At 39.4% G+C, this 104,542-nt stretch overlaps 1 protein-coding gene across 1 annotated transcript; it reads left to right on the top strand.

Annotated features, from left to right (window-relative positions):
* Nucleotides 1-486: 486 nt before the first annotated feature.
* cfap251 (cilia and flagella associated protein 251) lies at nucleotides 487-63,012 on the top strand. Its single transcript, XM_039743570.1, has 21 exons — nucleotides 487-535; nucleotides 4,735-5,518; nucleotides 17,187-17,327; nucleotides 17,443-17,552; nucleotides 17,637-17,745; nucleotides 19,835-19,915; nucleotides 22,910-22,987; nucleotides 24,451-24,495; nucleotides 25,284-25,486; nucleotides 28,008-28,199; nucleotides 29,703-29,953; nucleotides 36,519-36,670; nucleotides 37,382-37,555; nucleotides 41,496-41,680; nucleotides 45,238-45,352; nucleotides 48,715-48,878; nucleotides 52,222-52,312; nucleotides 52,716-52,859; nucleotides 54,367-54,595; nucleotides 59,871-59,972; nucleotides 62,080-63,012. The coding sequence occupies exons 2-21, from the start codon at nucleotides 4,739-4,741 to the stop codon at nucleotides 62,223-62,225; spliced, it is 3,492 nt and encodes a 1,163-aa protein (XP_039599504.1). The 5' UTR covers nucleotides 487-535; nucleotides 4,735-4,738; the 3' UTR covers nucleotides 62,226-63,012.
* The last annotated feature ends 41,530 nt before the right edge of the window (nucleotides 63,013-104,542 follow it).

Below are 104,542 nucleotides of genomic sequence, written 5' to 3'. Positions count from 1 at the left end.
CATTTAATTATTTGTTTGTATCTTGGAACGAAGATATGAGATTCTGCAGAAGTCAATGGTTTCGGCTTCCCTCTTTCTTATTACTACAGTATTCAAATAACAACAATAATAATAAAACTGCTAGAGTCTAATTCTTTACTATCCTGTTTCTCAATTCCGTTTTATCCGGTCTTGTGCATTGTATCCACATTAAAGTTATGCGAGTTCGGTCAACGCGGCGATTTCAGTCTCATTTACTTACAAGGATTCGACTGTCCGTATATTTTCTCTCTAGCAATTCTTACCAACAAGACGCAGTTTAAAATTGTAATTTTACAATTTTCCATGTATAAATGAACAAGTTTTATGTATGTATTAGACGTAATTTAGAAAGAGAGAAGCTCTTTCTGCTGCCGTCTTCCACTCGTTTACAGAGCCCAGCACTTCCGCGATTCGACTTGAAATTGACGCCAGTATCCCAGGAGTCCTTGCGAACTGTAACTTGGCAACGGGACGCTGTTTTGAAGTGTGTACTAGGAAGGCGCACACACCAAACGTAAGTTTGAGCTTTAATATATTGTAGGGGAAAGGGGAAAAATAGTTTACAAAGAGCGGATTTATGATATGTGTTTTAATAATTAACTCTCATGGTACATTACTAATGTAATGAAGCTACGAATGAGATGTTTATGTAAAAAGTAATAGGGCACGAGAGGACGAGTGAAGTTGTTTTTAGTATACAACAGGAGTGATTTCTGCTTAATTATCATGGAATGTTCTAAAGACAACGATATGTCATGTTTAAGAGTAACGTGTGTACAAGTTAGAGAAGGGCACCGTAAGCGCTTATCTTTAAAAGAAAACGGTGAGGTTAGTCTGATGATGAAAGAAAAAATAAGTTTACAAACAAAACGCATCAGTGGTTGAGCCGTCATTAATAATCAATACCGTCCGCCTGTAAATTGCGATTGACCGTATTATTTAAAGCAGCCAAACTGCAAATTATTTCTTTAGTTAATTTCAACGGTTTTTAGATTAATAACGTTTACAATGATCGATACATCAGAAGTAACTTTATTAGTTAATTCAAAGTTGTGCTGCACAAATGTGATATTATATGACTTTGTTTAGAATATTGCTATTATTTTATATCTGCTAGGTTCGATCACTACTACTGAGCATATCACTTGTCATGCTTGTTTGTATAGTAATCTGAAAGGCCCACAGTTTAATTCCTTGTTTGCAAAAATTATGTGAATAGTCGAAGCACATGTACCCAGAAAACATGGCAAGGCAGACATCCTCATGGACTTTATCAGCCTTGTGTGGAAAAGTTTACTTCATATAGCTGGCTAAGCTGTGGTGGTATGTTATACTAGTTATAGAAGGTCAAGTTATAAACACAAGAAACTACACAAGGTATACTCTTAAAGACACAAACATTTCAGACAGTGCATGTAGATACTGCCTCAAGACATAATCCAACATATCACATTAGGTTGTAAAGTAATGACACAGATAAACTTCTATAATGCACAGACACAATCAGATGTCAAACATTAAACATCAAGAACTGTCATAACAACACAAACTAATAGACACATATGAAAAATACACCCTATTACAATATTACAAAATGCCACAAAAAAGAAAAGAAAAAACTTTAACGGGACAATAAAATATACTGGAACATAACTATACTGACAGATAAAACTATCCACCATAACAAACCAGATATAACACTGGTAGACTAACAAAATAAAACAACATATATTACTGACATTGCCATACTAAACGCACACAATTTACAAAATGCACACACAAATCAAATGCATAAGAACACAGAACCAGCAGAAGAAAAATGCCGTTGTGCAGAATGAAAAAGGTGATCATTGTGTCCATTGTTGTATCCACTACTGATCATCCCACATATACACTACACAGACCACTACAGACATTACATATAAACCAATACACATACATAAAACTATAGAAAACAACCATTTTAAATACTTGTTGCATAGTGAGCAAATTCCATAACTTAAACTCAAATCTCTAATACATGTACACGTAAGCACACCACATAAAACTGCCCTGTGTCTTGGCCTAGACCCAATATAGGAGGTAGCAATGGGATTATCCCAGAATATGTGTTAATAATAATAATAATAGGGCGGCACGGTGGCGCAGTGGTAGCGCTGCTGCCTCGCAGTTAGGGGACCCGGGTTCGCTTCCCGGGTCCTCCCTGCGTGGAGTTTGCATGTTCTCCCGTGTCTGCGTGGGTTTCCTCCGGGCACTCCGGTTTCCTCCCACAATCCAAAGACATGCAGGTTAGGTGGATTGGCGATTCTGAATTGGCCCTGGTGTGTGATTGGTGTGTGGGTGTGTTTGTGTGTGTCCTGCGGTGGGTTGGCACCCTGCTCAGGATTGGTTCCTGCCTTGTGCCCTGTGTTGGCTGGGATTGGCTCCGGCAGACCCCCGTGACCCTATTCGGATTCAGCGGGTTAGAAAATGGATGGATGGATGGATAATAATAATAAGTTACTTCTACTACTACTGCTGCTAATAGTAATAATAATGAAAAACAATTATCCAGTTTTTAGAGTACAAGGAGGAAACTGAATGAAATTAAAGCCAAAAAAAGCATTGTAAGTGTGTTACACATTTAAATGCTTTCTGGTCCTCACAACAGATCACTTTCTCCTCAGTGGAACCGCACACTCTAATTATGTCCTTGCTACTATCAACAGCCCTTTTATCCATTCTCAAACCTTACTAATCTAGTTTATTGTCATAAAACAACAGTAAAAGTAACAAGCAACAATAACATTTTCATTGCAGGGAGGAAACCTGAATAGGATGGAGGACCTTTTTATGCCACGCTTCTCCATACATACACATATATTAAATCGTTGTTGTCCACTTAGTCTCAGTCATAATCATGATCATCCTCATTATTATTATTATTATTATTATTATTATTATTACTCAATGGGATGGTGTGTTGTCCAGGCCTGGTTTCTTCCTTTGTGCCTGATGCTGCAGATTCTTAATAATATTAGCAGGTTAGAGAATGCTATGCCATGTTATTGTTTTTTTTGAAACTACTAAAATACTTTAGGTGATAATTAGACTCCAAGATGGCCAATTATTTTTTTATATGCAGTATTAATAACAAAAGTAAAACAGAATTTTAAATGCTCTATATTAATTCCTGAATTCTTCTATTAATTTTTAAATCAGTTCTTTTATCAATATTTTTAAACTACTTTTTTCCATGTTTTTTGAGCCTATGACTATCAGACATAAGGCAGGAACTAAGCCTGGATGGGTTGCTTTCATTCATACATCAAACCTTCATTCATTTAACATTTTTTTTTGTTTATTAGCAAATCTTTAAAATGCTAATCAGCTATATTTGACACATTGGATTCAGACGTATAATTTAGCAAAAAACGTACAAATTGAAATATAGTATATTTTGTAGGAGAGTGAGTGAGAAGGCAGAGTGAGTCCCAAAATAGTTAGGGTGCCATCCAGGCAAACCCCATTTAATATCAAACAAAAACAAAAATAACAGACGCACGATGACACTTAGAAAACAAAAGCACAGAGAAGCCTGTTAGCACTCTCTAGCGCCTTTTCTGGGCAGAACTATTTTGGAGGCGATCCTGACAGTCCAAATGAGGCACCAACTTCCTTAGACATCTCCTTGTTATATTGGCAGGACCAGATAATAGATGGGGCTTCTCTGACTTTGTTGCCCTCAAGTGGTGATTTCTTGGCTCTGTGAAGGAAAAAGGAGACAAGATTGTTAGTGTCAGTGCCCCCTGTCATCCCAGGGTGGTACTGCATACCTTAAGTGTGCCTGGAAGGTGTCCCTGTGGTACACATGTACGACAATATGTGGAGTCTCAAAAATATTCTTAGAAGATTTGAGCTCCTACTTTATTTGATTTATCTTCCTGGTTTACAGCTGAATAATTTAGCTGCTTAAATAATACTGGTTTATTAGTAGTTCCTAGTAATACAAAGACGGGATAATTTTATTCACTAAGTAGTATGACATAGTGAACTGAAATCTTTTTTGGGAACACATCACTTATTCAATGTAAAATGCATGTTATTACAATACACTGTACAATTACTTGACTGAAAATTAACAATACACATTAGTTGGGATGGGATGAACACCCAAAAAGGAATATAACCTGTGGCAGAAGATGTAGCAACACTACTCAGAGGACCTGTTTACCGCAGAGCCCCTCATCTTGTCATGGAGTGTGAGCCCAGCAACCCTGTACAGGAAGGTGGACTCTTGTAGTCTTTATCTAATTTTTTCAGTCACTGTCCTGGCAAAGACAACGATGTAGACAAATCAGGAAATGAAATACTTCATTTGAGCTTCTGCTTCACACCACAGTCTTGTACAATGCTTACAGTACTGCTTTCTCTGCAATGATTTGCTAAGTAATAATATTAATAATAATAATAGATATTACTCAGTTTTGTAAAATGTAAAAAAACTTTGGGTCTTAAAGCTTTTGAGAAAGATGGGATTTATAATAGCATCTGCTAAAATTCAGTGTTAAAACTATGCAGACACCTAAAATTCAAAATAGTAAGAAACTACTACTCAAAATACTACGAATATATTTTATCAAAATTGCAATGTATAAAGACAAACTTCTTTTCTGCTTTAACTTTGTTGTAACGTAAGGGCTAAAATCATTCTGTATCCCACCTTGTTAACAGCAACATGTCCAGTGCTGAAGAAAACCCGACTGTTGAGGCCTCAGATAATGCACCTAATACTGCGCTCACATTAAAGGAGGAGACTGAAAATGAAAGACCCATCTCAGTGTTATCCACACAGAGTGACCGTGAACAGGAAAGTGAAGAAAGGGCTATGAAGGTCGAAGAAGAAGAGCAGCCTACTGTGCACCACCTATCAAAAGAAGAACCATCTGAAGCAGTAAGCTTGGAAGCTGTGGAGCAAATCTTTGAAAGCAAGCAGGAAAACGAAGAGGGCAGTATAGTAGATGAGGAGGTGGATAAAATGAGCCACCGTAGTGAAAGTGAGAGTGGAATGATGGTTGACAGCCAGGTGGTGCAGGAAAATACTGGTACTCCAAGAGAAGAAAAGGATATGGAAAAGAAGGAGGAAGAAGAAGGCAATCTAATCAATGAAGATGAAAGGTTAAGCTCACAGAAGAATCTGAACAATGAGGGTGCCAAGCTAGGAGAGGAGGAGGAGGAGGAGGAGGAAGAGGATGTGAAGGTTCATTTATATGCTGAAGGCACAGACCCAGATGATCAAGCCGATAAGCTGAGCCATCTAAGTCAACAAAGTGGCAGACTGAGCAATGATGGCAATGAGCTTTCTCACAGGGAATCTGAGACTGGCAACGAAATGCAAATGGCTCATCAGCAGCCAGAATCTGATGTCACCTCACCAGACAACTCCTTGGTTTACACCGCCACACCTGGAATGCTGTTTGAACAGAAGGAAGAATCTCTTCTCAGATCACACCCCTTGGTAAGTCTTTTGTCAGAATTCAATGTAATTACATTTTAGGAAAAAGAGGGTATGATGATCTTAAGTATGGCTAACATTGTTTTTACCCTCTGATAACCTGTAACCTGTTAGTAATTATCCAGTATGTAATGCACTAGTAGTGTGTGGATGCATTTCTTTGTCAAGGACATATTGCGTGGAATTTTTTATCTGTACCCCAAACTCACCTCTGAGATATTCCATCAAATAACCGGTCTCTGAAACTTTAACAAGCTTCCCACTTAATTTCTACGAACTGGCATCTTTAAATTCCAAGGACCTTTTCTTCTTCTTCTTTAAGATTCTTTTACAAAAATCATTTTTAGTGGTGCTTCTAAAGAGAGAACACTGCTACCTCAATGAAAAGGGCAGATTAAGTCCTAGATATATATCAAAATAAATATATATATATGTACTGATCAGCCACAACATTAAAACCACCTGCCTAATATTGTGCAGGTCCCCATCGTGCCAACAAAACAGCTCAGACCTGTTGAGGCGTGAACACGACAAGACCTCGGAAGATGTCCTGTGGTATCTGATACTAAGACATTAGCATCAGATCCTTGGTAAGTCCTGCAAGGTGCAAGGTTTGGCCTCCATGGATCAAGCTTGTTTTTATAGCACATCCCACAGATAACAACAACAACAACAACTTTTATTTATATAGCACATTTTCATACAAACAGTAGCTCAAAGTGCTTTACATATTAAAGAATAGAAAAATGAAAGACACAATTATAAAACAAAATAAATCAACATTAACATCGAATAAGAGTAAGGTTCAATGGCCAGGGGGGACAGAAAAAACAAAAAAAAACTCCAGACGGCTGGAGAAAAAAAAATAAAAAAATAAAAAAAATAAAATCTGTAGGGATTCCAGACCATGAGACCGCCCAGTCCCCTCTGGGCATTCTTCCTAATATAAATGAAACAGTCCTCTTTGGATTTAGGATTCTCACGGAAGGGCTTGATGATGATGATGGTCACGTAGACTTCTGCCTTTTAATCCGTCCATCATTGTTGGAGCATCATGAAGCTATGAGTAGGTGAAAGAAACCGGAAAAAGAAACAGAAAAGAGAGTAGGGGTCAGTACCGATTTTAGAGCCACCATGAATAGTTATTTTGAGGAGATTGAACATATAGAGTATCAGGATTGATGATTGATTAGATTGAGATGTAGGGAATTTGGAGGCCAAGTCACTATCTTGAATTCTTTGTCGTGTTCCTGAACAATTTTTGTAGTGTAGCAGAGTTTATTATGCTGCTGAAGATGTCCATGGTAGCACATGTCTAATTAACATCGAATTGAATGCCAAGACCCAAGGATTTCCAGCAGAACATTGCCCAGAGTATAACACTGCCTCTACTTTCCTTCTTCCCAAAGTACAACTTGCTGCCATCTCTTTCCCAAATAAATGACAGACATGCACCTGGTTGTCCACTTGATTTAAAAGAAAATGTGATTCATCAGGCCAGACCACCTTCTTCCATTGCTCCATGGTCTAGTTCTGATGCTTACATTTTTTTGGAGCGTTCAGGAGTAGGCATGGGTCATTGTGGGCACTCTTCGGCTACATACCCCCATGTGCTCTTCTGAAAACTTTATTTCATGGCCAGCATTAAGTTGGATCGGACCAGATGGACTAGTCTTTGCTTCCCATGCCCATAACCCTGTTGCTGGTTCACCAGTTGTCCTTCCTTGAATTGCTTTTGGTAGATACTAACCACTGCATACTGGGAACACTCCTCAAGACCTGTCATTTAGGAGATACTCTAATTCTGAACTTGTCTGCATGTCCCTTACTATTTAATTAAAAAAAATCTCTACTGAGAAAAAAAAAAATATTACACACATTTCCTGTCTCATGTAGACGTTTTGTTGAGCCACCACACTTGTTCTATAGTATAATCCCCACTTTTTCAATTATGATACCAATCCTGGGGCCTTACGTACTGTATAAACAGTACGTACGCACAGAAGTGATGCGTAAGAACGTTTCCACTTTCAAATCACGATGTATAAAATTTACACTTGGCGTAAAGCCACGCACTTTTCCACGGTACCTCATACCCTGTTGTACGCAAGTTCTCCACTCGGTTTTGCAGACTGGCGGCACCCAGCATCAAAGCAGTACTACTGTTCCTGTGTGGTTATTCTTTCTTTTCCTGACGCGGCTTTATAAATACACTGAAACTAACCGCATATTTATTAGTGTAATGTATCTGATTGTAGATTACCTGTAACAATATAATGGCCCAGAGAATAGCCATAGTATTCCAAATACCATAACTGCTTTAGCGTTACTCTCACTGCACCATCTTCTTCTTCTTCTTCTTTTTCATCTTTCAGCTGCTCCCTTTAAGGGTTGCCACAGCGGATCATCTTTTTCCATATTACTCTCACTGCACCACTCGGAGTATTTATATCACTGTATCTGAGTGGGGAATCACAGCAGCAGCTGATGCTTTTTTCCCACTGTGTGCCTATTTTTTTTGTCTGTACCCTAATAAGCTCAGACAGTGGGCTACAACTCGCCTTTTCATGGCGACTTTGATATGTGACTTCTTTTTTATTTTGGCACTCTGTGACTTTGTGAACTTGAGCTTTCGACTTTCTCCGACACGCTATGTCACTCGATCAACTTCTTTTTGTTGATTATACCACTGTTTATATCAACAAATAGTATGTTTTTCCTTTGCCTCCACTTGGTATTCGCTGAAATTCTTATATTTTCCCCCGTGCTTTTCCGATTGTCTTTTCACAGAATGCTGAGCTTAAGGGCTATTTATATTGATTTGCATATTCAAAGACGCATAATTCCGGGAGGAATTGGGGCGGGACAGCACGCGCGCGTGCTCAAGCGTTACTTTTCACGCTGACCGGGATTTATGGAGCAGAAGAACGCGGAAGTTGGAGTACGCACAGATTACTGCATCTGGATTTTTCTGTGCGTAAGCACATTTCAGTTTTTGTGCATACGTCATGTTATAGTGTGAATTTTATGCACGGCGTTATGCTTGAGGCCCCTGGTGATTGCAATACCAAAGACAGAAAAGAAGCCGGAAGCTTTGTGGCTTGATGATTTGAAGAAGTGGTTGGAAACATTTGCTGATTACAGCACATTGTACACCACACAACGATCCACCCGAAGTCATAAATAATATTGGTTTGACTAACTAACTTGCAGAATTTTCCTTTGAAGAGTACATTAGCTGACCGTAATGAGAATATTTTGAGTACTGCCACCAGAAACATATTATTGATCCTTGTATGCTCGCTCAGTCTCTCAAGTCGCACAGCACAATTAATTATGAAGGTATAATTAGCCACGTATTGCAGCTAGAAATCAAAACAAGCTTAAAAGGAGCACCCCGCCACCCAAGTCAGAAAGAGACCCTGTGAAATAATAATAATAGTAAAAGCTTTATTACTGTTTACAAGACATTTTTATCTCCTTGATGGGAGAAAAATGTGCAAAGTATCTACACGTATAAATTAGAAACAAAAAGAATATTCCAGCTGTGCCAGGAGCCATAACTTTAAGCAATGAAACGAGCCAGTTGCACGCTGCCGATTTGGAGCATGGCCAGTGTGTGCCCCAAGATTAGAAACTTTGAGTGCAACAATATGTATTGTTTACTTATAGCTAGTTTGTGGCTATTTGTTGTATGTTGTTTGTGTTATTGTTTCATCTGTGTTTTTTGCTGTATAAAACACAGTCACTGTGCCTCACAGCCCAGATCACAATAATTGATCCAGCATAGTTGGCACATGCTTCCTTAGCCCTTAGGGACACATAAATGACCATTACACCACTATAACCCACTCAAAACTAGTTTACTTCCTCCCTTTGACTTCAATGTATTTTGCAGAGTTTGGCGAAATTCCCAAACATTTTTGTGATTTCACCGAACTCATGGCAAAGCAAACTCTGCGGTAGTGCTGGGAGGTATACCTGTTCATACCAAAAAACTTTGTTTATTTTTGTTATGATATGGATTTCTCTTGTACCGCAACACCGATTTAACAACGTTCAGAACGTGGTGCAGTGGGAAACTGTTTAATGGGGGACCTTTTTCACTGCTGCACCGCTAAACACGCATGCTACAGAGTACATGCGTTATTGGAGGTATTGAGCGTTGAAAATTTACAGAGAACATTCCGAAACTGAAGCTGTAGCAGACGATAAAGTTGAACATAATGACACAGAAGAACTTTTGCCAAAAAAAGGAGCCATGTCTGTTGTCTGGAGATATTTTGGATTTAAAAGGTCGGATGTGGACCATTATGTTCATATGTGTGACATAAGCGTCAAGATTAAAGTGGAAATGTCAAGAATAACGTCAACATGTCGACTTTATTCTTGAAATATATATTTTTTTTTCTTCACTGTGGCCCTAATACGCTTCCGTTGGGCTATACCACAAATAGCATTATAAATGCAAGTTGCAGTTTTATTATTTATGTATATAGCTTAGCTTAAGGCAAGGTCCATATTAATGCAATTTGCCTTAATGATGGTTCAGTTGGTAAAGATATCTCACCAAGTTGCACTTGTTTTATTTTATTTTTATTTGGTGAATACTGTGTACAGTAATGCACCTAGGCTTGAAGTCTTGAAGTAATAGTATTATTACTGGAAGTTGCACTATTATTTATTTTTATTTATTAGTTTAAATATTATGCAGTTTAATGATGGTAAAGTTGTTTAAAAAGTCACTTTAACGTGTCAGTGGACAGAGATTGTTAATATTGTTAACAGAAAGTGTAGTTGGTTTACAAAACATATTCACTATTCCTTTTCTAAGACATGTTCAGTACAATGCAAGTTTTGACAAGCACCTCTGGATATTTTACTAAGTCTAAATGCCTCTTTGGATGTTTGAAAATAAGTTGTCAAAATTTTAGTTTAAGTTGTTTGCAAAATTTGTTCAATAAAAAAAGTTCTATATTTTGACTGCAACTGTCATGCAATGTGATTCCTTCTCTTCATTAGTGCCACCTCCTTGAAAACTATCACTTTATGAGGCCATGCAAACCTGTATTAATACTTGTGTGCACATTAAAATGTTTTTTGTACAATGTACAATTCTCATGACAGTGGAATAGGTTATTCTTAGCCAGTCTTCTGCAGTAATTGCAGTTGAAAATGTGGTTAACATCCACTCATGCATTGGAAAAAAATACCATTGAATACCGTGAAACCGGTATAGTTTTGAAAAATACCGTGATACTGTATTTTATTTTGGTCACACCGCTCAGCACTACTCTGTGGGTTTCTCACATTACTAATAAGGAGCTGATTACTTCTAGTGGTTCATATGGAACAAGCTGAACATTTCTATTTTGGCAACACATTCTTTTGTTTTCACTATTAAAAAATACAGGATCACAATGATCACATTGGTGACCTAACATTCTTAATTAGTGCTCTTCAGACAAACTTTTTGGTCTAAGGGTGTAAAAGCAATGCCTGCATATTGTCAGAGGTTTCAAGTATTTGACAATCGTCTAATTTGTTGTCAGGCATTTTTCTCTTGTTCTTGTTCTTACATTTTGTATGCTGGATTTAGTCTTGAACAAATGTAAGCCATTGTGTTTGCTTGCAGGTTAGTTGATCTATATTGAAGATTACTTACTTCTTGCTTGTCAGTGGGCCTCACTGTTTTGTCTTCTTATTGTTTCTTATTTTTCTTCACTTGAATGCTTCCTGCAATTTACTTGATATCTCTATTCTTCTCCTTTCTGCCATTATGGTGGGTAGCACTTTGTTTTTCAATTACTTTGCCTGCTTTTATGCTCATTTAATAAGGTTCAATATTCAATGATAAATAACTACAATAATTTCAAAAATAGGATATTGTTTATAGAAGGTAAAGTAAGGAGCCTTTGAAGTCAGGGAGTGTGTTATGTGAAACAATAAAAGGTTAGATAGAAACAACAGTAAAGTCTACTCCCATTGTTTTTTTACACACATAAGAACTTATGAATTCTTAACATGTATTTGACAGTCTTCACGATTATCAGCGTGCATTTCTCAATCATTTTCATTCTTGCATTCTATATCCTACACTCCACAATCGGGAGATGTCATTGCTGTTCTTTTGCTTCTCGCCATGTCACTTGGTTTTGCGATTACTATACAAATAAACACACTTGAGGGTTACCACTATTTAATTTTTTGAATTTCCAGAACATATGAGGTCATGAGCGTCTTGATTATGACAAAGATCAAGGTTCTAGCCCCAGTAGATTGTAATTGTGTAACAGATAGGCAGAACTTAGCATTTTATATACTGTGTTTAGATTATATTATATTGTATCTCTCACTATACTGAGTACAGAGTCTCTTTAAGCTTTGAGATACAGTGCTTTTCATCCATCCATCCATTATCCAACCCGCTATATCCTAACTACAGGGTCACGGGGGTCTGCTAGAACCAATCCCAGACAACACAGGGCTCAAGGCAGGAAACAAACCCTGGGCAGGGCATGCACACACACCAAGCACACACTAGAGACAATTTAGAATCACCAGTGCACCTAACCTTTGGACTGTGGGAGGAAACCGAAGCACTCGGAGGAAACCCACGCAGACACGGGGAGAACATGCAAACTCCACGCAGGGAGGACCCGGGAAGCGAACCTGGGTCTCCTAACTGCGAGGCTTATTATATATTATATTATATTATATTATATTATATTATATTATATTATATTATATACATACAAAACAGTTATTATACAATACAGTTACTAGGATTCTGTCTTGGAGTTACTTCCTTAGATATAACAATAGTAAAATATAATTGTGCAATATAACAACATTATCTCAAACAGCAGTAAATATGTAATAATGCTTAAAAAACACATTAAATACAATACAAATATAAGACAATATATATAGAACCCTACTCATGCCCTGTATGTATGTCTTTAAAAGTAAGCGTGATTTAGGTGAGAAACGTGTTCAGAAATCTGGGAGTGCAGAGGCAAATAAGAAGTTGTGATTGATAATGGTGTCTGCAGTAGAAACAATGCTGTTTTAGTGCCAAGTGATTCTTGCTCTGTGCTCTGTACCTAGCAATGTTTCTGTGATGGGAATAACTGATGGTGGTCCATATGAGTATAATCTTTTAATTATATTTCCTATTTCCTAATATGAGATGTATATACAGTAGGTCCTTTCTGTGCTCCAAGCAGCATGATACAGTTCCTGTTTTGAAAAAGTAAGATTTTCTGCCAAATCAAACCGCTAGAGAGGGAATGAAGATTATATTGCTTCCTGTTAGTGGGTTAGTGCTGTCTCACAACTCCAATAGACTATGTTCAAAGCCTAGCTTCTGTGAGGAGTGTACTCATTCTCCGTGTTTTGTGTGTGGAATATCCTTACCCCGCATTCCAAAGACATGCATGTTATCTTAAATGGTGGTTCTCAGTTGTCCCAATATGGATCAGAGTGAGTGTTTGTGCACATGAGTATGCCAAGAAATGGACTTTAACCTTATCTAGGGTTAGATCCTGCATTGAATTTGATGCTGCTATGGTAAGTTCTGCCCCCCGACAATCAGCTTCCTTGAACAGGATTATTGTGATTGAAAAATGGATGGATAGATTAGATTAGAATAGATTAGAACATAACATTTAATAGTTTTGAGAATAACTGTATAAAATATTATATTACCCATATAATTCATCCATTTCATGAGTTAACATTCCATTACATAGTTATTGGTGCTGTGCAGTAAAGGGCACATGATGAAGGCCCAGTCTTGTATGGGTCATCAGTCAATCATAGGGCAAGATTGCTTAAACTGATAATAATTTATCCAGGAGTAATTTAGAATCAATTTAAAAATATATATACTAGGGGTGTGACGAGATGCTTTTCCCACGAGACGAGACGAGGCATGAGACTGGGTTCACGAGAACGAGACGAGACTTTTAGTCATTTTTTTAAAGAAATCCTCAATGTTTAAATATATAGCAAAAATAGACTTTTATTTAACTGAAAAACACAAAATGAAAAAAATGCATGTCCATTTTGAAATCAACTTTATGAAAAATAAAACTTCTATTTTGATGAATGATATGCAGTAATAACATGTAAACACTGGAAAATATTTTGCCACAAACTGACAGGCAATTAATTGCACAATAAAATTAAATAGTATAAATAAAAATAAATAATAAACAACACAAATATCCCTTTACGTGCAATTAACCATAATTAGTGTAACTATCAAAGTAGTGCTGTCTTAAAACTCAGAGTGCAAAACAATGAACAAAATTTTCTTAAGCATGGAAAAAGAGCTAAGACATAGGTAATGAGGTAATGACCTATACAGAACAGTCTAAGATATGGTCATGTTCTTTTTTAAGAATATAAGCATGTCTACATTTTCTGGCAGCAATTGTGACCTCTGGGCAGTGACTGTGTCTCCTGCAGTTGAAAAGACACGCTCACTTGGAACAGAGGTCGCAGGAATGGAAAGATATTCTTTGACAAGTGGAGACAGCAAAGGATATTTGGAGCTGTTTTCTCTCCACCATGTCAGAGGGCAGCAACTAAGTGGGATAGATGCCTCTCTTCTGTAAAGTTCAGTTTCCCTCTCAATTCCTTTGCTGGGCTGTTCTGTCTTCGAGTAAGAGTCCCCTAGCAGATCCTCAAGTGCTGTCTTCTTGGAAGCAGGTTCCTCTTCTGACTCAGCTCTGCCTTCAGCTTCAAGAGCCCCCTCGCCCCCATGTGTGGAACAATGAACTGATGCCTCTTCCTTGCGCTCCATACTCTTCTCATCTGTGGGCTTTAAGCAGCAGAAACACTGGCTTTAACAATAGCAAGCAGCAAAGCAGTCCCCCTCTCTCTTTTAACACAAATACACTCACTCTGATGCTCTCATGTTTACAACACACACACACACACAAATACAGCATGAACCTATTAAATCAATTAAAATTTGGTACTGGAAACATAAATCTTCTAGGGAAAAAAAAATAAAGTCAATGATACCTGGTTTTGCTGCAACTGTTACACCCTTTTCTGTATCCTCGGAAAGACTGCCTCACGCTGGTTGCAGTCTATCTGCGGTAGAGACTGGAATCTTTGGTCCAGTGCAGTGCTCTCCAGCAGGTAGTTGTATACATCCCCACTGTATCTGCCTGAAATATTGCTGAGAATTGCTCTCTTTGTGTCGGCCACAGTGGGGGAATCACTGTCATTTGGTGCCATGTTTTGTTCTATCATGTTCTTCAGTGGCACGATGAGTGACACTGTGGGCCTCTTCTCTTCACACAAGACAGTGGTAGCTGTCTTTAAAGGATTCAGCAGCTTCACAAGAAATTCGGCATTGACAATGTCGCAGGTATCCAGTGTGTCAATGTTTCGGGCATTTTGTCTTATTTCTGGACTGGTGAGCGCTGCTGCTATAGCAGCCTGCTGCTCCAGGTAACGAACCAGCATATCCAATGATGAATTCCATCGCGTGGTGACGTCCATTATTAATTTGAGCGGTGGCAGCTGTAGCAGCCTCTGCTTAGACGTCAGTACCGCGGCAGCTGTCAAACTCTGGTGAAAAAAAGAAGTTACACATCTCACCCGCCTGAGCAAACGAGCGACACGCGCAACACCGAGGCCAGCCTGTGTAGCGAGATTTATTGTGTGCGCGAAGCATTTGATGTGCGGCTCAAATCCTGCCTCGCACACAGTCACATCCATATTACGCGCATTGTCTGTTACAATAGCGATGCAATGGTTTGGCTTTTTTAAACCCCACTGTGTGACAGCTTCTTGTAAAACTTCAGCGACATTTGCCCATGTGTGTGATTCAAAAAGTGGGAGCGTCTGCAGTACAAAATGTACCATTTCCCAATTACTGTTGATAATGTGGGCTGTAATTGTGATATAGCTCTGTGTACACCTAGAAGTCCAACCGTCAGTAGTTATGGCTATGGTTTCTGCTTCTTTCAGAGCCTGTACAACGTTTACCCTGCAGTCCTTGTACAGGGTCGGGACCACCGTGCGAGTCAAATGTGCGTGTGACGGGATGGCATATTTTGGTTCCTTAACCATATTTTGTCTCTTGTTATTGCCGTGGCTCTTGCATTGGATGGTGGAAGTTTAGCTGCAAAGGCATTTGTTATGGTTGTTTGCCCTTTTATGCGAACTGAATTGCTTTCCATTTTCTTCACAGGCGCAGCTTTTAGTAACGAGCTGTGGTTGTTTTCTAAATTCTTTTGCATAGTGCTTGTGTTAGCAGAGGTGTACGGTATTAATTTCCTACAGTGTTTGCAAATTGTCTTTGTCTTGTCTGTCATTTTTTTGCCATTTCTTATTTCCACAAGGAATCCAAAATGTTGCCACACCAACGATTTAAATGTCGCGGGCGCATCTTCTATCCTTACTTCTTCCTCAGACTCCATCATGCTAATAACGCAAGGATATCGCCACGTTCTCGCGAGACCAGACGCATCTCGCCAGACAAATCTGATCTCGCAAGATCACACTCCTAATATATACAGTATAAACTATTAAACTCCACCCCCTACTCTCTTCACTCGCCAACCCCTGGGAGCCTGCACCCTCTATCTAATTTTCCTCCTCTTTCTCTGTACGTTTAGCATTCATTTGCTCAGAGGTTGATGCACTTGCTGCTTCCTGAGCAGCTCTTCTTTTCTCACCCTAGCGGCCCGCTTCTTCTCTTCTTCCGTCGGTATCTCTTTGCGTTAAAACTGATTAAGCCAGTATTTATGTTGCAGTTACTTAGTACGTTTTCCTTAATTTTTCACTTAAGCTGGTATCTTCAATCTGCCTCAAGAATGATTTAAGATATGAAGAGGTAGGGAAGTGATGGCGAAGGTGGTAGGGAATGAGAACGGCGCCCGTACGCATGTGCCACACAGCCGCCCTGCTGGCTGCTGCCAAGAGTTGATTCTACAATAAAATAAAATAAAAATAAAAAGAGAAATAACCTTGGAGGTCAATCATCACCCCGAAAGCAGATAGTAGACGTCACGTAATATATGTGTAACAAATTTCAGGTCAAACGGTTTACAAGCTACAGGTGATGTAAAATCCTGGACAGACAAACGAACAGCCACAGTAGCATATTACATATAAAGACAGAAAATCAGTTACTTCAGTATTTCAATACATCTGTCTATTTTAAATACCAGTGAATAATAAATCATAGTAAAAAGTTAATGTAAACAAGTAAAATGTAATAAAAAGTAAATAAAAAATTAAATTACATTAACGCCTCATCAAAAACAATATTATGAATTACTTTATCCTCTAACTTATATTCCATAAACCCTTTGGAAAAAATTCCTTTTTTGCATTTCTGTTTGCATGTTGTTCTTGATTTTTATTAACTGCAGCTTTTTTGTTCATTTTCTTTTTTTTTTTTTGACATTCATTATCAACTCGTGCCTCTCTTTTTCTATCTCTTTTTCTATCTTTGAGTGTCACGTGGTAGGATGGAGAGAGTATATGTGGAGTAGGAGTAGTGATTGGGCAAGCAGTGTGGAGGGGAATGGTCAAGGCTGAATAACGCAGACGCGATGGAAAACTTTTTTATTATAATAGACAGATAATTGAAAGTTTAATCTACAGTGCATTCATCTTGATTTCAATGTCTTTCTAACAGAATATTAACTGGGCTCTGGGGTTAAACCATCACCTTCCTGTGTATACCCTGCAAGATGGAGAAACAACTGTCCTGTTATATGGATGCGCACATACTGCTGTGATCTATGATTCTCAGAAAACGGCACAGCACATTCTGCAAGTAAGTGTTTACTGTATTAAAGGTTTGTAATAAACTGCACAAATAACATTCAGTTAAAGAAAATGTGTTGTTTCTAGTGCATGTCATTCATTTCTTAGCACTATTCATTTGATAGGGTCATCTTAGCGCCGTTTCATGCCTGTGCATCAGTGAAGATCGGCGATGGGCTGTCACAGCAGATAAAGGTCACGAGAGCCTAGTGATTATATGGGACACATTTTCAGGGTAACATTTTCACCTTCCTTATCCAGGTTTGCTGACCCACATTCCACATGTTTTACCTGTATGATGATGTTTTCCCTTGTATAGAATCCCAGTGCAAACCTTGTTTGACTGTCACCCTGGTGAAGGAGTAGAAGCCATGGCAATGACACCTGATGCCAAATATCTGGTAACAGTGAGTGCTGGAGCTGTTCAGGTACTTGTTACTAACTTTATATTCTGTCTTATATTTGACTGATGCCAAAGATGAACACATATGCATTTAGATTAGGAAAGTCTTTAAAATGAGATGGCATACTGGCCCAGCAGTCTGCTGAGCTACATTACAACTGCACTTCCGTGGTTTCAGTTCTGTTCCCAGTTCCTGTCTGCATTTGTGTTTATGGGGTACTCTGGCTTCCTGTTGTATGTAAAGACATGCACATTAAGTTATTTAGCACTTCTAATGTTAGTGTGAGTGTGAATATAAATGTACTCTGCTGAATCTCATTTGCTGTTTTTGAAGTTTTCACCGTACTGCAGCTATATTGTTGTTACTGTTGTTTCCCGGGGATGATCACATAAATGATGAACATTCAACGTGTTAATGTCATTGCAGCATCATTAATAAAAGACGAAGGTGCACTATTCGCATGGTCTATGGAAACTAAAACTTCACAGAGCATTAAACTAATACAGAAATCTAACTAGAACGTCAGGACTTTGCATGGCGTTTTGACAACAACCTTTGGTTCACATATTAGGATTAGTTTGGCTTAATCTTTTCTGGATTTTGATCTTGGGAAATTTTATTTTTTTTCTCTTCACCTGCTCCATTTACTTTTTGCTCTTGTGGCCTGCCCTTTTTGTCTCTTGTCTAATCACTTTGTGACCTTGTTTACGACTGATACCTCTTCCGAACATCTCTAAAATCTTTGTTGTGCAGATATCTAAAGTAATTTATCAGGACTATATGGAAAAAGTCCAATGGTTACAAAAGACCCCTGTGTAGCTTCAAACTATGTAGGTTAGATCAGTGCAATAGAAATATTCCTATCCTTGCATCTTCTTACTAGTCAGAATGGTATTGGTTGATTGGCACACTCTCATTAAAATATTATGATCTGTATGCCCTTTTTGTGGTTTTTAACCAGTGTCAACAAACATGAAGCAGATGACCTTTACTATGCGTATGTCACATCCAGTTAAAAAGAACTATCTCAATGCAGTTTTATCAAGTATACATTACACACTTCATAAATAAATGATCATCCATCCATCCACCCATTATCCAACCTGTAATATCCTAACAACATGGTCACGGGGATCGGCTGGAGCCAATCCCAACCAACACAGGGTGCAAGGCAATAAAACAAACCCCGGGCAGGGTGCTAGCCCACCACAGTAAATAAATGATCATTTGACATTTTGTTGTCATCATCTCCACTCTTATGTTCTTAGTATTGCTTTCTTTATTTATAGGATTCAAACCCTTTTCCAAAATTGGGGGGCTAATTAGCACAAAATAGGGTAAACTACTGTCTGGTTGCAGATCTAGCTGTAAGCCTCTTGCATTTTAAGTGTGTTATAAGATATGTACCCCAGTTAAGACAAGTCAAGTACTGTGTGAAGGTCCAGGGGTGCACAGCTCCCCAAAGACCACACAAATGATTCACAAGCAGAAGTCTCTGCAACACAGATGTTAATTATTTACGTGCAGAAGCATTTTCCCTCATTCCTCACTGCAGCCAGTACAAACAGTACACTAGAGTAAGGCACCAATATACAGTCCCTTTCTCCTCCTTGTCTCTCTCTCTCTTTCTTTCTCTTGGGTCACTGCCTCCTCCACTCTTCCTCACAAGCGTTGTCCTCCACCTCCTCCTGACTCTGGCTCCTCGAGTGAGTTGAGGCCGCTTCTTTTATGTTACACCTAGGGACACTTCAGGTGGCTCATCAGTGTTACCTGAAATTACTCCCGGTTGTGATGTAAACCCAAAATAGGGTTCTGCAGCTCCTCCTGGCAGCCCCCAGGGAACCCAACAGGGCTGTGCCAAACTCAAACTTCTATGGAGCCATGTGAGAATATGAGGCACTGCTGCATGCTGGGGTGCTTGCCATCTAGCATTCTGGGGGAGGCAGTGTGCTTGAGACGCTACCTTCCCCCATCCTTCTATTTTTTGGGCATCCCAGCTGGGTTGGGCTGACAGTTGTCCCTTACAGCTGTAATGGATGTTCATTCATTTGTTATTCTGGCTAATTTGTGATGCTGATTTATCTGATTGATCCTCATTCATTTACTTCTCTAGGAGATCTGCATCTGGGACTGGACTTCAGACAGAGAAGGACCCATCTGCAGCACCAAACTACATCCAGACTGTGGTGTTCAGGTGAGGCTTTCTGAGGGAACCAACAGATTAACTACAGTACACACACACACACACACATATATATATATATATATATATATATATATATATATATATATATATATATATATATATATATATATATATACAGTGGTGTGAAAAACTATTTGCCCCCTTCCTGATTTCTTATTCTTTTGCATGTTTGTCACACAAAATGTTTCTGATCATTAAACACATTTAACCATTAGTCAAATATAACACAAGTAAACACAAAATGCAGTTTTTAAATGATGGTTTTATTATTTAGGGAGAAAAAAATCCAAACCTACATGGCCCTGTGTGAAAAAGTAATTGCCCCCTGAACCTAATAACTGGTTGGGCCACCCTTAGCAGCAATAACTGCAATCAAGCGTTTGCGATAACTTGCAATTAGTCTTTTACAGCGCTCTGGAGGAATTTTGCCCACTCATCTTTGCAGAATTGTTGTAATTCAGCTTTATTTGAGGGTTTTCTAGCATGAACCGCCTTTTTAAGTTCATGCCATAGCATCTCAATTGGATTCAGGTCAGGACTTTGACTAGGCCACTCCAAAGTCTTCATTTTGTTTTTCTTCAGCCATTCAGAGGTGGATTTGCTGGTGTGTTTTGGGTCATTGTCCTGTTGCAGCACCCAAGATCGCTTCAGCTTGAGTTGACGAACAGATGGCCGGACATTCTCCTTCAGGATTTTTTGGTAGACAGTAGAATTCATGGTTCCATCTGTCACAGCAAGCCTTCCAGGTCCTGAAGCAGCAAAACAACCCCAGACCATCACACTACCACCACCATATTTTACTGTTGGTATGATGTTCTTTTTCTGAAATGCTGTGTTCCTTTTACGCCAGATGTACGGGACATTTGCCTTCCAAAAGTTCAACTTTTGTCTCATCAGTCCACAAGGTATTTTCCCAAAAGTCTTGGCAATCATTGAGATGTTTCTTAGCAAAATTGAGACAAGCCCTAATGTTCTTTTTGCTTAACAGTGGTTTGCGTCTTGGAAATCTGCCATGCAGGCCGTTTTTGCCCAGTCTCTTTCTTATGGTGGAGTCGTGAACACTGACCTTAATTGAGGCAAGTGAGGCCTGCAGTTCTTTAGACGTTGTCCTGGGGTCTTTTGTGACCTCTCGGATGAGTCGTCTCTGCGCTCTTGGGGTAATTTTGGTCGGCCACTCCTGGGAAGGTTCACCACTGTTCCATGTTTTTGCCATTTGTGGATAATGGCTCTCACTGTGGTTCGCTGGAGTCCCAAAGCTTTAGAAATGGCTTTATAACCTTTACCAGACTGATAGATCTCAATTACTTCTGTTCTCATTTGTTCCTGAATTTCTTTGGATCTTGGTATGATGTCTAGCTTTTGAGGTGCTTTTGATTTACTTCTCTGTGTCAGGCAGCTCCTATTTAAGTGATTTCTTGATTGAAACAGGTGTGGCAGTAATCAGGCCTGGGGGTGGCTACGGAAATTGAACTCAGGTGTGATACACCACAGTTAGGTTATTTTTAACAAGGGGCAATTACTTTTCACACAGGGCCATGTAGGTTTGGATTTTTTCTCCTAAATAATAAAACCATCCTTTAAAAACTGCATTTTGTGTTTACTTGTGTTATATTTGACTAATGGTTAAATGTGTTTGATGATCAGAAGCATTTTGTGTGACAAACATGCAAAAGAATAAGAAATCAGGAAGGGGGCAAATAGTTTTTCACACCACTGTATACGTAAAACACTCTCATGGTGGAGTGGTGACGTGTTGCATGTTGGTCATGCAAGTAAGAATTTATATTTATAATGAACTTGCACATGCGATTTAGTGATAGATTCCTTTGTTACTATAACGGTATGTTATCTGCAACAGTGAAAAGAAGATTCCAGGATTCTGGCCTTGAAGAAAGAGTTTCAAAGAAAAATAAAACATATCTAAAACTAGTAAATTAAAAGAAAAGGTTAAATTGGGCAAGAAAACACAGATATTGGACAGAAGATGACTGGAAAAGCATATTATGGTCAGCACCCCAGGGTCATTTTTTTCTCTGTTGCAGATGACACTGGCATTTGACACAAATTTAAGGAAGAAGCCAACTAAGGACCTCTAAGGTGTTTGTTTCTCAAACTGCAGACTCGGATGTCCTTTTCGTCTTATGCAGTTAGGCATCTAGGCCTTCCCTTTAATTTTTTTGCCCTGGTTAAGTGCAGTTTGCCCTTTTCTTTCAATATAGTGGTGATAATGGTTTACACCTTTGTTTGAAATCTTCAGTTTCTTAGCAGTCTTTCAAATGGAATAAGATCTTCATTTAGCATAAAAATAAAATAAAAATATAATGAATAGACTGACGTGTTTCTTTTCATTTTGCCCATTTTTGAACCCAAAACTGAATTTTAGAAATGCCAATACCTTGCAACCCAATTTTCTTGCTTTATTGGGGAAAATAACAGGTTTCAGCAGTACTAATGCAATTACAAAGGTTTCTCTAATCACCAATTAGCATTTAAGCATAACTAATTAAGGGTACATTACGGGAGATGAGCATTAGGACACTGGAGGAATAGCTACTGAAAATGGGGCTTGGTTGTCATATGCAAATACTAAATTGAAAATCAGTAATTTTAAGCAATAATAGTAACTAACAACACTAACAATGTCATGGTATTTTAAAATTAGTTTAATAATATATTAATATTAAAAGGCATCAACTTGTGTCACAAACATAAAAATGTGTGGGTGATTCCAGACTTTTGAATTTTAATATATTTGTGCGTATATATATGCTGTGTATATGGCAAGTTGTTTTTACATTAAAATTTATAAAATATGTTTTGAATTATATTACATTTTTTAATATAAAAATATTGATAGGTTATTATAATATGAGAAATAACGACATTATTAGAGCATTTTACTAAGAAAATAACTCATTAATAAACTAGTTTTTAATGTTATGTTTGGCACATGTCTCCTGTGCTCCCTGTCCTTCCCAACAGACTCATATTTTATTTAATCCAAGTGACTATATGGAACTCATCAGCAACAGCGAAAGCCAAGTTGTCTTTTATTCTTGGGTAAGTTGTTGTTCATTTCTGAATAAGAAGTTTTATATGCTTAAAATATCAGATGTAGGCATATAGTATAGAGTAGAGTAACCTGAAATTCTAAAGAGAAACTGGTAGAAAGAAACTTTCATATTAGAGTAAATTATATAAAACAGGCAGTAGAAGCATCATTGATACAATGCAGTTTCAGTAGCATAAAACAGAACAGAAGAGACTCCCCATATTTGAAGTATATGTCTTTGTTCCCTGACAAACTCTGTGTAAATATAGGCATTATGCCTTATTATATTTTTCAATAACTGGATCTAGATTATGGTACTTTTATTAGGATCATCTGAGACAATCGAAACCTAAATTCACTTGTTGAACTTTTCACAGTTTTAGGCATCCATAGATTTAAGACTCATAAACTAGCATGTCTTTTTTGGCCTCCTTTTTGATCTCATCCTCTTCCCCCCTATGATATTTTACCTTCTGAACATGCAACTCTTAATCTTATCTACTTTTTGCTCCTACTGTAGCCTATACAGCTGTCCTTTCTCTCAATTAGTCACGCCATTCTTTCTGTACAGTCTGACCTTTGGGATCAAAGTAGAGAGCCAGATTGGTTGTCCTCCCTAGAACACTCTTGAAGCCACAACACATCGCCTCCTAGCAGTCTGGAAAAAATCATGCCCTGTAATAGGCTTATATTTATATTATGATCTCTTGTGTCCTGAAAGACAGCTTGCAGTGATAGCTGTATCCTCTACTGTTCAATAAGGGTACCACTACCCATATTAATGTCACATCTGCCATACTTTATGAAATAGTAATATATTAAAAATGTCATCCCATCATTTTGATTAAAATGCAACATCTGTTCCTTTTTAATTGTTTGCAAATGGTTTTGTCATCCAGTGCTTTGACCTCAGCCTTGTCCAGACTGTTCTCCCTGTTTTTAACTTATGGTATCTCCTTGTCATTCTGGTTCTTTAAAGCTTATTTATTTGGCCTTCGTGGAAAAAATTAAAATATTTAGGAACATTTAAAATTACTAGCAGTATAAAATTTGAAGACTACTTGCATGAATATTGTAATGTAAATAACAGCCAGTAGAGGAATCTCCAGCCAAACCAATCTCTTAAACCGTTTTTGAATAGTTAGCTGGAGTAGGCCATAGATAGATAAGGCACTATTAGATAGATAGATAGATACTTTTTTTAGCAAAGCAAGCTATAATACATTGAATATGAGAGATTATAAAGTATGGTGTTCACAAAAAACAGAACAAAATTCAGAGCAGAGCATAAGAAGAGTAGTGGTATAGTTAATTTGAAGGTCTGATAAAAGAACAGAACAGAACTCAAATAAAATAAAAACCTAGATGACACTTGATTAGTTAGGTACAATTTCAAGAATCCAGGAGGAGGGAAGAGAGATGGAAAGTCTAGGTAGTCCCAAAATAATATATTTTTTATTTTTTGTTTCAGCACAATCAACAGCTGGAATATGAAACTCCCAGCCTTACAGAAAAGGTATGTTAATTTTATCTTTCTTACTAATAGCTAAAAGATCATTTCATTCAATGTCTAATTTTGCAAAAATAATTTTTAATTGATATTGATATTTACCAAAACAAACATTATATTTGTATTCCACATGGCCAAGCATAAATCAATACACAAAATGCTTGATACCTCATTAATCCCAAGGGAGCCAGTCTCTATTTTTTATATGTGCCATTAATGAATTCACTGTAGGGAGACTGACTTTTGAGGTGCAGCATTCCTTCTGATTAAATAAGTAAAGTATATCATTATCCTGTTTATTATAGCACATTTTTCGTAATTTATTATTTGCAGCAATAAATAGCAAATTATATTAGTGCATATGCAAGGTGTACAAAATACATATATTAGCCAGGAAACTTGGTGTCATATACAAGCTATCTATCTATCTATCTATCTATCTATCTATCTATCTATCTATCTATCTATCTATCTATCTATCTATCTATCTATCTATTTAGTTATTCATACTGTATCACAATACCTTTATATAGACTAGTGTTTTATTATAGTTAATGAAATCTCTGTAAGTAGAGAATTACAGTACAGTTATATAGTTACATGTGCAGCATACACAAGATAGGTGACTAACCCAGTCTCACACAGTCACCTAGAGGTTGAGAAAGACCCTATAGTACCGAGCCCAATTTCTTGACAACTCACCACCGCTACTTGCCTTCAATTCTGGGCCTGCTGATTTACTATTGCATTAAATGTTTCTAATTCTTTTGTTGCTAATTACTCTCCACCAACAGACTTTTAACAAGGTTGTCGGATCTTTGAGTCAGTCGATTTACCATTTCAAAGCTTCTCAGGCCCTCTCAGCCACTTCAGCAGGAAACGTGGTCATCTGGGATGTGGTTCGTATGTCAGCAGTCTTCAAGCCACACAATAAAAAAGCTATAAAACTAATGCATCTGCAGAAAGAGGCCATTACTGTGCTAACTCTTTGTGACAGGTAACATATTCATTGCTGTGGGCAGTTTTTTTTCACTTTGCTTATTGGTGCTGCTTCTTTGTGATTTAAAAAAATAAATCCTATTATCTCGTATAGCATTCCTAAATTAGTAGATGCTTCTTGTCCATTACATGGGGTGGCTGGTCAATATCTAAACTCAGTACCGAAAAAGCACTCTTACCTTCTGTACCACCTTTTCAGAACACATGACTTCTCTTCCATATTCCAGTTGAACTTTTGCACCATCTCATCTCCAAACTTTTAGTTGTCCAATCTTTGCCCTAAAAGGATCTTTTAAAGAAAAAGTAGTGCATTTTTCAAGTCAAGCGTATTTCTTCACAATCATAGTATATATTAATTTGCCACATGAAACTGCATTCTAAAGTGAAGCATATTTTATTAATTTTCAAAAATAACAAGCCTGCTGTTTCATTTTATAATGGAGCTTATGAATACCGTTTTTCAAGTCAAAAAATGTTACCAGGCATTGATTGAAGTGTTGAGATTGCACACATATTGCAAAACAATGTACACATGTCATTTTATGAAAGAGTAAAAGCAAAACATCACCAGCTGTGTAGCTCACTTCGCTGCTTGTCTTCCCCCACAGCAACCTTTGAGCTCCAGCGGAGTAGATTTCCCTTGGAAAGTCATCACCAAGTGCCATTACTGATGTTGAATATTGATGCACAGATGTGAATTATTGTATCTGTTCTGTAGACAACTAGACAATAATCACTACAGTCACATGATCACTTACATGTATCACTATACAGAAGATACTAAATGCTGGAATGATCATGCAAGTGCTGGCAATCAAGGGATAAGAACTGAACAGACTTTATAGGTATATATTTTGGTTTAATCACGCTGAGGTTTCGGAAGTTTAGTAAAGATGTTTTAGCATAGGCAGAGTGACACAACAGAGCTGTCATTCCTGCCTCACAACACCAGTGTCTTAACAGATGTTGCACGCTCTCCCCATGTATTTATTTATTTTTTTAATCTAAGACTGTTATTAAAAATGTAATGCTGTGTAATCAGTTCAGTTCAGATTTATTGTTATGTGTATAAAGTTGAATGAAACTTATATACGCTGTTCATGATGGCGCCACATGGCATGAATCACGCTTAGAAAGCTATGCAAAATAACAACACAGAATGTAACAGTCAAAATGTAGGCGCCATTTACGAACACTCCACCCAAGATGCCCACTTTAAGCAGACAAGTGCACAAGAAACGTATCCTTACCTCGAAAAAATATTACCAAGAATCTGTGATATGTATTATTTCCAGGTTACTTTTGGGACCCTGGTACCTATTAACTCAATTCTAAAAGGCAAGAGCAGGATGGTTATTTTATAAACTTTATAAACTATGCTTCAGTTTAGAATGCAGTTTCATGTGTCAAATTAATATGTACTGTACCATGATTGTGAAGAAATAACCAACTTGAAAAATTCCAACGTTATCTTTTAAGCTCCAATATAGGATTGCCTTCAGGGTTATCCTCTAACCCAGTCATTCTTAATCTTTCTTTGAGTCATAGACCCCTTAAAGAATCTGTTGAAAGCTATGGATCCCCTTCCCCAGAAATTGTCAAATAAACACACCTTTGTATGCAATGAATATAATGTACTTTATTTATCAAATTTGATTGTCTCATACATATATGGCATACACAAAGTATTATTAAACTTTAAAGTAAACTATCTGAAAAAACACTCCTTTTTTATGAAAATAGTAATGGCCACTCATTATACTTATGAAATACAATCCTCTTGTGCAACTTAAAACAGATTTACTACTACTACATTTTTGACTACCATTACTACTACTACTACCACTACATCTACTCAAAATTAACAGTACCGGGCTATATAGTGAATATAAATTTAAATTTTTATCTGACCTTCATGGACACCCTGAAACCCAACCATGGACTCCCTAGGGGTCCACGGACTTCAGGTTAAGATCCCTTGCTCTAACCTGTTTCTAGTCTGGAAACCCTAATAGGTATCAGGTTATATGATGTAATAGGCCTTTTCATGCTGTTTTTTAGAATGTCAATCTGACTTACTTTATTCACTTTTTTTTTTTATGGAATAATACTTCCACGTATTTAGTAAGCTAATAGTTAACGTACTGCTTCCAGACTGTAGCCTTTTCATTTTAGTTTTCTTATTTTTAAGGGCCATGTTGACTCAGCTCTATCTTATCCCATGTCGCCTCTTATTCTTAATTTACCCTTCCATCTCACTACCACAGTCAGAATTAATTGATTAATTAGTTGACCGATTAACTGATTGATTGAAATGTTACAGTATTGTAATCCTATGCATCTGCCAATTCAGTTTCTGAAGCACATTAACAATTTAAAGAGGCTTTAAATAGATTTCCATTGACTTGTATTGTTTATTCATTATAAACTGAGCAGCTACAGTGCACCAAGAGTCAGCCAGCATATTCCTGGATTGCTTTTTTCAGCTTCATAACATACTCTGTTTTTCTTGATTTTAGCTATATAGTTACGGGTGATGTTAAAGGTCACATAAAGTTTTATGATGAGCAACTGAGGCTAATTAATTGGTTTAGCCGCTTCAATCTGGCTTCAATTCATTCCATTTGCTTTTCAACTGAGCCACCAAACCCACAAGGCAAAGAGGATTACTTGAAGGACTGTACCATCTCTGCAAGTCAATTTATTGTCAGGTGAGTGATGTAAGATTATTTATTTCAAGAATGTTTGTTTAAACAGCATTTCCATTTGGTCTATCAATTTGCTTAATCCATTGAAGGGTCACATGGAAGGAAATTTTATTCTTGCAGCACTATAAGTAACCCTGGACAGGATGTAATTGTGTGTACTGATTGTGATATGTAGGGTATAAACCTAGTTTAAAAATATCTTAAAGCTGATTTATACTTCTGCATTGAGTCTACACTGTATGCTATACTACTGAAAGCACATTATATTTCTGCGTCACAACACGCTGTAGGCACATGCCTGAATGCTAGTGTTTGTAGCATGCAAAAAAAGTGAATAATCCATTCAATGTTAGCCAATAGTTGCAGATAGTAGTATTAGAAATATGCATATTTTCTAACTTCTTCGATAAGTCTTTCTTCGATCTGCTCCTTTTTTGCTTTAGAATATTGGAAGCCAAATGGAAATATGTTTCAGGAAATATTTTAATACCAACCTGGCCATTCAGAGTTATAGGTGTCTGCTTAGGCTCCACATCAATGTGATATATAGACCCATTTTTGAGGAGGTGTGTGTCAGGCAACGCAGGCTATATCGTAGGCTTGACTCACAAGTATAAGTCATCCTTTAGACAAAGTGATGTTACTGATCTGTAGTTATAAACAAGATGACAAAAAAATCAGTAAAGTACTGTACTGATTACTAGTTAAACCCTTGCCATGCATAGTGGGTGCTGATTTTGGAGTCATGTATTGCAGAAGTGCCAGTTAATTATAAAAATTACTCAAGGCAGGGAATAGCTATGCTCTGAGAAAAAAAAAAATATTTTTTTCTAGTACTTTCCTTGAATGTCTGAATAAATGAAAATTGTGTAACCTGTAATGTAAAACCACCAATTAAAACTATGTACTACCGCTTGACACAAGTAAAGGAAATTATAAAAACTATGATATTAAAAAAGAGTGGTGTACATAGCAAGCAAAGTGGATACACCTTAATGTTTTCATTAAATAAATGTAAGTAGGAAATGAAATATAATTGCAGTTGATTAATCAATGGTTCAAAATGAAATGGTTACTTCAGGCTGAGAAATAGCAGATGACAATTTTTCTGCGCTGACATTAATTTCAGTATCCACATATGTATGATACATTTGCTCATACAGAGGTTGTTTTACATGAATACGTATGTGGTGGCACACTAAGCGGTAGTAAGGTATCATGTAGAACATAGGTAGTATTTAATTGATACACAGGCACTGGACATACTTACTTACTTACTTACCTATCCACTAAAATTCATGCAATGACTGATACTGAGGAACCAGACATACTTGCTTGCCTATTCAGTAAAATACTCATATGTGTATATGGATGCCAGCCAGTAAGAATGACATTAACAAAAACTAAATAATAGTAAGAGAAGAAAATAACTGCCTGATAAAAGTCAAAAAAAGAGGACTTTTACTAAAATAACAAGGACTTTCACAAGTGTTTTGTCTTCCATAGGAACTTTGTTGTTTTGACTGCTGAAGCTAAAGTGGTCCATATAAGTGCAAGTGGAACACACATGGAGACGCTTCTGTATGAGCACTGGGACACACTGCACGCAGTCGCTTGTCACCCTGTCTATCCTCTTGTTGCCATGGGAAGTTACTGTGGACTCCTGAACCTGTGGAACTACAAATTGAAGAAGAATGTCTGTAGCAGGATCTTCAAGAACGATAAAGAAATTCAGAGCTTGACCTTTGATCTCCAAGGTAAAAATGACACATTTACGAGGGACATTCAATAAATTTCCACAGTTTTCTCAGTGTTGTACCAACTTTTTAATGCCCAATCACTACTCATCCCGCCTTCACCGTTTCCAATGAAAATATAAAAGTGTGGAAACATTTTGAACATACCTTGTATTAAAAGAATTTTCTAATTTTTCAGCTACCTTATCCATTGAACAGCCTCTTCAATTATGAAGAATTCACTTGTTAAGCATTAGAGAAAACCTTCATGTATAATATACCCCTCATTGACCAGTAATGTGACAGCACTAGCTAAAGGTTTAGTTTGTATAGCAGCTCTGTTATCATGTGATAAGTGGGACTCACTAGATTCATTATTTGTTGGCCTGCCTTCCGGCACCATAAGCTTAACACACACACACATGGAAAGACCTGCACATACTTGCACTTAAACACTGATAACGAGTGATACCAGCTCAGCTTATCACACCTCAGTACTCCCCTTGGGAACTTACTAGATTTGACTTAAGCAAAGCAGTTGGGTACCCAAAAACACTGCAGGACTGAAACACCTTGGTTATGCCTTACCAATGGTACATTATTCCTTCCTGTGCTACTCACTATTGAAGGCATCCCTCTTCAGCCACAACACTGTAGGCCTACCCACACTAGGAGACCTACAGTGCATCTGGAAAGTATTCACAGCGCGTCACTTTTTCCGCACTTTGTTATGTTACAGCCTTTTTTCCAAAATTGATTATATTCATTTTTTTCCTCAGAATTCTACACACACAACACCCCATAATGACAACTTGAAAAAAGTTTACTTGAGGTTTTTGCAAATTTATTAAAAATAAAAAAACTGAGAAATCACATGTACATAAGTAGTCACAGCCTTTGCTCAATACTTTGTCGATGCACCTTTGGCAGCAATTACAGCCTCAAATCTTTTTGAATATGATGCCACAAGCTTGGCACACCTATCCTTGGCCAGTTTCGCCCATTGTTCTTTGCAGCAACTCTCAAGCTCCATCAGGTTTGAGGGGAAGCGTCGGTGCACAGCCATTTTAAGATCTCCCCAGAGATGTTCAATCGGATTCAAGTCTGGGCTCTGGATGGGCCACTCAAGGACATTCACAGAGTTGTCCTGAAGCCACTCCTTTGATATCTTGGCTGTGTGCTTAGAGTCGTTGTCCTGCTGAAAGATGAACCGTCGCCCCAGTCTGAGGTCAAGAGTGCTCTGGAGCAGGTTTTCATCCAGGATGTCTCTATACATTGCTGCAGTCATCTTTCCCTTTATCCTGACTAGTCTCCCAGTTCCTGCTGCTGAAAAACATCCCCACAGCATGATGCTGCCACCACCATGCTTCACTGTAGGGATGGTATTGGCCTGGTGATGAGCGGTGCCTGGTTTCCTCCAAACGTGATGCCTGGCATTCACACCAAAGAGTTCCATCTTTGTCTAATCAGACCAGAGAATTTTGTTTCTCATGGTCTGAGAGTCCTTCAGGTGCCTTTTGGCAAACTCCAGGTGGGCTGCCATGTGCCTTTTACTAAGGAGTGGCTTCCGTCTAGCCACTCTACCATACAGGCCTGATTGGTGGGTTGCTGCAGAGATGGTTGTCCTTCTGGAAGGTTCTCCTCTCTCCACAGAGGACCTCTGGAGCTCTGACAGAGTGACCATTGGGTTCTTGGTCACCTCCCTGACTAAAGCCCTTCTCCCCCATCGCTCAGTTTAGATCGCTGGCCAGCTCTAGGAAGAGACCTGGTGGTTTCAAACTTCATCCACTTACAGATGATGGAAGCCACTGTGCTCATTGGGACCTTCAAAGGAGCAGAAATTTTTCTGTAACCTTCCCCAGATTTGTGCCTCAAGACAATCCTGTCTCGAAGGTCTACAGACAATTCCTTTGACTTCATGCTTGGTTTGTGCTCTGACATGAACTGTTAACTGTGGGACCTTATATAGACAGGTGTGTGCCTTTCCAAATCATGTCCAATCAACTGAGTTTACCACAGTTGGACTCCAATTAAGCTGCAGAAACATCTCAAGGATGATCAGGGGAAACAGGATGCACCTGAGCTCAATTTGAAGCTTCATGGCAAAGGCTATGAATACTTATGTATATGTGCTTTCTCATTTTTTTTATTTTTAATAAATTTGCAAAAATCTCAAGTAAACTTTTTTCACGTTGTCATTATGGGGTGTTGTGTGTAAAATTCTGAGGAAAAAAATTAATTTAATCCATTTTGGAATAAGGCTGTTACATAACAAAATGTGGAAAAAGTGATGCGCTGTGAATACTTTCCAGATGCACTGTATGTTTGCTTTATTACTACAATCACTCAAGATGTACTGGCAAAGTATACAAATTTAAAGCAAAGCAGTATTAATTAGAATAAAATTATAGCAGTACTAGCAAATTCTGGATTTAAGACCTTAAATATCCCAATGATTCAAAGACAAACATTTTCAACAGTCCTTCCTGTGAGGATGTGGAATCTGCATTAAAGGAAGTGCAGTCACAGAATGATAGAGCGAGAGAAGAAGAGAGTAAGAGCTTGTCTTTCAGGTGGCACAACTTTACTCAGAAGTCAGGCAGATGCATGGGTGGCACCTTCGATGTCCAGATAAATGGTTGTCTCTCTCACCCTCAGGTCCTTATGCCAAAAACACTACATGATCCAGACCTCATGATTTACACTGAGATAATTGGCACACTACACTACTCTGATAATGGAGAGCTTGTCTCCAAATCTTTCATTAAAAAAGTATGTGAATTTAAGGTTATTTTGTCAATTGCGATTGCCTATACCGTGTCCATCTCCTAGGGGATAAATCAGGAATCTGAGTTGTATGTTGATCAGTAGGGCAGCGTGGTATATCAGTAATGAAAAAGTACCGAAAAAAGCAATTTTTAAAATGGTACTTTACCAGCAGTTTGGTACTTTAAGTACCCAAAGTAAATCATTGGTTTTAAAGACCTTGTGCTGATCACTTGATTCTTCTGCTGTTTGATATGCTGGAGACTACACAGGTGACACATCCCCCCATGTGCTGGAGACTCCTTGGAAGTAAGTTTGACATGCAGGAAAATTCAAAAGGAAAACTATGGCAAGGCAGGGAGGAACACTTTTGTTAGTGCAATCAGTATGTGCACGATTGTGCGCCGCACCAGGGATGCTGGGGTGAGTCAGTGGGGCTGGCGGGTTATCCATTATTTGTTTCAGTACCATTTTGGTACCAGTACTGATGTCTGAAAACTGATAATCGATACTAAAGTCAAGATTTTACTACCAATCCAACACTACTCTGCAGTTATTTTAACCCTAATATTTAATGTGAGTTTAAAACTGACATAAATTCAAAGAGAATATGTATAAACTTAGACAAAATACTGAGGACGGTGAACCAAAATATTAAACAAATTCTTACAACATATAAAACAAATGTGAGTAAAATTTCAGATTCATAAATAAAAAAAGTTTAGAGTTCAATTGAAATTCACCATTGCTCACAAAAGAAAACTTGTAGCAAATAGCAGTACATTGTGGTTTTTAAACAAAATGTCACAAATAGCAATTTGTCATCCCACAAAAGTAGGCTTCACAGCAAATATTTGTACATAGCTCTTAAGTAAAAAAATTAAAAATAAAGGCACAGAAGGTAGAGATGCCGATTGCAGACCACATAGTTTGCCTTCCAAGCTGTGCAGCAATAAAAACTCAGTCTGGGTTGTAGCAGTTGATTCATTTTCTCATTTATGTTTAATTAAAGCTACAACAGTCATGAAGTGCTCACTTGTGTCCAGTTTTGATTTCCATATTACAAAAAAGGCATAGCAGTACTAGAGAAAGACCAGAGAAAGAGCAACTAGGCTGATTATGGGACCACGAAGAATGAGCTACACGGGAAGATTGGAGGAGCTGGGCCTTTACAGTTAAAGGAAAGAAGTAACATAACTGAAATGTTCAAAATCATGAAGGAAATTAGTACAGTGGATCCAAGCTGTTATTTTAAAAAAAGTTCTTCAACAAGAACACAGGAACACAGATTGAAACTTGTTTAAAGATAAGTTGTGCACACACATTATAAAATGTGTCTTTACACAGAGAAATATAAACATATAGAATAAGTTACTGAATAGTATGATGGACAGCAGACTTCAGGGACCTTCAAAATTCAACTAGATGTAATTTTGGAAAAATATGTGAGTTGGATTAAAAAGCTTTGTTACAATGAATGGCTTTTATTTGTCAAAACTGCTCTAAATGTTCTAATATGTATCACAGCTGCCTTGCTGCACCTCAGTAGTGTTGTGCAAACCCTGCTGAGTTCTCTTTGGTGTGAGTTCAGCAAAATTACGGAAATGTTCATGAGCTCCGCAAAATGTTTTCAAATCATTAAGAAGAAAGAAGTAGAATTACATTTGAGTGGATTGTAATGGTCTTTAAGTGTCACTAAGAGCTAGGGAAGCATCTGCCAACTATGAGAGACCAATTAGAGTGGCAAAAGATGTGATCTGAGCTGTGAGGCAGCAGTGCAAGCCATAGTGCCACCATGTGTTAAACAACAAAAGTTGCAAATGAAACAGATACCATAGACAAAATACAACAAATGGCTACAAACTTGCTATAAGTAAAGAATATATAGATCATTGTGATCAAAGCGTCCCAATCTTGGGGATCACAGGGGCAGGGGCTGTGGGGCTGGCTCATGCCATTGTTTGAAGTCAGGGCTGCAGTTGCTGCTGGACTGTCATGTCTTTTTTTCACCCTATCTGTGCAGGTGCTCTGCACTTTTTTCTTCCATCAAGAAGAAATAAATGCCTTCTAAGTAATACATCCTTCATTATTATTATTATTTCACACAGGACCTCATTCTGATTCAAGAAGGAGGAGGGGAGGGCAGGGCTCTTATAAAGCTTATTTTGAAATTGTAGCTTGGCACATGGCTAATTATGCATGTAAATTAGCCATGTCCTGCTGCAGTGGCCAACAGTATTGTATATGCAGTGACAGTATTCATTATGTACCCCTTAAATGAAAAAACTGCAGCTTTTTTATGCATGCAAGACAGAAATCCTGCTAGAGTACTGATCAGGTTATGACATCATACATGAATGAAGCAGATCTGCAACAATCTTACAGTGAGTATGTGTAAATATTCTGCACATGGTTGCTACAGTTGTGATATCATGCCGGCCCTTCAAAACATGATGGGACGCTGGGAAAGAAATATTCATCTAATCCGGATAAACAGCAGTTTTTCAGGAAAGTATTTGGGGAACAGTGTGTCATGAGTGAACACAGCATATTCACTGCAGTAAACGCTTTGGCGAATTTTGCAGATCAACACTACTCCTCACATTAGAGTTCACATTGTAGCCTGGTGAGTGTTGATTCTTTCCATAGACTTTTGTCCAAGGGTCCTGGATTCTAACCCATATTCCAAAGACATAACTCCAAATTGTAACACATAACGCCAAATTGATGAGTTAAGATTAATTCTAGGTGTTTTTATAAATATGAGTAGACTGTACTTACACTTTGTCTACAATTTATTCCTACCTTCCAGAAGATGTTGTCAGATGGTTCTCCTGTTCCTCTTAGAAACTTAATAAATGGAGGAATTATGTGATTTATCATTCATTTACAAATACATTGGCATAAGGAGTGGCACAAAGGCGCAGGGCTAGCACTGCTGCCTCACAGTAATGAGACCAAGGTTCATGTCCCTGTATGGAGTTTTCATGTTCTCTCCATCTTTGTGTGGGTTTCCTCCAGATGCTCCATCTTATCCATCTCACTGTCCAAAGACATGCAGATTAGGTGGACTGACAATGCTAAATTCTGGCATCCTGTGATGCCTGCTGGGATAGGCTTCAACTTCCCTGCGACCATGTTCAAGATAAAGCAGGTTTGGAAGATGGATGGATGGATAGATGGATGGCATAAGGTGCCTCTGGGATCTAGCATCTTTCGTTTAAATTTCATGCCTAGTTACTGCCCATATGCAGTTTGCACAGTCTCCTGGTGTCTGCATAGTTTTACCTCAGGGTACTTCAGTTTGCTACCACAACCCCAAAGTTGTAAACAATAGGTTAAATGTCAATTCCAGATTTGCCCAATGGGAGTTTGCATGTGTGTGCTTGCGTGAGTGGATTTATAAATTACCAAGTTTTCCGGGGCTGGCTATACCTTGCAGCCAGTGCTGCCATTACAGGCTTTAGTGCTCTGTGACCCTAAATTGTGCTTAACAGGTTTGACAGTGAAATGTTGTGTTACATTAGTTTTCCCCTTACATTTAGTCACCATGACGAGTCTAAAGGCTGAAGAGCCCATATGTATTATACTTTGCTCATTTCCTTGGCTACATTTCTTGATTCTTATTCATTACTTGACATACTTTCTGTTTCCCATTCCATTACAATTTTATTTAGCTGGTTGTCACCTGAGGTGTTTTGGACTTACATACTGATGGCCCTTCCATTGATTCAGTCTTGTTCATTTTATAGTTTTTGGGGGAAAACTTTGTGATACAATTTATAATCCATCTACTGTGGCTTTTGTTTTTTTTTTTTAGGTTCTCTGTTAGCCGTTGGTTTTGTCAATGGGGCTGTTTACATTCTTGATGCTCTGACTCTGACAACTGAATGTGAAGAGCCTTTCAAATTTGCTAAAGGGGCCATAACCCACATGGCCTTCTCTGGAGATTCTCAGTACCTGGCTACTGCAGTGAGTACTCTAAATATCCTTCCTGCTGACAATATAATGTAGACACCAAACAGCTGGCATTCTCTAAGTGGAAAACAAGAAACAATGAATCAACAGTTAAATTATTCCTTACATGTCCAGCTTACATGTAACATGTGTTCACTCCCTGGTGCCATAATAATCAAGAATGTATTAAGCTAAACGATTCCATTTTTTTAAAATAGATAACAGAAAGCAGCTCACAGAATGCACGTCATACCCCTGGAGCTTCTATGGTTCTGGGCTGCTTTTCCTTTACTGTAACTTAATACATTCTATATTTTTAAAAAATGGTTACTATGCCTTTATATATGTTTAGTGAAGATGTAAAAACAAAGTGATTTATATCTTTCTATTTACTATCATATGTGCAATTTTGTTTTTGACAGTGGCACTATATCTCAAGAGCCATTCTTTATGAACACAAGTATAATTAAAATGTATGCTCTTCTGATATATGGTACTATTGTTTTTTTAAATTTGCATACTCCTTTTCCATCTTCTAGGTTTTAGAGTCAGTGTTTACTTTTTATGTTGTACTTTCATCATCCTCTATTGAATTAATGTAAAATTTTCAGGCTGATTCTCACTATTGGCTCAAGTGTACATGTACAGCCTATTTCTTGTCATATTATATTTATTATGTTTTTTTTCCACATGATTTCATTATCTGTTTTCTTTTTTTTTTTATAGGATTCTGGGTTTGTTGTAACTGTTTTTAAACTTTCCCCTAAAAATGGAAAGCAATCCTGGGAGCTGATAGGAAGGCATCGTTCTCACTATAAAACCATACAGGATATCATGTTTGTGGATGATCTGGACGGTGGTCTTCCAAGGCTCTTGTCTCTTGGCATGGACCAATTTTTAGTAAGTATTCCTTTTATTTAATAGCATTCGACTATATTTTTCAACCTTAAGCAATAATGGAGATACAGAAATCCAAGTACTGCATTATGTGAAGATGAAGCTGAAGGGCCTGAGTTTTTCAATTGAAGATCCACCTCTCTCCTCCATTCATTGGTCAAGATTCCTATCTTCAATTCAAAAACTCAGCCCTATATGAATTGCATTCCCAGTTTATCAAGCACACTTTTCATCTGCTGAGGAAGTGACTAGATAACTGACATGTAGGTTATGTGACACAAGTAATGTGAGAGTTTTCTTTTTTTCCATCAGCAATGCTAATATTGTTTGCCATTGTACAGTATTGGTTGCAGTGCACCATTCTGTTAATAATTGTTTATCTTTGCTCTCCATGAAAACATGAAATTAAATTTTTTTTGGTCTTTGTTACAAAACACATAGGTTAAGTACCATGATAAAAAGAAACATTATTTTTGGGTGGAGTATTTCTTTAAAGCAAATCTGTTCGGGAAGGTTTTTAACTTCCCTTGACTTTCTCTAAGTGCTCAGGATGATATGTGTTTGTATTACAAATTATGTTATCTGTTCATGTAGTAGTCTGTACTTGTGTATTTTATTCTGTCTTATTGTCTTTTATTCTAATTGTGAGCTTTGTGTTTCCTGTGGTTATCTTTTATTTAACATTTTATTTAATATTCCAATATACATCAATAAATCATTTTTTACGAAATTAGATTCAATCATAACCTAATTTATTTGGAATTCAGAGCATCCATGTATCCAAAGAGCGACCCTATAAAGACCTAAGGCAGAAGGTGGCATGGCTCTACCTAACTTTCAATTTTATTCCTGGGGGTCAAATATGCAAGCTATAAAAACTGGACATTGACACAAATAAATGAACAGACATAGGCTTGGTCCGTAATAGAAATAAAATCCATCCATATTTCTTTATATGCTTTACTTTGTACCTCAATAAGTACAAGTCATCGCCAATATACTAAAAACCCAACTGTGCTTCATTCACTCAGAATATGGACCCAATGTAGGAAGTATTTTAAGATAAAGAAGCTTTTATCTGTGGCACCTTTGCATGAGAACCACCTTTTTCCACCCTCTCAAACATACAGTATGCAGTTTTTAGTATCTGGAAAACATTTGGGATTAAATCACTTAGAGATCTGTACATAGACAACGTCTTTGCATCCTACAAACAATTATACTCCAAATTGAACTTTCCAGCAACACATTTCTTTCACTACCTTCAAATTAGAAACTTTGTTAAATAAAAGCTGCCCAATTTTCCTCACCTCCCACCTACCTCTGTTCCAGAAAAAATATTGGTTAGTTTTGAGGACTCAGACAGCATTTCGTAATATATTTACGGAATTTACTTAATTCAACTTAATATTATATATCAAGCATATCTCGCTTAGAATTGTACAAAATGTTTCCAGGGCAAGATCCTATCTGCAAATGTTGCAATCAAGTTCCAGCCTCATTGGGTCACATGTTTTGGGCCTGCACCAAATTAACATCATTCTGGACCAAAATCTTTAAATGCCTTTCAGACAGCCTTGGTGTCACAATCCCTCCTATTCCATTAACAGCTGTGTTTGGTGGTCTCCCAGATGGGCTTAAAGTGGAGAAGGACAAACAAAACTGTTATTGCCTTTACTTCACTATTGGCACATAGACATCTTGTTCATCTGGAAGATTTCTAACTCATCTCTTTTAAGTCAGTGGGTAACTGACCTTCTTTTATAATATGCTACCATGGCTGTCTGTTTGTCTGTCCAGGATTTTAAATCGCCTGTAGCTTGCAAACCATTTGACCTGTTAACCTGAAATTTGGTTCACATATACTACGTGACCTCTACTGTCCACTTTCGGGGTGATGAGTTTTATTACTCTTTTTATTTTTATTTAGTTTCATTGTAGAATCAACTCTCTGCAGCACACATTTATTTTGATTAATTTTTTTGTCTACATATTTTTACTAAGTTTTACTCTCTTTGCCTAGCTCTCTTTCTCGGTGGGGGTTGATTTGTTTCAAACCTAGTTTTGTTAAACTTGACTTGCTTGTATGGAATGTTATTTGATTTTAATAAAATTAATAAAATGTTAAAAAAGACTACAGTTGTTGTTTATTACTGTAGCATGGAAAAGCTGGTTGAAGCCTACATTTATTTATCTTTGATTATATTATATAGCTTAAAGGAATATTCCACCCAAAAATTATTTAAAAAAAAAATTCAGTTTGTAATGAGAAAAAATGCAGTCTTATATTTAAATGGACAATGGAAATAACACATTTTCTGATAAAATAGGACACCAATTCTCAACCAATGTTGAAAAATGTTCATGAAAAAAGTTCTTTTGTTGCTTGTTCCACATAATCCACATGTCCGCATATGTAGTCATACAGTATGTTCACAACAGATAAAGCACTTGCATTTTTTTGGTGAAGCATTATCTATTAAATACTTCTGGAAAATAAGAGCAATTCATGAAGAAGAAATGCGTTCACAAGGGAATACGCTTTTCAACTGAAGATTGGACACTTGACCAGTAAATAAGGGAGGAGGCGAGTCTTCAATTCAAACACTTGATCCCATGTAAATGCATTTCCTCTGCATCCACAGAAGGTGAGGGATCATTGTATATACACTGTAGAAATGACATATGTGAAAAATTTTATATTTTAGAGAGGTGGCAAATGGTTTTTGTCCCTCTCAGGTGGAGCATGTGGACTGGGGTGAGTGGATTCTTAAAAATAGTAGCAATAAAATGTAATAATTCCCTGATGAGTATTTGCACTATTAATGGGGACTAATTTCTGAGGGATTATAGATAACTTTTTGGGGCCATTGGGGCTAATGTTTGTTATGTATTATTCATACAGTTTGCTTACCTTGTACCTGGAGGTGCAGATTAAAATTTTGGAAATGAAATGATTAACCCACAAGCAGCAGCCCCAGTTCATTCGCAGTCATTCCTTCATTAACACTAAATTTGGATCACATTTAACATATAGTCTGGTCTTAAACAGCTAGCTGTCATGACATCACGCATTACACAGAACATAGCGGATGTACCTACAAACACCCAGAATAATATCAACAGGATAACTGTCTCTCAGAAGTCAGGGAAACATATATAAAGCAAAGATAGCAAAGAAAGTACAATATTACCACTTAAAACCTCCGTTCTGAGCCAAATCTACATTGGCTATAGATATTTAATTCTAGAACTCCCCACATAAGACCCCACTCTTCCTACATCATTGAGTCCTTAGCGGAGTTTATGGAAGAACTAGTGCTAGAGAGATCATCAGCTGCCTAAGTTAATGTAGTCTCATAATTCCACTCCTTTCTATCACCTACTATTTACTGCCCGTTACTTGACTTGTCCTCATAGTCCTGACCCTTTAACCGATAACTTGGGCCTGGTTTCCTCAACTAGGTACTCAGTTTTGCCACCTATCAGCTATAGGGTTAATGATCCCAAATGGCCCCTTTTTGTGTAAATACCAGCGCATATGTCCTGGTGGAATTTTCTCACCTTTTCACTATACTGCATTTTCTCCTTCATGTGCCGAAAAACAAAATGCAGGATAAAAACACGGTTATAGCTAATCAAATGCCACTGCACATGAGCAGTGGTAGCAAGTGTTTAATATTACAATCTGGTACTTCCATAAAGCCTAATGGCCGAGCCTGAGCACAGTTACTTAATGAAACCATGACAACTGCACTGTCAGATATTTAACATTATGAGTACACTAAGAGCAAGAAGTCCTTTCCCATTTTCATGTGTATCGCACTATCTGTAGAAGGAATAAGTGATACATTTTGAAATCTCTCATTGAATGAATCAGAAAAACATCAGAAAAATATAATTGTTGAAAAACTGTATGTTTCTTGCCTTTCGTAACCTATAGGTAGAGTATGACCTAACCAACAGCAGCAAGGATGACCTGCGCATACTGGCTAGTGATCGGATTGAGCAGAGTGCTGTACCATACTGCATGACTGTGTACCCTGCCATAACGAAAGAGAATTTTATCCTCACTGCCAATGATCAATTTAAGATGAAACTCTATAATTCCACCACCAAAATGTGCAGGTAAATGCTTTCTTTTATTTTAAGTGTTTTTGCAGATTTAAAACTGGGAATATTCAAGAATAGTTGTTATAGTAGCTTAGTATATTAAAAGAGTACTCCTATTTACTTCTAATATTTTTTATACATTACTTAGCCCATGTAGTTTGTAGTGATTGTAAAAATGTTTTTATGTAGATTGAATATTAGAATGTTTCAAACAGAACGAGGGCCAAAGTTGACCAAAGCTGAACAACAGTAACAATAACAAAAATTATCCATGAAAAAAAGGTCATGTTACTTGTGTTGCATAATCTACACATCAGTTTATCCAGTTGTATGCTCACAACATGCAAAACGCATGTATTTTTTGCTAAAATATCATTTCATAAAATGAAAGTGGTGCACAAACAGGAAGCCCCTTCAAACGGGAACATGGTTCTGAATTGCAGATTTGTTTCTCACCCTCATTCACGAGTTTTAATTGAAGACGTTTCACATTGTGAGCATATGATTTACTGTATGGATTATGTGACTGTATTTTTTTCATGGATGTTTTTGAAATTGTTTGCTGTTGTCCAGCATTGCACCCCTGGCTCCTGCTCTATCAGAAACTTTGTTATGTCTGTTCTCCATGAAAACATGAGATTAAGAAATTTTCTTGGCCATCACTACAAACTACACGGAGTAAGTAACATATTAAAAAAAATCGTTTTTGGGTGGAGCATTCCTTTAATATCAGCAGTAAATGAGGTTCTATGCTGAATTTAACTGAACTACTTTGATGCAGTAGTACTTCAAAGCAATGCACATAGAATGTGTTAGTGATCTCACCTTAAGTTGGTATAGTATGACACAGTGTGGGTGAGAGCTTAAGTGTGTTCTGTGATAGGCTCTCATTTTGTCCATGGTTGGTCTTACTTGTCCTAAGTACTCCTAGAAAATGCTCCAGCTCTCGAGGAGAGGCTTAGAAAATTAAAAGTTACATGGAAATATTTTCTTCAAAAAAAATAATGATACTTTTGACAGACCACATCTTTATTGCAACTCTGATTACATAGTATAAAAATGTAGACACCGTGTGGCAAAAAAGTCTTATTTTTTGCTTAACAGCAAGTGTCTTTTTATTCTTCTTCTTTATTCAGCTGCTCCCATTAGAGGTCGCTACAGTGGATCATGTTGTTCCATATCTTCCTGTCCTCTACATCTTGCTCTGTTACACCCACCACCTGCATGTCCTCTTTCACCACAGATCCTTTTCCTAATATACTCAGCATCTCTCCTCTGCACATTTCCAAACCAATGCAATCTCACCTCTCTGACTTTGTCTCCAAACCATCCAACTTGAGCTGACCCTCTAATGTCCTCATTTCTAACCCTGTCCATCCTCGTCACACCCAATGCAAATCTTAGCATCTTTAACTCTGTCACCTCCGGCTCTGTCTTCTGCTTTCTGGTCAGTACCACCGTCTCCAACCCATATAACATAGCTAGTCTCACTGCCGTCCTGTAATCTTCCCTTTCATTCTTGCTGATACCTGTCTGTCACAAATCACTCCTGACACTCTTCTCCACCCATTCCACCTGCCTGCACTCTCTTTTTCACCTCTCTTCCACAATCCCCATTACTCTGTACTGCTGATTCCAAGTATTTATACTCATCCACCTTCTCCAACTCTACTCCCTGCATCCTCACTATTCCACTGACCTCCCTCTCATTTACACACCTGTATTCTGTCTTGTTCCTACTGACGTTCATTCCTCTCCTCTCTAGAGCATATCTCCACCTCTCCAGGGTCTCCTCAACCTGCTCCCTACTTTCGCTACAGATCACAGTGTCATCTGCAAACATCATAGTCCATATGGACTCCTCTCTAATCTTGTCTGTCAACCTGTCCATAACCATTACAAATAGGAAAGGACTCAGAGCCAGTCCCTGATGTAATCCCACTTCCACAATGAATGCATCTGTTACTTCTACCACAGACCTCACCACTGTCACACTTCCGTTCAACATATCCTGTACAACTCTTACGTACTTCTCTGCCACTCCCGACTTCCTCATACAATGCCACAGCTCCTCTCGAGGCACCCTGTCATTTGCTTTCTTCAGGTCCACAAAGACACAATGCAGCTCCTTCTGCTCTTGTCTACACTTCTAGATCAACACCCTCAGAGTAATCATTGTATCTGTGGTGTTCATTCTTGGCATGAAACCATACTGCTGCTCACTAATCATCACCTCTGTTCTTAACCTAGCTTCCACTATTCTTTCCCATCTTTCCCATTAATTTTATCCCCTTATAGTTACTACAGCTTTGTACATTCCTCTTATTCTTAAAAATCTTTCTTTAAAAATATTCTTAAAAAATTAACAATGAATGCCTTTGAATCCATTTTGAATATGTTTATAAGGCAAATCAAATGTCTGAAGACTGTTCTTTAATTAGCAAAATGGCACATTCAAAGGAAGATTATGACAAAAAAAAAAAAAACCTTTTACCTTACTCTGAGGTCACGTGACTGGAAGGTGATCACTTTTTTACCTCATTTTGTTGCACTTGTACTTCTGATGTCCCTTTTGATACTGGAGTATCCCGCATTTCTACCCGGAGCACAGGAAAAAAAAAAGAGATCCAATCTTATATCAAGGATAATTTGGAGGAAAAAATTCACAATAAAATCTGATATATACTTCTGCACCTCCGTAGCGTACAGTGTAGTTACAGTATAGTCTGACATGCACCACCTCAAAAATGTGTCTATGTATCACATTGACGCGGACCCTGCCCAGGCCCCTACAACCTGCAACCAGTTAGATTATTTACTGAAACACATTTATGTTTGTTTGCTTCTGTTTTTAATTAATATGGTGAAGATCAAAAAAATTCTATAGTAGCCAATTTGTGGCACAATTTATCTGCTAACACCGTTCTGGAATGTGGTGAATGTATGGAAAAAATTGGAAACATTTTAGGGACAAATACGTTACTTTACAGAAGAAAAATGTCCAGCAAGCAGAATGGTGATCCTGAAGGGAAAAAACTTCCTGCATTTTAATGGATTTTTTTGCTTTTCTTGCATGCTACAAATACCACCAACTAGCATATAGAAGTATAAACTACTTTCGACAGCATTGGCATGACACAGAAGTAGAACTCAGCCTTAAAGTTGGGAAATTTAGTCATTTTTATAGAGTAAGGTTGTTAAGCTAAAGCATCTGAATTCAGTGTATTCATCAACAACATTACCATTCATTATTTAACATATCGTTATTTTTCATTTTTTAATGCTCATTGTTTTCTTGTATTGACAGTTTGTGTGATGTTATTTTCACCACTCAAAAGATATTTTTATAGGATTGTTTCACAAAAGTATTGCAAGTTTTCACAATAATTATTGCATTATTTTGCAGTATAGCTTGGATGCTTTTGCAGAATACAGATAAGTCAGTCAATCCTTTAGAACTCCATCCTGGATCCTGTGCCTAGTAATAATCCATGTTTTGCCTGCCAAAGTTATTCCACACACACACACAATGTGGCATAATTGGTGTAATCCATTCTCTCACGTTTTAACAGAAAAACCCAACTGGGACCAACGTATGGGTCTCCCATAAAGAAGATGCAAGTCTTGCCAGGCACCACTGACACCGAGTCCTCTGTCAGCTATCTCGCGTATATCACCAATGACAAGGTGAGCAAGAAAATGTGGGAGTTCTACTATATAGACTGTTACTATGTATAAGTGGAATGCAGTTGACAAGAAACTAAAGAAATGATTTCAGATTCTTTACAGAATCTTAGAAGATTAAAGTATTTTGCAGCTCAAACATTGTGCTATACTGCTTGACTTCACTGTCCCATAATTTTTGGGTTTCCATGTTGTAATTTTTCTTATTGAGAGCTGATGGGTTTCACCCAGGAACTTCACTTCTATTTACACTATATCGATACTCTCTGGATAACATCTTTCCATTCTTTTTTTGTTTGTACCCTTTGGTTTAAAGATGTGTTTTATGTAATAACATATTGTAGTTAAATGTGTTGAGCATGCAGTTAAATAAAGACAAAAACAGAAGACAGAATTAACTCCAGGGAAAAAATACTCTTTCAAAAATGGAGAGAAGGTTCCATTTCTGCAGCAGTTTCTTGTGTGTAGTAGCAAATAATACAGTGTAGTTTTTTCAGTATGGTTTGTAGGATCACAGCTAGTGACAGTTTCTATGTCACCCCTTAATGTGCACACCTCCATGTGCCTTGAGGAGTGTGAAGGTGTCACTGTGTTTAGTAGTGAGCAGTGAAATGAGTTCAACAAGAGCACAGAGACACAAGGTTAAGGTTAAATTTTGCACAATCAATAGAATGTTTTTTTTTCAAGTTTAAAGACTACATTGTTGCATTTGCTCTTTACTAGACCATTGGTTTGGTGTGTAGTTGTGGTTTGAGATATCAAATAATATTGTAGTGAGGTGCCTAATTCCAGTAACACTGGTTAAGCGAAGCAAGCTGTTAAGAAGCAGGATTAGGTTCCTGTTTTTTATTTAACGTTTTTGGTACTATATTAATAAAAAGGATCCACATGGGTGTGAGACTTTTGGTTTTCTTTAATACCACATGACTGAGTGGTTTCCTGAGTTTGCCTCAAAGCGATTAATTCAAATCTGAGGTTTTGCTTCTGTTCGTCATGCTGCTGAGACATTACCACAATAGTTGCTAGATTTCTCGCCCTATGGCTAATGGCTGGATACACGTTTCACTGAGATGTATATGCATGAGATAGAATGTGTTGCTACAACTGTTAACTTTTCTCATCGATGACTCAAGATTGCAATATTTATGTTATTGGCATGTTAAATCCTATTCATAAGCCCACTGTAATAAATAATCAGGTCATCATTTTCTAATTAGATTTTCTTCTCCTTTGTGTTGCATATTCTTTTCTAGTCTCATTGCTCTTAAATAAAAAACGTAATACCTTTCAAACTACATTGTAGTGACTCTGATATCCTCTTCTAGGTTGGATTATTCATAAAGAGTATTGGCTTTTCAAAACAATCAATCCACTTTTCTTATTTACTTAAAAATGTAAAATGATCAGTAGCATGAATAATTTTCTTTTGAGTGCCTGCTGATTCATGACACTAATTGCTATTGTAAAAGCAACTTGACCTTACCTCATTTGGGCTTTAAATGACGCAATTCATTTATCATTGAAAAAATTAACAATTAATGTATTATTGAGCAATGGAGCAATTTAAAAGAAAACCTGCTGCAGCCAGTGGGGCGAGGATTTAAAGTGTCATTGTTACCAGAGGTATTTCATTTCATTATTGAAAAAATCACAGTACGGTGTGCTTTTTGTTGCTCATAAAAGCTTTAGAGTTTAGAAAAGTAATTTCCTTGTCATAAATCGTTTTGTTTTTAATTTAGATGTTAAAATTCTGAAACTCACACATATACCACAGGGGGTATTCTAGGGTAGGTTTAAACTTGAGAAACCAAAAAAAAATTTGCTAGAATGTCTTGACTTACCAATGCTAACGTAATTTCAGTTCAGTTTTGTTTTCTTTTTAAATTTAATACCATTAAAGTATAATTAAAATCTTTTTGTTGCTAGACTTACTGATTTAGAGATACCTGTATTTATCAAAATACAGTCACAATAAAGTAAAAGTACAACAACACAGCAGACACAAAGCAATGGGGATATGCAATAATCATAATAATAATATAATGTGTCCTGCTTCTTCCTTTTGGAAATTTGGAACAAGATGATGCAAAGTCATTAGGGTTGGTTGTTGGCCTTCTATTTCCATTGGTCACCAACAAAATTGAGTGCAACACAATTTCTTTTCAAGTTGTCCATCCAGTTCATCCTGGGTGTTCCTCTGGTTGACTGGCTTTCTACAAGGGGTCTGAAAAGGTTAGTGTGTCTTTGTATAGTGCTGCATTACTTATTTCCATTCCTTTCCTGCCAAATATACTTCTCAATATTTTAGTTTGAAATGAGTAAACATAGGCATAGTCATTGTCAGTGCAAGTCCATGCCTCAGCTCCATATGGAACTGTTAAGAAGACTGTGGCTAATTATGCTGCTATTTTGGTTTCATGGTTAACACCATTTAAATTCCACAGTGTTTTCTTTCAGTTGGTTTAACTTGAAAGACCCAAGATTAATCCTGCACTCTATTGTCTTTCCCAACAAGCACATTTCATCTATCAGACTATCTAGATTGGTAAAATAAGTCACTCTTTCTACCTCTAAATTCTCTCCTTCTCTTGATATTTCTGTCCTTGGCATTGTTCTATCATTGTTAAGAATAGGAATATACATCCATCCATCCATCTATTATCCAACCCGCTATAAACAGAAGTAAAGTAGCATCACATTTAAAAAATCAATTAATTAATTAATCAATTTAAACAAACATTACAAATATAAAATGTCTCATTGTATGAATATTTATGACTATTTCTGTGGTCTGCAATTCAGTGGCTCCTGCCATATTCATATTCTTTCATTTGTCTGGTGGTTGACAGTGGTAGTTTGAAGAACTCTGAGAAAAAGGCAATCATGCATTTAAAAGCTGTTAATAAATAGTATAAACAGACTTTGACCATGATTGTCATACATAAACAAATAAAGTAATAAGCCCAACTGTAAATAACTGTCATTTTTAGACCCCTGCCTAACAAGGATAATCTAAACCATTTCTTTACAACATTATAAGTAGCAGTTATTATCTCACCATATAACCTGTTTTTCTGTGTTCATTCAATTACTTCTGTTACTTTCTCCACTTGCTTGAAATCTTACTTAGCCTTGACATGTTCATACTGTAAGCTAGACATTTGTCACTTTCAGCAACTCTGGAGTGTAGGATATTCCTCCTTCAGTCATACTGAAATTCCTCACAAAAGAATGCTGTCGCTAGAAAATAGTAAAAAAAAAAAACAATGATATTAGCCAGAATCAAACTCAGCAATCTATATATTGTTGTCTTTATAAAATATGTTTTTATGAGTAACACTTATAATTGAGCTCTTATTTTTCAGATTGGACTCCAGATCTTACCAGTAGATGGGAATCCCCACAGATCGTCTGCCCTTATTTGTCATGCTGAAGGAGTCTCTTCATTTACTTGTTCCTGTGATGGGAAATACATATTTACAGCTGGAGGAGAAGACTGCATTGTTTATCTCTGGGAAACAAACCTGAAGTGGGTCCATACAGATGAAAATTAAACTGAATGCACTTACTGTACTTGTACAGTATATCTCAGCGTATATTAGTAGCAAGTGGCTTTTATTGATTGCAAAAAACCTCCTCCTACTACGCCCTTTATGAAAGTTATGTTAGTGTTACTTCTGATTCAATTGATAGAATAATATCTATCTATCTATCTATCTATCTATTATATAATGCCTCACCTATCTATCTATCTACAGTGCATCCAGAAAGCATTCACAGCGCATCACTTTTTCCACATTTTGTTATGTTACAGCCTTATTCCAAAATGGATTAAATTCATTTTTTTCCTCAGAATTCTACACACAACACCCCATAATGACAATGTGAAAAAAGTTTACTTGAGATTTTTGCAAATTTATTAAAAATAAAAAAATTGAGAAAGCACATGTACATAAGTATTCACAGCCTTTGCCATGAAGCTCAAAATTGAGCTCAGGTGCATCCTGTTTCCCCTGATCATCCTTGAGATGTTTCTGCAGCTTAATTGGAGTCCACCTGTGGTAAACTCAGTTGATTGGACATGATTTGGAAAGGCACACACCTGTCTATATAAGGTCCCACAGTTGAAAGTTCATGTCAGAGCACACACCAAGCATGAAGTCAAAGGAACTGTCTGTAGACCTCCAAGACAGGATTGTCTCGAGGCACAAATCTGGGGAAGGTTACAGAAAAATTTCTGCTGCTTTGAAGGTCCCAATGAGCACAGTGGCCTCCATGATCCGTAAGTGGAAGAAGTTCAAAACCACCAGGACTCTTCCTAGAGCTGGCCGGCCATCTAAACTGAGCGATCGGGGGAGAAGGGCCTTAGTCAGGGAGGTGACCAAGAACCCGATGGTCACTCTATCAGACCTCCAGAGGTTCTCTGTGGAGAGTGGAGAACCTTCCAGAAGGACAACCATCTCTGCAGCAATCAACCAATCAGGCCTGTATGGTAGAGTGACCAGACGGAAGCCACTTCTTAGTAAAAGGCACATGGCAGCCCGCCTGGAGTTTGCCAAAAGGCACCTGAAGGACTCTCAGACCATGAGAAACAAAATTCTCTGGTATGATGAGACAAAGATTGAACCCTTTGGTGTGAATGCCAGGCATCACGTTTGGAAGAAACCAGGCACCGCTCATCACCAGGCCAATACCATCCCTACAATGAAGCATGGTGGTGGCAGCATCATGCTGTGGGGATGTTTTTCAGTGACAGGAACTGGGAGACTAGTCAGGATAAAGCGAAAGATGACTGCAGCAGAGTACGGAGACATCTATCTATCTATCTATCTATCTATCTATCTATCACTGAAGTTGGTATGCCTTTTAAAGGATAAAGTTGGTTACGGCATGGTAAAAGTACTACTTTGCTTAAGAAAGATTTTGGGAAATAGTTGTTAGTTAAAAACAATTTTAAAATGAAGTTAACAAAGTACTTAGAATTAGTATTTTTGGAAAGCTCACCCCCGTTTGACAGTCACTTTTGAAGGTGTTTGAAGAGGGCAGAGAACCAAAAGAAAAACTTATTTTTATAGCTCTTATTGCTGTTTGTTTTATTAAAGTGAGCATAATCTAATGGAACAGTCGGAACTGCATGATGTTATGAGTGGCGTCCCTCAGGAGTCAATGTTGTGGCTGCTGCTATTTTTATATATATATATATATATATATATATATATATATATATATATATATATATATATGGTCTGGAAAGGAATAGAAACAACAATCAAGGTAAATTTGCTGATGACGCCAAGCTCAGTGGAAGGGCAGATGATCTAGAATACGTTGAATAATTGCAGAGAGATTTGGACAGCATTCAGGCTTGGGCAGATTTGTAGCACATGAAATTTACTCTAAGTCATATAGGAAGTGAAAATGTTAAAGTTTCAGACCTCCCATTGTGTACTGAAACCTATGAGAAGGATTTAGGAATCATAGTGGACTTGTTATTATCAACTGCCAGTGTTCAGAAGCCATTAAAAAGGCTATCAGAATGTCAGGTTATATAGCACCTTGATGTGTAGAGTACAAGTCAAAAGAGGTTGTAAGAGGCTTTATAACACACTGGTGAGGCCTCATCTGGAATACTGTGTGCAGTTTTGGTCTCTGGGCTACAAATAAAAAACATAAAGAATGACTAGGCTGATTCCAAGTCTACAGAATATGAGTTATGAGGAAAGACAGAAGGAGTTAATCATTTCAAGTTTAAGTAAAAGAACAATAAGATTTGACATGACTGAAGTGTTTAAAATTCCATCCATCCATTATCCAACCTGCCATATCCTAACTACAGGGTCCCAGGGGTCTGCTGGAGCCAATCCCAGCCAGCACAGGGCGCAAGGCAGGAATCAAACCCTGGGCACACACACATCCACACACCAAGCACACACTAGGGACAATTTAGAATCGCCAATTCACCTAACCTGCCTGTCAGACACGGGGAGAACATGCAAACTCCACTCAGGCAGGAGCAGGAAACTGAACCACTGCGCCACCATGCTGCCCATGTTTAAAATTATTTTTTGAATTAGTACAGTAAGTCAAGAATATTACTTTAAAATGAGTTCATCAAGAACATGAGACTACAGTTGGAAATGTGTTAAGGTCAGATTTTAGACAATCATTAGGAAGTTTTTCTTCACATGGAGAAGCATAGACACATGGAATAATTTACCAAGTAGTGTGGTAGACAGTAGGACTTTAGAGACATTCAAATCTTGACTTTAGGCTATTTTGGAGGAATTAGGTGAATCAGATTGCCAAGTTTTGTTGGGCTGATACAGTATTAGTCCTTAAATTAGCTTTTGAAAGTTCTGATGGGCTTCAAAATTTCTACATTGAACAATATTTTCCTTAATTCATTTAATTTCTTAGCTCCAAAAAACAGTACAAGTTTGATGGAGGGTTCATTCACACATTCATTCTCATTTCCATCAGGCCTGTTTAGAGTAAATAACTAATGTAACTTTGAGATATGAGAGGAGACTAGGATGAAACCCTTACAGAATTACAAATTACATGCAGGCCATGTTTGTGTTGACATTTGAACTCAGACCTTGAGAGCTTTTATACAGTAGAACTGAGCGTTTCAGCACCATGCTGCCCTTAAAAAAAATGGGTTTCGTACTCAGTCAATTTAAATAGCTTAACCTACAGAATAATATGATTTCAGGTTTGAAATATGCTGCAGTCTTTTACTACCATTAGTTATATAAATGGTTAATGATATGAATAGACTCTGCTTTAAGTATTTATATTTTTTAATATAACATACACACCAGTATATTTGTACTGTACACCTATGTATTTGCATTGTGTCTGTTCCACAGTGCTCTTGAAGCAGCAGCCACCCTTGGGGGAAAAGACCTTGACCCATTTTATGAGCTCATAAATGGAGGAAGAGATGGGGAGCTTTTCCGGGTAAGGTGGTAAACAGTCAAATGAAACATTGGCTTATTTATCATTAATCACACTTTTTGTAGTCATAATACATAGTCCACACGGATAAATTTGAAAACTCCATTTTCATTTCAGAAGTGTTTCTTATTTATGAGACTCATTATTCTTGATCACATATTCACAACGTGTTCAGATCATATCCTGGTCATTTCTCAGCTCACAATAATCCTCCAACATTCTGTATGTCTATAACACCAGTATTTAAATAACTCTTCAAATTTTCAATATATCAAAATGAAGATGAAAACTTTAGTATAGATTACACAGAGCTTTAACCTTGTATATTTTTTTTACATATCACTGTATCTTTGAAAATAAGAATATGTTGTGTTAAATCTCCATCTTTGTTTTCCTATCCCACCAGGAGCTTGAGGATTACTTTTATTACTGCCAGATACGCTGTCAAGGTATTGACTGCATGGAGCCCCGGCAGGTATCTACAACAATCCCCCTCTCAGAAGTTCCCTTTGTGATGAGAGCACTCGGTTTCTACCCAACAGAACAAGAGGTGTGTCCTCCTAACTGGGAATGTACACTAAAAAAATGACCCTTTGGTTAATAGTACAAATGTAATTATTTGGACTGGCTGCATAGAAAAAAATGATGTTATATTGCGATTTCTTAGTCTGAAGTGTTTATCCATTATTATTTATACTTTACACCTAATATTGAGAACTGTTTTTATACACTACAAAAAATGCATAGGCAAAAACTAGACAAAAAAACTTTAGATGGGAGTTGTTTGGCGTTTATTTCACAAAAAAAAATCTGCCAATGGGGTAAGCAAAATTTACTTGACAAGATTTCTTAAAGTAAGCTAAATAATCATAAATACAAATATTTGATAATGTATTAATTCTTACAATAAGGAAAATTAGATTTAACGTCATGACATAAATACTTTTCCAATTACTTAGATTTCATTTTTTGCAGTGCATAATCATTTGGTTTATGAATATAATATATATATAATCAGGACATCTTATAAGAATAGGACTCGCTAAGTCCTAAATAGGGTCGCTGGGGGTGCCAGAGCCTATCCCAGCTAGCACAGGGTGCAAGGGCAGAGCACTAGTTCTTCAGAAGAAAAGCACACACACTCACAAGCCAAACACACATTAGGGTTAATTAAATGTCACCAATCCACCTAACCTGCATGTCTTTGGACTGTGGGAGCAAACTGGAGCACCCAGAAGGAATTCACACAGACACAATGAGAACATGCAAGCTGCATGCAGGGAGGACCCCAGATATGAATCCCGGTCTCCTTACTACAAGGCAGCGGCTGTACCACTGGGCCACCATGCTGCTCTAGCAGTGTATGTTCAAGCATTTAGTTCTTTGCACAGGAGACTAAGGTTTGGGCACACACACTAAAACTGTAACTATTAAAACAGGCAGAGAGGTCAATTGATGTAACAAACTTTCAGCTATAGTTATCGTCATGTGAGCTGGATTATAATCTGTAGTTCTTTAATAACATTGTGCTTTTACTGTCAGATTCGGGTGCCAGTCTGTTGCAGGGCATAATCACTCTCACAGCCACACATATTCACTCACACAAATTAAACTCTTAACCCTATGTACGATTCAGATCCCGGAACAAATTAGATGTCTATAAAATAAAAAAGTGCCTCTAAAAAGTATTCATCTCCTTGTAGGTTTTCATGTTTTAGGGTCATGCAATGTTGACTTACAGTGAATTTATTTTGAATTTTTTGACACTTTAATGTCAACATGAAAACAGAACACTGCAAAGTGGTCTAAATTAATTGCAAAATCATTAAAAAAAAAAAAAACTTTCTATAGGCACTTTATACTGTGCAGAAAAATTGATTTATATAAGTCACTGAATTCATCAAATTGAATTATCAAAGAAACAAGAATAATATTTTCATTCCACAAATGGTGTAATCCTTTACGATGTAAGAAAAGAAACCAAAATGCAGCAAAAACTAAGAGATAAGAATAAAGTGAAACTTAAGCAAAAACCCATTGACATTTTTATTTTGCAGATTGAGGACATGCAAAATGAGGTCAAGTTTAGTGAGTATGTGAATACTGGGAAATATGTAACCGAGGTTGACATTGGGGAGTTTTTAAAGCTCTTCATAAACCATCGACCTGCCTTTGGCATTTCAAGATATGAAGTACAGAAAGCATTTGAATTCCTTGGCTATGATCAAGAGAATGGCGAACATGTGATTAACCGGAAGGAGCTGTTACAGCTGCTGCAGAGCAGGGGTAAGTCCTGTTACTTTGTGTTCCCACATTCCTAAGAGAAAATACTTTAAACGTAAAAATCAGTTTTACATCCTGAGGGACAATAAAAAGGGGGATTTTCAGCCACTGGGCTGATTCCGGTCACCCTGCCGTCGTCTAATAAAGGATAGCAGGCTTTCAGTAATCCTGTCTGACCACATTTCAGTAGATGCCCAACAGTACTGGACTCAAAGGTCACTTGTATCAGCCCATTCCTGCTCTTCTTGAGTAAGATCTTCTTGGCAGAAAACCAACAATCAACGTCAAACGTTTGGAAAGTCCAAATCTTTGTGAAGATTTGAAATATCATATTAATCAGGATTATTTGAATAATATCATATACTAATCATGTAAAGATTCCCAGCTGAGGATCCCATTGTTCTGCTAGGTGACTTCAATGCCCACGAGGGTAATAATGGTAAAACCTGGAATAGTATTTTGTTATTGGACTTCTGTGCTACCCATGGTTTCTCCATAACAAACACCATGTTCAAACATAAGGTGGCTCATAAGTGTACTTGGTACCAAAGCACCTTATGCCAAAGATATATGATCTATTTTATAATTGTATTGTTAGATTTGAGGCCTATGTTCTTGGTGAAGACAGGGGCAGCATTGTCAACTGATCACCACCTAGTAGTGAGTTGGGTCAAATGGTGAGGCAGGTGACTGGACAAACCCAGAAAGCCCAAGCAAGTAATGAGGATGGACTGGGTGACTTATTTATAACAGTCTGAACATCCATCCATCCATCCATCCATCCTCTTCCGCTTATCCAAGGTCGGGTCGCGGGGGTAGCAGCTTAAGCAGAGAAGCCCAGACTTCCCTCTCCCCAGACTTCTTCCAGCTCTTCCAGGAGAATCCCAAGGCGTTCCCAGGCCAGCCGGGAGACATAGTCCATCCAGCGTGTCCTGGGTCTTCCCGGGCCTCCTCCCGGTGGGACGTGCCGGAACACCTCACCAGGGAGGCGTCCAGGAGGCATCCTGATCAGATGCCCGAGCCACCTCATCTGACTCCTCCGATGCGGAGGAGCAGCGGCTCTACTCTGAGCCCCTCCCGGATGACTGAGCTTCTCACCCTATCTTTAAGGGAAAGCCCAGACACCCTGCGGAGGAAACTCATTTCAGCCGCTTGTATTCGCGATCTCGTTCTTTCGGTCACTACCCATAGCTCATGACCATAGGTGAGGGTAGGAACGTAGATCGACTGGTAAATTGAGAGCTTTGCCTTACGGCTCAGCTCCTTTTCACCACGACAGACCGATGCAGAGCCCGCATCACTGCGGATGCCGCACCGATCCGCCTGTCAATCTCACGATCCATTCTTCCCTCACTCGTGAACAAGACCCGAGATACTTGAACTCCTCCACTTGGGGCAGGATCTCCCCAACCCTGAGAGGGCACTCCACCCTTTTCCGGCTGAGGACCATGTCTCGGATTTGGAGGTGCTGATTCTCATCCCAGCCGCTTCACACTCAGCTGCGAACCGATCCAGAGAGCTGAAGATCACGGCCTGATGAAGCAAACAGGACAACATCATCTGCAAAAGCAGTGACCCAATCCTGAGTCCACCAAACCGGACCCCTTCAACACCCTGGCTGCGCCTAGAAATTCTGTCCATAAAAGTTATGAACAGAATCGGTGACAAAGGGCAGCCCTGGCGGAGTCCAACTCTCACTGGAAACGGGCTCGACTTACTGCGGCAATGCGGACCAAGCTCTGACACCGTTGTACAGGGACCGAACAGCTCTTATCAGGGGTCCGTACCCCATACTCCCGAGCACCCCACAGGATTCCCGAGGGACACGGTCGAATGCCTTTTCCAAGTCCACAAAACACATGTAGACTGGTGGGCAAACTCCCATGCACCCTCCAGGACTCTGCTAAGGGTGAAGAGCTGGTCCACTGTTCAGCGACCAGGACTAAAACCACACTGTTCCTCCTGAATGACGGACCCTCCTCTCCAGAACCCCGAATAGACTTTTCCAGGGAGGCTGAGGAGTGTGATCCCTCTATAGTTGGAACACACCCTCCGGTCCCCTTTTAAAGAGGGGACCACCACCCGGTCTGCCAATCCAGAGGCACTGTCCCGATGTCCATGCGATGTTGCAGAGACGTGTCAACCAAGACAGTCCTACAACATCCAGAGCCTTAAGGAACTCCGGGCGTATCTCATCCACCCCCGGGCCCTGCCACCAAGGAGTTTTTTGACCACCTCGGTGACTTCAGTCCCAGAGATGGGAGAGCCCACCTCAGAGTCCCCAGGCTCTGCTTCCTCATTGGAAGGCATGTTAGTGGGATTGAGGAGGTCTTGAAGTACTCCCCCACCGACCCACAACGCCCCAGTCGAGGTCAGCAGCACACCATCCCCACCATATACGGTGTTGACACTGCACTGCTTCCCCTCCTGAGACGCGGACGGTGGACCAGAATCTCCTCGAAGCCGTCCAAAGTCGTTCTCCATGGCCTCTCCAAACTCCTCCCATGCCCGAGTTTTGCCTCAGCAACAACGAAGCCGTTCCGCTTGGCCTGCCGGTACCTATCAGCTGCCTCCAGAGACCCACAGGACAAAAAGTCCTATAGGACTCCTTCTTCAGCTTGACGGCATCCCTCACGCGGTGTCCACCAACGGGTTGGGGATTGCCGCCCGACAGGCACCACCACCTTGCGGCCACAGCTCCGGTCAGCCGCCTCAACAATAGAGGCACGGAACATGGCCCATTCGACTCAATGTCCCCACCTCCCTCGGGACGGGTTGAAGTTCTGCCGAGGTGGGAGTTGAAGCTACTTCTGACAGGGGACTCTGCCAGCCGCTCCCAGCAGACCCTCACAACACGTTTGGGCCTACCAGGTCTGACCGGCATCTTCCCCACCATGAAGCCAACTCACCACCAGGTGGTGATCAGTTGACAGCTCGCCCCTCTCTTCACCCGAAAGTGTCCAAGACATATGGCGCAAGTCCACGACACACCACAAAGTCGATCATCGACCTGAGGCCTAGGGTGTCCTGGTGCCAAGTGCACATATGAACACCCTTATGCTTGAACATGGTGTTCGTTATGGACAATCCGTGGCGAGCACAGAAGTCAATAACAAAACACCGCCGGGTTCAGATCGGGGCCATTCCTCCCAATCACGCCCTTCCAGGTCTCACTGTCATTGCCCACGTGAGCATTGAAGTCTCCCAGCAAAACGAGGGAATCCCAGAAGGTATGCCCTCTAGCACCCCTCAGAGACTCCAAAAGGGTGGATACTCCAAACTGCTGTTCGCGCATACGCACAAACAACAGTCAGGACCCTTCCCCACCCGGCGGAGGAGGCCACCCTCTCGTCCACCGGGTAAACCCCAATGCACAGGCTCCAAGTCGGGGGGCAATAAGTATGCCCACACCTGCTCTGCGCCTCTCACCGGGGGCAACTCCAGAGTGGTAGAGAGTCCAGCCCCTCTCAAGGAGATTGGTTCCAGAGTCTAAGCTGTGCGTCGAGGTGAGTCCGACTATATCTAGCCGGAACCTCTCAAGCTCGCGCACTAGCTCAGGCTCCTTCCCCTTCAGAGAGGTGACATTCCATGTCCCAAGAGCCAGTTTCTGTAGCCGAGGATCAGACCGCCAAGGTCCCGCCCCGCCACCACCCAACTCACACTGCACCCAACCTCCTTGGCCCCTCCCATAGGTGGTGAGCCCATGGGAGGAGGACCCACGTTACCTCTTCGGCTGTGCCCGCCGAGCCCCATGGGTGCAGGCCCGGCCACCAGGCGCGCCATCGAGCCCCACCCCCAGGCCTGGCTCCAGGCCTCCAGCGTCCGGGCAAGGGAAAACGTCGTCCACAGTTTTTATTCTTCATTGGAGGTTTGGAACCGTTTTTTGTCTCATCCCTCACCTAGGACCAGTTTGCCTTGGGTGGCCCTACCAGGGGCATAAAGCCCCGGACAACATAGCTCCTAGGATCATTAGGACACACAAACCCCTCCACCATGATAAGGTGATGACTCAAGGAGGTGCCATGCACATGCACATTTTTAATACTTTTACAGTTTGATTTAGTATTTCACTAAACATGTAGTTTAATTTAGATTAGATTAGATTAGATAATCATTATTAATTCCAACAGGAAATTTAGATGCATGCAACAGTAGAATTATAAGAAACAAAGATACAGACGTACAGGACAAATAATACAGCCAATCAATCGATTAATAAATAATGAATGTATATTATGCAGATAATTAAAATTAAAGAGTAGAGATTTTAGTCTGAGATGTCAAGAGGAAGCGCAGAATTAGCTGATAGCAATGGGCAGAAAAGATCCCCAGAGATGCTTCTTAGCACACGGCTAAAAGTGTTTGCAAGACAATACCTCTAGCAGCGGATGGAGAGGATTTTTACATGATAGCATGCAGTTTTCCCACCATCCTTTTTTCCACAAAAGCTTCCAGTATGTCCAGGGTTAGCCTTGTTATGCAGCAGGCTTTCCTGATAGATTTGCTCAAGCAATATGTGTCTTTTGAACAAAGTTGCTTCCCCAGGAGACCATACTGTAGAACAATACACTGGCTACAATGAACTGGTAGAACATTTCCATTAGCTTGCTGCACGCATCAAAAGACCAGAGCGTCCTTAGCACGTTCAGTCTGCTCTGACCCATCTTGCACAGTGCCACTGTGTGGTCAGACCAGTCCAGTTTGTTGTTCATGTGAACCCCCAGGTACTTGTAGTGCTCCACTACCTCCACATCCTCACCCGAATAGTGACTGGTCTCAAAGGCTCTTTGGCAAACACTACATGTCCACCACTAACTCTTTAAGCATGAACTGAGCATTGTTAGAGCCTCATGAGCCTGGGAAGATTGTTCCAAAATGCAGAAACAACAAAGCCAAAGTAGTGCTAACCAAAAGCTGCATAATGAGTCTTGGGAGGAGTAGGAAGTCCGCTCTGAGAAACTCCCATGTGTTTCACAGGTTGATATGATGACAATACGATATTTGGAACGGAGTCCAGCTAAGGCAACATGTGTGCACTGAATGGACTATGTTGCACGTACTGTAAATTGATTTTTTTTCTGTGTTATTTCCTTGTTTCCAGCATTTCATTTGTATTTCTAATCTTTGTCTTAGCACTTTTGAGCTTCTTCTTTAAAAGATAAGTTTAAGTAAACCATATGAGCAAAGTTTTTTTCCCCCAAGGGAGTGAATAAAAATATAATTTTAGAGCAACTACTTAAACCTTTAAAATGTTTCTTACCTTTTTTTTGTTTCCAAGGTGAGCATTTGACTGAGGAAGATCTAGCAGAATATTTCTCAACGCTTTTAGGCCTAAACCCAGAAGGAGGAAGATTTGAACCAGGCTATGTTGATATAGAAGGTACCATTTAGAGTCTTTTGTGCTGTTAGGCCCATTCTGTCAGTATCTACCCATCTATCATTGAATACAAATCCAGGGACAATACATTTAAACATTATAATCTTCTAGTGAAACCACCAGCCAAGGTGTAGCTGCAAAGGTGACTGTCCTTTTATTATCAAGTAGTGTTTAAAAAGTTCAGTGCATTAAATTCATCTTCCATCAATGAATAATCCATAAAATCAGTGAAACGTAGGGAGTTAAAATATTCAATAAATTAATATTCCTTTAAAATGAGGTTGAAATCCCACAGGAATCAATCCTTTAAAAACTCACACAATTGCACCCCTCTAAATCTGACATTTCCCCGGCTTACCCTAATTGTACGTCACAGTGTGGGGAGACGTCAACCAGAAGGCACAGACAACCCTTTGCTCCTGGTCCCTGTCCCCGCCGCCAGTCTCATTGTGTCCCATGGTGCATGTCGAAGGCCAACTCCCGCTGCCATTCCCCGGCCTTGCAGGGGAGTCCTCCAGGAATATTATTATGCTGCTTCTGCACCCTAGCTGCTCAGCAGGAGCAAATCTCACCCCCTTCTTGAGTGCCATCCCCGGGGCTCACATTCCCATCTTCCAGACAAGGTGTCTTGCACCGGCTCTCGCTCGCTCCTGCCCTTCTCTCCATCCTTTAACTTCTGTCTCTCTTCTTGATTTTTCTTCTCTGTTGTTTCCTTCCTTTTCCCTATTCCCTCTCTGCCATGTAGGCTTCTTATATTACCTTGATTGGGGACTTTTTTGACCCTCCGCCCACTCCAAGCTATGAATGAGGCACCTGACTGACACTCGCACTATGTGTATGTGTGATCAGCCAGCACCCCATCCCTCCCCGGTGTGTTATCATCTTGTGCATACCTGTGCCAGTTCCGAACCTGCACACTTTCGGGCACTATTATTTATTTAAAGTTTGAACAACACCACAGACCATTTATCTCAGTCCATGAAGGAAACCTGCTAGAGAGTGTATGCAATGGTTCACCTGTCAGCATAACGATGGCCTAAAGCATGCAGCCTAGATAATGTTGGATTTACTTCAGGACAGGTCTCTGACTGTCTATGAGTGGCCCACCCAAAGCCCAGATTTAAACCCCATAGAACATCTGTGGATAGACCTGAAGATGGCAGTTTACCGATGCTTCCCATCTAATCTAATGGGGCTTGAGAGGATCTGCCAGGAAATATGCCCAAATTCAGGTGTACCGAATCTAATTGCTGCCACAAAGTTCTTCTACAAAGTTCTGAATTAAAAGTCTGAATACTTGCATGAATAAGAAATTTTAGTGTTTGATATCTAATAAAAATGTTATTTAGATTATTTAGTGTAGCTTCCTGGGCAAAAGTGGCAACTTTATCCTTTTAAAATGAAATCTACAACAGAATAAAGTTTGCCGAAAGTGAAGGGGTCCAGATACTTTCTGAATCCACTATATGCGAATTGCTATGTTTCTCAGTTTTCTTTTTCTTTTAATGGTGGCCAAAGTAAATCAGTTCAAAAATATGAATGCATGAATGGATGAATAATCAAATGTAGAGGAGTGCACAGTAGCTATCCATTCGCACCTTATAGTACTTGAGCCCCACGTGCAGTATCAATATGGGCTGCTCTCTGTGCAGAGCTTTAATGGTCTCCATTTTTTTCCTTCTATGATTAAACAGACTAAATAAAATCTCTTTATGTTAACCAACATCTCTAAATTAGCAAATGTAGGTGTAGCTGTTCTGTGTGACAAAGAGTGAACTGGCATCACAAAAGCTGCCATATACTCTCCATGCTGGGATAAGGACCAACTCATGATCCTTTTATGGAATTGTGTTATGGAATGGAAGTGGTTGGTGTTTCTAAACTTGCTTGGATTTAAGAATAATGTTGGGTTAAAAATACAGTATTCCTGTTGAAAGGTAAATCACCGCTTCACAGTTACAGGCTGCTGTTAATTTCAGGATTCAGCAACAGTTTTACATTTTTTTTCGTTTTTTTTGCGTTTTGTCTCTTTTTTAGAATAATGTCTCTGAAATGTATCTCAAATGGTCCATAAATGTTTGACTTACTTCCATCTTCATCTGATTTGCAGATTCTGAAGCTTTATTAGAAAGTGGGATTCCAGACGAAATCACGGCAGACATGTTTACGGCTGACATTCTAGGTTTGCCGGTTTATGTCATTGAGCCAGAGACTTCTGAGGAACAACTGACAGATCGGGACTCATCGCTGTCATAGCAGAAAGGGCAGGATGTTTGGCCTTTTACTGTAGTTGTGTAAAGAGGGTGTGGATTTGGAAACACTTGTACTATTTTCATATCTGAAGTCTGCTAAAATTGGTTTTGTATATACTTTTCTTTGAAGTTTTGTCAAATGTTTGTTGTAATATTTTAAAAACAATTTTAAACAAGACACAATGCTTCTTTTATTTAAGAGTTGTCATTAACAAATGTGAGGAGGAAGGAAAACATAACTAGCAGAATTTAGCCAGTCCATCTTCCAACTTCTCCTATGCTGACATGGTTTTCTTGATCAGAGTGAATATCCGAGCTTGGAATTGCATGGCACCACACCATGGATTGTCGTTGTCTCTCAGGGCTTTGTCTCCAGTTACATGACTGATTGTGGCTCTTTCCCTGTGTGGATTTAGGCTCATTGGTGCCTCCAAATTAGATTAGTGGGAATATGTCCAGTGTGCAGGGATGGAAATGATTCCTGTCTGGCACCTTTACAAGTCAGGATATGCACTGATACTTCTAAAAACCATATCACAAAAAAGTGGATGGATAGATAGATACACTTGGAAATTACAGAATACACAAAAAATGGTTGAGGACTGCTGATATGTCATGAAGATGGGAAAAATGCACTGATCACTAATCTTTACTTTTGTGTAAAATTTCTAGAGGATGCCTGGTATTTCTAAGAATTCTAAGGCACAATAAATTATTACATGACACCCCTCCAGTGTGTTTCAGTGAAAAAGAACAGTTTTTTGCTTATATCATATATATATATACTAGCAAAATACCCGCGCTTCACAGTGGCAAAGTACTGCCTTAAAATGTTCATTAAGAAGATAATTAAATCTTTTTAAACTGAGGGAAAATATACCAATAATTATTTGTTAAGGATCTCTTTGTATACCATGTTGTCAGTTCGGCCCTCCGCTTGTAATATGACCAAGCTGTGCACTGAGCTTACTCTTGAGCATGCAACTTACAGTTGGCCATGTGAACAGTAATCTTGTTTCAAATCTCACAGCTTAGATTGCTGCTGTCATAATCAGTTTGAGTTTCATGGTTTGTTTCAATTACGACAGTATTTGTAGGACTTGTGTTGAAGTGACATTCAGCATCTGTCAAGCATTGTAAGCACACAACCGATTTCATCGATAACTTCGCATCAAGCTTTTGAGAGTTTAAACATTCATAAACATGAAAGTGTCCACTACTGAAATCGTTACCTGTGAATCTAAGATGTTTAAGAGGCATTGGCGGTTGTTGAAAGGTATAAAATATTTGGCCATTTTGGTACACTTGAAAGCGATAACCGAACAATTCAGCGGCAGCCATCAACTCACATGCAGAACCATAGGTGAAGGGCTTAAGCATTTCACTCTTATGGTGCTCCTGTGTAGTATAATTATCTCCTGTACGGTCATCAGTCCACACCTTGAACCTGTCCCAGTCATTCAATACATAAGACACAATGTTCCTCCAGATGTCAAGAGTGAGCCTGATATGGCCGTGCAATATGTAACAAACAGAATGGAAAAGGTAGGTGCTATCTCTGAGAATGGAAACCACTCGGTAAATGACAGTTCTTTGATCGATGGTGATTACCTCGATAAACATGTTAATGGGGGTACGGTTGGAATGATAAAGGAAATGGGTACCTGAACAATGTAAAGTAAGTCTTAAATACCTACACAATAACTATAATCATAATAAACGAACAATAAAATAGCGGAGAAGCCATGGATTAAATAAAAAGGCTGTAGTTATCAGCAGGGAGACGTCAACCTCGTGGTGAAGCAAGGAAGGGAATGTAGAGACCGGAGCGACGGACGGCCTTATATAGACAGGCAGCCAACAACGTGGGAGGCGTTGGGATAGGGGACCCAACGCTGCCTCACACTGTGACCGAGCTGCAGGCTATGGACGTATATATGAGCATAAGTAGGATTCAGTTAGCATTGGGAACCCGCGTACCAAATTTCTTGAAGATGGGCACATAAGTAACAAAGACCGTTGAAAAGTTCAATATGGCGGCTGACAGTGGCATCATACCACCGAAATAAGTACCAAATTTCAGCCTTCTACCTACACGGGAAGTTGGAGAATTAGTGACGTTGGAAAGTTCAATATGGCAGCCAACAGTGACGTGATACCACCGAAATAACTATGTACATCGGTTCTGGTTAGCGCAGGGAAGCCGCCTACCAAATTTTGTGAAGATGGGTCCATAAATAAGAACGTTCAACATGGCGGACGTTGTCGACTGTTATGACCGTTACGTGTAGAATTTCAAAATTAAACCTGCTTAACTTTTGTAAGTAAGCTGTAAGGAATAAGCCTGCCAAATTTCAGCCTTCTACCTACATGGGAAGTTGGAGAATTAGTGATGAGTGAGTGAGTGAGTCAGTGAGGGTTTTGCCTTTTATTAGTGTATATATATATATTGTGAGCTGGAGGGCTGATCTCACCCCAAATAGATACAGACGCCCCTGGGAAAACCACAAACCCTGAAACACTGACTACACATTGCTCCTTATCCTTGCACTATAACGCGTAATACAAGCCTCGTGCGGTACTCCGCAGACTTATAAACCTTGCGCAGCGCCTGTCAGTTTTGGAATTGATTGTTTGCTTTTATCTCTCTCTGCTCCTAGCAGAACTGTCATCTCTGACTTGTCATGGAGCACGTTTAAGCTCATGTGTTTGCAGTGTTTGAATAAAAATCCTTCTTGTTTCTACGACCTCCTGTGTCTCTGTGCAAATCTGTGACCCAAGCGTGACAAGTGGTACCAGAAGTGGTTGCACAGATGGATGCCGAAGACTTATTTCAGAGGTCTAAAACTTATGCAATTAAAGACTGGAAACTAAACATGGATGACCCAATCCGTGCGCAAATTCAAGATTTGATACATAAAGTGCACTGCTGGTTTGAAGGAGACGTGATGGAAACAGTTGTCGTGAATATATTACTGGCCGGCATACCTGAAGTTCTTCGAGATGAATTTCTACGTCATGATATTAAATCATTAACGATTATGTCCAGACGATTAGAGGGTTCACAGTCCGCTTGGAGAAAGAGCGGTGGATTTCGTGCTGCTTCGCAACCTGTGAATGAACGTCCAGGACATTCTCGTCGCTTCGATCGACAAGCTGCAGGACCTAAAAATCTAATGGGGTCAGGTAGGACCCCGGGAAATCCAGTCGTAGATGAGATGCCTGTTTCTGGGGAGACAGCGGCAACAGCGGGCCGAGGAAACCGTGGACACTACAGAGCACGTCGACGTGGACGTCACAGAGAATATTTCGGAAACGGAGCCGACTGTAGATGTTTCCGGTGTGATCAACTCGGCCATTTGGCAAGAGAATGTCGCTTGTCTCCAGCTCATTCAATGGAGATTGGACTGGCCGAGATTTGTTGCTCAACTATTACATATCCAGATGGAAAAGATGGCTTGTTGATCCCGGTGAAATGGGGGCAGCATCTCAGCATTGTTAGACTCGGAAGTGACCTTTGTATTGTGAGACGAGACTGTCTTAATGAACAATGCCTTAGAGACTGTGAGACTGTAAAAATACGCTGTGTACATGGTGATGTTAAAGATTATCAGACTTTACTTCTTCCTTTAACTTATAGGGTCGCCACTTTAAGGTTTGGTCTGCCGTTTCAGACTCGTGCCCTTGGCCATTACTCATAGGACGGAGAAATGCCCTTTTTCCGAAACTGATTAATAAATGTAAGGGACCAGTAGTCCAGTCCACTAATGAACTTAGTGGGGGGGGAGAAGAAGAAAACCAAGACGAAGAACTGGTAGCGGCCGGGGAAAATCTAGAGCCCAACTTAGATATTGAACCCGATCTCTCCAGCGAGACGGAGGAGGTCACCCCCGACAATCTTCCAGAATGGGCTGCTCCTTCTACATCTTCCCAGATTGCAAACGCCCGAACACAAACCGAGTGTTAACGAACAATCAGATTTTGTGCATTTGCAGCATACTGATAGCTCATTAGAATATGCATTTAAACAGGCTCACCCTGCTAATGACTCTTATTACCAAGAGCGTAATTCCGGGGGTGTGAAAACCCCACACTTTATAGAAAAGGACGGTTGCCTTTTCAGAGTGATCTCAGATCATTTGGAGGGGGAATTTATTGAACAACTGGTGGGAAGCACATAGGAAACTGTTTTGCATCTGGCACATTCACACATCTTGGGGGGGCACCTCGGTGCCAACAAAACTAGAGACCGGTTATCAAAACGATTTTATTGGCTTAATATGGGAAAAGATGTTGAACGATTTTGTACTTCATGTCCAGACTGCCAGATCGTCTCTGCTTATAAGCCTCCTCGGGCTCCCCTTTGTCCTATGCCCATATTGGAAGTTCCCTTTCAGCGTGTGGGATTAGATATTGTGGGACCATTACCTAAGACTAAGGATGGGTACCAATATTTGCTGGTGTTGGTTGATTATGCGACACGATATCCAGAAATGATTGCTGAAAAGGCCAACTCTTCAACTGTAGCCAAAGCACTATGTGAAACTTTTACTCGTATTGGTATCCCTAGAGAAATCTTAACTGATCAAGGCACACCTTTCACTTCGCGTGATGAAACAATTGTGTGACAGCTTTGCTATTAAGAAATTGAGTACTACTGTTTACCATCCTCAAACGAATGGTTTAACCGGCGATTTAACAAAACATTGAAACAGATGATCAGGCGAGTTGCCATAATGATCCCACAACATGGAACACTGTCCTACCGTTTGTTTTGTACGCTGTGCGAGAATCACCACAGGCGTCCACTGGCTTGAGTCCCTTCGAGTTGTTATTGGCAGGCGCGAGGCATCCTGGATGTGACGTGAGGAATGGATAGGAAACAAGAGAGCAGCTCAAGGTCGAAGCTTTGCAGATCGACTAATTTCGTTGCAAGACAGAATTTCTATGCTTTCCTCTATTGCTGTGGAACACCAACAACGAGAACAGGAAACTCAGAAGCGTCTTTACGATAGGCGCAGCAAGCTCCGTGAGTTCAAACCTGGCGATCGTGTTTTGGTACTGGTTCCCTCGGATCCACACAAATTCTTAGCTAAATGGCAGGGCCCGCCATTATTGAGGAGCGTATGAGTCCGTAAATTACAAGGTTAGAATACCAGGCCGGCGCAAACCATTCCAGATTTTACACATTAACCTCTTGAAGGAATGGCACGACCGACAAGAGGTTAACACTTCCTTGGCTGCTGTTTCTCAGACCGATGTTACCATTGGTAACGATCTTACTGACACGCAAAAGACAGAACTGTTATCTTTGATAGAACGGAACACTGATGTCTTTTCAGATTTACCAGGCAAGACTAACATTACAAAACATAAAATTACCACTGAACCTGATGTTCGCAGACAGATGCGGCCGTTCCGATACCGAAGCGCGCAAATATTGTCTTGAAGAGGTAAAAAGATGCTGACACTGGGTGTAATTGTGAAAGTAGAAGTGACTGGTGCAGCCCAGTCGTATTAGTCCCAAAGCAAGACGGTTCGGTTCGGTTCTGTATTGATTTCAGACGCTTGAATAAGGTCTCTAAATTCGATGCTTATCCCATGCCCCGTGTCGATGAACTGTTGGAAAAACTGGGTCAGGCGAACTATATCTCCACGCTAGATCTCACGAAAGGCTATTGGCAGGTGCCTTTAGAGGCTAGCAGTTGTGAGAAAATGGCATTTGCGACTCCTGACGGACTCTATGAATTTACAAGACTCCCGTTTGGTCTTCACGGGGCACCTCTAACTTTTCAGCATATGATGGATCAGATCCTACGTCCTCATTCTGAATATTCCGGGGCATACCTTGACGATGTCGTGATTTTTAGCAATGATTGGAAAACACACTTAGAGCGGCTTCAAGCCGTTCTTGAAAGCTTGAGACAGGCTGGCCTTACTGCTAACCCTAAGAAATGTAAACTAGGCATGTCCGAGACTCATTACTTAGGCTATTCTATGGGCAAGGGTTTACTTAGACCACAGTTAAGGAAAATAGAAGAAATGCTTGTTTACCCGAGACCTGGGACACAGAAACAAGTATGCGCTTTTCTGGGGCTCGCTGGTTACTACAGAAAATTCATTCCAAATTTTGCACATAGAGCTGCTCCTCTTACAGAACTCAATAGAGGCAGAAAAAACCGACCTATCTTGTGGACAGAAAATTGTGAACGTTCTTTCAACAATTTAAAAAAAGCATTTCTGGTCTCGTCCGATGCGAGAGATGGACGTCTGAAGTGGAGCTCCGCTAGCAGTGGTGCTATTTTTCATATTATTTGCTTATTATTCTGAGATATCCTGTATTTATTCAACCCGAGAGGGACCGCTACAGTATATGTAAACACATATAAACATGGCCAACAAGAAGGGGGTCCGAAGAATCAAGACTAAAGCTACATCCAAGCTGCGATCAGCAAGCCCTAGTTCGAGATACACGCCTCTCAGAGACAGACCTGGATCAGATGGGCTTAAAGTACAGACTCGACCACGGTCCGCTACATCGCCGCCTGCTGAGAGCTAAAAGGGGAGCGAAGGTGCGATCGTGAGTGCAGATGTGGATAGCTCGCCGATTGGAGAGGATTACCTGAAACTGGAAAGGCCGGAGGTCCGCGGCTTCAGTTACGCAATTACGCTGGACTGGAGAGCAGCGGGACACCGCTTCAGCAGAGTCTGCTGCTTCATCTACGGTACAAGAAGGCACATTTGAGCTATCTGAACTGAAAGTGTTGCTCGCTGAGCTCAGGCAAGATATAAAGAAAAGCGAGAAGGCTAATGAGAAAGCAACGGCAAAGGCACATGAGAGACTGAAACAGGAATGGAAACAGGAGATGAAACAGGCCAATGAATGTCTGCGACAGGAAATCCAACAGGCAAATGAAAGGCTGCGTCAAGAGGTACAGCTTGAACTTCGACAGGTGCTGGGTAAAATTGAAGAGCGCATTGAGAAAAACTCGGCTAAACTGAGCACGCTTGCTGATCGATTGGAGCATCTTAGTGAGACATTCACGAATCGGATCGAAATAGCCGAACATCTAGCTGCCAGTGCCGAGGAAAGAGCAGTAAATGTCAGTTCGGAATGTAAAAAACTCGGAGAAAAACTTGGAGACAGACTGGCTGCTTTAGAAGATGGGAATAGAAGGTATAATGTCAGAATTGAAGGCTTGCCGGAGAATCGAAAGTTTAAACCCGTGAAATTTAGAACTGAACTTTTTCTAAAATAATCGGGGCTTAATTTTAAAGCAGAATCTGAGATAGCAGCGCTTACGTCACGCTGATCAAACACCGCCAGACACCGACCAAGATCTTTTATAGTCCGTTTTGAACGATTATCATTTAAGTTAGAGGTGATGGAACTCCTCAGGAAAAAAAAGGAAGATATTATATATGAAGATTGCCACATTCGCGTCTTCCCTGACTTCTCTCCAGCAACAGCTATCAAACGCGCCGCCTTCTATAATATTAAACAGCGGCTACGGCAAGCCAATGTCAAATACGGCCTCCTGTATCCGGCAAAACTGAAAGTGGAATGGCAGGGTCATTTCTATGTTTTCGCTAGCAAGGAGGAGGCAGAAAATGAGTTAAGAAAGCTGATCCCGGGACTATTCTGATACATAATTGTGAGTCATGGCGGTAAATGATAAAGCTAGGATTAATAATCTACTGTCTGATCTATTTGTTTTTAAAATACGGGTTTTTTATCAGCATATATTCTCATATTCTTATATTATTACTTATTACTTATCATTACTTAGTATTACTAGGGCGCTAAATGTTTATGTTTTATTGTGCTTAATTACGCTTTCCTCCTCTTTTTCTTTTCTAATTATTTCATGTGTACCCTAAATGAGACTGTTCAATATCATACCCTTGGTTTGCTGTTATTGCTATTACTGCATTAAGACTTGTTATGCTTGTTTTGGACACATCTTTAACACCATCACCTGGGTTTATTATCTGGGAATATCATCTTAATGCACTAAAATTGATGAAGATTATATGTATGTATGTATGTATATATATGTATACATGTATATGTATATATATATATATATATATATTAAGTGCAAAATTCTTTTCTTTCTTTTTCCTCTTTTAAAGACTATATTGGTAACAGATATCTCTATCTTTTAACCTTAAAGTGCCACTGCATGGGGGCTTGATGTGCTTTGGACGTGCTCTGTCTCTGTGCTTAATTACGTTTTCCTCCTCTTTTTTCTTTTCTAATTATTTCATGTGTACCCTAAATGAGACTGTTCAATATCATACCCTTGGTTTGCTGTTATTGCTATTACTGCATTAAGACTTGTTATGCTTGTTTTGGACACATCTTTAACACCATCACCTGGGTTTATTATCTGGGGATATCATCTTAATGCACTAAAATTGATGAAGATTATATGTATGTATGTATGCATATATATATATATGTATATGTATATGTATATATATATATATATATATTAAGTGCAAAATTCTTTTCTTTCTTTTTCCTCTTTTAAAGACTATATTGGTAACAGATATCTCTATTCTTTTCTTTCTTTTTCCTCTTTTAAAGACTATATTGGTCAGATATCTCTATCTTTTAACCTTAAAGCCACTGCATGGGGGCTTGATGTGCTTTGGACGTGCTCTGTCTCTGGGTATGTCAGAGGACTGGGACTGCATGAAGTGGGTTTTAGCCTCACCTGGGGAGGCAAAAGGGAGGGTGGGGGTTAAGGGGAAGAGAAAGAGAGCAGGCTTGATCTATATCTAATCTATCATCTCAATCTTTATAATTATAACTATCAACGTAATAATAAGCTGCATGGCAACAACTCTTGGGGGAATAGGAAATTAAGACCTAAACTATTTCACTTCCAGTTAAGACTATAATATGACACCAAAAACTCAGAATCAGTGTCTCCATGATGGGACAGTTAACTTCGTAAGCTGGAATGTTAAAGGCCTGAATCACGAATTAAAGAGAAAGAAAGTACTTTCTCACCTAACAGGTCTAAATGCTAAAATAGTATTTTTACAGGAAACCCACTTACTAAGTAAGGATCAGTTCCGCTGAAAAAGACTGGACTGGCCAAATGTTCCATTCTAGTTTTACAAAGAAAACTAGAGGGGTGGGAATTCTCATACATAGAACAGTACCATTTGTAGCATCAGATGTAGTATTGGATCCTGAAGGGAGATATGTGATGGTCATGGGAGACTTATCTAACTGTAAAATGATTTTGATAAATGTTTATGCACCTAATGTTGATGATAAGGAATTTATACAAAATTTATTTGCATCCATTCCCAATCTGAACACTCATAAACTTATAATGGCTGGGGACTTTAATTGTGTTCTAAATCCACTTTTAGATAAGACTTCCTCCACAGGGGAACGCAACTAACACCGCAAAGATAATTACAAAGTTTATAACTGATCACAACTTATCAGATCCCTGGAGGTTTTAAACCCAAATTCAAGAACATATTCTTTCTACTCACCAGTACATCATTGCTACTCAAGGATTGATTACTTCTTTATAGATAATAACTTCTTGCCTAAGATTAAATCTTGTAAATACGATGCTATTGTTATTTCAGACCATGCTCCGATGATCTTGGAGCTGAAATTACTAAGCCCCATACACTCACCCCAGATGGCGCCTCAATCCGCTTCTATTAGCTGACGAGAATTGTACTGAATTTATATCCAAACAAATTGAATTCTTTCTAGAGACAAATACATCCCCTGAGATCTCTGCAGGAATACTCTGGGAAACTCTTAAGGCCTTCTTAAGAGGACAGATTATCTCATATCTTTCCCACAGAAATAAATCCGAGCGAAGAAAGTAGCAGAGATAAAAAGTAAATTACTAAAATAGATGAAGAACATGCCAGACTACCAAGCGAGACTCTACATAAGAGGAGGCAGGCTCTACATTCAGAATTAAACCTCTTGACAACTAAAGAAACCGAACAACTAATTTACAAATCCAGACATCATTATTATGAACATGGAGAGAAAGCTAATAAGCTTTTAGCCAACAAATTCACAAGCAAGAAGTGCAACGCAATCTCGTAATTACTAACACTAATGGAGATAAAATCATCGAACACAAAAATATAATGTACACTTTTAGAGACTACTATAAATCCCTATATACTACTGAGTTTAAAGAAGACAATATACAATCTAATGCATTTCTGGATAAATTACAGATACCACAAATTGACGCTATTAGTGTGGAGGAGCTCGATAAACCTCTGTCATTATCAGAATTACTGGATGCTATAAAGTCACCCAAGGTGGAAAAGCAGCAGGCCCTGATGGCTACCCTGCAGAGTTTTACAAGAAATTCTCCGCTCAGCTAGCTCCCTCCTATTAGCAACATTTACAGAAGCCAGAGATAACCAATCTCTTCCACAAACCTTTCGCCAAGCACTAATCACTGTCTTTCCAAAACAAAATAAGGACTTATTACAATGTGCATCATACAGACCAATTTCACTTCTGAATAACGACGTTAAAATACTCTCTAAAATCATAGCTAGAAGGATGGAGAAAGTGCTCCCTCAGTAATATCACAAGACCAAACTGGATTTATTAGGGGCCGACACTTATCTTCAAATCTTCGACGCCTGTTTAATGTAATATACTCACCAACTAAATCAAACACCCCAGAAATATTATTATCATTGGATGCAGAAAAGCATTGACATGATTGAATGGAAATACCTTTTACTATTTTGGAGAAGTTTGGGTTTGGCCCAACATTTGTGCATGGATTAAATTACTGTATACTAACCCAGAAGCTTCAGTTTGCATCAATAACATTTGCTCAGACTACTTTAAACTAGAACGTGGCACAAGACAAGGATGCCCTTTGTCACCACTGCTGTTTGCAATTGCCATTGAACCACTGGCAATACATTGTCGAAATACTGATCAGATAAAGGGGATTAGCAGAGAAGGACTGGAACAGAAAATCTCATTATATGCAGATGACATGGTACTGTATATATCGGATCCAGAAAATTCTGTGCCTGCAGTCTTAGCAGCACTCACAGAATTTCAAAAGCTCTCTGGTCTCAGAATTAATCTGAATAAAAGTGTACTCTTTCCGTGAATTCTCAAGCATATAATATTAGATTAGACACCCTTCCTTTTATCATTGCAGAACAGTTTAAATACCTCGTAAACATCACAAGTAAACATAAAGCTCTTTATCAACAAAATTTCGCGTCTGTATGGAAAAAATTAAACAAGACTTGCATAGATGGTCAACCCTTCATCTCACACTAGCTGGAAGAATTAACACTGTTAAGATGAATATTCTTCCTAAGCTCCTTTTTATTTCAAAACATACCAATATACATTAATAAATCGTTCTTTAAGCAATTAGATTCAACAATAACCTCATTTATTTGGAATTCTAAACATCCACGCATCAAAAGAGCGACCCTACAAAGACAAAAGGCAGAAGGCGGCATGGCTCTACCTAACTTCCAGTTTTATTACTGGGCGCAAATATACAGTCGATAAGAACCTGGACACAAATAGAAGAACATACACAGGCATGGACCGCAATAGAAGTAAAATCCTGCAGTACTTCTTTGTATTCCTTGCTTTGTGCTCCAATAAACACACGCTATCGGCAATACACTAATAACCCAATTGTGCTCCACTCACTTAGAATCTGGAACCAATGTAGAAAGCATTTTAAGACGGAGAAGCTTCTTTCTGTGGCACCCTGCAAAAGAACCACCTCTTTCAACCCTCACAAACATATGCAGTTTTAATATCTGGAAAAATTTGGAATTAACTTGCTTAGAGATCTTTATATAGACAACGCCTTTGCATCCTATGAACAATTACATTCCAAATTTAACATTCCAGCTACAAATTTCTTTCACTATCTTCAAATCAGGAACTTTGTTAAACAGAACCTTCCAGATTTTCCTCATCTTGCACCCTCATCCACGCTGGAAAAATTATTGCTCAATTTCAAGGAGTTAGACTCCATCTCTACAATATATAAAATCCTTTTACAATCCCTTCCTTTCAAAGATCCAAGAGGACACTGGGAAAATGACCTCTCAATTAATATATCAGAAAAGGAGTGGAAAGTAGCAATGCAGAGAATTCACTCAAGCTCCATATGCAAAGCATACAATTATACAACTCAAAATTATATATCGAGCACATCTGTCTCACTAAAACTCTCCAAAATGTTTCCAGGGCATGATCCAACCTGCGAACTGCAACCAAGCCCCAGCCTCACTAGGTCACATGTTCTGGGCCTGCTCCAAATTAACATTATTCTGGACAAAAATTTTTAATTACCTCTCAGACAGTCTTGGACTCACAATCCCTCCTAACCCATTAACAGCTGTGTTTGGGGTTCTTCCAGAGGGTCTTAAAGTGGAGAAAGACAAACAAATTGTGATTGCATTCACTACACTGTTGGCACGCAGACTTATTCTGATAAACTGGAAGAACCCAAACTCTCCTCTTTTAAGTCAGTGGGAAACTGATGTGTTATATTATTTAAAATTGGAAAAATCAAATACTCAGTTAGAGGATCTGTGCAGACTTTTTCAAAACATGGCAGGATCTAATCAGTAATATTTTGAAATGATTTTATAAAGCACAGAGAATTTGTTGATTTAGGTATTTTTAAAAGCCTTAAATTTTACACCGCTTGGCTTGCTCTCTCTCTCAAGGGTGGGGATCGATCTGTTCTTAGCATAATTCTTTTTTTTTGTAAAACTTGATTGCTATGTATTGATTGTAATAAAATTAATAAATAAAAAAAAAAAAAAAAAAAAAAATTGTCTTCTTACCCAGTTCTAAGGAACCCAGATTTCACAAAAGATTTTATCTTGCAAACAGACGCAAGTGCATTTGGCGTGGGCGCAGTCCTGTCACAAATTTTTGATGGAGAAGAACATCCAATCACATATTTGAGTAGGAAATTACTTCCTAGGGAACGCAATTATTCTACAATTGAGAAAGAATGCTTGGCAATTAGGTGGGCTGTGGAAGCGCTTCGCTATTACTTGTGGGGACGAAACTTCACTTTGGTAACTGATCATGCTCCACTCCAGTGGTTGTACCGACAGAAAGATACAAACTCTCGTCTAATGAGATGGTTTCTGGGTTTACAACCTTACAGTTTCACAGTAAAGCACCGACCAGGTTCTGAACACGTCAACGCAGACGCATTATCACTACATGAACCTAGTACAGAGAGTCGCTTGATTCACAGGAATGTGAATAAAGCTGAGGGGGAGGGTGTGAGCTGGAGGGCTGATCGCACCCCACATAGAGACAGACGCCCCTGGGAAAACCACAAACCCTGAAACACTGACTACCCTCACATTGCTCCCTTATCCTTGCACTATAACGCTGTAATACAAGCCTGCGGTACTTCGCCGACTTATAAGCCCTATGCAGCGCCTGTCAGTTTTGGAATTGATTGTTTGCTTTTATCTCTCTCTGCTCCTAGCGGAACTGTCATCTCTGACTTGTCATGGAATACGTTTAAGCTCATGTGTTTGCAGTGTTTGAGTAAAAATCCTTCTTCTTTCTACGACCTCCTGTGTCTCTGTGCAAATCTGTGTCCCAAGCGTGACAATATATACGCAAACAGGTGCTGGTCATAAAATTAGAATATCATGACAAAGTTGATTTATCTCAGTAATTCCATTCAAAAAGTGAAACTTGTATAATAGATTCATTCATTACACACAGACTGATCTATTTCAAATGTTTATTTCTTTTAATTTTGATGATTATAACTGACAACTAATGAAAGTCCCAAATTCAGTATCTCGGAAAATTAGAATATCAATTAAGACCAATGCAAAAAAAGGATTTTCAGAAATGTTGGCCGACTGAAAGGTATGAACTTGAAAAGTATGAGCATGTACAGCACTCAATATTTAGTTGGGGCTCCTTTGGCCTGGATTACTGCAGCAATGTGGCGTGGCATGGAGTCGATCAGTCTGTGGCACTGCTCAGGTGTTATGAGAGCCCATGTTGCTCTGATAGTGGCCTTCAGCTCTTCTGAATTGTTGGGTCTGGCGTATTGCATCTTCCTCTTCACAATACCCCATAGATTTTCTATGGGGTTAAGGTCAGGCGAGTTTGCTGGCCAATCAAGAACAGGGATACCATGGTCCTTAAACCAGGTACTGGTAGCTTTGGCACTGTGTGGAGGTCCCAGGTCCTGTTGGAAAATGAAATCTGCATCTCCATAAAGATCGTCAGCAGCAGGAAGCATGACGTGCTCTAAAACTTCCTGGTAGATGGCTGCGTTGACCTTGGACCTCAGAAAACACAATGGACCAACACCAGCAGATGACATGGCACCCCAAACCATCACTGACTGTGGAAACTTTACACTGGACTTTAAGCAATGTGGATTCTGTGCCTCTCCTATCTTCCTCCAGACTCTGGGACCTTGATTTCCAAATGCAAAATTTACTTTCATCAGAGAACATAACTTTGGACCACTCAGCAGCAGTCCAGTCCTTTTTGTCTTTAGCCCAAGCGAGACGCTTCTGACGTTGTCTCTTGTTCAACAGTGGCTTGACACAAGGAATGTGACAGCTGAAACCCATGTCTTGCATACGTCTGTGCGTGGTGGTTCTTGAAGCACTGACTCCAGCTGCAGTCCACTCTTTGTGAATCTCTCCCACAGTTTTGAATGGGTTTTGTTTCACAATCCTCTCCAGGGTGCGGTTATCCCTATTGCTTGTACACTTTTTTCCACCACATCTTGTCCTTCCCTTCGCCTCTCTATTAATGTGCTTGGACACAGAGCTCTGTGAACAGCCAGCCTCTTTAGCAATGACCTTTTGTGTCTTGCCCTCCTTGTGCAAGGTGTCAATGGCCGTCTTTTGGACAACTGTCAAGTCAGCAGTCTTCCCCACAGAACTAGATTGAGAGACCATTTAAAGGCTTTTGCAGGTGTTTTGAGTTAATTAGCTGATTAGAGTGTGGCACCAGGTGTCTTCAATATTGAACCTTTTCACAATATTCTAATTTTCCGAGATACTGAATTTGGGACTTTCATTAGTTGTCAGTTATAATCAAAATTAAAAGAAATAAACATTTGAAATACATCAGTCTGTGTGTAATGAATGAATCTAATATACGTACAAGTTTCACTTTTTGAATGGAATTACTGAAATAAATCAACTTTGTCATGATATTCTAATTTTATGCCCAGCACCTGTATACTTTGAAAAGAAGTGGACAACATACTCATAAAGGTTTGAGACCACTATACTGTAAAGTCCAGAATAGCCTTCCCCCGCTTATGCATTCACTATGACAATGAATCATACAATGGACAAAATTGCTGTGCATGAATGACGTTTATATAGGAAGAATGACAGGAAATTGAACACAGAGGAATGCTGGGAAGAAGGTCGAGCAGACATGAAGTGGAATGGAAAAGCTGGAAGTGCAGTCGTCAGGTAAAGTCAGAAGTGAAGGGTTTACGGGTGAATGGAATCGTATGCCAGTCTTCTTATTGCATGTTTTATTCTTCTCCTTTTCTGTTAAACGAGGGAGAGAGACGTTAGTACCTTGTACAAAACCCATTTTCTTTGTGTTGTCCTGCGTCGTTGAGCCCGTCAGCTGCTCCCCAATCACGCATGTGTGACAATACTCACAAACAGACACATACTGTACATATATTGTACATTAGGCTAGATTAGATTAGATAAACTTTATTAATCCTAAAGGAAACTTTTGATGTATACAGCAGCATAAACACAAAAAACAAAGATACAGACTCACACAACAGATAAATCAACCAATCAATCACTCAGTCAATGCAGTTTCATGGTGGAATCCAATTTTAGTCCCATCCTCTATTCCGCCATCACTTCTGTTGTGTCCAGGATTCGGCCAGTAGTTATGGTGCAGGCTATCCTGATAAGTTTGTTCAGGCATGTTGCTAAAACATCACACTGGCTACTATGAACTGGTAGAACATTTCCATCAGCTTGCTGCCGATATAAATCTTTCTTTCCCAACAGAAAGTTTCACAGATCTTGACTTTGCTGATGGTGCTGTGATCTTCACAGAGTCAATGGAGGCTCTGATCTGGGCTCTTGAGAGACTGAGTGAGGACTACCTAGGCTTGTGATAAAAAACAAGATCCGGGCCTTTAATGACCTCTTGGGCATGGCCATCAGCAGTGTGTCTGTCTGCGGAGAGAATGTCAACCTTGTCAAGAGGTTTACTTACCTTGGCAGTGACATTCATGTTTCTGGTGACTCTTCCTATGAAGTTTGTAGATGGACTATCAGAGCATGAGGGGTCATGATTTCTCTGGAAAGGGGTGTGTGGCGCTCCCGATATCTATGCAAAAGGACAAAGGTCCAAGTCTTTAGAGTCCTGGTGCTTCCTGTCTTGCTATATGGTCGTGAGACATGGACGCTATCCAGTGACCTGAGATGAAGACTGGACTCCTTTGGTACTGTATCTCTTCAGAGAATCCTTGGGTATCGTTGTTTTAACTTTGTGTCATATTAGTGGCTGCTCATGGAGTCCCAAATGAGGCACATTACCTGCATTGTGAGGGAGCGTCAGTTAGAGCACTACGGCCATGTGGCACGTTTCCCCGAGGATAATTCGGCTCGAAGATCCTCATAGTTGAGGACCCGAGTGGCTCGACCAGGCCAAGGGGTCACCCACGTAACACCTGGCTATGGCAGATAGAGAGTCATTTCCGGAGGGTGGGACTGGACCGCATGTCTGCCTGTACCGCTTGCCAGGATCCCGAGTTGTTTCGTTGTGTGGTGGGTGCGGCAACGCACTGTACCAGTGCATGCTCCCCAACTTGACTTGACTTGATACAGATATCAAGAGACCTGAGTCTCCTCAGTAAGTCCAGTCTGCTGTGGCCCTTCTTGTACAACTCTCCCAAGATACCATGATATTCTCAAATTAGATAAATACACCTGCTCACTAGAAAGTAATATCACAACACTAGGGCAAGCAGACACCAGAACAATACATTATGTTTTAAACAAACAATGAAATTAAGTGAAACAATTGAGAAATATAATTAATATATGTAATTCAATTTGCAAAGGCAATGTAACAGCAATAAAGAAAAGACATTTATAATGATAATCACATGAAAAAAAAACAAAGTACTTTCCAAGGAAAATGCCCAATCAGGATTCAAAATATTACACAAGATCAATGTGATCTGAAAGATCACTTTAAAACACATGAACATAAAAAAATGTGAACCACAAATGAAGCTAATCAGTCCACAATAATAGAAATTATATCATAAATCTCAAATCATGTAACATCAGAAATATCATTGAATTCCTAAGATTTAAAAATATGTGTTGATTTGGCCGACACATTTTGAGGATGCACCTCTTTTTCAGGGCACAGCAATCAGGAGATAAACTTAAAAAAATATAATCAAAGACCAAACAAAAAAAAAATGTACATCAATCCATACTGTTCAAATGTACTACCAATTATACAACATCACATGCTCACAGACGTAGATCCACCATAATTGAGTTCCCCAGAAACGAAAAACTGTATAAAGATAAAAATAAGAATAAGAATAAAAGGTCAACATATATTAGAATGATAATATAAATACTCAAAAGATTACTTAATGGGAAATGCAGCTTACCTAATCCATATGTGAAAATTACGTGTTATGGGACTTTTGATTAAAGTTCTTGTGAGAAGCTGAAATAAAATGAAAGAGGAATGTAGACACTGTCAGGTATAACTAACAGTGATGAGTATAGACCAAAGATAAGCAATTAAAAAACGGCATTACCTCATCCACTACAAGTGTATCACAAAGCCCAGCAACTATCTGAATGGGAATAGCAACAGGCTAAGGTTTCTATCACAAGAAGCACGTCCAATCAAGTGACTCATTGAAACCAATGGGGTGTAACGTATTTAACAGAAAAGTCCAATGTGCTTCCCTACGTAACAACAGGTTGTCACAGTTACCCCGAAGGTGGGGATTTACAATTTAAGGACGGTAAACCTGAGGTCTGAAACCTTCTTGTACTACGCCACTGTATTGTCAGATCAGTCCAGTTTGTTGTTTATGTGAATCAACTCTGCACCCACTGCCATGTCCTCCCCCTGACTGCTGACTGGTCTCAGAGGCTCTTTGGCATGCCGGAAGTCCATCACCATTTCCTTTCCTTTGTGAATGTTGAGTTGCAGGTGGTTCTCCCTGCACCACAAGACAATGTCCTTCACAACCTTCCTGTATTCTGCTTCACCTCAGTTATTAATGCAGCTTGTGATGGATGAGTTATCTGAAAATGACTGGCAAGTGCTGGTGTTGAACTGCATCTTTGTTGTGTAGAAGGTAAACCGAATGGGAGACAGGACAGTTCCCTGACACACTCCAGTGTTACACACCACCATTTCTGACACACACAGTCTCTCAGCTTCAAAGACTGCTGTTTGTTGGCCAGGTAGTCCATGATCCAGGAGACTGTGGGGGCACCAAGATGCTACAACCTGAGCTTTTTCTCCACTTGTTGGGGCAGAATGGTGTTAAGAGCACTTGAAAAATCAAAGAACATTATCCTGACTGTGGTACCAGCTTTGTCCAAGTAGCAGTAGGCTCTGTGGAGCATGGAGATGAGAGAATCCTTCCACACCCACCTGTATGTGTCTGATAGGCATACTGCAGATATTTATATACACACTACCGGTCAAAAGTTTTAGAACACCTCCGTTTTTCCAGTTTTTCTTCAAATTTAGTCAGTTGTAATGCAATGAATGACCTAAAATGGTGAAGAGCTGAGCAATAAATTGCCAGAGGTTAAAGTTAGCAAAAACTAAAAAAACAAGAAATTTCTGAATTTTACAAACGGGCCTTCTTCAGATAACAACTGATAGGTTACAAGTTGCTGATGTTCTGTAGCAATTAAAGTAAACAAAGCCTTGCACGTTTAAGCAAACAATTTTTACAGGTGTCCCAACCATTGTTGATTACTTAAAAACCATCTGGCACCGTCTTAAAGCAGATTTGGAGCAGACTGTGTTACTACACCCTCTATATAATAATAATAATAATAATAATAATAATAATAATAATAATAATAATAATAATACATTTTATTTATATAGCGCCTTTCCCATGCTCAAGGTGCATGGGAACTATAAACTATATAAAAAGTATATATTATAGCCAGAAGTTTGTGATCACCTAATCATCACACGTATATGAGCTTGTTGGACATCCCATTATAAAATCATGGGCGTTAACGTGGAGTTGTCCCTCCAAACCTTTGGTGGCAACCTATGATAGTGCCACATTTAAAGTTACTGAACTCTTAAGTACATTCCCATTTAAACACCTTGAGCATGGGACAGGTGCTATATAAATAAAATGTATTATTATTATTATTATTATTATTATTATTATTATTATTATCTAATGCCAATGTTCATCCATGAAGACTGCATGGCTCTGTGCTGATTTTATGAACATGTTAACAATGAAACACCTGAACTCAAGAATTTGAAGGGGTGTCCACCTACGTTTGGCCATTTAGTATATACATGTACTTTTAAGTTAAAATATTTCATACAGTATTTGATATTTTGACTGTCTGTTCCAAAACCTTAGGACCTGTGATTAGAAACTGTTCCTGAATCTACTACTGCAAGTGCCAATGAATGGTCCTGTATGCTTTGCCAGAAGGAGTGAGAGGAGCAGCAGCTGTGCTGGGTGGTTGAGGTCTTTAATAATCCTTTTAGATTTTGTAAGTCAACAACTGTTGTACTGCATGTGTGTTGAACAAAGAGCACCTTTACCACCTTCTGCAGTGCTTTATGATCTTAGGCCAAACAGATGCCATACTGGGATTGATCTCACTGTGGCAGTTAGCGAGAATAGAGGCAGACATCCAATTTTTCCTTAGATGTCTGAAGACATAGGGGTGAGATTGTTGCCCTTGCATCATTGAATCGACAAGTCTCGCCAAACAGTTTAAAGCTGCTCATCCTCTCAACAGCATCTCCTCTGGTTAAGAGGAGGAGATGCTGTTGAGAGGATGAGCAGCTTTTCAATATGAGCTGTGGACCCGCTATACCACAAGGTCTACCTGCTCACTCAGTGGTATCAGGACAACAATCTCAAAGTCAGAAACACCAAGGATCTGGGTATAGACTTCAGGAGGCAGCAAGCAGGCCACATGTCAATCTTAATCAGCATCTCCTCAAGCATCTGTGGTGATCAGACCTATAATGGTAGTGTCATCATCAAATTTACAGTAATGATGGAGTTGGAGCTGTGTTTGTTATAAGAGAAGAAGAACTTCAGATGGGTGCTTAGCACGCTACCCTGTGATGTGCCTATTTTAAGGACAATTGTGGAGAATGTGATGTTCTCAATCTACATATACAGAGGTGTGGTCGAAATATAGCATCTTATTAAAGAACGAAACATCCTCTAACAGGACAATTCAGTAATCAGGCAGGAGAAAAGCTGTTCATTGTATCTTTTAATTACTCCTCAGCAAAATGCCTTGGAGGGAGCATTCATCAAAAGCAGTCCATTACAGCCTGGGCAGAATGATCAGAATGGATGGTCAGAGAAACGAAGAATAAAGGTTCATTTTAAAAACTGTTGAATTTTCATAGAGTGTCAATCAATGCATACATTTACTCTGGGTGGTTCGTTGGTTTACAGCCAAATGATTTATACAAAACTAGCAAAATACCCGCGCTTCGCAGCAGAGAAGTAGTGTGTTAAAGAAGTTATGAAAAAGAAAAGGAAGCATTTTAAAAATAACGTAACATGATTGTCAAAGTAATTGTTTTGTGTATTTGGCGGCAGCGTCACAAAGTTTTTTTCGTCTAGCTGCATCAGAAAATGTACCACAACGTCTGACACGCCTCCTTTTTACTGTTTTCTTACAGCTTGGATTGCTGCTGTCATAATGTGTTTGAGTCTACATATATACAGTATATATACCTGTATACAGGGTGACCCACGAAAAAGTAGCCCGCCTTCCTGCCAGAGTGGCGCGCCGATTGACTACCCTCATCATGAAAGCTGTGTAGACGTAGTGCACACGTGTGAGTACGAGCTGAGCGACGTATTCCATTCCACAAAGAATAATTTTCAGCACTCTCTGTAAAGAGTGAGTAAAGATTTTTGCATTTCAAGTTCTTTCTTTATGGAAGGGAGCCTTTTTTCGCCAGGGAGGCGGGCTACTTTTTCGTGGGCCACCCTGTATATATATATATATATATATATATATATATATATATATATACATATATATACACATACATATCTTCATATCTATATACATATATACATATCTACAGTACATATACACATATATATATACATACCTATCTACATCATATATACACACACATACTGTACATACATACACACACACACAAATTATATATATATGTGTGTGTGTGTATATATATACAATGTAGATAGGTGTGTGTGTGTGTGTGTGTATATATATATATATATATATATATATATAACACACATACATACAAACATACACACAGGTATATATATGTGTATATATATGTATGTGTCTATATGTGTGTGTATAGCTTTGGTCACTGAGTGCAAGGGAAAAAAAATAAAATGTAGTCTATAAGTTATTAAACAGTAAAACAATAACGTTTCAAGAAGTACAGGTACACTGATCACTACTGGAGTGGTTGCAGGTAAACTACATTTTAAAGACTGTGTAACACAACAGGTAAGTAGTACTAACAGCAGCTAAAATGTATATGGATCATCTCTCGGTAGTAGATCCCTTTTGAAAGGCGCTACACGACGGCTGTGGTATAGAAATTACATTTTCTATGTGAACGTTCAAATTTGTGCCTCTGGTAATGTGCCTTACCGGCATTTTAAAGAAAATTAGTTTTGTGTCCTCTGCAGTGTTAAGAGAAAAAGGCTTTGGTTTGGGATAAAAGGAAAAAAAGGTGTAAAGAAAGGAAAGTTGCCTTTTCTTTTATATAGTATAGAGATGTGTTCGCTGACGTTATGATTGCCTTTTGGGGACAGTCGCGGTAGGTCTTGTGTAGACTGGTGAGACGTCCCTGCCATTAATCGGCTGTGATGGCACAGTCAGTCCTCCACTCGTGTGCGTGTCTTCATAATCCGAGCTGACGACCTCATAATTGTATACGTGCAAAATAGAAAGTGTGAATCGCCTTAATATTAGTTCGCCGTGGTGTAGAAAAGGGGTCCCGTGTTTGCACTTGTCTGGGCTATAGCTCAGGGGGAGGATGAAAAAAATTAAAAGTGCTCACTTTGACTTAAGGCAGAAGCGCAGTCAGTGTCTCAAAGGCCGGCACAGCTATGCACGCGCGCTGGCTGCTCAACTTTCGCTGGGCAGGAGATCCCATTTTTTGCAGACTCGTTCACGTGATCAAAAGTCTCAGTGCTCTTTGGCGGTCATTCATATATATATATATATGAGTGTTGCTGTCATATATATGCCTGCCTGAATAAGTCACCCTCGCTTCGCTCTTACTTTTTTACCGTTCATTTATTCATGGCTAGTGGTGGAAAAATTATAAAATGGAAGGAGGATTACACTGAGTATGGCTTTACCAAAACAATTATTGATGGCGAATCGATTATCATAAAGCTTGAATTGGTGATCTGTTTTTCTGTGTTAACCTCATATTTTTTCATACTTCTTCTCAAACCAAGGGGGTGCGAGGGTAAAATGAATCGGGATGAAAAGGAAACATTTTAAAAATAACGTAACACGATTGTCAATGTAACCTTTTGTAAGTAGTGCCTGGAGGATTCAGTGTGGAGAAACTCTAGAGACAGCATGTGTATTAACTTTTTAACTGATTTTTCTGTGAGTATTTGGTGGCAGCGTGACAAAGTTGCTTCGGAAAACGGCGTTAGCCGCGGAGCTCAGCTCAGAGCGAAATGAGGTGAATGGGAGGGGAGATGATGACGTGACTCCCCACCCGCCTTAACTGTCAATCCCCCACAAACACAGTCTCTCGGAATTTGCATAAGCACAGCCTTTGACCAGCAATTTTAACTTAGTTACAAAGTGATCAAAACTGTCGTTTATACCCTGCGCCCCTCTCATTAAACTTGTATGCCGCATTAGCCGTGGGCATGTGAAACGCCAGCGGCAGCCTGTCTATGAACTTAATTTAAACTTTAGGTTTACACCGTGCTTTGTTTCCGAAGTTGCTGCACTTATGAATATGCTTGTATGTGTCACTCGCTCGCTTCTTATTGTTTCGCTGCCTTCTCAATTGTATAATGCATGTTTTCTTCAGCGCTTTTTGGAGCTCTTCCTGGTTTTCTACGTAATGCGTTGACAGTCAGTTCACGTGATTAAGTGGGAGGCGTGATGATGTCACACGAAACTCCGCCCACGGCCATCGAGCTCAACTCCATTACATTATATGGAGAAAAATACCTTCCAGTTATGACCATTACGCATAGAATTTCGAAATGAAACCTGCCCAACTTTTGTAAGTAAGCTGTAAGGAATGAGTCTGCCAAATTTCAGCCTTCTACCTACACGGGAAGTTGGAGAATTAGTGATGAGTCAGTGAGTGAGGGCTTTGCCTTTTATTAGTATAGATAAAAGTCTATTGTATTATATTCTGGTTTTTCTTATACCTTTTGAGATAAGCCACCACTCTTGAAATGTCTGTGCATGTAACAAATGTCCATTCTCATTTATAGGACATCTGTTGATTTCTTAGTCATCTCTTAGACATCCTTCAGTACATTTTGTACATCAGTCTTTCTTGAGGTATATTCTTTATTTACTTTTCCTAAACCAATTCTTATATTTCAGTGTACATTTTGTTGTTCACTTGACCTTTATTTGGTTTCCCACTTTTAATAAGCCTTTATGCTATTTCTTTAATATGAATGCTTTGTTACCCTAAAATTATTCTTCCACAGAGGTCTTCCAGTTCAGGAATTTGCGAGCCTTCCCATTCCTGACCTGACAAATCACACCAATTCTTTGAATGCAATTACCAGAGGTATTAAAAAAAAGCAATGAAGCATACAGCTGAATTCCCAGCAGTATTTCAAGATTTGAAATATCTTCTCATAAGATTTTAAGATCTCCTAATATGGTTTAGGTGATGTGATTTTCAATTTAAAGCTCATCATAATTGGCAAAGTGGGCAAGATATTCCAAAACAACCACAACTCGCTGCCCACAGCTCAGCTAAATGTCTACAAGTATCAGAAAATATGTCTGTAGATTTGTTTTTTTTTCATAGAAGTCTTTATTTAAATATTAAATCACAAGTAAACCTGCATAGAATTAATGCAACAAAACACTTTCGGACAGGAACTAAACATCTCTTCTCTTGTGTCAATAGTACAAGAATTTCGCTGGTTGCGAGACACCATTTCTATCGTGAATTCATTTAGGTGAAGTGAAACTCTCACTGCAAATTCAGGTTTTCACAAACCCCTTCACTCATCATTAGTCACCAGTTTGTTGTTTGATTTTTCAGTGGCAGAAGACCAAACACACTGATAACAAACCAACCATGAAACACTGCTTCTTTCATGAACTCCTTTTGCGAAATGAAACTCTGAGTTTCACTATAAAATTCAGTTTGGTGCAAATCATTTTGTTCATCTCTATTTGGCTCTTGTTTTTTGAGTTTCAGAGGGTGAAATTTAGTAATAACTAGCAAAATACCCGCGCTTCACAGCGGCGAAGTACTGCCTTAAAATTTTTATTAAGAAAAAAATTAAACCTTTTTAAACTGAGGGAAAATATACCAATAATTATTTGTTAAGGATCTCTTTGTATACCACATTGTGAGTTTGGCCCTCCGGTTGTAATATGACCAAGCTGTGCGCTGAGCTTACTCTTGAGCATGCAACTTACAGTTGGCCATGTGAACAGTAATCTTGTTTCAAATCTCACAGCTTGGATTGCTGCTGTCATAATCGGTTTGAGTTTCATGGTTTGTTTCAATTACGACAGTATTTGCAGGATTTGTTGTATTGAAGTGACATTCGGCATCTGTCAAGCGTTGTAAGTATACAACCGGTTTCATCGATGACTTCACATCCAGCTTTTGAGAGTTTAAACATTCATAAACATCAAAGTGTCCACTACTGAAATCGTCACCTGTGAATCTAAGATGTTTAAGAGGCATTGGCAGTTGTCGAAAGGTGTAAAATATTTGGCTATTTTGGTACACTTGAAAGCGACAACCGAACAATTCAGCGGCAACCATCAACTCACATGCAGAACCATAGGTGAAGGGCTTAAGCATTTCACTCTTATAGTGGTCCTGTGTAGTATAATTATCTCCTGTACCGTCATCAGTCCATACCTTGAACCTGTCCCAGTCAATCAATACATAAGACACAATGTTCCTCCGGATATCAAGAGTGAGCCTGATATGGCCGTGCAATATGTAACAAAGAGAATGAAAAAGGTAGGTGCCATCTCTGGGCATGGAAACCACTCGGTAAGTGACAGTTCTTTGATCAATAGTGATCACCTCGATAGACATGTTAACTGGATTACGGTTGGAACGATAAAGGAAATAGGTACCTGAACAATGTAAAGTAAGTCTAAAATACCTACACAATAACTATATCGTAATAAATGAGCAATAAAACAGCAGAGAAGCCGTGGATTAAATAAAAAGGCCGTTAGTTATCAGCAGGGAGACGTGAATCCCGTGGTGAAGCAAGGAAGGGAATGTAGAGACTGGAGCGACAGACGGCCTTATATAGGCAGGCAGCCAACAACGTGGGAGGTTTAGGTGCTGGCTATGGACGTATATATGTACGTAAGTAGGATTCAGTTACCGTTGGGAACCCGCGTACCAAATTTCTTGAAGATGGGCCCATAAGTAACAAAGACCGTTGAAAAGTTCAATATGGCGGCCGACAGTGGCATCATACTACCGAAATAAGTACGTACATCGGTTTCGGTTAGAGCAGGGAAGCCGCCTATCAAATTTCGTGAAGATGGGATCAGCCTTCTACCTACACGGGAAGTTGGAGAATTAGTGTCGTTGGAAAGGTCAATATGGCGGCCGACAGTGGCGTCATACCATCGAAATAAGTACGTACATCAGTTTCAGTTAGCGCAGGGAAGCCGCCTACCAAATTTTGTGAAGATGGGGCTATAAATAAGAAAATTTAACATGGCGGACTTTGTTGACCGTTATCGACCGTTATGACTGTTATGTGTAGAATTTTGAAATGAAACATTTTAACTTTTGTAAGTAAGCTGTAAGGAATAAGCCTGCCAAATTTCAGCCTTCTACCTACACGGGAAGTTGAAGAATTAGTGAGTGAGTGAGTGAGTGAGTGAGTGAGTGAGTGAGTGAGTGAGTGAGTGAGTCAGTGAGGGCTTTGCCTTTTATTATTATACATACAGTAAGCCAACCACAAAAAACACAATTTTTGTGAATTATTTTGCAAAGTGAAACTCGAGTTTTGCAACAAATGCAATTTTGCGAGAATTATTTCTCTCATCACTCAAAGGTTAAACCACCCAAGTTGTCAAAGTGGTGGCGAGTCAATCAGAAGAATTTTTATAACAGATGGAACTTTATTTGGAAATTCTGCATTTTACCGAATCTAAATTTATAAATAAATCTACACACACACACACACACTAGACTCTGAACACACACCAGAATAACTAAAAAGCAAGAAAATTAAAAAAAAAAGAAAAGTTCTGACTTAGCTGTCACAGTCACAGTGGGGCCTAATGCAGACGTATTGCTGTTGGTATAAAAGACCACCTTTTATGTTTCTCCTTCTGCTGAATAATTCGTTGGCTGAAAGTCCTCAGTGTTAGTGTGTCACAGAGAGGATGCGCAGCATTGTTCATAATGGCACTCAGTTCTGTCTACATCCTCTCCTTTGGCACTTTCTACAATGGGTCCAGAGTGTGTCCTATAATTCAATCTGCCCTTGAAATTAGCATGTTGATTTGGTGGGCCTCTCTTGATGTGTTGTTACCAGCCCAGCACACCACAGTGTAGAAAATCCCACTGGCCACCGCAGAGTTACAGAAGATGTGAAGGTTGTCATTTCCCACATTAAAGGAACGCCATCTACTAAGGAAGAAGAGCCTGCTCTGCCTTTTCTTATATAGTTTGTGTGTTAAGGGACCAGTCCAACCTGTCATTAATGTGGACCCAACCCACCCATTGTAGAAGTGGACCACCTCTACATTCACACCCTGAATAGTAACTGGACATAGAGGCTCATTGGTGTGGTGAAAGTCAATAATCAGTTCCTGGGCGTTGCTGATGTTAAGATGAGGACAATTCTCTTTACACTAAGAAACAAGGTTTTCCAACTGACTCCTCTCCTCTGTCTCATTTTCTTTATTATTACACCCCATAAGTGCAGAATCATCTATAAGTGACATGACCTGCTGTTATATCTGTAGTCGAAGACATACAGAATGAAGAGAAAAGGTGACAGGACTGTTCCTTGTGGTAATCCAGTGTTGCTCACATTCATATCAGAGACACAATCCTTGAGTCTCAAAAACTGGGGTCTGCCCCACAGACAGTCAATCATCCAGGACCCCATAGGCTCATCCACCAGCATGTCTCTGAATTTACTCCTTAACAGGGATGGCTGGATGGAACTGAAGGTCCTGGAGAAACAGCACATAATTAAAAGAGTGCTTAATTCAGGCACCAGTATGTTATTCTCTTCATGATAGTCTTTCCTTTTATTTTTAAATACTAAAGGTATCTCATATATATATATATTTCTCTTCTGGTTCATCCTGCTTCCCCTTCAAACCCCGTCACATCACGTAACCACCCTATATCTAGCCTGACTGTATGACCTTTCACTTCGGCGGTGGCGTGACACCAATGGGGTCATGAGAGAGGAGCGGGGAACGTGGTAGTCCGAAGGAGGAATAGGAATCGAGAAAAGTGGTGTGGGGGTGCATGGGAGGCTGCAGCCAGTGTGGGAAAGGGTTTGGAAGAGGAGGAATAGGAATCAAGAAATGCCGTGTGGGCTGCGTGTGGGGGGACCAGGTTTGAAGAGGAAGCAGGATGAACCAGAAACGAAATATATATATGAGATTATATATTTGAGATTATTGAGTGCAAACTGATCGCTATCCAAAATTCTGAAACAATCTTCATTCCCAGAATCTCTCTCCTTCTTTCCGTACACAATTCCCACTCAGACTTGCCTTTTCCATGACTATCAACAAGTCCCAAGGACAAACGTCTGCAAAGATTTGCGTTAATCTACAACAACCAGTCTTCAGCCACGGTCAGTTGTACGTGGCTTTTTCTAGGGTTAGATCTTTCGACTCATTATCTGTTGTCTCCGGCAAAACACCTATTCACAACTGCGTCTTTCAAGAAGTATTTCTTTCTTCTTGATTTCTGAATTCCTTTTTCACCATTTTCCGTTCCTATTCTTACACCACCGTATGCTACGGCGGGCGTCAGCTAGTATTTATTATTCAACAACAACATTTATTTATATAGCACATTTTCATACAAACAGTAGCTCAAAGTGCTTTACATAATAAAGAATAGAAAAATAAAAGACACAATAAGAAAACAAAATAAATCAACATTAATTAACATCGAATAAGAGTAAGGTTCAATGGCCAGGGGGGACAGAAAAAACAAAAAAACTCCAGACGGCTGGAGAAAAAATAATTCAACCAGAGTAAGCTGTTGCTAACATGTAATCATTTAACACATGCAAAACAGCAACAGGGATGGCATGGTGGTGCAGTGGTAGTGCTGCTGCCTCGCAGTAAGGAGACCAGGGTTCATGTCTTGGGTCCTCCCTGTATGGAGTTTGCATGTTCTCCCTGTGTCTGCATGGGTTTAATTCGGATGCTTGAGGTCCCACCCAAAGGCATACAGGTTAGGTGGATTGGCGATATTAATTTTGCCCCAGTGTTGGTTTGGAGTGTGTGATCTTCCAGCGATGGGATGGCACCCAGTCCAGGATATTCTTCCTGCCTTGCACCCTATGCTAGCTTTGATGGGCTCCAGCAGACCCCCATGACTCTGTTCGGGACTACGCAGGTTAGAAAATAACTGGCTGATGGACAACAGCAGAACCGCTGGGACAAGATGGTGTCATCAAAGACGCAAAGAATAAAATGTACAAGTAAAGAAAGTAAATTTCAATAAAAGGATTAGAAATCACCCCAAACACTCCAAAAAAAGTTTTAAACAGCTGCAGATTCTGAAAAGAGTTTGCCGACCCATACATAACCATTAACTGAAAGAAGAACATGTTGTGAGATCCTCAAGGAGTTTCCATATGAAACATAAAAGGTCAAGACTGGAGTGGTGTGAAGTTTTCATCGACAGCCAAAAATGTTATTTTCCTTTGCTGGATTCCTTCAAACTAAAGAAAAAAAATACAAAAAATAAAGTTATTGGCTTTCACCCTCAGCGTTAAAAACTGAAAAACTTTTTTTTTTTGCTGTTGTTTCTGTTTTATGTGAATTAAATTGACAGATTGGATGACGTGTCTGGTGCTTCTGAAACCGCTGACAGAAAAGAAAAATGGCAAAAGGTCAGAAGCCAAAGCGCTTCTACACGCTGAATGGTTTGTTGTTGCAGTTTCCAGTAGGACGTTTTCTCGTAATTGATTGCAGGCTTTCTGATGTCGTCTTGCAGGAAAGACAAATGTGTAAGTTCTTAGATGTCTTGGCACACTCTGTTTGTTTAATACTGTGTGTATGCAGATTTGGAATCAACCTTATATTAAGATAAAGTGCTGGCATATTTTTTTGATTTGAACATGCGTGTGTGCGTATTTTAACCTGTAAATATACTGTACATGCCAGCGTAACCTTTGTCCACATAAACATTCATCCATCCATTATCCAACCCGCTATATCCTAACTACAGGGTCACGGGGGTCTGCCGGAGACAATCCCAGCCAACACAGGGCGCAAGGCAGAAAACAAACCCCGGGCAGGGCGCCAACCCACCGCAGGGTACAGACACACACACCAAGCACACACTAGGAACAATTTAGAATCACCAATGCAACTAACCTGCATGTCTCTGGACTGTGGGAGGAAACATGCAAACTGCACGCAAGGAAGACCTGGGAAGCGAACCCGGGTCTCCCAACTGCAAGGCAGCAGTGCTACCCACTGCGCCACCCCACATAAACGTCTTTGTCATTTTCTAATCTTGTTGGACTACTTTTAATTACTGTATATTGGTTACAGTCTTACTCTTTAATAGAATGTAGTGAGAAGCCATGCAAAATTACCCCTTTTATTGGCTAACTAAAAAGATTACGTTATGCCAGCTTTCGAGGCAACTCAGGCCCCTTCTTCAGGCAAGATGTGATACAGAAACTGGAGTTCCCTGTGTTTATATACACACTAGGGCAAGAAATAACATTGGAAAACCTTTAAGCGAGACATCTTAAATGTAAAAAATTAATAGACCTCTTCAGGCATAGATTGCTTTAGCAAGAGAGGAGAACAAAGTATAGTCAAGATCGTTGGGTAAGATAACTGTCCAGCAAAGTCTTTTGAAGTTTCTGATGTGTTTTGCAATACAATGATGATCTGTAGTCAGGTTGTCTGTGTCAGTCCAAGACATGCAAACAGTCCTCCAACCTGGCCATAAAACTCTTGTCTTTATTCAAGCCATGTTGTAATGTGTTAAATTTTAGCATGAGTTTGACTTCCGATTATTCTTTTCTCTCTTGCTGTGTTCTGAAGTTGCCCATAAGCCCTGTGACTTTAAAGTCCCTCTCACAGTGTCCATGGCTGTTGAAGTGGGCTGCTACAGGAACATCTGTGTTGCCACATTTAATGTCTTTAATAGAATGAAAACAACAAAGAGTCTTTAGAAATCAGGTTTGTGTAGGGTGGCACAGGATGATGAGTCAAAACAAAAATCAATTACACTCCAAAGTCTTCAATTTGGTTTTAAGCGTCTTTTGCCTTATTTTATCCATTTTCCTGTCCTACACCTTTCCATCCAAAATAACAACACTTTGAATGAATATAAATTTTACTGAGTGCCAGCGATACTTAAGGACATTTGGCAGAATTGGAGTCTAAACAACATCCATGGGACAGCACACAGAAAAGTAGTACATTAGAACAATCTAGACGAGAACAGGCCATGCAGCCCAACAAAGCTCGCCAGTCCTATTCACTTATTTCTTCTAAAAAAACATCAAGTCGAGTTTTGAAAGTCTCTGAAGTCTTACTTTCTACCTCACTACTTGGTCTCTTATTACAAGTGTCTATCGTTCTTTGTGTAAAGAAATGAGATGAGATGGTCAGGGTGGTGTTTGACACAAACTCAGCGAAACTGCGAGAGAAAGTTTTAAGTGCCAGGACTAAGGTAACATTAAATACAGCCATGGACATAGCACGAGATGGCACCAGCACAGCTGGGAACCTTCGTTGCATGTACACCGAGCGGCTCACGTGAACTGACGCAGTGCACAGATAAAAAGCAACAGTTCCAAAGAGCGCTGAACAAAAACCGAATTACACAATTGAAAAGGCAGCAAAAAATATGAAGCGTTTGATACATACAAGCATATTCATAAATCCAAAACAAAGCACACGTTGGAAAAAGTCAATGTCCCGCTAAAGGAAGACAGTGTAAAAAAAACCCGTGCATGCAGTGTGTCAGGTCTCAGATAAAGAAGAAGACGAGCTGTTTATTGATGCAGTAAGAAACGAATCGATGAAAGAAACCTGTCATCTTTACAACGATTGACAAACACGGAATGTAACTTGAATACAACACATCCTACAAATACGAACCTGATTGAAAGAAATAATGATAATCAAATCCTTGATGACAGCAACACTCAGTAACACTCACAAAACAAATACTGTATATTGACAGTCATGTTACCAAAGGTGTTCTTCTAGCATTATTATGCCATGGAAGACCCAAAGAGTGTCTGATTTAAAGAGAACATGCTGTAGAGCTGAGTGTAAATGGAGGAAGACTAAATTAACTATCCACTATGAAATATTAAAAGTTAAAATAACAGAATACAATAACACTGTCCATCTTGAGAGGCGCTGCTATTTCTCTAAGATTATAAATACCAATGCTAGTAATCCCAGAGTCTTATTTTCAACAATTGATTGCCTACTAAACCCAGGTGGCTCAAAGGAATGCCTCCTAAGTGCTTCCAGTGAAACCTGTGAGGCTATCGCTGTATTTTTCAATCAAAAAATTAATGATATTAGAAATAACATAGTATATCACTCCAACACTAAGGATCCTCCTAAACCCCAGCATTCTGTTATAAACAAATTCAACTCTTTCACTAGGATAGATTTACCTGATTTACAAAAAATAATATCTCAATTGAAACCCTCCACCTGCGTCCTTGACCCAATAACAACAAATTATTTCAAAGAAGTATCAGGCGTGCTAATTGATAATGTTCTGGACATAGTAAATTCGTCATTAGATATGGGGGTCTTCCCAGACTGTCTTAAGACTGCTGTAGTTAAACCCCTACTTAACAAACATAATCTTGACCCCTCGGCTCTTGAAAATTTTAGACCCATCTCTAACCTGCCTTTCTTAAGTAAAATTCTGGAGAAGGCAGTCATTATGCAGTTAAATGACCACCTAAATAAACGTGCTATTCTAGATAAATTTCAGTCGGGTTTCAGAACAAATCACAGCACAGAAACTGCACTCGTTAATTTGATGCATTTGACACCATTGATCACAATATTCTTAGAAATCGCCTTAGTCAATGGGTGGGCCTCTCTGGCAGTGTCTTAAATTGGTTTGAATCCTACCTGACAGGGAGAAAATTTTTTGTTAGTTGTGGGAAATACAACTCGAAGACACATGATATCCGATATGGTGTTCCACAAGGCTCTATCCTGGGTCCGCTGTTATTCTCAATCTACATGCTTCCGTTAGGTCAGATTATCTCAGGGCACAACGTGAGCTACCACAGCTATGCTGATGACACACAGCTGTACTTATCAATAGCACCTGATCACCCCGATTCTCCTGATTCAATAACACAATGTCTGACTTGTATCTCAGAATGGATGAATAGTAATTTTCTCAAGTTAAATAAAAAGAAAACTGAAATCTTAGTGATTGGCAATAATGGATTTAATGAGGTTATCTGAAATAAACTGGATACATTAGGATTAAAAGTCAAGACGGAGGTAAAAAGCTTAGGGGTAACTGTTGACTGTAATCTGAATTTTAAATCGCATATTAATCAGATCACTAAGACAGCATTTTTTCACTTAAGAAACATAAGTAAAGTTAGACCTCTAATATCACTGAAAGATGCTGAGAAATTAATTCACGCTTTTGTTTTCAGTAGACTAGATTACTGTAACGCACTCCTCTCAGGACTACCCAAAAAAGACATAAATCATTTGCAACGAGTGCAGAATGCAGCTGCTAGAATCCTAACTAGGAAAAGAAAATCCGAACACATTTCTCCAGTTTTGATGTCACTACACTGGTTGCCTGTGTCATTCAGGATTGACTTTAAAATTCTGCTTATGGTTTATAAAGCCTTAAATAATCTTATATATCGGAATGTCTGACATCTTATATTCCAAGTCGTAACCTCAGATCCTCAAATGAATTCCAAGAACAAAACTTAAAAGTGGTGAGGCGGCCTTCTGCTGTTATGCACCTAAAATCTGGAATAGCCTGCCAATAGGAATCACTGTAACCTCACTGTAATTAAAATCCTGATACTCTGTATATCCAGCTCATTATAATAAGTATTCATGGTGGGTCTAAAATCTGTACTAACCCCTACTCTCTCTTCTGTTTCCTTTTCGGTATCCTTTTCCAGCTTGTGCCACCACCATCTACTCAAAGCACCGTGATGTTCCAACAATGATGGATGGATTAAAAGCCAGAAGTCTGTATGACCATCAACATCAAATGACTCCGTGAGAACCCTACAACTACAAAGAGGACTGTTTCATTTATGTTAGGTAGAATGCCCAGAGGGGACTGGGCGGTCCCGTGGCCTGGAACCCCTGCAGATTTTTTTTTTTTTCTCCAGCCGTCTGGAGTTTTTTTCTGTCCACCCTGGCCATCAGACCTTACTCCTTTCTATGTTAACTAATGTTGTCTTATTTTAATTTTTTATTTTGTCTTTTATTTTTCTTTTCTTCATTATGTAAAGCACTTTGAGCTACCTTTTTTAAGAAAATGTGCTATATAAATATAATATAATATATTGTTGTTCCTCTGTTTAGCCAGAATAGTAAGGAATGTCTTGAGTGACAGTTGTCCTGCCTCTTCATCCAGTAAGTCCAGCAGGCTCGGATTTGTCATGGAGAGTGGCAGGTCTTGTCCTGCTGCGTGGCTGACGTTTGTTGTTAAACAATATGATACAAAATAATACAAAACTCCTATATAAAAACTGTTAATTAGTGAAACTGAGACTGTTGAGGCAATTTTATAATGAAACATAACTTATGAAATTTAGACGACATCACAAAATGCTTACATCATCAAAATGGTCCTTTTTCAAATTTAAGATTACTCTGAGATTATTTTACATTTAGAACTGACCAGTTTGGCCTCTCAATGGGACAAGCTAAAGATGACAGCTCTCGAGGAACTTCACACTACACTCATAACCACTGAAAAGCAAATGGAGAGTGGACAGGAACTTGATTTTATTTATAAATGTTGTACATCAATCAGAGTCTGCCCTTTGTGTTGTTATCACACTCTGCTCAAATAAAAAAAGAGGAGTTTTTGCACTCTGAAGTTCATAAGACACAGACTGAAGAGTATGTTGTTCCAGGATGTCTGGAGACTTTAATGTTAATATCATCCAAAAAGCATAGAACAACTTTTTATATGGCTATTGTGTTTTTAGTTGTGCGTTTATAAATGCCACATGGGTTGGACGGGCATCCCAACCAGAAGAGGGGTGGTTCCTTACCTGGATGGGAGGCTCCTAGCAAGCAGGGGAGAGAAAGGAACCAGACCTGGAATAGATAGAAGATATCGCTGGGGACTCTGTATCCCCCAGGGCGCTAGATGGCAGCAGCTCTGGATTTCGGTACCTAGTCAGAAACCAGCAGGGCATGCTGGGAGATATAATCTGGCATAGCAGCCCTGCTGTGGTCTGTACCATAGACATATATAGGTAGACGCCGCATTAACTGTGTTGCCCAGTTGACACGATACGTCAGCGCGTCCGCCTTATTGCGAGTGGCAAAAGTGTAATTTAAACTAATACAGGCAGACGTGGAAACCGGGTTTTCTGATAAAAAAACAATAACGTTTAAAACAGTATCGTTTACATATAACACATTTTTTGGAGAATCGTTTACATGCAATTATTTATATCCATTTATGCACTAATAATGGCAATTATTAAATAATAATAATAATCATTATTATTATTAAACAATTCCTCCCATATAAGTAACATTTCTCTGACTGCCTCCTACCATCTCTGAAACATTTCTAGACTTCATCCTGTTCTTACGCAACACTGTACTGAAGTATCGGTTAATGCCTGAGTCACCTCACGTATAGGTTACTGTAATGCTATTCTATCTGGCATCCCACAAAAACGTATCCATCGCTTACAACTTCTTCAAAATTCTGCTGCCAGGATAATAACCTGTTGTTTTAAATCCACTGAACATATCACACCTATTCTCTCTCAACTTCACTGGCTCCCTGTTGACTACAGAATACAATACTAAATACCGCTCTGAACATTTAAAGCTCTCCACAACCTCACTGATCTCCTACAGACTTGCACTCCTCTCGCTCATCTGCAGCTCGACTTTCTGTACCACACGTCAAACTCTATGGGAGCTCGAGCGTCTCTCATGGTGCTCCTCAGCTTGGGAATTCTCTTCCCTCTCATATACGTCAGCTCGATTCAATAACACATTTTAAAACTGCCCTCAAAACTTATCTTTTCAAACTGGCATACCAATTGTGAATTTTGCACTGTTACTGTGTGGTGTAGTGGGTCCACAGCTCATGTAAATAGGGCCACTTTTAAATAGCTAAGCACCGCGCTCGTGGCTTGGTGAGGGGCCGTGGCAGTTGTTTGGCTGAAGCGGTTCTCGGGGTGATTCGCGATATGGGCGTTTCTCACCTAAGTGCACAGGTAGGAAATTGTCCGCATCCGTGATTGTTCCTGTGGCCGCTGATTTGCCACAGCTGCCATGTTCTCTTGATAAATAGAAGCACGAGTCGGTTAGGAGAAAGAAAAAGAAAAGAGAAAGAGAGACAAAGAAAGACAGAGGTTGCTGGAGAACAGGAGCCTGTGTGAGTGAGCGAGTGAGTGAGTTCAGGCTCGCAGGTAGGCCGCTGGAGGGTGAGCCCCAATCAGGATGTTTGGCCAACACTCGGTGGGGGTAGAAGGAGTGAGCAAGGAGCTGAAGTGACCAGTTGAAGGACGACAGGCCGCGTAAGGCCGTGAAGGCAGCGGGAGTCAGGAGGCTTGGTTGGTGAAGTCCTTGATGTGAGCGTCCTGGTCGTCAAGGAAACCAAGTCTCAGTCTGGGATGAGTGCGCGACTGAAGCCAGGGATCGGGAGGCCTCCAGACCAGTCGAACGGAGGAAAGGTCAGCTGCTGAGAGGGCGACTGTCTTGTTGCGGGGCCCAAACGGGAGAAACAGGAGAGACGCCAAGTAAAAGATACCAGGCTTTGGATTGTGTTTTAAAAGACTGCTTCTGCATTGTGTTATTTGAACCTCGTTGTTTTTGGAAGATTTTTGTATTTTTTGTTTTTTTTAACCTCCACGTTCCACACCTGTCTTTATGGATTATTTATTTGAAGACGTTTTTGAATGCACTGCACTTTATTTTGAACACCTTGTTTTTGTTGATTGTTTTTAATAAAAGCACTGAACACTTTTGCACAGTCCCCTTGCTAAGTTGTTGCCTCACTGCTTAGCTCATCGGTAACATTACCGACGATGACGGGTTCAAGGGCTCCCAGACAGAAGATGACAGCATGCAACCAACCCACATCTTCACATACTGCCAGTTATCTTTGTTTGTTTGCTATGTGGTATATAGCCGGCCATTCATCCCAGCCAATACCCCCAGGCTGCCAGATGAAGCCCTCCCTGCAGCATGGAGGTGCCCCAAATGCCAGCAGGGAATCATGGACAATGGAGTGTTTATTCACAGCCCTGCTGGATACCATGGGGGCCGCCAGAGGACGCTGCAGGGAGGATCAAGGACTATTTTCCCTACAGCCCATAAGTACGTCCCAGTCACGTGGACAGAAGAAATGTCGTACTTCCGGGTTGAAGAAAAGGAGTTTTTATCTGACCCGGAAGTGTTGCCAGTCACATGGACAGAGAGAGAGAAACACTTCTGGGTTGAGGACTATAAAGAACAGTGGGAGATCCCAGACGGGCGAGCTGAGTTGGGAGGAAGGGTGGCAACACATCTGGGAGTGGAGGATTTGATTATTGATTTGAGTATTGTATTATTTATGAGTATTGTGGAGGGTTCTTTGTGCCCAGTATTATTGCAATAAAATTAATAATTGGACTTTTATCTGGTGTCTGATCCGAGGGTTCATGGGGGGACGAGCGTCCCCTATCTGTCACAGCTAATTATCGCTTTTTGATTTATCATTTATCATTATCATTGTTTTAATGTTACTAATGTTGCTTAATTTTATTGTAAAGTGACCTTGAGTGCTAAGATTATAAAAATGGGATTTTCTAATGGCCAAATATAACCAAAACAATTGTTCAGCCTTACCTATGAAATGTAATCCGCCTGGATCTGGTTTGGAGCCTACAGCGGTTTCTACAATCCCAAGCAGCACATGCGTGAGGCATCTTTATCCATTACTTCACTCCACAGCAGTGCTACTCGCAATTCTAATTCTATGTCTATGGTCTGTACTGTAGATGCTGCAAGAGGTCTCAGCTGGAAAACCTGCTCCCTGTTTTGTTGGACTTCCGTATGACCTGGAAGTACTTCCAACAGGCAGCAGCAATGGCACCAAAAGTACTCCCGGGTCTGCAATAAAAGAGACCGCACTCCCTTCTCCAGGGCGTTAGAGCTGGAGGGGAAGGAAGGCAACACCGAGAGGTGGTGAGAGGAGAGAGTAATTGTGGAAGAGAGAGAACCTGTGCTTTGAGAGGTACTGCGTTGAATAAACACCCTTTGATTTGAACCAGGGACTGCATTGCGTCATCATGTTTGGGACTCACTGGCGCTCCGGGTCCATCACAAGTTTTACAGATTTGCATTATGACGTCGCACCTGCAATGTCACAGCTGTACGTGGCATGGACCTAATTAATTCATTAAGATGGATGTCAGCTTTTGTTTTGTTTTGCATTTTTAACGTTTCAGTTATTCTGCTCATTTTTAATTCTATAGACTTTATTGTGGAAGTATTCATTACAGTGAAGGTGTGAGCTCTTTGATCGTATTTGGATGTCTGAGTCTGTTGTTGTGTACATCGGGTGTATCATGATGCACAGATAAATCCACTTGTCGTACAGAGCCATTACGGTAAGAGGGCCGCCAGAATCTTACTATTTCCGTCAACATTTAGGGTCCCAGTCTGACCCTGGAGTCCAGCCTGACTCTCAAGATTGAACCAACCTTTTTAGCAGTTGCACTCATTCCATTTCCCCAGCACACTACCACATAGAAAAATACGCTGGCCACTACAGCCCAGTAGAAAGCAAGTAAGAGCGGCCTTCATACACCAAAACAACGTCAACCTCCTCAGGAAACGGAGGCGACTCTGACTTCTCTTATCATCATTTTCCTTCCAAAAGTAATCTCTGCCTCTCCCATTTTTAAACCGCGTAAGCCCTTTTACAGAATGCAGTGTGGATGCTGAAGTCAAAAACAATGGAAGACAGAAACTAATTTAAAATAAAAAGCAATTTCTTTATTCTTGGTGAGAGGAGGCTACAGGACCTGTAACGTTCTGCCTGCCAGCAGCCTAAGAGAGATTCCTTAAATACTCAAGTTCGCTGAAAAGAATTAAAAAAAAAAAAACATAGCAGTTCATCTTGAGATTATTACATGGATTGCTGTAGCCCCTGTCCACATCCTGAATTTGTACATGCAGAGAAAACACAATGTTTTTTTACAGATAAAAAGTGGTCAGTATTTTCACAATCTTAAGATATACACCTCTGCTAACTTACACGTACATAAGACCACTTATAGCAAGTTTTGTCCTAACGGTTATAGGGTGTATGCAACTCAGCAGTTTTAGAAAATGCTCACTTCCTTTTTTCTTTGCACACACAGTGCTTGTAAAATATCAAGGATGACATTTGTTCAGTTAGCGTAGCACATTCTTATTTAATACATAAGTGTCATGACTGATTTATAATATCACCGGGTGTTCTCTTAGTATCAAAAGGTCAGCATTTTCTCATAAATAATTCTGTGCACAAGCTTAATTCTTTTTCTACCTAAATGAAGAACAAATCATATAGAAGTAAAAATCATATAGCTCTCTGCAGCATGCTTAATACAAAATACAGTCATTGGTATTGTGAGTTAAATACTTATAATTATTTCAGTTAATAATGTTTTTCTTTCTCAGCAGTAAACGGGGATGACGCTAATGATGGCATTCGCCGTCTCTTTCTGCATTTAATTGCTTTCTGTTAGAAATGTTTGCAGATGTGCAGCATTAGAGCTGCCTTGACCTGATACCACATTTACTTTTCAAGATATAATTTTAGGCAAGGTTTCCACTACCTGCAGCGTGCGGTGATTTGACTCTGCGTCACATCTGTTTGCTTCATTACTCCTGGCTTCTGCGCTGCGCCACATGTTTCAAGGAGTAATTTAATTTTGAGTTTGGCTTTGTTTAAAGTTAGGTGCAATGACTGACTCTGCTCTTGTTTAGTTTTTTTTTTTTCATTAACAATTACCATTTAGTGTTTGCGAGCCATCACACCAGACTATGATGTTGCCATTCTCTGTTAAAGTGTCAAATTATGTTGTGAAGAATCTTGAAACTTCCAAATCAGTATTCTATCATTTTCTCTCTCTCTCTCATGATAATTCTGCAGATAAGGAAATGCAAATAGGTGCCTGTGCATAAACTGACATTCTGCAGACTGCCACCCTCCATTTGCTAGGCAGAACATCTCACTGCAGGGAGATTATCTGTGAAACCCATACAGTCACAGACACAGAGAAAGAGAAACCCAGCGGGAATAAACCAGGCCAAAGCACACTGGCTCCTGACGCTTGTCCAAATCATGCAGTAGTTTGCACACTTTATCCGACTGTAAAAGCACTTAGTCTAAATGCCTGCCTGCCTCGCACACTGTAGGCCTTGAGAATTCTTCCAACAAAACAAACTTTGCTTCTTCAAAATCAAAGTTCATTCCTGTAACTTTGGGATGCACCGAGGTGCACCACATCAGTACACTCCAGTGTCATAACAGGGACACAGGGGGACTTGATACCTCGAAAACACACGTAAAGAAGACCTGGAACTTCACAGGTCTGCACAGAAGAGGCTCACCTCAAGTCAGCCAGCCCCAACTACCACCTGTACGCTTTTCCCTAAGAAGATTCCAAAAATGGGGAACTAGCTTAAAAAGTTCAAAAGTAAGAAGGGTTCAAAAAATATAACTCAAAAATGCCTCACAAGGAGAGTGTACTGACGGAAATGGAACATCCATATAGGATTTTAAGAGAATGGACCAAGAGAAAAGACATGTTCAAAAAATAAAAGGTAAGTCGATACTGGAAATCAAAAAGTGAAATGACAAAAGCAAAAATGTTAATCAAAAATCAGAGCTGAAAAAATAAATTTAAATACTAATGTCAGAAGTCGCAAAAGAGGAGTTATGTCATCACAAGTTAAAGTCAAGCTCAGATGAGTTGGGTCGGCACACGAGGCGACCGTTTTTCAGTCCCATCAATGACGTAGACCCCACTGAATCCTGGGAGGAATTCCTATAGCAGTGGATGACTCAACTTCAGAAAACAGCTGTGCCCAAAACCAAAATGAAAAAATGGTGTTGAAAACTGACTTGAGAAATGAATACCCTCGGAATAAAGCCTCCAAACAGAAAATAACTTTCAGAATCATATTCTGTGGGTGAGTAGATCCAAAAAAAGATGTACGCCTGATTTTTAGAGGTGAAAAAAATGAAACACAAATGTTTATCATCACGGGGGTGGCATGGGGTCACAGTGGTAGCGCTGCTGCCTCGCGGTTACGAGACCCGGGTTCGCTTCCCGGGTCCTCCCTGCGTGGAGTTTGCATGATCTCCCCGTGTCTGTTTGGGTTTCCTCCCACAGTCCAAAGACATGCAGGTTAGGTGCATTGGAATTGTCCCTAGTGTGTGTGTGTGTGTGCCTGCGGTGGGCTGGTGCCCTGCCCGGGGTTTGTTTCCTGCCTTGTGCCCTGTGTTGGCTGGGATTGGCTCCAGCAGATCCCCGTGACCCTCTAGTTAGGATATAGCGGGTTGGATGATGACTGACTGTTCATCATCACAGAGAAAAAGCGATCAAATTCTGGCTTATAGGAACAAGCTCCATAATGATTTTTTATAAAAGAAGAAATTCATTGAAAAAAATCAAAATTTGAACAAAGACAGCAGAAATAGGCAAAAGGAATTCCCCTAAAAATGACATTTGAAGAAAAGAAATCCCAAAACACTGATCTGATGCAAATTCAAGAAACGAAAACGAAAAAAAAAATAATCTAATTAACCAGATACAACAAGAAATTCAATGATCCCCTGCTGGTCCTCTCCTTCTGAGTGACCTTCATAACCAGAGAGGGGAACCTGCAGCAGTGACGTCAGGGTGGCGGCAAAACACACAGAATGGACGTCACTTTAAAGAAACAAGACATGATAAAAAAGACAATGAACCAAACTCACAGAAATAACATAAAACATTAAACATTATAGCATAACAAAGACAACAGTAATCAAATACAGTGAATACAAGCCATGGAGAAACATCCGCCTGTAACAAAACATCCAGCTACTGACACTTGAGGTGCAATTCTTGATTTAGTCTTCTGCTATGTTTGAGTTATAATGTTTAATGTTTTAAATTATTTCTGGGAGTTTGGTTCATTATCTTTTTATCATGTCCTGTTTCTTCAAAGTGACGTCCATTCTGTGTGTTCTGTGGCACCCTAAGGTGCTTTCTGGTCTATCCAGTGTAAATCCATTCTGCTCTTTTAGGGACTCAGAAGAGAAAGTCATCAGACCCCTTCGCTTTTTGCACACTTTCTTTTGTTGTAGATTTAATTTTAAGT

This window comes from Polypterus senegalus, chromosome 2 (assembly GCF_016835505.1).
Source record: "Polypterus senegalus isolate Bchr_013 chromosome 2, ASM1683550v1, whole genome shotgun sequence".
NCBI lineage: Eukaryota > Metazoa > Chordata > Cladistia > Polypteriformes > Polypteridae > Polypterus > Polypterus senegalus.
This window is presented reverse-complemented; position numbering and strand designations above follow the sequence as displayed.

Excerpts from the sequence above, each read along its gene's own strand:
- cfap251 (XM_039743570.1), top strand. The coding sequence starts at position 4,739 with ATGTCCAGTGCTGAAGAAAACCCGACTGTTGAGGCCTCAGATAATGCA. Across the intron at positions 28,200-29,702 it reads GCAAGTCAATTTATTGTCAG|GAACTTTGTTGTTTTGACTG; the intron begins GTGAGTGATGTA and ends TGTCTTCCATAG. Across the intron at positions 41,681-45,237 it reads TCCACCACCAAAATGTGCAG|AAAAACCCAACTGGGACCAA; the intron begins GTAAATGCTTTC and ends ACGTTTTAACAG.